This window comes from Sorex araneus, chromosome 6 (genome assembly GCF_027595985.1).
Source record: "Sorex araneus isolate mSorAra2 chromosome 6, mSorAra2.pri, whole genome shotgun sequence".
Taxonomy (NCBI): domain Eukaryota; kingdom Metazoa; phylum Chordata; class Mammalia; order Eulipotyphla; family Soricidae; genus Sorex; species Sorex araneus.
In genome coordinates, this window is record NC_073307.1 from 121,885,837 (window position 1) to 122,030,015 (window position 144,179).

The following is a 144,179-nucleotide window of genomic DNA, read 5'->3' on the forward strand; positions in this document are numbered from 1 at the left end:
AGGTGTGTTGGCCACTCTGGCTTCCAAATCACCTGGAACACTGCCTGCCATTTATATTTGTCTAATAAGAATTCAATGAATGAACATAAGGTTTTTAAGCAGGACATGATGTGATCAGAATTGTGATTTGAAGATATTCTCATTTGGGGAACAGAAGGAGTTTATCAAGTAATAAGTCACTTTTTCTCCCTTTCTTGCCATCCCTACCAAATAAATATTCTCAAACTGTAATCCCTAGGGCCTTAAGACAGGAATCATAGTAATGCTGTAGGAGCCTGGATTGTACTTGTTTAAAATTCCAAATCCCTACCTTGAACCTTCCCCACCACCATAGTTCAGTGCTTCTGATTGATATGTAACACAGTAATCACATTTTATTCATTTTTAAGTCATTCCACAAATATTTGAGCACCACACTAAGTCTTAGTAAACCATAAAATATTTATTTGGACATACCAGTCATGAACTCTGCAGTCTAAAGGGGAAGCTAAGAAATAAAGCAATAGTACAATATAGATTATATTAAAAGCCATCAGAGGAGTATAATAAAATACCATTAGAGCTGAGAAGCTAAGGGAGAATTTCAGTGGGTATGATCAGGAACATGATAATGGACAAAGGGGCATGGGAAAAGTCTTTTGTTGATGAATAGTTTGTAAATAGGGAGTCAGGATTGAAAGGCCACTGCTATTATTTGTATTTTACTTGCCCCTCCCCCCTATTACCACCACCCCAGGGATCTTAGGCCTTGGGGCTATCACAGTCACCTGTACACATGTGGTGGCACTGAGCTCAGGGCTTCACACACCTCACTCTTGCCCTAAGTACAGAGTAAGCCACAAAGCCATCTTCCATACTCCTTTTCTATTTTATGGTCTAAAGTAGTGGCTTTCCTCTGCTGACAGATGTAAAAAGGTTGAAAATGACTCTTGTAAAGTATTGTCAGACCTGATGCAGCCTTGGCTGTAGAACCGACTGGGTCTGTAGGAAATCTGAAATGAGGAACTTGGTGAAAGCTGGAAAGTCACATGGGATCTAGAGCTCCTGGGTTGTTGTGAACAGCAGGACGGAGCCGTTCCTTCCAGACTGTGAGCATCTCCTACTCCTCTCCACCCTTCCTCCCCCACACCGCAGTCAGGCTCTCACCCTTTGGCCCTCACAGCGACTGCTCTTGTCTGGCACACCCGTGTCCTCTGAGCTACTGAATTCAGTGGCCAGCCTGACCACAGCAAACCTATCAGCAGCATTTGACTGTTGGCCATTCTTGCTTGCACACCTACCTGACGTGGCCTCCGGGAGACTGCTCTTTGAATCCCTCCAGAGAGACTCAAGTCTCCTTTGCTCGGTTTCCTTCCCTCCCATGGGCCCTGTCCTTGAACTTCTTGCTCTTTATCTAGATTCACTTTTTCTTCCTTTGATAACCTCACCCAGTTGCATGATATATATACTCTCTAATGCACCAATACACCCCATATTTTTACCTCCTGTTCAAACTTCTTGAATTTTAGACTGTACTTGACAAACCCACTTTTCATCTAATAAACATCTTAGACTTAGTATGTCCCAAAATTGAGCCTGAAACTTCTGTTTTCCACCCTGCCTTTGAACACTTGAGTGAAAATTAGCTAGAATAAACAAAGCATACAATAAATTCTAAAATAAAAGTTAAATATAAACAGCTCTGTTCTTTTGGTTCTTGGTCTACCTTTGATCTTTCCTATTTTGATTGATCAGAAAATCTGTTACTAAGGGCTAACATTTAGAATCTTCTTGATAACTTCTATTTTCTCACAATGCTCCAGGCTCATTTCCTTGAAAAATCCTCAGGAGTCCTTTAAAATATGTCCAGAATCGTTTCTGGCAGCTATTGTTGTTATAGTTCTGAGTTATTACCATCACCCCTGTCATGGGTTGCACACTTCTTTTTTTTCCGTTTGGTTTTGTTGACACAGCAGGCAATAGTCGGGCTATTCCTGGCTTCCTGGCTCTATGCTTAGGAGTGAACCCTGGTGGTGCTGGGGGACTATGTGTGGTACTGGGGATTTGAGCCAGGGTTAGCCTCATGCAGGATTAACACTACCCTTATACTATCTCTTGGGCCCTTGCTTCCCTCTCACTATTCTACAAGCAGCCGCAGTGAGTCCTCTTTTCAAAAATGTTATTGTTAAGTGGATTATTTTTGTTCTTTATTTTCTCTCTTAAAAAAAAAAACAACTGGTATGCTTTTCTGACCCACTTTAGGATGGTAGGGATAAACCATTAATAGAGGTAAGTTTTAATAATTCAGTAGGCATGAAGTAAGGAAGATTTGAGAAGGGCAGTGTCTGTGATACCAGAGAAACGAAGCAGCTGTGGATTCCTAATTAAGTTTGGGAAGGGACCTTCTTGCTGCTCCCTGATCCCACGGAAGGCTCACCTCCAACTGAAGTCACTGGGCCTACTCTGGAACGGGAGGCAGAGCCCCTCCCTGCCGGGTGGGTTCCAACAGCCTTCACACCTGACCTGCACCATATTGGTCACAAAAGTGGCCACGTGACATAGCTTCTCAACAAATGACACGCTGTTCAAAGTTCCCCTTTCTGTGTCATTCTGTAAGGATAGGCAGAGAAGACAGAGTAATCTCCAGAGTCATCCCTCGGTATCTTCCAGTGGGGGTAATTGCAAAGACTCACCCCTGCAGCACAGCAAGAACTCTAGAAGTCCATTGGGGAAAAAACATCCCACCATGTTCAATGAGAGAAAATAATATCACTGAGGACATAAACAATACCAGTAAAGTTTCAAACAGCATCTTTAGTGACATTGTAATGAGGATTTCCAGTGACTTCAAAGAAATGGTAGCACAGCGAGTCAGCAAAGCACAACAAAGTCTGAGCCAAAATGAAAAAAACTACAGTGAGAAGTAAAGAAATGAAGAACATGGTAGGTGATTTTAAAAAGTCAGCAGAAGCTCTGAAGAGCAGAATAACAAGCTGAGCAATAGATTGAGGAACTCCAAGGCGAGAAGGAGGAAACGGCTAGGAAACAGCAGAAGGTGGAAAATGTCTGAAATAGTAATGAACAGCATACGAGAACAGTGGGATAAGTTCAAAAGGAAAAGCAAAAGAATCACCAGGGTCCCTGAAGAACAGGAAAGCAAATGTGATGAAGAAAAATAGTTAAAGAAACTATCAATAAGAATGTCCCAGAGTTGAGGGGACACTCAAGATCCAAGAGACCAGGACAGTGGCAGTGAAAATAGGCCTAATTAGGAAAATTCCGAACACTCAAAATGACAAAATCCAAAGATAGAGATAGAATACTGAATATAGTAAGATCAAAAAAGGAACTTATATACAAAGGAAAGCCCGTTAAATCTACAGTAGATCTATCAAGTGAGAATCTAAGAAGAATATGGAAGGATAGAGTACAAAAACTCAATAAAATGAGCACCTCACCAAGAATACTCTATCCAGCTAGTTTATCATTCTGATTTGAAGGAACTCTACATGGAGAGGCAACAGTTTAGGGAATTCATAGCCTTGAAACCATATTTAGAAGAACCATTAAAGGAGCTTCTTCAAAAGGCAAGAGAAACTTCCCATCATGTGGTATTGATTATGGCACTCACTAATGGTGCATCTGGGGGTCCTCTCCTAGAGTAAGAAAGGTTTAAAACAGGAATTCATCATCACAAATTGACTTTCAATGATTCATTTTCTGATAATTCTATTTGCCATTCCTTCAAGTTTTATTGGACTAAGTAATATGAAATGAATTTGTTATATGCCTGCCAAGGGGTAGGCTTGGGGTCGGGAGGGAACCTGGGGATATTGGTGGAGAGAAGGGGACATTGGTGGTCTGATTGGTGTCATAATGTTATATGCCCAGCGGGTAGAGTGTTTGCCTTGCACGCATTCGACCTAGGTTCGATTCCTCCATCCCTCTCGAAGAGCCTGGCAAGCTACCGAGAGTATCCCACCCGCACAGCAAAGCCTGGCAAGCTACCTATGGCATATTCGATATGCCAAAAACAGTAAAAACAAATCTCACAATGGAGATGTTACTGGTGCCCACTTGAGCAAATAGATGAACAACGGGATGACAGGATTGTAGGAGAACATAGGGTTTGTCCTTTCAGCCTTGCTGCAGGGTGTAACCCATCACAGTGCTTCCCGAGACACTCCATTCCTTTGTTTATCTGTAAACTCTTCTCTGCATCCTCCTTCCTAGTCAGTTAATCACCTTTTCCCTAATCAGATTCGGTTATCTTTTAAGATCAGATCCTTCTAAGGACTCTGAATTTGTATTGTAAGTTAGTCCTTTCTGTATGGACACAGGAAGACAGTTAATATTATGCTTTTGTAACTTGGGAGTAGATTGACTCCAATAATACTTACTCCTGGGCTTTCTCGACTCAGTGGCCCTTAGTTCCTAACACCCCAAAAGCAGGGTTTCAATGAGGGACGGAATGGATCCAGGGCAAGCTGTGAGCTACCCTGGCATCGAAATGGGCCAGGTCAAAGCACCACAATACTCAACTACAAGTTGAGCACATGATCATGGCCGATGCTGTCATGATCCAAAGGTAACAATGAGATTAGGACCCTGCTGGGGTAAGGAGGATTAACCTGGCCTGAGGACTGTGGTCTGGAATGTATAGTAGATGTCCTTAGGAAGAACCAAATTTTAAGGTTATATCTCTTACTGTGCTCATACAGAATGACATTGCCGGAAATATTAGAAGTAGATTTACTACAACTATTTAAGTGGATTACTAGCTGAGGAAAGGAGAAAGTGACACACCCTTGTTTGGATCCCACCCTTGAATGGATCTCCTAGTAATCTTCTTAGGTGAGATTTTGTCCTTGAGGAATGGTCTTACCTCTTTGTTGGTGTATTAATGTTCCAACCTACCTTTGTGTTACCACCCTGTGTGATTGCTGGCTGTATAAACTAAGACTGTAAGAGAATTAAGGGGGGAAGATACAAAAGTAGGGGGAACACACAGGACGGGAGAACATGAAAAAGCTTGGGAGAAGACATAGAAGCAGGGGAGACACAGAAGCAGAGCACAAGGCAAAAGAAGTGAGAGTGAGCGGAGCTTGGGAGAGAGAGAAGTAGAGAGGAGAGAGAGAAAAGCAGAACGGGAACGGAGATTGGAATAAACTGCAACTAATACCGACCAGCCTGGCACTTGTTCCTTCCTTTGCCTGCCCATCTCCATCAGCCTCCCCGGGGTGGGGGAAGCGGCATGAGACTACCGAACTCGGGCTACGGGAGAGATAGGACCCCTGGCCTCTTTTGTGAACACACAGGGATGATTGTTCTATTATGAACAATTGTGTAAATCACAGTGTCTCAATAAACATTCCTGGAAAAAAAATTGTGGGGAAGAAGGGGAAACGGAAAAGGAGGTGAATGGGAGAGGAAGTCAAAGATGATTTTGAAATACTTGCACCTGAATGAGAGGGTAAGAATGCTATTTTGAGAAGGAAAACAATGTGGGATACTAAGTGATAAGTTTGTGGCTGGAGCCTACTGAGTTTGATGTACTTGCAGGCTATCCAGTGGAAACATCTAGAAAGAAGTTGGGGCACAGATGAGAGTCATCTGCAGAGATGAATTGTTTGCAAGAGAGGTTTTAAAAAAGTAAATGAGAAACAGAAGTTGATTTTCTGAAATGGAAGATCACTTCTCAAAAGAGACCAAAAGTGACAGCTAAAGCAAACTTTAACAACAGTCGTATGAAAGAAGAGGAGGGCAAAAACCAGACCTTATGGAAACTGGGTTTGGGGGAGCTTCTAGCAGAGGAGGAGACCTGTGGGAGGAGTATAATCAGGAGTATACCATGCTATTGAAGTCAAAGAAAATGAATTTCTAAAAGGACAGGGTCAGGGGTCAGGAGATTGAGAGGAACAACTGAGGTAAGACCATAGGAGGTGAGTGGGGTGGGTTGGAGCTAGGAGGAGACTCAAAAGCCAGATGCTAAGATATAGGACTAAATGGAACCTAGTCTTAAAGTATAGATCTGAAAGAAAAAGGGTAGTAGCTTGACTGAAAGGTTTGGTTTTAGTTTCACAGCCAAGGTAAATGGAATGTTTGTCAAAACCAAGGTAATGTGACCATTTGACACTCTTACCATAACTTTAGTTGTTTTCCTTAATATCTGTGTAGTCACACAAGGACAATACATTGGAATCACTTTCACCAATACCAAGCAAAATCCTGATGAAGCTCCTCATGAGTTAAATGGACCAGACAGACACTGAACCCTGAGAAATGGCATGTTGGGGAGTTAGCACACGCAGTCTTTCAAGTGTATGTTATTCAAGTTCAATAACTTGAATAAGTTATTGATAAGTTATTGATAACTTCAATAAGTCGGCATCCCCCAACCTATAGTGTGTTTTCCCTCTTGCCACCGTGCTTGTAGCTATGATCTTCCAACTGGGGTGGCACACCTTTTCACGTAGTAGTTTCAGGGGCTAGAGCAATAGTATGATGGGTCGAGTACTTGCCTTGCATGCAGCCAACCTGGGTTTGATCCCTGGCATCCCATATGGTCCACTGAATCCTGCCAGGAGTAATTCCTGAGTACAGAGCCTGGAGTAATACCTGAGCATTGCCGGGTGTGTCCCCCACCCTCAGCCCCCAAAAAATCAAATAGTCCCACCATTTCCTAGGGCCTTAGTGTCCACTGGTCTTTTACATCCACAGACATAGAAAAAGATCAAAGACCCTACTTGGTTTCATTGGCCAAACTGTCCTGTCAGTCAATGGTAGGAGAGACTGCATGATGTGATAGAGCAGTATGTCCAGAAATCAACAGGAAAGCATGAAATTGCTGAGCCTCAGTAAAGATTGCTTCCTGGCTTTGGGTTTTTTCTTTCTACTATTTTTTTTTTTTAGTTTGGGGCCACGCCTAGTCCAGGGCTTATTCCTGGCTCTGCTCTCATGAATCATGCCTCGCAGGGCTCAGGGGACCCTATGGTGTGTCAGGAATCAAACCTAGGTCAGCCTGGTTCTGTGCTCTTTCTACATAAAGCCCTAGGTTTTTTCTTCCTAAGCTCCTCTTATATGCCAGTCTTTAATTTCTCCTTTTAAAGTCTTAGAGAATTTACATTTATTCTAGCCTGGTCTATCTCCCAAGTTACTCCTTCCACAAATGTTTATTGAGCACCTACTATTTGTGGAGCACAGCAAATACAAACATGTCACATTCTATCTAGGAGGCAGGTGGAAATTCAAGATTTCAGTCAATAAGAATAGTGCTATGTTAATTATATGCTAGCTCTGGGAACACAGAGGTGGATCAATTCTTCATAGGTCGTTCAGCATAATTCTACAGAGGTAATTCAGGAAAGAGCTCACAGAGGAGATGGCATTTGATCTGTGACTTGATGAATAGCTCACCAGGCTCAGGAGGTAAAGGAGAATAAGAAGGTAAAGATGGGGTGTAATCTTCCGGCATTCCAAGTAAAAAAAATGGGGTGAAGGTTTGAGTTATTTGGAAAGCTTCAAGTGTATGTATAACTGGAGGCTTTGTAGAAGAGATTATCTAAAGCTAAATTGGTATAATTCTAATGCCAATTTGTGAAAGTCTTTATGACATTGTTCTTGGCACAATTGTGTCCCTCAATTTATATGTTAAATTGCTAACCAGAATATGACTATAATTGAATATGGGGTCTCTATAGAGAATAAAGGCCATTCAGATTATCCTAAATCCAATATGACTGGTGTTCTTAAAAAGAGAAAACTATAACATAACTCAGAGATGTTATAGTTTTAACATAACATAACATTTTAACATAAAGAGAAAACTATAACAAAACTATAACTCAGAAGATGGTGTTGAGACACAGAAGCCAGCCATGATCAAGCCAAGAGGCCTCAACAAAATCAACTGTAATGATATCTTACTCTTGGCCTCTAGAATCATGAAAATGTAGTTTTTTATTGCTTAAGCCACCTAGTCCACAGTACTTTGTTATGAAAGCATTCACAAACTAATACATTTAGCAAAGAGTGGGAATAGAAGAGATCAGTTTTAGAGAGATGTTGGGGGTCAGAATTAGAGGAGAGTATATGTTTTTAAAATATACTTGATTATATCCAATATTTAATATTGTATATATTCCATATCACTTGTCATTATTCCATATCCTATATATACAAGTATATTTGGAATATACTTCTGGTCAGAATCAAGGAGACTGAGGGGCTGTGGCAAAGAAGGGTGAGGATGAGGGTGAGGCTGACTGCCTCAAGTCTTAGCTTAAAGACCTTAAGGTCCTAGCTTCATTCTCCTGGTTGGAGAGATCAGGGACTGACAAGTATGAAAAACAATAAAGGAGAAGACTCTTTGTCCTGCAGTCATTTCACATGTGGTCTTACCATCTGTAAGCCCTGAAGTCCCAAAGCAGACTTAGCTTACTTAATAATTCCATTTCTTGCTGATATTGTTGGATGGATAATGGTAGGTCTCAATATAGTTCTGGTTAAAAGTTTACAAGTTAAAAAGTGTGTTGCCCTGGGCCAGAGAGAGAGAGGGTGCAGAGGTTTAGGCATTGGCCTTGCATGTGTTTCCTGCATTGTCACTGGTTTGAGCACCCAGTACTACATGGTCCCATGTACCACCAGGTTTGCTCCCTGAGCACCTCCGTGTGTGCCTTACCCCAAAAATGCATTGTGGCATACTGTCATCCCAGAGGACACAGAACATGCAATATCCATCTTCAGTTTGTTTTGGTGAACCTGAGGGTGGAAAATGAGCTGAATCCGGAGTCTCTGAACAAATAATATTTTTTTTAAAAAAAAAACCTTAGTTCAGTGTTTTATCACTTTTATCAATAGACTCATTTGCTTTCATTTGCTGCAAATAGTTCAGAATCGCACGTTGGTGGGAGAAACGCTGGGGTTGTTAAAAGCAGAGGCCTGAGAAAACACGCCATGCGCTCACGCCAGCAAGAACTTGCTGAGGCGGCAGGGAAAGATGCCGTTAATTGGCCACATTTCATTTGTGAGCATGGCAATTTGATGTAGGAGAAGTTTTAAGAAAATTGCTAAACCCTAGGGAATTGTCTCAGAATAAAAGAAAATCACCCTCCCTGTCATTTATACCACAGAAGCTAACTCCACGTGTTGTTTCCATTTCCAAGTTTCCATGAAATTGCCAAGCCCAGGCTAGGACAAAAGGGTGTATGCTTCAGCAGTTTTAATACTGTTGATGTGCCTTTCAGAACTGCTCTCATCCGTCTCCTTCCCAACACCCTGCGGTCTAGTCCTCTCACTAGGATCTAGGGAGACGCTCAGCTGACAAGTTCTAGAAGGCCCCGTTCCTTCTCCCACTCACTCCTCCGTCGCACACTTTCCCCAGGTATCATTATAATTTGTCTCATCCTTTGCTGCTAGTTTTTTGGGGGTGTTTGTTTTTTTGGGGGGGGGTCACACCCAGTGATGCACAATGCACAGGGGCCACTCCTGGTTCTGCCCTCAGGAATTACTCCTGGCGGTGCTCAGGGGACCCTATGGGATGCTGGGAATCGAACCCAGGTAAGCTGCATGCAAGGCAAACACCCTCCCCACTGTGCTATTGCTCCAGCCCCGGGGTATTTTTTTTTAATTTTTTAAATTTTATTGAATCACTATGGGATCATTACAAGCTTTCATGTTTGGGTTACAATCTCACAATCACCAACTTCCTGATTTTTTTTAACCCACCCCTCCATTTGCAAGAAAAGATCCAGAGAGATACACAGTACAACGACATACCTTTATTTACTGCCTCTCCCACCCCAAGTATTGTAAATAATCAAGCATTTGTTACACGTTAGAGTTTTAGTCACTTTCTTCCAAAGGTCTCTTCTAATTTTGGGCAAAACAGTAATCACTTCTGAGGAGAAATACTGTCCAGACGGACTCAAAACCAAATTTGGGGGAGGGCTTCAAACTGGGGAGGATGGCTTGGCAAATGTCTCAGGTTGTTGAGAGAGCTGAGAAATGATGGTCTTTTCACTCTTTCTTCTCTCCTTGTTGTGTGAGGCCTCCAAACCCAATACCCGTAGGACCAAAGTTTTTGGCATAGCAAACTGTAAACAAGAAGAGGAGAGGAAAAGGACAGGTCATCCCAATTCTTTCTTGATTCTCTCATCCGTGAGAGGCCTCCTTTCAATAAATGTATTCACAAGTTCACGTGAAAGTAAGTGAACTCCATTTCTTTTCAATCTGATTACGAAAATGGTTTACACGTCTCTGCACTTCTCCAAGTGTGTTCACAACATTTCCTCCTTTGAATCAATGTCATCTAGCACCTGTCATGCCTCATCCCTCAGAGCCTCTACCTCAGGTTCCCTCCCTACACTCAAGGATAGTTTCCGGAATAAATCATGATAGCTAGGCTTTGCTGGTACCTTGGCATTCACGGTTTCCATTTCTCATTTCCCCTCCAACTCCATCATCCTTTAAGACCTAGAGGAATTCCGCCTTGAGACAACTTTTCCAAACAGCGGATCTCCACCACTCCCCTTCTCTGTGCTATTGCACTGTGGGCAGCTGACTACCACCTCTCTCCTCACAGGAAACCAGGAAACGCAATTCTTTGTCTACATGTTGGTCTCCCTGCTGGCCACAGCAGCGTGTCAGTGCTGAGCTGTTCACACATCCTGGAGCAGGCAGCCCAGTCAGAGAGGGTGTCAGTTCCTAGCCCATCACCCCTTAAGAAAGGCTTTGGTCACCTTCAGGCACGGTTAGGAAAGGCCTCCCTCTGACCCCTCTCCTCTCTTCCCTTCTCACTGAAACACCTTCAGCAACTTAGCAAGTGGGAGGATCCTACGGAAAAGCAGAGCAGGCCTCGGACAGGTTCTGCATTTGAGGATATGTTTGCTCTGTCCCCACAACACAAAGGGATTATAAGACAGTAAGGGGCAGCAGAGTGCTGAGACCTGCGGAAAATGGTCGGTTCTGTCCCTGGGACCATTGAAGATATGTGCAACATCAGAAACATACCAGGACGGAAGCTGGGGGTGGAGATAGAGGCCAAATCGTCATCAATTTGAGAAGCCAAACTAGTCACTTTCCCTTGGGCTCCCTAATCTGCCACTCAAGTGACTATTTGAGTGTTTGAGTTTTCAGAGAAAATGTGTTGTTGGATGTCTTGGCTGGACACATCCAGAACCAGAGTCAGGACACAGCTTCCTCCTCATCCTTGCTCCCCGCATCCCACCCCAAGTATCCAGCTGCTGAAATCCATGCACATCTGGCAGCCTCAGCTTTCACCCCACCAAGCTCTGAGGGAGAGGCATAGAGATTTCTATCCCTCAGCTGATTTGGCTCCTTCCTGAGAGCCTTACTCTTGCTCAGGCTGAGTGCCAGGTTCCCTGCTAGATGCCAGCCTTTGGGTGTGGATACCCCTGCTCCTTCCCAGCCCCAAATCTCAGGAGACACTCAGAACCACTCACCTTTGCAGTAAAGCTCCCCGTCTTTGTCAGTGACGTTTGTGGATTCTAGACTCTTCCCACAGATGGCGCAGCGGAAGCAGGTCTTGTGCCACGGCTGGAAAGGGAGTCAGAAAGTTGCTACGATCATTCCCATGGAAAGTCTGTCACCAGAGCATGTAGAGGATAGCCACTGTCTGAACCATTCACATCCCTAGTTTGCCCCCAGAGTAATTTTTCTGGGGGATTGGGGGAAATTAGATGCCAGGAACTCTAAATTATTCTCAGGTCCCTTAAACACACATTCGAAGCCTTCTATATGTCTAACATTAGTAGAAAATACATAGAAAAGGGTGTCCTTTTCCAGAAGATTCAGAAGCAAAGTGGAGAAGGGGGAAGTTGGGGATGAGAGTAACATTTATATTCACTAAAGTTAAAGAAGAAAAAAGTGGAGACATGCAGTAATCCAACCTCCTTCTGATTCTCTGTGTCTCTGATGGAAGACTGGATCATGGGCACGATGCCATGCACATCTGCATTCTACAGGCCACAACTAGGGGTTCTCCTGGGAGCCCCAACAAGGTGAAGGTTATCGCTGATGGGAGGGTAGATGCTCTCCCTGGCCCTTCCTCCTCCTACCCCCATTTCCTACAAACAGGCATTTTCTTTCCTTTCATCAATCCTACATCTTCTGGTGCATTCCCTGCCTTCGAGTCTTAAATAAGAATTTGCAGAGCAAACAGGCATTTCTCTCTCAGATATTCAGCAGCTCTCCCAAAAGCCAGGATGTGTCTGAGCTGTGAGCCAGGCTGTGTCCCGTGAGGCTTGCTGTGCTGTATCCACCAGCCATGAAGCAGGCCGGTGATTGCATCAGGCCATGGGTATGGGCTCCCAGGGATCACTTGTCTCCGGAAGGATTGTGGACACTGAGGGCAGGAGAAGCCTGAGCCCTTTGCTCCTCTACAGCAATAGCTTAGTGTCTTCCAACATTCTGGGTCAATTAACTCTTCGATGGAATTGCACCAGTTCTCGTCTCCAAGGGCACCATGTAGAGGTCTGGGTCATTGCCTGCTGAAGTGGGTGAGGTGGTGCCTCAAGAGTCCCCTGGCAGCTAAGGAATTTGAAATGCCTGGCCCCCACCTGCCTACAGTTTCTTCTTTTCAGCCTTCCTCCAAGTGTTCCGTTGGGGACAAGTACATCCGTTTAGCTCAGACAGAAGTCCTCACCTTGCCACCTCCCATCACCTTCTCAGCGGCATAGACTGACTTTCCACATCTAGGGCACTTCTCCGCCTCTCCGAACTTCGCCGTGAACTTGGAAGGGTTGCTGGTGGTGGCTGAGCGTGCCACCTTTGGGGACCTGGGGGTAAAATACAGACAAGTTTTTGCTGTCACCTTCCCAAGGCACCAGTACTAGCTGTGTGACCTTGAGTGAGTTGACTCTTTGAGGCCTGGGACTCCTCTCTGGAAAAGTGGAGATAATCTTGGAGGCTTCACTACAGAGTTGTTGAAAGACTTAAATGAGGCAGAATGAGCAGACCAGACTGCGCCCTGACTGCATGTGTGATGGACTAATACATACCTGACAACTATCACTGACAAATCTTTTCCTTTCTGTTATGAAGCACTTACTAGCTTTCCAGGTATTTAAATTTGTGTTACTGTCATTGTGTTGTTTCTATTGCTGTGGATTTTGGTGGGGAGGAGGTCACCCCTGTTATGTGCTAAGAGGTCACCCCGGCTGTGCTCAGAGACCCTATGGTTGCTAGGGATAGAACCCGGGACTCCTGCCACTTCTCAGCCTGTTCATCTGTCTCTCCAGCTTCTTGCTGTGGATTTTTATTGAGGTTTCTCTTGAAGACCACTGATCACGTCTTTATTGTTGCCAATGTGATAGGGTAGAACAAGATGGGATCTTAACAGTCAGGACTAAAACCACAGTTCCAGAAAGCTGATGAGTCTTCAACACAATTCAGCCCTGCAGCCAAAGGTCTCTTGTCCCCATGAGAACAACATCCCTAATAAGACACAGTAAGGAGTGCCCTGTTTTTACACCTTTGGGGTATTCTTTGTACAATACCTCAGAGATACTGCAAGGTTCCATACCAGACCACTGCAATTAAGAGAGTATTGCAATAAAGTGTGTCATGTGATGTTTTGAGTTTCCCAGTGCCTATAAAAGTTCTGTTTATATTCAACCATAGTCTATTTTAAGTGTACCAGAAGCATCAAATCTTAAAAAACAATTTATGCACTTTAATTAAAATTATTTTATGGCTAAAACACATAACCATCTTTGGAGCCTTGAGAAAGTCATAATCTTTTTGCTGACAGAGGGGGCTTATGAGAAAAGGCAGTATCTGAGGAGCACATGAGCCTGAGGCCCGCCTCTGCCACCTAACGTTGGCTTCTCCCTGCCCTGTCAAGAAGGCAGTGAGCATAGTGAGCACTGGAGGAGAATGGGGGTCTGAGGGTCACTGCCCCAGTCATACAGCTCATCACTGGCCATACTGGATTCCTCTCCACACTCTGGTTCCTCTTAGTGCCTCTTCTCAAGAAAGGAGCAGCAGAGTCAGCGTTGGGTAATGCAAAGCCCAGAATGCAGTTGGTATCAATCTTTTTTTCTTTCTTTCTTTCCTATCTCTCTAGACATTTTTCTTCAATGGCTAGAGAGATAGGAGAGTAGTTAAGGCCCTTGGCTTTCACGTCGCCAATCCTGGTTGGATCCTGGCATCTCCACATACAGTCCCCTGAGATCACCAGGAACGATCCCTGAGCACAGAGATGGGAGTAAGCCCTAAGTTCCACGGAGTGTGGTCCCAAATCCAAAACAAACAAATAAAATGAGTTTCTGGTTGTGATTTAATTATGAGAAAAATTCAGACAACTGACCACACCAGCCTTCTCTTTAGCAGGCTCTACCAGGAGCCACTGTCACTGGAAGATTCTTGAGATGCACTCACTGCTGACCTGGGAGCACAGACACCTTTTTCTGCCCAGTCCTACGGCAGAGGCCAGATAGTACTGGTCTCGAGCAAGGCTGCAGCCCAGTGCTGTCCATCTTTGCTCAGTTCTGGACTGGAGGTCAGCTTGATCGTCAAGATGAGGAAGCTGAGATTGCTCTCTTGGTTCCCTGGGGTGATACTGGGGCATCCTCAGCACAATTGGTGACAGACAGCCAATGAAATACATTCAACAGCCCATCCCCAAAGACCCACTCCCCAGTGATGTGAACATTAATCACTTTGCAACCCAGCAGAAGAAATCTTTAATGACAAGCCCACAGAGAATGACCATTGCTTCCCTGCCACATTTATGTGATTTACGCAGGAACGCTCCAAGGGATGCACAGAGCCTCCAGCAGTTTTGCAAAGGTCAGACAATGGAGCATCTGTATATTTTGAGTTTTCTCGTGGCATACAAACCAGGAGGCAGGGTGTAAAAGTAATTGCCCTTTAGGAAGGCAGATCATTTAGAGAGTCTTTGGGAGAAGTGACACATTGTTAAAACTTGATCAGACTAAGTATTCCTATTGTTGCAAGTCAACAAAAGCATCTATTCTCCCCCCTTCCAGAAACATGTTGCTATGGGAACCGAAGGACCCATCCTAAGAACTGGGATCTCTGGGGCTGGGTGAGGTGGGGTGGCAACTCACTCTTGGAACTGGAGACCCAGGTGCTCTCCTGTGTCCGTGCTGAGGCAGCCAGCGCCTTGTCCAAACCCGATGCCTTTGGGGCCGTACTTGCGCCCATAGCACACTTTACAGTAGATCTCTGACTCGTGTGCCGCCACCGTGGTGCTGTCAAGACCCTTCCTGCAGGCCACTGTGGAGGAAAGGAAGTCATGCTGGGTGGGCTGAGATTCCTCCCCACTCCCTGCACCTGCAGTGATTCTCCAGCCAAGGGACCCAGCAGGAGGAACCATCCCCGGCACCCTCCCCCCCACCCACACCCACACCCACACATACACACACCAAGAACACAACCACAGCATCTGTCTGGTACTGGTTTCACAGATGAGGCTTCTGGGTTCACAGCCAAGGAAGGGACTGGATCCAATGCAATCCAGATAGAAAGAGGTGGAGGCTGCCATGGAACCAGGGATGTGGTTTTGGACTGCCTCAGAACAGCTCCCGCTCAGAACACAAGACAACCTGCCATCCAGAATTCCCAACTCAAATGACTTTGGGGAAGAGTGTGTGTGTGTGTGTGTGTGTGTGTGTGTGTGTGTGTGTGTGTGTGTGTGTGTAAGGAAAGGTGGAGGAGGTAAGGAGATGAGGCAATGGAGAAATTCATGTTTTTCTTACTCACATCAGAATCTGAATTACAGTTTTTCTTCTCAAGGTCTGTGCAGAGCACGAGTTGCGGGTCACTGAGATAATTCTCCTCTAGTTCTGGAAGCAGAGGAGGTGCCACGAGATCCTGAGGCCTCTATTGGCTCTTTGTCTTAGCTGGTATCAACTACCCCCCCACCATAATGCATTTAGGCAAGCCCTATTTCTCCCAAAGCAACAATTTATTTTAAAAAATTAAGATTCTTTTTTTAAAGCTTAAAAGAATTTAACTTCAGGATGTAAGTTAACTTCAGGATGTAATCTAACTTCACATGTAAATGAAAATGTGAGATACCTACAAGTACATAATATTTCATTTAAGAAAAGAAATAAATACCATTTTGATGTCAAGATGTCGCTTTTTTCTCATCTCACACAAATCCAGGAAACAGTTGGAGCCAGAGTTTTTCTTTGCATCTCCCTGTCCTGAGTCACCTTGGGAGGCTGTGGTCAGCTCTCCTGAAAGCCCGTCACCCACCTGCCTTGCTTGAGGCTGCCCCTGGACTGTATAGCTTACCCAGAAGTACCTATTAGTATAGCATTAGGGCTGCTCACAGAAATATGTAGGGTTTCCACAACTTAATAGCTTGCTGCCTTGCTTTGTAACAATGATCATTAAAGGTTGTTCATTTCATGGTGATGGTCAGGGAGGAATAATATGCAAGTGCAAGTGTTCAATTTATTTGTCTCTCTTTTTAAACCAGTTCTATCAAATGACCCCTATAAGCAAGTCAATATTGAAAGAGCTTGTTTCTGGCTATTAGGGCATCCTCAAATGGTGTTTTGTTTTTAGAAAATAAAGCAATTGAGTATGGAAGCAGGAGAAACAAGATAAAGTAGTACGTGAGGTAACAGTGCAGCAGGGCAGACTGCATATAGGAGTTCATTAAACTAGGAACTCGGTGTTGTGCATGTTAAAAATTGTAAAAACCCCATTTAAAAAGAAAGGATGAGGCTCTAGAAATAGAGAGAGCAGGGTGCCTGCTTTGCATGTGGATGACCCAGATGCTATCCCCAGCACCATATATATGATCCTCTGAATCCTTCCAGGAATGATCCCGGAGCAGAGAGGCAGGCTTAAGCCCTGAGTACCACTGTTTGTGGCCCAAATAAGGAAGGAAGGAAGGAAGGAAGGAAGGAAGGAAGGAAGGAAGGAAGGAAGGAAGGAAGGAAGGAAGGAAGGAAGGAAGGAAGGAAGGAAGGAAGGAAGGAAGGAAGGAAGGAAGGAAGGAAGGAAGGAAGGAAGGAAGGAAGGAAGGAAGGAAGGAAGGAAGGAAGGCTGCCCGAAATCAGGAGAGACTTTATAAGGTTTGGAGCAGCCCTCTGCTTTGGACTGGAGCAGGCTCACCATGCCCGAGCACCCACTTTGCCTGTGGAAGCTCTGAGTTCCATCTCCAGCACCACCAGGCATGAGCAGCATGGTTTTCACCAGGCCTGCACATTGAATTCTCAGGTCAAGGCCAAGTTAAGGATCCCTGGAAATAGCCCCTGACATCTGTGAGCACCAGTTAGAAGCCCCTTACCCCAAATTAAATAACAGATTTCTTTGATGAATTGTATTTGGGGTACAAAAGTGCCTTATTTGGGTTATCTAAAGCCTATGCAATTGTATCATCCCTTATTTATTTTTTTGCTGTCAGTTACCAGGCCCCAGATCAGTCTCGAATATATGTTGTTATTCTAGATGCTGAGTTCCTTGAGGCAAGGATGTTTTATTTTAATATCTCCAGAACATAGACAAGGCTTGCCCAGGTTCATGCTCTATGACCCATCTGTTCGATACATGAGAGTTTGAGAGTGAGTGAGCAGATGTGTGTACACAAGCATGCTTGGGGACCCTGTGATTGATGCACTTCCCAGCAGTAGATGGTTTCAGAGCCTTGACTAGCCTCAGGCTCTGTGGCTCCAGTTCTAGTGCTGATTCCCATCTCTAGAACTTCCTGACCTCCAATTCCACAGCCACTCCCTGGATTCATACCAGGCACTGAAAAAGCCACATTGTCCAATACAACATAGAATCCACTGCTCCCCTGCCCCCACACCCCTCAATGTGCAAAATATATGCTAGGTTTCACACAGTATAGTCAAGAAATAATACAGGCATCTGAGAGATAGTACAGAGGGTAAGGTGCTTGCCTTGCACATGACTGGCCTGAGTTTGATCCCTGGCACCACATGTGGTCCTCTCTCCCACCCACAACTCCCTCCACCACTGCAGGGATGATCCCTAAAACAGAACCAGGAGTAAGACCTGAGCATAGCCAGTAGTGGCCTCAAGTCCACCCCCCCCAAAAAAAAAGAAAAAAGAGAGCATACAAATATCTCTTTATTAATGTGTAATTGATTACACATTGAAATGATTTGAGGATATATTGGACTAAGTAAAATGTTTTGTTTTTTTTTTTTGCTTTTTGGGTCACACCTGGCGATGCACAGGGGTTACTCCTGGCTCTGCACTCAGGAATTACCCCTGGCCGTGCTCAGGGGACCATATGGGATGCTGGGATTTGAACCCGGATCGGCCGCGTGCAAGGCAAACGCCCTACCCGCTGTGCTATCTCTCCAGCCCCAGGACTAAGTAAAATGTTGAAGAATTATTTTCTCATGTTTCTTTACCTTTAAGGTAACTAAAAATATTTAATTTATAAATGTGGCTTGCACTGTATTTCTATTTGTTTGTTTTGGGGGGAAGTCTACATCTAACTGTACTTAGGGATTTCTCCCGACAGGTTCAGGGGACCACAAGCAGTATCTGGGATGGAATCCAGGTTTGCTATTAACCAGGCAAGTGCCCTACCCACTGTACCATCACTGCTCTGCATTGTATTTGTTTGGGGTAACATTGGTATGGGGAATTAAGATTCATTCAAACTGAAGTGGATAAACCAGGGAAATTGCCCAAAGAGTTGGGGTACATGCTTTGCATTCAGTCCCCTGGGGTCCATCTCTGGCACCTCATGGTCCCCTGAACACTGGCAAGAGTGGATACCTAGGATTTCGCCAGGAATAACCCCGAGCACCCCTGTGTTTGATCCCTACTCCCCACCAATCCCTCTTGCCACCTCAAAAAAGAGATGTCACCAATCCCTGTTTTAACTAAGTTGAGAGAAGACTGACCCAGAGCCAAGTTAAGGTAGATTCTGCCTCTCTGTACCTGCTTCCACCAACTACAAGGTATATGGACTGGAGTGATAGCATAGTGGGTAGGGCATTTGCCTTGCGTGTGGCCGACCTGGGTCCGATTCCTCCGTCCCTCTCAGAGAGGCTGCCAAGCTACTGGGAGTATCCTGCCCACCATGGCAGAGCCTGGCAAGCTACCCATGGCATATTCTATATGCCAAAAACAGTAACATCAAGCCTCACAATGGAGACGTTACTGGTGCCCACTCAAGCAAATCGATAAACAATGGGACGGCAGTGCTACAGTGCTACAAGGTAGTATGTGTTAGGCGAGTCTTGTGATAATAATATAGAAAAGCATGCTCTTTGACAGAGCCTTCTGTCCACCACTATAGAATTTATATTGCTTATGTGTCACCCCAAGTACCCTCCCCCCGCCCCCGAACACACACTTTTGAAGCAGGAAAATATCAAAGGATTTAAAGGGATGAAGCACCAAATGCTCGATGCCTTCTCCTGTTGAAAAGACTCCATTGAAGAGGAATTGTCCTGCTCCCTCCACCCCCCCCCAGAAAGATGAACAATCTTGTGCCAAAGAAAGCTTCCCTCCCACGTCCCAAGCCACTGAGATATCAAAGTTGGTCTCTAAAGAGTATTTAGCTGATACTCTAAATAGTATAAAGGACTACAAAGCTGAATTTCCTCCTCAAAAACTATACCTTTCTTCTTATAATACCTGTGCAGTAAGTATAACCATCCACTACATAGATGGGGAAATTGAGGTTTAATAGAAACATGACTTCCCCGAGCTCAGTCAGTATCAGCAGAGCCAAGACTCAAAGTCTAATCATTTTTCACTGCAATATCTCACTCCACTCCCAATAAAGGAGTTTTTTGGACAAAAGCCAGAGGATATGAAATAAACTCTCTTGAGCAATGACTTCTGAATAATTTTAATAGTAAGTATGAGTCTGATGGATATGTATAATGACTTAAAAATAATTGCCTGTCATTAAAACCCAAAGCATCAGTAAATCTACCAACCCAATCATTCAGCATTTCCCCCTCTTTGGGGGTATAATTATGCTTGCTGTGGGAGGTAAAAATCTAATGAAAATTCCTGCAGCAAATAGAACATTACTATTTCTGGCAACTACGCATGGGGGGTGGCGTGTCTTTCTGCCCTAACAGATGGATCAAATGCTCAAAGTGCAGTGTGAAACAGTTTGGAACAGTGCACTATCTGCAACCCCTGGATTGAAGGAGATAAAGGGGAGACTCTGGAGTGGGTCCACCAAATGTCCAATGAAGTTGGACTAGCCTTTAAACCAGACCTAAGGGACCGAAAAAAGGAAGTGGTTCAAATAGGCTGTTCTCTCAGATCAGACCTAACTTCTAAGAAACTCGAGGATTCTCCTGTTCTCAAGTAACTGGGTTGGGTAGGTGCCGAACAAGTTCTAGTCCTGGCTTTGCTGCAGATGCTGGTAACCTGAGCTCTGAGATGAGAAAGATTTATCCAGAGTCAAATGCATCAGACAGAACCAGACCCCAGGAGGACCAGAGGTCGATGAAGATAACCAGGTTTTGACATTTGTGAGTCTGGGTCTGGCAGGTGATGACCAAGATTCTCTTTGTCAAGTTAGTGCTGCCTAGCTCCTGAAATGCACCCCCGCCGCCCCCTTTCTGCCTCCTGCAGGATTAGCACAGCGGCTGCTACTTGACACAGGTAGTTGCTGAGTAAAGACCAATCGCAGTGGCTTCATCAGCAACTGACAAGTGGGAATAACATGTAGACCCGAATCCCCCAGACCAACAATGGCTTCCTTTCTTGGTCAAGCCACACTTTGTACATGTCGCCACTGGGTCAAGATTTTCACCACTGAGATCAGGCAGACACCAGTTTGTTCTGCCTTTGAGTGGCAGGGAAACAGCTTCTGGGTGGGGCAGGTGATTGGAGGAAGGGGATGCTCGGGAGAGCTTTCTCCCTTCTGTAAGTGGAACCCCCAAGTTATGTTTCTGACAAGTTCCCAGGTTTTGTGGCTACTCCCCAGACTGTACTTGGAAAAGCACTGATAGATGTATCTATGGCTAACTGTGGACTAGGACATAGGACTACCTGGGGAATTCATTCAACTCACTGCAGAGAAAGCAGCTCTTGTGGAAACTCCTTCCATTGCACTGGATTTCTTCTGCGTGATACACTGTTTTATCACAAGCTCCACATTTGGCTCCTCCACCCCAGTTCGGCATCTTGAAGACTCTGAGCGAGGTCAAATCTAATAGGGGGAAAAAGGCAATGTCCTAAAGTTAAAGAACCTCAGGAACAGTTACCCCTAGTAGATAGTGGTCTCAAGATCATGTTCCAGCCCTTCCCACAACACCCCCCCTCCTCATTTGCTGGTAGTTTGTCCACTCATTCATCAATCTGTTCATTCAACAAGGGTTACTTTTCACAAGTCAGTCATTGAATAAGCTCAGAGACTTGCTTAGAGCAAGTCATTTTATCACTCTAAAACCTATCTTCTTCTTCTGTTCATTTTAATAGCATCTGCTCCTATGTATCTTGCAGGACTCTTAGTAGAAGTGGATGAGCTCATTTTATATCTGTAAAATGATACGCAAATGTCAAGTATTATTAAAGATTATTCTATCAAAAATGGCAATAACTCTGAAAATAATATTTCTTCTCATCTGGCTCCATGCATCTCCCCTCACCTCCAGTCTGGCTAATGTGCAGATTCAGGTTTTGTAGATGCAGGTAGAAAGAAAGGAACTCTTCATTTCTAACAGATTCCAGGCACTACAGGCTGCTAGGAATGGATCACCTTTGGATAACAAGATCTTAGCTAATCTTGCTGCTACAGCATAAAAATATATAAAATCTCCCATTCAATGGATTCTTCCTATAAAGCAAAATTTTTTGGCCAGAGGGGTTGAGGTGGTGGCTTTGCTTGTGGCACACCTGTACCCTCAGGATCTATCCCTGACTCTGTGCTCAGGGGTGACCTCTCTCGGTGCTCAGGGGCTCATGTGATTTCTTTTTAAGAAGTATCAGGCAATCATCGAGATTGGCTCTAGATCAGATCTGTTTCTGAAAACCTTCCTCCTTTTTGCTTTCAGGGACGCCTGCACTGTGCTGCATTTGGAGATAAAAGGCTTAGCTTCTCTTTAGATGCATGTTCCCATATGTACTATGAAGAAGTGAATTTTGTCCTTGTGACTTCACTTTTGAGGACCAAACAACATGATGTGCAGGAAGGAGCACACAGAGGCAAGTGCAACCCCATAAACCAGATGATGATATTATATAGCCTTCCTACAGAATTCCAGAACATTCTATTACAAGGAGCTCTTCAGCCACAGCCCCCAGACATCTCCTCACTAGAGACTTAGGTTTAGAAAATATGAGACATCAAAAATGTTTTTCTTTCTTTCTTTTTTCTTCTGTTCCTCTGTGTGTGAAGTTTTCAGTTCCTAGAGCTTATACTGAAGTCCAGACTCAGTACATATCTGAAATCCCACCAGTTCCAAGAGGGCTGGATTTCTCCTGGATATTCTTTGGTTGCTAAGAAGTGTGGTAAACCATCTTGTCATTGACACTGAGCACTGTCAGACCTAACAGACCATTCCAAGTGGCTGCTTCTGACCTTCTCTTTCCTTGCTGGCCAGCTAGTCACCCTCTTATAATAGTTGATGATTAACAGTAAGCCTTCCAGAGTCAACTGGTCCAGATTGTGTCTCCCAGCCTCACAACAAAGATAGTTTTTGCTAAGAAACAGAAGGTAAATAGTGGGGCTGGAGCGATAGCACAGCGGGTAGAGCGTTTGTTTGCCTTGCCGACCCGAGTTCGATTCCCAGCATCTCATATGATCCCCCGGGGCACCACCAGGAGTAATTCTTGAGTGCACAGCCAGGAGTAGCCTTTGTGCATCGCCAGGTGTGACCCCCCCCCCCATAAAAAGAAAGTAAATAGCCAGCAGATCACTGAACCTGATACTAGGATCAAAGGGAACATCTCTCTCTCTCTCTCTCTCTCTCTCTCTCTCTCTCTCTCTCTCTCTCTCTAAGAGTTTTTCTCACATACACTAACAGTGTGCAGTCAACCAGGAACATCTCAGCCTTCCTCCCTATAAGCAGGTTCTTCATTTTATTAGGTGAAATTTTAGAAAGTAACTTTTAAAAGGAAACACTAAAAGAGGAAGCAGAGATATATTCGAAATCTTACTCATACAGTTCAAGCTTAGTATAATGGACAGAGTGATGCATTTCAAATGGAAAGGCTTGGAGTTAAGCCTCAATCCATTCGTTCATTTATGATATAATGGACACCTATCATGTGTCAGGTGCTGCACTACAACCTCAGTGAGAGGCAGAGTTGAGGAGAGCTTGTAAAAAATGAGTCACTTGCTTTTCCTAGCAGTGAGAAACCTTGATCCAACTGGATACATGAGAACGCAACTACTTTAAGAAAGTCAGAGGAGAGAAAGGGCTGCCCACATTTATATTTGAGATTAAGCAGCAAGATGTGCTTTGATTCTTTTATTCTAAAAAAAGACCCTGTAAAAAAAAAAAGACCCTGTAGTGTTCTTGGTGCTCATACGTGTGAAAAATTGAATATAAAAGAGTTAATAGGCGTGCGTTGGTATATACCTTGTGTTTGTGAGTGTGTGTCAGTGGAGGTACACTGAACTTGTCCCCAGTTGCTATTTCTTTTTAAGTTAGGAAGAGCAGACGTTTTTGCTTTTTAAGATAGTATAACGGTATTATTAAAAATCAAAAAAAACAGTCAATTAAATTTGTAAGATTCACTTGCCAACTCTCAGTCTTAAGGGGAGCCGGGTGTTGTGCCATACCCAGCTGTGCTCAGGGCTTCCTTCTGACTCTGTGCTCGGGGATCACTCCTGGACATGCTCGGGGATCCTGTGTGTTGCTGGGGATTGAAGCAGAGTCAGCTACATGCAATATAAGCATACCTCCAAGTTGAATGTACATCTGAACTGTGAGGAATAATTTTGCCTTCAGGCAAAATGTCAAATGCGCAATACACAAAAGACATCACTTCCAAATGGGATTTTGAAGGTGAATGAGATTTTGACAGTGAAAAGGAGGAGGAATATTTCAGAAAGATAAAAGCTCATGTATTCTCCAGTTCCATCCATGTGGCAAGAAAACCATAATCCGCTCCCCCCCAACAAAAGTGCACATAAAGTCACAAAGACTTTCCTATCTCCTAAAAAGACCAAACTGCTCACTTCTAATTCCATTTAAAACTTGCAACTTTTAAGGTTGGTTGATCAGTTACCTTATTTATAAACAAGGTGGGCCACAAAAAGTAAACATTTTGGAGTACTTTATTAACTATTTTTCCAAATTCCTAAATCCATCCTTATTTGATTAAGGATGATAAATTCTTTGAAAGAGAGCGAGATCACACAATGGTTTTCATGTTCATTTGATCTTAAGCTTCAACATAATATAGAGGAGAGACGTAGTATGATTCGAAAAATGAGACTAGCAACTTGTGAAACTAGCGATGTGGAAATTTTCAACAAACACAATGCTGGGTCAAATTTCTCATTTTTAGATCTTCAATGGAGATTTTAATGGTCTGTCCTACAAGTTAGTAGAAAATAAATATGCCTCCAGACGAGAGATAATGAGAGAGAGAAAGAGCAGTTACTTAGATATGATACTCATCTAAGAGAGAATAAGATTACGGATAGACCTTATTCACAAAGCAATATATCTTAGCACAGGTGATTGTTATTTATTTGAGGGTTTTTGGTTTGAGGGTCATATCCTGTGGAGTTTGGCGGAATCTCCCAGATCAGTGCTCAGTGTTTGGAGGGGAGGGGAGGAGCAGCACTGGTGGACCAGGTGGTGCCTGGAATCAAAGCCAGATTCTCACATACCTAAGGTAAGTACTCTACTTTTTAGTCACATCCTCAAACTCTCACGAGTTGTTTTTAAGTCATCATAAATAGCTGGCATTGCATAGATTAGAACCTCACACCCAAAATAGAAACCCTCGAACATTGAATTTCTCAGGTACTCAGTTCCATCCTTGAAGCTGAAAAGGTAACTCTGCAGGTGAGACATAGAAAATATTTTCTTCTTTCAGTGCTCAAAGGCTACAAGCAGAGGATGCTATACAATATCCTGAATAGCATGCCTTGTGTTTTTTTTTTTGCTTTTTTGGGGGGTTATACCCAGCGATGCTCAGGGGTCACTCCTGACTCTGCACTCAGGAATTACTCCTGGTCATGCTCAGGGGACCATATAGGATGCTGGGAATAGAACCCGGGTCGGCTGCGTGCAAGGCAAACACCCTACCCCGCTGTGCTATCACTCCAGCCCCAATGCCTTGTGTTTTAATCTTGATCTCATAACCTTGAACCTGGGTAGAAAATGCCAAGTGAATAATCTCATGCACTTTCCTCACAGGATCTTTGTGAGAGTCGTGGAAATAATGTGGGAGTCAAAGCAGCATTGAGAAGCTTTTCCAAGATAAAACATGGTTACCTGCTTTATTTCAGATTGTACAAATAGCACCAACCTATTAGTTAAGAAGCTAGGATTTGGAAGCATATTTAGGTCCTGGCTTGCAAACATAACGTTTCCAGCTTTACACATTGCTTTGGAATTCTTGTGTCTCAACACTCCTCTAGCCAGTCTGGAATGTGAGTTGATGTTGGTGAGAGTCCAAGAGATGGGCACTTGTTTATCAGTGTTGCCCAGTCACTAAGGGTGGGACACCAAATATAGGCTTGCCAGTCACTCAGCCTTATTTGTCACCTGATCCATCACATCACCTGACATTATTCCCTGGGCCAGCTCCAGGCTGGATTGTCACCAAGGAAATTGTGGGTCATGTTGCAATAAGAGGCAACCTGGAATTCATGGAGATGCAATAGAGTACAAGCCTTGCAAGTGAGAAGGTGGTCTCCAGACTTGTGGGTCCCCAGGCCCCACTGAGATTTTACTTTGTGGACCTTTCTGAGGGATAAATCTGTACTAGAGGTTACCATAGAAATGTGCTGTGGTGGGAATTGGGGAAGTGCTGGTTCAGATATAGGACACAAAAATTTTTATTTCATTTTGCTTCTGCACAGGTATGTTACCTCCAAAAAGAATTCAATCTCCCCGAAACTTGTGTACCCTAAAATGGGCACCATTGTCCCATCTTTTTTATTATTCCTAGAAGAATGGTAGCAGCTCACGTGCATTAAATCATTCTGTAAACCAGAGAGCATATCAAACATAAGAATTAATTTGTCTTGAGTAACTTGAAGTTTTCACCCTTTAAGTTTGAATTTTTTAAATAATAACCAAGCCATGTATTGTGGCCCCATTTTCCTTACTCCAAAACTTGCTCTTATATTTCCCTTTTTACTATAGACTTAAAAATTGATAACTTAGGGCAAAAGAGAGTGGGATAAGTAAAATGAGACTTTAGTGGTCTTGTTTCTTTTTTAAAGTTTTGTTAAAGAAACTGAGAGGGAGGCTTTAGTCATGATTGAGCAGAGAATGATAATGCCAGATTCATCCTATGAAGATGCTGAGTGGCCTAGAGCACAGTCCTTGATTCAAGTAATATAGCATGTCATATAGAAACTTCACAATAATCTTCCAAGGTAGGGGACAATTCAAGACTTTATTTTCAAAATGAGTAAGTGGAGTTTTAGGAAAATCATATTGCTGCAGATCCTGTGGCAAGTTTGTATCACAAAGGTATAATAGAACTTAGGTTTATCCACATATTAACAGTAGTTAAGATGGTATTAATTGTTTACTTTGTATTTGTTATTATAGATACTCTGTAATGCAACAGCCCAGCGGAGCAAATGTGTTAATCTCATTTACAGATAAGAAAACTGAGACTCAAGTCTGACCCAGCTTGTGTGAAGATGCACAGCTGGTGAGCAGAGTTCCTATTCAAACCCTAATTAAAAGGAGAGAAAGTACAAGAGGGTAAAGTGCTTGCCCTGGGTTCTATCCCCAGCATCACACGTGCCTCCTGAATCCTAGGAGTGACTTCTGAGCACAGAGCCAGGAGAAAACCCTGAGCATTGCCTGGTGTGGCCCCAAAACCAAAACCAACCAACAAAAAATGCAAGTCCTCATTAAACTGGTTGACTCCCATATTCCCACTTCATTTGAGAAGAGACAAGGGTCAAGACTTCCATGGACCAGACTTCCCAGCTGAGGGAACTTGAGATCTGATAGACACAGTTTCTCTTCATGAACTGAGAACACTGGGGTGGGCACAGCAGGGATACTGAATCCAGGGCAGTACCATGAAAGGCTTCCTAAGAGCCAGCGTGTTCAAGCATACAAAGGACTTCTTTATAGAAGCAGAGTTCTTTCTCATGATTGATGGCTGAAAATGGACATCTCAGTGACTGTGATGTCGTAAAGACCTTTCAAGGGTCCTTCAAGTCTAAAGTGAGATTTAGGGATCTGAGCTGACCTTTAGAAATGCAGCGCCAGAGCACGCCCTCTCAAACACTGCCTCTTCTCTCTGCTCTTAAGCCAGGGAAAAGAGCATAGCAGAGTGGACAAGCACAGCCTTTGCAAAGCACCAAGGTTCAAACAATACTAATGGCTGGACCTTGTTGAAATTGCTCACAGTCTCTGAATCCAGGGTCCTCGTGCATGTGAAGAGAAGGCGTGTGTTAAACAGTGATTTTTAAATTCAATAAGATTATAACAATAATATGTTACATATACATGTTTCATGAGGGCGCTCCAATGCCTGCTTTGCATTTGGTCAGCACTGCATAGGGTCTGCCCAGCACTGCCAGGAGTTACCCTTGAACACAGAGCCAGGAGTAAATCTGAGTACTGCCAGGGATGGCCCATAAAACAAGACTAAAAGCTAAATACATAAGCATTTAATAACTTTAACTGCTTTCATTGGGATGTGATTTTTTTTTAAATTGCTTTATCTCTCATAGTCAAGCCCATTAAAGTGAGCAAATCTCTCTCTACAGCTCCATGGTATTTCAGAAGCATATAGCAGGCCACCTGTTTCTTGGTAGGTCTTCGGAGTGACTGACAGACACAGACCAAAACAAAAGTCTACCCAGGGGACCCTCAGAGCTCCCTTGCCAGGGTCTGGGGGGCAGGGGAGGACTGAGACCTGCCCTAGTACGGTGCCTGCTGGAGCTCACTTCATGGTCAGCTGTGCTTTGAGCGGAAGTAGGGAACCCCAGCCAAGTCCTCTAGCCCCAGGGAGGGCAAGGCTTTAAGCTGCCCCAGAGGCCACTCAAGGTCAGTGACTTCCTCCTAAACTTCCAAACACATGTGGGTGAGGTTCCCATGATGTAGCTGCTCATTTCGAAGCTCAGGCTGATAATCCTCCGCACAGAATAAAACCACGTGCTGGCTCTTATTCTTAATTTTTTTTCATGTCTTTATTTTTGGAGAGGACAACCCAGTGGTGCTCGGGGCTTAGTTCTGGCTCTGTGCTCAGGACTACTCCTGGCAGTGCTTAGTGGACCATACATAATACTGGGAAATTAAACTGCATCAGCTGCTTGCAAAGCAAGCACATTACCTATAGTACTCTCTCTCTTGTCTTTCTTTCCTGATTTGTTTTCTTTTCACAGGGAAGCCGCACCTGGTGGTGCTTAACAGCTACTCTCAGCTCTATGTTCAGTGATCACACCTGGTGGTATTCAGGGACCCATATGGTGCCTGGAATTAAGTCCCCAGAGTGTCTGCATTCAAAGTACTTGCTCCAGCCCATTGGGCTATCTCTCCAGCCCTCTCATTCCCTTCAAACTCACACTTGGTAGACATGTCTGCCCACTTTATTGAGGCTGTGACTCATGGGTCATCCTATGTCTTTCCTGAAGTTATCTCTGAAGAATGACCAATCTCTAGTCTCAGACACTGTTTTACTTTGACTTTTAAAATCTCTATGTCAAGCCCCCTTCACCCCGGCTGGACTTTACATCCTGTCTCTGCTGCTGTCTAGCTCCTTGACCCTGAGTAATTGCTTTGCTTCTATGAATTTTTATTTCTTCTGGTAGGGAATGAAATTTTTTGTAAGATCTTCAGGTAAGAGTAAAATAAGCTAAAACTTAGTCTGCATATATTTTGAGAGGTTAATAACTAATCAACAATAATGGGCATCTGCCTTGCACCCAGCCGACCGGGGTTCAATTCCTCCACCCCTCTCGGAGAGCCCGGCAAGCTACTGAGAGTATCCCGCCTACATGGAAGAGCCTGGAAAGCTGCTTGTGGCGCATTCGATATGCCAAAAATAGTAATAACAAGTCTCATAATGGAGACATTACTGGTGCCCGCTCGAGCAAATCGATGAGCAACGGGACAACAGTGCTGCAGTGACAGTGATACCCTTTCCCATGATAAAGTCCAGTTCTGACAATTGTCATCTCCCCTCCTGCTTTACTGCACTGTGATGAGGAGCTGCTGATTCCTCCACTTGAGAGTATAACATTTTCCTTTGGCCCCAAACCCCACCCAGTGCTGCAGCAACACTATTTCTAGTGGAAATCTCCTTGCCCGGGAGTTGTATGTCCTACATATTATATTTCTAGTCTGTATCCCTCCTCTTCTAAGACAAGTTATTCATCTCCTTAAAATATTTTTTAAATTCTATTTCCTCCCCTCCTTTGCTCTTTGTGTTGCTGCAATGGCCATGTGCTGCAGGCCTGGGCTAGGGGGCTCACAAATGTCCAGAAAATAGAAAATGGGAACTCAGAAAAGAGCTAGAGCTTGAACTGGAGCTGGCTTTGCAATTGACATTTCTTGTTTTCTCCCAGCTCCTAAGTCAGGGTCCCAGGATTTCTGGGTTTGCCTTCTACCAAGATTTTGTCTCTTCCTCTTGCAGGGGACTGTGAATCTTGGCTTGTTGAAGAATGCTGCTCCTTCTTCCAATCTCTCTTGCAGTTGCTCTCACTGGCTCTGTGCCTTTGGGTCTCCCGGTTGCTGGCTTGCCAACTCTTTCTCCTCCTACCCCTTGGCAGCCTCCCTGTCAAGTGGACAGTTTGCGCATCAGAACGACAGAGCACCTGTCTGTGCAGGCAAGGACGGCACCTGTTGGCCTCTTGTCAACAAGTATTTTTAGAACTATGTTGGTCAGGATGGAAAGAAGCCAAGCCAGAGGGATACTTTACATTTTCTGAGTCACAACGCAGTTTCATAGACCAACTGATGAGCTGGATTATCCTAATATAGAAATTCAATCCCCTAAGTCAATGGATGGTCCAGGCTCTCCTGACTGTCCCCTGTTTCTGGGAGACGTTGGAGTTTCATCCACACTTGGCAGTGTTCAGGGGCTACTTCTGGCTCAGTGTTCAGAAATGGCTCCCAGCAGTATTCAGGGGATTATGCTCAGTGCTGAGAATTGAACTCGGGCCTCAGCATCAAAGCATGTGCTCCAGTTCATGGAACCATGTCTCCGGCTCTAAGTTTTTAACTCTTCTTTCTGCTATGTGCACGGATATGTGGCTGCCTCAGCCCTGACCCAGAAGTGGCCTTCTGGAACTCATTAAAGTGTATGGAGGACAGCAGAGAGGACTCTGTTCCTCGGAAGCCACAAAGCTAAAGGTGGCAACTTGGTCTTTGGGCAGCATCTGCACTCAAACCAAAGCTCAAAGTCACTTTCCCTTCTCTGCATCACCAAGACTTGTCATTCTCGGGGATGCAAAAGCAAACTGAAACCTCAAGGGCGTCTTGGGAATCCCCCACCTCTGACTGGGTACTAGCTTCTCATTCAGTGAAGCTCATAATAGATTTTTAATACAGCACTTGGTCAGGGCAAGTTTTGATTGATGTTAAATAATTAAGCAAACTTGTTGGGGCTGGAGCAATAGTACAGTAGGCAGGAAGCTTGCTTTGCATGCAGCTGACCTGGTTCGATCCCTAGCACCACATATGGTCTCCTGAACACCTCTAGGAGTAATTCCTGCATGCATAGCCAGGAGTAAGCCCTGAGCACAGCCAGGTATGGCCCGGAAATGAACAGAAACAAAATGAAACTGTTGCTAAACATCCTTAGATTATAAAGTCTATATCTACCTCTAAATCTAAACCAGCAAAGCTTCTCTGAGTATTTTCTATGTACAAACAAGTGAGAGGGTGGTGTGGAAGAGACATTTAATCATTCACCCACATCTTTTCAGTATACTGCAGTTTCTTTTATTTGGGGAACTGGCAAGCAAGCTTTTGCTATATTGAATATACCGCAGCCACTTTCTAACAGTGCAGAACTTGACAAATTTGAGCAAGCCACCATTTCCATCCTAATTCTTGCAGAGCAGAAAAAAGACACTGAGGACAGGACATTCCTCATAGTTGTACAACTGTTCATTATGTGATTCTAGAACTAGGATGCTGGTCTGCCATTAAAGCATCAGAAAACACAAGTCTACCATACAACAGTCCCCAAAATACAGCTAAAATTTTTTTTCTTGCATAATTCCCCGTGGAACTTTCCCAAGCCCCCAAATATTGAAAACACTTCTAGGGAAAAAAAAATAGTTTTTGGAAACTGCTAGATTCAGAGTAAAGCAGAGCATAACCCTGAGTTTCCTCCTGTGGAACTAGAGCGGATGCTGGCGTTTGGGGCATGAAATCTGCCATATGCCTTGGATCTACGGGACTCTTAGGAGTCCTCACCAGCCTTCAAGTCAGCCAACCCCTAGCCAAATGCCTGCTCAGCTCCACTTACCTGCCTGCGCGATCTCCGTGGCTCAACTGGGTAACAGGGGCTCTGGGCCTCTTTAAATATATGACGGCTTGGCCTGCGAAGGGCAGGACGGGAGGGAGCCCGAGGGGAGAGACGTGAGCAACACAACTGCTATCAGAGGCTGAAAATAGCCTGTGAGCCAAGCCCTCAGTTTTGTCTCCCCCCCTCACCAGCTGTGAGGCCCTTGGAGAACAATGTCGCTTGGGTCCTGTTTTAATGGCCCTTTGCCCACTGCATTTTGGATTCATTTGTGGAGTGTCAATTCCTGATGAAGTGAGAGGGACAGGAACAGGAGCCCAGAAGAACGAGACCTCTGAAATCATTCCTCTGGGCCCCCCACCTTGCTGGAAATCAGAGCAAGGTACCTGCAAATGAATCATGGGCCTTATCTGGGAGTCCTCTGGAACTCCGAGACACAGGTCACCATACTCATGAGGAGAATGCAGAGCTAAAAATAAGAATGATGGCTGCCTGAAATCATACTTAGATAATCACCTCAAAGAAGTTTGGAAAAACAGCCGCCAGTCAGCAGGGTCCTGTGATTCCCAGCCCCTGACATTCTAAGAAGGAAATGTTTCCTCTTAAAAGTGAGTGACTTTGGTCATTGTGAGATTGTAACCCAAACATGAAAGCTTGTAACTATCTCAAGGTGATTCAACAAAAATAAAAAAGAAAGAAAGAAATGTTTGACACTGGGCATTTTACATAGTTTATCTAATATCAAATTGTTTTATCTGTTCAATAAAATTTATGTTACAAATATAAAAAAAAGTGAGTGACTTTTTTTTCCCTTGAATCATTGTAAGATATACAGTTACAAAGTAGCTTGGAATGAAGCCTCAGTCATACAATGTTCCAACACCCATCCCTTCACCAGTGTACATTTCCCGTCACCAGTGTCCCCAGTTTCCCTCCTGCCCCTCCCCCACTCACCTCCACAGCCTGCCTCTATTATAGATTCTCTCTCTCTCTCTCTCCCTCTCTCCCATTTTCTGTTTAGGCACTGTGATGTGAGCAGCTTTGTCCATTATCTTTTCAAACTTAAAAGAATATTAGCTTGGTGATGCATCTAATTTATGGCACATCTTGGCAAATCCCTATGAACCCACATTTTCTCCAGCGATCTGATGTCCCTTGGCACATATGTTGATTTGCATCAAGCATCAGGAGTGAATTTTAGAATGTCATAGCTGACAGGAAGTTCAGAGACATAAGAGATAAATTTGTTATGTTATGATAAAGGAATCCGAGTTATCTAATTTCCCTTGGGTCAGACAAAGAGTTGCTGGTAGTTTCTAGATCAAAATCCAGGTGGGGACAGGGGGATTAAAAAAAAAATCCAGGTCTTCTATTTCTCACTCATAAATGCTAGCACCACTAGTCTTGACCTAGATATTGAGGTGAAGTGTCAATCAGAGCCAACAAAGAGGTGTATGAACCCCCCTTCAGATCATCCTTAGTTACATGTTCACAAAGCAATTGTGTGAATGATGGCAATTTCCACAATTAAGAGAGTTGGGGGAATTTTAGAAAGGCCAAGCACAACCTCCTCATGTAAAATACAGACTCTTGGCCTATGTTCTCATCCAAAATGTGTCTATTGAGCCGGAAGGGAAAGCCTCTAGTAAAAAGTGCTCACAATTCTGGGGTGAGTCCATGAATAAGTTTAGTCACTGATGCTGTGGGCTCAGATCACAGCGCCAGCGAGTCTACAGTCAGGGACCCCATCACTGCAACAGATTATGCAATCTCTGGCCCACAATTAAGTGTGTGTAAGCACTAAAACTCAAGATGTCAGAGTACGGCGGCCAGGAGTTCCCTTCCCCAGAGCTTATGTATGAGTACCACAACTAAATTAGTGTGATTCCCAGAGAACACATAGAAAAGCACTGCAACAGAAATACATGAGCCCACCCCTAGTGTGCATTTCAGTCAAATGTGCAAGTACCACAACCAAATATGATCCCCATAGGCATCACAGTCAAGCATGTATGTATGACCTCTGGTCATCACAAGAGCAGTAAAGGCAGGAGGAGGTGAAGGGGGAAGGTTTGCTATTGTAGGAATGGGGAAATGGTGAGTGCTCTCGAATGTTCAACTCAGAGGGCACTTTAAGTCTTCTAGAATAGCTTCTTTCTAACTTTTGTGTGTTTGTAAAAGCTTGATAGTTTTTCTGTTTTGCTTTGTTTTAACTTGATTTTTGGGTCACACACAGTGGCATTCATCACTTCCTCCTGGATCTGCCCTCAAAGATCATTTCTGATAGGCTGGGGCTGGAGAGGACCATATGTGATGAAAGGGACTGAACTTAGATCAGTGCATGCAAGCCAAATGCCGTGCCCACTGTATGTCTCTCCAGCTTGGTCATTCTTTATTCTGTAGGTATCTGGCAAGCTACCCGTGGTATATTCAGTATGCCAAAAATAGTAACAACAAGTCTCACAATGAAGATGTTACTGGTGCCCGCTCGAGCAAATCGATGGATAACGGGATGACAGTGCTACAGTGCTACATCATTAAATGGAGTATAAATACATAAAGCTCAAAAAAGAGGAGCTTAAAATGCTTGAAATAAATAGGTGATCTCATAGTCCCACTCACATAGCCTCTCCCTGAATCCCTAAAGTGAAGCTTCTAAAATACTTCTTTAAAAAAATAGAATAAAATACTTCTCCAGCACAAAATATTAAAGTCACAAATGAAAGTGGCCTACCACATTCATTTTCTAGCTACAGAAATTCTGTTCCAAAGAAGAAATTTGACTTACTCAAGGGAAATGCATTGTATATGTTGAGATATTTCTGGGATCAGAAAAATCTCAGTCTGAATCTTATATTTCAGAATTTTAAAGAAATATTTTCTGGATAGAACCCAGGAATGTATTTTTTATTGTGAAAGGCTTAAGCATAAGGATGTATTTAGGGGAAAATGTAAAAGTTTCTTCCCAAGATCCTATATTCCTATTTTCACAGTTAATAACTGATATTATTTTGGTTTAAAACAATTTGGTTTATATTTTGACTTTTATTTATTTATTTATTTATTTTAGCTTTGGGGTCACACCTGGTGGTGTTCGGGGCTTATTCCTGGATCTGTGGTCTAGGATCACTCCTGACAAGGCTCGGTGGACCATATGGGGTGTCCAGGATTGAACACAGGTCAGCTGTGTTGCAAGGCAAGTGTCCTATCCACTGTACTAGCTTCCTGGCCTGGATTTTGAATGTCTAAAAATTAGTTTATGTAGAGGCCGCACACAGCAGAAGTCTGGGGCTACTCCCAGCTAAGCTGACTCACGTGTCCTGTGCCACTCCAGCTGGCTGCACTCAGGAGTCACCTGACTATAGCGGGCAGAGTGTGGGGTCATGTGGTGCTGGCGATCAGGCTTAGGGCCTTGCACGTGGAAGGCATGTCTCTGCCACCTGGGTCCTCACCCCCCACACACACACCACCACTACCACCAGGTCAAAAGTTTTGACGTTTAATGAGCTTTTAGCCCATTCAAATTTAATGTGAACAGAGATGTTTTTGGACTTGCTCCTTGAAGCTTTTGTTTGATATATTTTACATATTCCTTTTTTTCCCCTTATATTCAATAGTTTTATTTGTGATTATGACAGCTCCTCTACCAGGTTAGGTCTTTATTTTCTTTTTGCTTTTTTGTTGTTGTTTTTGAGACACATCTGACTGTTGAGTGTGCTCAGAACGCACTCCTGGCAGGGCTCAGGGGGCCACGTAGGGTGCTGGGGATTGAATCAGGGTGGGTTGTGTGCAATGCGAGTGCCCTTCCTGCTGTACTGCTGCTCTAGCTCCTCCTTTTTATTTTCTTTTTATTTTGTTTTTGGGTCACATGTGTCATACTTAGAACTTATTCCTGGCTCTGTGCTCAGGAATCACTCCTGGCAGGACTTTCTGGACCAGATGAGATGCCAGGGATCAAACCAGGTTGGTCATATCCAAGGCAAGTACCCTAACCATGGCTCTCTCTCTCTCTCTCTCTCTCTCTCTCTCTCTCTCTCTCTCTCTCTCTCTCTCTCTCTCTCTCTCTCTGACCTAGGTTAGGTCTTTTTAAATAGCTTTTGTTGTGTCGTGTTTTTCTCTTGTAATTTAGAAGTGATTTTCTTGCTTCCAGGCAAAAACTTATTTAATCATAGTTATTTTAAGCTGATATTTATGTTTCATTGGCAATCATATTATTTCTCCATTAGATGAGACATTTGGATCTCTGCCTACTTTCCCCACTGTCACCTCACTCTCGTCTTACAATCACACATCAGCCAACCCCTCCATCTGTTGATCAACTCCATTTTCAGTTCCAGATTATAATTGGTTTTGTTTCTTGGGCATCAGTGGTCATTTACACATGGTTATACATGTTACTGCCTCTCTATTCAACCACTATATCCTGTCTCTTTCACACATTTTGTTTCTTACACTCTTTAAATTTCTGTGATAGGATACATTGTTATTAGTACTAGTATTTTTTGTGGGGGAGCATTCCCAGCAGGACTCAGGGCTTACTCCTGGCTCTGTGCTTAGGGATCGCTCTGCCAGTACTCACAGGACCGTACACAATGCTGGTGATCCAACCCTGCAGCTGCATGCAACGCGCTTTATTATCTTTCTAGCCTTGTGACATATTTTTGATGAGTTCATTGAGAGACCCTGTTGTCAAGTTACTGAATCCTCACACACTTGAAAAGGAGACTCTATTCATTTCCTAGAACTACTATAACAAATACTGTACGTTCAGGGACTTAAGCAATAGAAATCGATTTCATCACCATTCTGGATGCTGGATGCCTGCAACCAAGGTGTAAATGGGCTGGCTTCTGAGGCTTCTCTCCTTAGCTTGCAGACAATCATATTTTCACATGATCTTCCCTGGGGTTTAACTCTGTCCTAATCTCATCTTCTTTGGGAGACAGGGTTGGATTTTGGAATCACATCCAGCAGTGCTCAGGGACTAACTGTGCCTCTGTGCTCAGTGGTTAATTCTGGCAGTGCTCAGGTAATCACATGCAATGCTGGGATGGAATCACAATTAGCTATTTGCAAGGCAAATGTCTTAACCCCTCTACTATCCCTACAGCCTTAGTCTCCTTCTCTTATAAGGACACTGGGCATACTGGATCTGGGCCTGCTTCAATCCCTTTGGGAATGCAAGGAAGTAGAGATAATATCATGCAGGTAGGGGATGCAGAGCAAAGTTGGTGCTCACTTAATACTAGCTGAACACTGACTCAATAGTGAGCAAATTCTAATATCTGGACAAGAACTTACTATCCCTGCCTTGTTGTTTCCCTAATCAAAAATATAAATAAGGACCTACAGAGACAGTACAGGAAATATGGTGCTTGCATTGCACACGGCAGATGCTGGTTTATTCTCTGGCACCACACAGGGCTTCCAGAGCCTTCCCAGAAGTGATCTCTGAATGGGGAGCCAGAAGTAAGTTTTGAGCATAGCCAGTTGTGGTCCCAAAACAAAAATCAAAACAAAACAAATTTACATGTAAATAAGCCAGTAAAAACATAGGATAAGAGGACCAGGCAAGACAGTGGGGAAAAAACAAAGGTAGTCTAAAAACATTTGCCTTTCTACCCCAAATCAAAAGAGACATTCTGTTCAATGCTCACAATAACTTTCACAAAAATGTACTTTTATGCCCACTGTATGAATAATAAATACAATAGATACCGTCTCTGAAGGCTCAGTAACTCCTCCAACGGCCACACAGTTGGGTCTAGAGTGAGTGAATGACAACAGCAGGGTTGAAATCTACTGTTTCCTTCCCTTTACTTCCCTAGAGTCATTAACACAGCCAACCCTAGTTTAACCCCTGACACTGTTTATGGTCCCCTAACACTGCCAGAAGCAACCCCCTGAGCATGCATCCAGGAGTATACTCTGAACACTGCTGAGTGAACAAACGGCAACAAAGAAAGAAAAACATTGGAAACACAAGTCCTTACAGTGACCCCCAATGGTGTTAACCCATGACTGGTTCGCAGATTCGTTTCACCATGGATGCTTCATGAAATATTTTTGAGCAACATAAATACTCTGTACACATTTATGTCCATATAGATGATATATAACGTATCATACATATACAAATTGCAAGTGATGTGACTGTATTGATGTCATGAAACCTAACCACACCCTAAAAAGATAAAAAATAAATAGGATACAAGTTCTCAATCTTTTTTCTTATAGTCAGTATTGTTTTTCACATGCTGCCCTAGGCACAGCACTCTTCCTTTGTGGAACCTTGAACCCAGACCAGCCACACAGATCAAGAACGTACTGCCCAGGGCTGTGAGCCTCGTCTTCCATCTGCTCATCCACGCCACTCTGCAGAGGAACATAATTGGTTCATAATGTATTCAATGTCAGCCACATCCTCGGATTAACTAGGGCTTTTCACTATTTCTATGCACCAGTGGTCTGACATTTGTCATTGGCTCTTATTTCAAAGGAAGAATTAATTTTAAACTGCCATTCAAAGGTTGCTCCTGGCTGTGTGTCCCATTTGTGAAAGAGAAATGGGAAAAGCAAAACTTGCATGTGTCAAGATGGTTCTTTTGCCCACAAGATGAAAATAAATATTGTTCTTCACTGAAATGATGTGAGACCTGGGTGAAACAAATATTTGATATATTTTCATTATTCACATTTTTTTTCAAAGAAAATCTCCTTGGTTTTATGGTCATTCACTACTTGCTGATGCTAGTGAAAACAGTGTTCCTTTCATAATGCTTTTTTGCTTAAAGGTGTTCTTGTGTGTTTGAATCTTGAGTGTGACCTTTATCCTTATTCCGCCCTGTTATCTATCTTCCACTCTCTCAAACAATGGGAGGAAATGCATGCCATTATGCCCTTTTAATTTTTTATGTCTCCATCTCCTTTGTCTGTGTACATGAGTTACTGGTCTTTTAAATTTGGAGCCTACTTCTTTGTTAACATATTAGCATTTTGTTTCTCTTACACATTCCGTATACCTTTTTGAATGATGAAGTCAAATGACTTGAGATTATATTATCACGCAGCCAGTAAATGGCAGAATTGGATGAACCAGTTTCTTTGTCCCAGAGTTTTGAGAAAAATTTTAACTGATCCAGTTGTCATTATGTAGTTGGAACAAAGGGCCTATAGGTATAGTTGGGACAAAGGGCTGTTCTAAGTACCCCCCACCCCCAGCCAAAGTCCCTACTAAACTCCCATCTTCCAGAGAGAATATCAGGTTGTTATCAGTAGTCCATAGGATCCAATATGGCAGCTCCCCCTGTATTTGTAATTCAGTTTCTAGGAGAAGCCCAAAGCTTCACAGGCCCCTGGGTCACAAATTGTCAAATGCCAATCAGGCTCATAGAGGTTCAAAGGTGGCTCAAAACGATCATATTCTTAGGCAGGCATATGACTTAAAGGGCCAGAGAACATGCTTTGCATGCTGGAGACCAGGTACTGTGTGGGTCCCTCAACACCTCTTGGAGGGGTCCCACACTTCTGAGCATGGCTAAGCATGAATCTCCAATAGGACCTTGTTCTTAGGAGATATAGCACAGCGGGTAGAGCGTTTCCCTTGCATGTGACTGACCCGGGTTTGAATCCTCCACCCCTCTTGGATAGCCTGGCAAGCTACCAAGAGTATGTCACCCACATGGCAGAGCCTGGCAAGCTACCCATGGCATATTTGATATGCCAAAAACAGTAACAACAAATTTCACAATGGAGATGTTATTGGTGCCCACTCAAGCAAATCAATGAGCAATGGGATGACAGTGATACAGAGGCAGTGACAGTGATTTCCATGGGTTGAGCAGTCTACCACCTCTCATTCATACCTATGCCAAATATTGCCCACTGCCTTACATCCAGGCCCTTTTTGTTCCTGGTTCATATGTCCTGCCCAGTGTGCGTGGAAACATCCAACACAGTTTTCCCCACCTCCTTCCTTCTCTCAGTCATTTTTAGGAACAGATTGAATAATGTTCCTTCTCAACTTGAAGCAACTTTTGTGTGCCATACTCATAATCAGACCAATATATTGATGGACATTCAGGTTTCTTCATTTTAGCCCAAATTAACTTTCTGAATTCCCTCCCCCACTTTATTTTATCCTATCACCACACCTCTTCAGTCTAATCAGAGTTCTCCCAAAATAGCCAGCACTTTCATGCCTCTCGGCTGTGCTCACCCTCTATCCTCTGCCCACATGGTCCTCTGCTTCCTTTTCCTGTACCTTGGGGTGGAATCTTCCTTTTCCTTCCATAAGCAGCTCGCATAAGTTCAGGCCTTCTCACCCAGTCATTCCAGGTAGAATGTACGACTCTCTGCACAGGGATCCCAACAACCATCACTCACCGAAAAGGACTTAAGTTATTAGCATAACTTACAACACTTTCTCTCTCTCTCTTTCTCTCTCTCTCTTTTCACACACACACACACACACACACACACACACGCACACTTTGGGCATTATGGTTTGCTAATACAGATACTGAGAAGTTATCGTGTTTGTTCCTTTACCTACTTTCAGCATGCAGTTCTTATACAGAGTGATCATTTCCATCTATCTTTGTCATAGTAGTCCCTTCTCTATCTCAACTGCCTTCTCTCCCAGCACTTGAAGCAGGATTCCAACAGTGGACCTCTCCTCCGGGCCCATGTTTCTACTGGCCTTGGGTATTAGTCTCATATTATGTTTCTTATATATCTACCACAAATGAATGCAGTCATTCTATGTGTATCCCTTTCCTTCTGACTCATTTCACTTAGCATGATAATCTCTATGTCCATCCATTTATAAGCAAATTTCATGACTTCACTTTTTTCCTAATAGCTGCATAGTATTCCATTGTGTAGATGTACCATAGTTTCTTCAACCAGTCATCTGTTCTTGGGCACTTGGGTTGTTCCCAGGGTTAAATTCCTCCATCCCTCTCAGAGAGCCCGGCAAGCTACTGAGAGTATCCCGCCCTCACAGCAGAGCCTGGCAAGCTACCCATGGCGTATTCAATATGCCAAAAACAGTAACAACAAGTCTCACAATGGAGACATTACTAGTGCCCACTTGAGCAACTTGATGAACAACTGGAAGACAGTGTGACAGTGCTACAGTGCTGCAATTAACATAGACATGCAGATAACATTTCTGCTGTGTGTTTTTGGGCTCCTGGAGTATGTTCCAAGAAGTTGTATTTCTGGGTCATAAGGAAGCTCAATTTCTAGTTTATTGAGGAATGCCCATATGGTTTTTTCAAAAAAGGTGGAACAAATTAGCATTCCCACTAACAATGAAGGTGACTGCCTCTCTCCCCGCATCCACACCAGCACTTGCTCTTGCTCTTTTGCTCTTTTGGATGTGTGCCAGTCTCTGTGGTGTAAGATGATATCTCATTGCTGTTTTGATTTGCATCTCTCTGATATTTAGCAAAGCAGAGTATTTTTCATATGTCTTTTGGCCATTTGTGTTTCTTCTTTGAAGAAGTTTCTGTTCATTTCTTCTCCCCATTTTTTGATGGGGTTGGATTTTTTTCTTGTAAAGTTCTACCTGTGCCTTATATGTCTTGAGTTTTAACTCCTTATCAGATGGGCATTGGGGAAATAATTGTTTCTGATCTGTGGGCTGTCTTTGTGTCTTGGTCACTGTTTCTTTTTAGGTGCAGGAGCTTCTTAGCTTAATGTAATCCCATTTGTTTATCTTTGCTTCCACTTGCTTGGTCAGTGGTGTTTCATCTTTGAAGATGCCTTTAACTTCAATATAATGCAGGGTTCTGCCCACTTTTTCCTTCATGTGCCTTATGGATTCAGGTCTGATATTGAGGTCTTAATTAGTCCATTTGATCTGACTTTTGTGCCTGGGATCAGAAAGGTCTGAGTTCATTTGTTTGCATGTAGCTTCCGTTTTCCCAGCACTACTTGCTGAGAAGAGTTTCCTTGCTCTGTTTCATATCTCTTGCTCCTTTATCAAAGATTAAGTGATCATATATTTGAGGGTCAGTGTCAAGATATTCAACTCTGTTCCATTGAGCTGTGGTTCTGTCTTGATTCCAATACCATGCTGTTTTAATTACTACTGCTTTGTAGTACAGTTTGAAGTTGGGGGAGGTGATTCCTCCCAAGGATTGTTTTAGCTATTCATGGGGGGGTTATTGTTCCATATGAATTTCAGAAGTGTTTAATCTACTTATTTGAAAAATATCATGGGTATCTTAATAACGACTGCATTGAATCTGTATAATGCTTTGGGGAGTTTTGCCATTTTGACAATGTTAATCGTCCCAAACCATGAGTAGCAGATGTGTTCCCATTTTCTCATGTGTTATTTCTTGAAGTAGTGTTTTGCCATTTCCTTTCTACTTTATTAAACTGGTTCAGAGTACTTGATTTTCTGAGGCTTGATTGTGAATGGGATTGTTTTTCTTATCTCTCTCTCTCTTCTCTTTCATTATTTGTATATAGGAAATACCTCAGTTTTCTTTAACCTACTTTTGCTACATCTGAAGTCACAGTCCAGGGGATTTCACTTAATGTGCCACAAATACCCAGAAGATATAATTTCTATCTCATAGAGTACACATGCTATTATGGTAAATATTTGTCTACTGGAATGTGGGCCAAGTAGGTGGTGAGATACTTTGTGAGTGAGGAACAATTTCCTGAGATTAGCTTGAATCCAAGAAATACCTCTTGCTCCCCAGAAGATGGGACGAATTTGCCTCATGAGTGTTTGAGGGAATGGGGTCAGAGTAATGGGGGAGTCTTAGTTGCAGAATGTCACAGTGCTGGAGGAGGGCCAAGCATGTAAATGACAACTGTGGGTGCTTTTATAAATGGGGCCCTTTATAGATGCTGAGATAAGGTGCTGATGGTTGTGAGACAGTAATTGTTGACCTGTTTGATGTTTCAAGCCTGTGCATTCCATCTAGCGGTTGTGCCCAAAATGCTAGAATCTGTAAGTGCTCTAAGAAGATTCAGAGTCTGCAGAGCCAGGAGACCACAGCACTTGACAGTCATGAGATCCTGTCATAGTTTCAATCTCCAAGAAAGATTGCATTATGTATTCTCTGCTGGAAGTGTGAAGGCAGAAATCACAGGGCAGGCCTCAATAAATACGTTTCCTCTATAGATCATATCCAGTCTAAAAATAAAACAGCATCTTCTATTATAGAGACTGGAAAAAATATTGAAAATGAAAATCATGTTCTGGAAGTGATAATGTGTCTTTTAAAGGATATCATGAGAGGCACAGCCCAAAGAACTCATCATGTTTATTCAGAGAAGATTTGGTTAAGGGTGGGGGGGAATGAAAACTTATAGCAAATGTTCTGATAATGATGAGCTCTCTCTTTCATGCTCTCTCTCTCTCACACACACATACACAAGGAGGAATATGTGTGATGTAACAGCATATGTCATAAAAATAAAAACTGCTTCAAGAAAGGGGAAAACTAGGACTAAGGGGATAAATATTGCACATCAGCTATTATTGTTTAAAAGTGTAGTAAGATCTTCAGGTAACCTGATAACAAAGATTTTTTTTTTTCACTTTATGGCAATTCCAGAAAATGAAAGAATTTTTACGGTTCTTTGTAGGAAAGAGTGTCCAATGACTTCCATTGCCTGAGAACTGGGATGTTTAATATCTTGGCAATCTGTAACCTCTTCATAGTACAGTGAATGGGAAACTGCAATAATAGGATCAGTGGGTTTTAAAAAGAGTAAATTCTCTGTCACAGGGAAACCTTATGGAGTTTCTTTGATCTACAGTAGCAATTTTTTAAAAAATTACTTTTAAGTGTATGTACTTTTCATTGTAGTGTTTTGAGTCCTGACAAATGCACAGACTCACATGACCTTCAACACAACCAAGACAGACACATTCCACCATCTCTCCAAGATTCTTTTATGTCACTGTCATCCCATTGCTCATCAATTTTCAGATTCTTTTATATCTTCTCTTTATAATTAAACTCCCCCCCACTCTATCCCCTTCCTCCACTACTCTGACTGCACCCCATCCCTAGCCTGTGGCAAATCATGGATCTGTTCTCTATCTGTAGGGTTTCCGGAATGTCATATAAATAGACTCGCACAGTGCCACTTCTGAATGAGGCTTCTTTCATTTTGCACAGTACATTTGACATTCATGCCTATTGTTGCCTTATCAGTGGATTGTTTCTTTGTATCTGTTATTCCATTATATGGATTGCCCTGAAGTCTGCCCATTCACCATTTGAATATATGGGGGACTTCCCTTTTCCAGTCTGGCGTATAAGGGATTTAGAAGCCGTCCCTCTATCCTAACAAGTCAGAAGCCAAGTTAACGAAAAATTAACCATTCTTGTTAGATCCATCAGACAATTGAGATCACAAGACAAGCATTACCCCTAAAATTGAACAGACAAGTAAGTGGGTACAGAAAATAAAAATTTACTAGAGCAGAAATGTATTAACATAAATCTCCACATAAAGCAGTGCTTGGTTTCTTTTACCTAGTTTCTCCATACTGAGATTTCAATAAGAAAAAATCATGCAAGATCTATTGGTAGGGAAAAAATAGTTTAGGGTCAGCAAGCATAAGACAGAGTCAGTCTTAGATATGGCAGGGGTATTGGAATTATCATTCCAGAAATTTAAATATAGGTGATTAATATGCTAAGAACAAAAATTTTAAAAATAAAGAAAAACCAGAGACTATGCATAAAGAGGCAATGTAAGCACAGAGATAAAATTCTAGAATCAAGAAGCACTGCTAGAAATGAAAGATACTATAATAGAAATGAAAAATGCCTTTGATGGGCTTATTAATAGACTGGACATAGTTGAGGGAAGGATCAGTGAACTTGAGGATATGTGAATTAATATTTCTAAAACTGAAAAGTAAATTGAAAAATGAGAAAAAAATGTAACATAATAGCCAAGAACTGTGAAACAGATTGAAAAACGTGTAATATATATGTAATGAAAATACCCCAAAGAAAAATGGAACAGAATATTTAAAACAATAATGACTGAAAAATTCCAAAAACTGATGTCAGATACTAAATCACAGACCTTGGAAGCTGGGAGGTTATCAAGCAGTATAAGTGAAAGACTTTTTCCAGATTAGAGTGAATATAAATATATATGCACAAACAATAATATATGGGTTTTTGCATAAACATAACTTGATTTTTTAAAACTTTGTAACTGAGATTGGAAAGATAGTATAGTGGGTAGGGCACTAGCCTTGCACATGACTGACCCATGTTTGATCCCCAACACCTCATGTGGTCCCCCAAGTCCTGCCAGGAGAGATTCCTGAGCACAGAGCCAGGAAGTAAGCACTGGGCACTACTGTGTATGGCCCAAAAAACAAAATAAAAAAACAAAACTATGTAGCTCAGAATGTAATTTCTGGATCATAGCAAATCTACATTTAACTTTGTAGGAAATTGTTTTCCAAAGTGACTGTACTGTTTTTCACATGGCCCCATCATTAAAGAATGAGAATTCCAGTTGCTTAGTGGTTTCACCAGAATTTAGGGGGTCAAATTTATTGTTGTTATTTAGATTTTAGTGGTGCTCTTTGTAAACTGGCATTCTAGAGTGCTTTAAATTTGCATTTTCCTAGTGAGTGATGAGGGGAAACTTTCCACGGCCATTCATGTCCCAACTTTAGGGTCGGGGTAAGATACTTAGAAACTGTCCATACTGTCACTGTCACTGTAATCCCGTTGCTCATTGATTTGTTCGAGCGAGCACCAGTAGCATCTCACATTGTGAGACTTATTGTTACTGTTTTTGGCATATCAAATACGCCATGGGAAGCTTGCCAGGCTCTGCTGTGGGGGCGCAATACTCTCGGTAGCTTGCCGGGCTCTCCAAGAGGGGCGGAAGAATTGAACACAGGTCGGCCAGCCGCGTGAAAGGCGAAAGCCCAACTGCTGTGCTATCACTCCAGCCCCTGTCCATATTATCTTACCCATTTAAAGAATCAGGATTGTTTTCTTATTGTTGAGTTTTGAAAGTTTTTTTTTATACATTCTGGATACCAGTTCTTTGTTATATAAGTGCTTTGCAAATATTTTTGCCTAGTCTGATCTGGCATTCTCATTTTAAAAACATTTTAAAGTCATTTATGATACAAAACAGTCACTGTGATATACACTGTGTGCATACCTTAGTAACCTTTTTTATGTATCATATTTTTGCAGTTTATGTATCTGACAACTTTCTGCCTAACTCAAAGTAACAAAGACATTCTTCTATGTTTTATAAATCTTTGATAGTATGTCTAGATATAAATATTTAGACACACTATGTTGAGTTAGATTTTTATAGAGTGTGAGCTATTTGTTGAGGTTCTTTGTGGCTGTGTATTGGTGTCCGCTGTTCTAGTGGTTGTTCAGTTGTTGCACACCTGATAAGATTATCTCTTCTTCACTGAAATGGTTTAGCACTTTTGTGAAAAGGGAATCTATTGATCATATTTTCAGGGATTGATCTTCTGAATATCCTGTGCTATTGAAATCTCTGCAGATTTTCACTAGGCTTATGCATGTGGTTCTGAGAACCAGGGGGCTGTTAGGACCATGTGAAAGATAGAAAGGTTGGGAGGCGTGGAACCACAGGAATCCTCACATACTCTCTGCACCACCCAAACTCCTTTGCTTGGTGTCTGTACTTACAGAGGCTTTCCAACCTACTGTTTTTGCCACTTTGACAGTTGAGTATTTTGAGGGGTGGGGGGCACAGGATAATGGGCCATTCCCAGCAGTGTCTAGGGCTTAGATCTGGCTCTCTGCTTTGGGATCACACCTGACAGTACTCAGGAGGCCATAAATGGTGCTGGGAATTCATCTGGGGTTGGAAGGAATCAAGGCAAGTGCTTTAATTTCTGTTCTCTCTCTCTCTCTCTCTCTCTCTCTCTCTCTCTCTCTCTCTCTCTCTCTCTCCTCTCTCTCTGTTGCCCTTTAATACTAGTGCTGACATAGAGAAGGACTTGAAAAAAATAAGAAAAAATTTAAAAATAAAAATATGCCTTTTCATACTCTTTAGCTTCAAGGATCCTTTTTCATTTCCTTTGGGCAGAAAGAAGTTTCTTTCCTAACTTTTGCTCTCTATACCTTGAGCATAGTTCTACGTATAAGTCCAACCTTGAATAAACGCCAAATCTAGAGAAGAAAAACTCAGTGAACTCAATATCACAATGTTTCTTCTTTCTCTGCAATTAAGGTTTTTTTTTTTTTAAAAAAATGGAATCACCGGGAGATATACAGTTTCAAAGTTGTTCATGATTGGATTTCAGTTTTATAATGTTCCAACACCCTCCCTTTCCCAGTGCACATTTCCTGCCACCAATGTCCCCAGGTTCTACCCCCGCCCCATAGAGCCTGCTTCTATGACAGACACTCTCTTTCTCTGTCTTTCTCTTTCTCTCTCCTTTCCCCCTCCTTTTAGGCACTATGGTTTGCAATACTGTTACTGAAAGGTTATGTCTGTATCACTTTACTTCCTTTCAGCACTCAGTTCTTGTGCAAAGTGATCATTTCCAGCACTCACTGTCCTAGTGATTCCTTCTGTCCTAACTGCACTTTCCATTCCCCTTTGTGGCAAGTCTCCTACGATGGACCAGTTCTCCTGACCCTTATTTCTTCTGTCTTGGGTGTTATTCACATATTTTTTTATATCCCACAAATTAGTGCAACCCTTCTATATTTGTCCCTCTCCCTCTGATTCATTTCACTCAGTATAATAATCTCAATGTCCATCCATGTATAAGCAAATGTCATGTCCTGACATTTCTTCAAGTGGTGCCTTCTCCTGGTCACTACATTTTACTTTTCAGAGCCCTTGCAGCTGGTTGCCTCTGTACTCCATCTAGAGCTTTTACTTATAATTGATGGGAGAGACAGACTGTCACAGGCCTGCTGTGTTTTCATTAGCACCAAAATTTCTAGCTTTTATTTTATTTTTTTAATTAAAAAAATTTTTTTAGTGAGTCACAGTGAGGGTACAGTTACAGATTCACACATTTTTGTGCTTGTTTTTCCCTCATGCAATGTTCGAGAGCCCATCCCTCCACCAATGTCCATTCTCCACCACCAATGAACCCAGTATCCCTCCCACCCCCCAACCCCATTCCCCCCAACCCCATCCTGCCTCTGTGGCGAGGCATTCCAATTTGTTCTCTCTCTCTCCTTTTGGGTAGCACCAAAATTTTTAAAAAGATATGAAATACATTTGGAACATTGATTATCCCAGATGATTATTCTTAAACCTAACAAGAAATATGAGGAACCAGAGAAACTTCAAAGAGAGGCAGGAAGAGAGTGCTGGAGAGAGTACAGTGTATAAGACTCTTGCCTTGCTCCTAGCCAATTCAGGTTTGACCCCTGTACTGCACATGGTCCCCCAGCACTGCCAGGAGTGATCTTTAAGCACAGAGCAGGAGTAAGCCCTGGGCACAGATGGGTGTGACCCATTTTCCCACCATCCATAACACAAGAACAAGTTAAACAAGATTCCAGGTCCCTACCTCAGATCCCACCATGTAATCCCACCAACAGCCAACATCCAGAGAATATGTAACTTTCCAGTAGCTAGGTGGTCACACCCAGAAACTTCCCCTGGCACCCGAATAATCCCATCAACAGCCAATATCCAGAGACTATAGAACAAAGCTCCAGGAAGCATATAGACATCTTATAGCCTAGTTCTCCCTCTGGGAGAACCTAGAAAGCTATCGAGAGTTTCCTGCCCACATGGGAGAGCCTCGCAAACTCCCCATGGTGTATCCATATGCCAAAATCAGTAACAATGATGGATCTCATTCCCCTGACCCTGAAAGAGCCTGTAATGCAGCACCATTGGAAAGGACAAGTAAAGGGAGGCTTCTAAAATCTCAGGGCTAGGATGAATGGAGATGTTACTGAGACCGCTCGACAAATTCGATGATCAATGGGATGATGATGATGATGATGATGATGATGATGATGATGATGATGATGATGATGATGATGATGACGATGATGATGACCTCAGATCCATGTCTGAGGATAGGCACCTAAGAATTTGGAGTAGATGTCTCTGCTTTCTGATGGAGTCAACCTGGCACTGGTTTGGGTGGCTTAGTGACCCCACATTCGGGTCTTTACTCAAAGTTGGGGAACATGTAGATGCAATGATCTCCCGAGTCTTTTCCAGCCCTGTGGTTCTTTCTGCTGTTCAGAATATCCTGTTCTTAGAGCTGCTCATTAAGTGAAGTAGAGGTCTTATCACTCTCCACAAACTTGTATTTCAAGCTCGGGGTCACAGAGGTAAATCTCAGATCTGTCACAGAGCAGACGCAAAATGTAGAATTTAATGGTCAAGGTCAAGATACTAAAATTGACAGGAGAACAAATAGATCCCCATCCTGGAAGATTAGCTGAGCAGGAACTCATTTTGTGTTCTAATCTGTATAGGGTGGTATCGGTCAGAAGGTGCTCCAGGTGTGTGCAAGTCTGGAGATTAGCGTCTTTGGGAGCTCTAGTGCTTCCTTTCCTGCCTAGGATCAGTCCTTTCTCTGTATTTGGCAAACTTCTTTTGGGAGGTTGGCTACAGTATGCCGGGAATCACCAGTAAATTTAAACATGTTTTTCATAAAAATTTAATTCAAGGCACATTATTTCCTTGAGTTTAGGGATTTTCTCCTTGAGCTCTCTGTAATCATGAAAAGAAAGCAGTCTTCTGACTTTAGAAACCCTCATTAGGAGCCAGAGCTTGGATTAGGGGCCAGATTAGGGGCTGGAAATCTAGTACAGCAGATTGGGTGCTTGCTTTGCATGTGGTCAAACCATTCAACCCCTGGTCCCCAAATTGTCCCTCAAGCCCTTCCAGAAGTAATTCCTGAGTATAGTGACAGGATTAAATTCTGAGTACAGAGTTAGGAGTAAGCCTGAGCACTGCCAGATGTGCCTCCCCGCCAACAACAGCAACAAGAAAAAGAAGATGACTTTGCTCATGGATGTGCATTTTCTTTTTTGACTTAGCTGAGTCATGCAATGGGCAGTGACTTAGCTCCACGCAATGCATTTGTAAAGGGCACTTTGACCTAAAACGGTTCCAGATCCTGCACTTGTGGCTTTGAAAATATTGGCAACCAAAATGACCACAATTTGCTAAGTACCAACTTGCCAGTATTGGGAAGGAGACAGTCCCTGGTCACTGGAACTCCCTGTTCCCGTTTCCTTTCCAAGGAGCTACAGGGCACTGGATAACCAGCATGAAACTGGGGAAGCAGAAGGCTCCGTGTGTTAGGAATTAAGGGATTTTTAAATCTATGTTTATTTATTGGAAATGGGGTGGGGGATTGGGACTCTGGGACAATTCCCGGCTCTACACTGTTTTCCCAAGTGGAGCTGGGGATTCAAATCAGAGTCACAGTCAATGTGGCTGCTTGCAAGGCAAGAGCCTTAACTTCTGTGCTATTTCTCTGGCCTAGTAAGGGGTTTCTCACTAAACTTAGATGGCATGCCATCTGGGGAAGATCTGGGAAAAGGACATTTTGAAAGTGTGAGTTGGAGTATCAGAACAGTCCTGCAGGTCAATCGAAAAAGCCAAATACTCCTCTTTTGTGCTCAAAAAAAAAATACTCCTCTTTTTAGCCAATTCAAAAACACAATCACCTACCAGGGTGATAACTTAAGTGATAGAGCACAAGGAACCCAGGGCCTCACAAGGAGGGATGAGGCCCCGAGCTTGACCCCTACACCATATACTGCCCCCCTCCACACCTGTCCAAGCACTGACCACTGTACTCCTGGTGGCCTCTGAGCCCCTCTACTTTAAGATCTGTACCATTAGGCTTGAGTACTGAATTTCTGAGCCTTTGGGAAAAAAATAGGGTCAGAGAGATAGTGTAGGGTTTAAGTGTAGGTGCCTGTCTTGCATACACACAGCTAACCTCAGATCTATCCCTGGCACAATGGTCCCCTGAGCATGACCAGGAGTGATCCCTGAGCAAAGAATGAGAAGGAATCTCTGAGCTCTGCCAAACTTTCTTTTCATAAATTAATACTACACTTGAAAAGCAGAACCAAATTAAGGAGTTTTTGTAAAAAAATGGTTTGACCAGCCAGATGATACAGTAAAAGTTACAACAGAAGGAGAGAGGCTGACTGAGAAATAACTGTGATGATTTGGGAATAATGCTCCAGAAACTCTCTTCTCATTAGTCATAAATAATGTGGACAATCTGAATGATCTGGAACCGGACTATGTCCCTTGAATCTGAGCATGAGCAGCAGCTTTAGGATGAGGTATTCTGGAGTGTGGTGTCTGGAATCAACACAGGTCTTGCCACCAGAGAGAAACGTGTGTCCTCGCTCTGTATGCTCACTGTGCAATTGGCATGCATGCCTTAAGCTTTCTGAAGTTTGCAAAATGGCAGCAGTGGCATGTGCTTCATAAAATTGCTCCGAAGAAAGCATAATAGCAGATGCTCAATAAAAATGATAAATAGGCTCAAAAGCATAATGTTTAATATTAAAACATATCTCTGAGTTTTCACCTTTTCTCGTTGATTTTCAAGGTTATAGACCTGAATGAAGGCTAATGTTATGAACATATGATTCTTCTATTTAAACATTTTTTAAAGGGAAAAATATAATATTCTGAAGCCATTCATTTTAGAAAACTTACTGAGTGTGGACTCAGTAGCTCTGGACTGTAGTAGAATGTCTAAACTGCTTTCTTGTTGAATTTGAACTTAACAAAACTTTAGCATTCTGAGTTTCTGAAAATTAAGGAAAAAAGTTAAATTACATGTAAAATATCCTCTTAGGTCACAGAGGGGGCTTTATCATAATTTTAGAAGAATTTTTAATAATTAGTAGCTAAAATAAAAATATTTTCAATTTGAGCAAACTTATCTAGTAGATTCACTTACAGTAGCACTGTAGCACTGCCATCCAGTTGTTCGTCTATTTGCTCGAGTGGGCACCAGTAACGTCTCCATTGTGAGACTCGTTACTGTTTTTGGCATATCGAATATGCCATGGGTACCTTGCCAGGATCTCTCTGGGTGGGATACTCTCTGTAGCTTGCTGGGCTCTTCGAGAGGAATGGAGGAATCAAACCTGGGTTGGCCACGTGCAAAGCAAATGCCCTACCCACTGTGCTATCGCTCCAGTTCCTACAAGTTAATAGAAAATAAATATGCCCTACAAGTTAGCAGAAAAGAAATATGCCTCCAGATGAGAGAGAAAGAGCAGCTACTTGGACATGATACTCATCATCATCATCATTATCCACAATAGGATGTAGGCAATGTTTTTCATAGCATGGTTCTGTATATAGGATAAAAATAAAGGCAATACTTCAAAATGGAATGCAATCTACAAAGTAAATTCTGATCATGATTCATGGGACAGAGAAGACTCTCTTGGAGACTTTCAGAAATGCAGTTAATTATTTAATGTCAACATTAATTTAATTAATGTTGGAAAACATTGTTAATATATTCCCTACAGATATTTTTCTAAAAATGTTGATGATCTGGATAAATCCTCATTTCGTTACTGATCCCACTGAGCAAGTAATTGACCTAAATGCACTCAAAGAGGACATTGAGATAGAAAACCACTTCTTTAAAAGTCGATTACAAGATTTTCCCTCCCTACTTAAAGTAGGGATACTTTTCCTCGCAATTTCTCTCTCAGATAGGTCCTCAAGATTTGAAAAGCTCATTAATGGTGAATAGTGCAAAGAATCTGCAGTCAACCCATACTCTTATAGATAATTAATAGGATTGCTCAGACAGCTTATCTGCTTAAACTTCTGAAAATCTCTTTATCCTTTATCTACAGGAACACAAATCACTCTAAAAGGACAAAGCTGAAGGAACTTATTGTAAAGCAGGTTTTAAAAAGATTTTGGTTTCTTCTTTTTAAAATCAGATTTTATTGCTCTATTTCCATTTTTCTGAGTTTCTTGTCTCTTTATTTTTAGATAATTAAATGGTGCTTTACATTCACTTGAACAAAGGTTAGGTACTTGCATTTTTTTTCTGGTGAGATAAGCATTTTTTGTTTTGTTTTGTGTTGGGGCCAGGCAGTGTTAGGGGCTACTTCTGACTCAGTGATGGGGGTGGGGGGTGGGAGGTAAGTTCTGAGTACTGGGGATAAGCCAGTCTGAGATAAGCATTTCTTAAGATCTGTTTGATCAACTCTGGCTAGATTTCACCTGGTCCCTGGGAAACTGGTCCAGGAACTGGGAAACCTTGACACCTGGTTTTCCTTTGTGATTTGTTAAAAATTCTTTTATTGCCAGCTGCAGAAGTGATTAGCACTTTTAACAAGAAAAAAAACCTATTGGAAGAGAGAGAGCAAGCAAAGGGCCATCACTATCTCACTGTATCACTGTCATCTCGTTGATCATTGATTTGCCCGAGCAGACCCAGTAACGTTTCCATTCATCCTAGCCCTGAGATTTTAGCAGCCTCTCTTTACTCATCCTTCCCAATGGTGCCACATTACAGGCTCTTCAGGGTCAGGGGAATGAGACCCATCATTGTTACTGTATTTGGCATATGAATACATCATATTCATACCCTGATTCAGGGTATGGCTAGAAATTAGTGTCCAGATCAGGAAGCAGGACCCATAGAAACTCTAGCAGGAAGAACAGAATGGGGAGAATGCCACTGCTACATCAGAACATCAGATACCAGTGAGGCAGTGAGGCTGCCTCACTAAATGATAATAAATCCACTCTTGCTGGATATATATGGTGATGCCAGTGTGCTCCACTCAGTCATTATTTTAGTGTTTATTATAGTTTATGTACTATAAATTTATTATATATAATTATATTTGGATCTGTAGCGATAGCACAGTGGGTAGGGCATTTGCCTTGCATGCGGCCAACCTGGGTTCAATTCCTCTGTCCCTCTCGGAGAGGCCAGCAAGCTACTGAGAGTATCCCGCCTGCATGGCAGAGCCTGGCAAGCTACCTGTGGCGTATTCTATATGCCAAAAATAGTAACAATAAGTCTCTCAATGAGAGACGTTACTGGTGCCCGCTCAAACAAATCGATGAGCAATGGGATAAATTCTATTTATTATTGGTTAAAAGGACTTGTTTCAGTTCTGGTCTCTAAAGTTATTGCATCACCACCAAAGTGCCCACAATCCCCCACCACTGTACCATCTGATATATATAAACATCATCACTCAGAAATTTCTTAAGAAACCAGGAGGCAGTTTGGAAAAAGAAATTTCACAGTAGTCAGATCATTTTGTCTACTAATGTGCAAGTTCTTGGCATCCTTAAAGTTATTTGTAGGTTTAAAAATTGGACCGTGTGTCTTCCCTGAAAGCTTTTGGGATTACCATGTCGCAGTGCTGCCTGCGCCAATGGCATATCTATAAAAGTCTACAATCAATATAATAAGATAAAGTGGAAGGAGACATTTACTTATCTATTTCTGAGGAATAGATAAGTATTCGGTTCTGTACTCTCTGTTCTGGAGCAGAGATATAGTACAGGAGGTAGTAGGTGCTCACTTTGCATGCAGCTGTCCCTGGTTTGACTTCTGGCATTGCATATGGTTCCCTGAGAGCTGCCAGGAGTCTGTCTTGAGCACAGAGCCAAGAACAGTCCATTTATCTCCCCATTTCCCTTGTTGTTGATATCTGGGATGACACACTTGGTGTGGTGCACTGGAGATCACAAGTTTATTGTGACACCAGGAACCAATGCAAATATGGCTAATGATCACACTGGGTGACAGGGATGGTAGTGGGATTGAATTTAGGACTTCATACTTGCAAGGTGGGTGCTCTACCACCCAGACCCCTCCCTGGGCCCCTGATATATTTATGAATACCAGTGAGTTGAGTGATTTCACTTGTGATAATTCTGTCACTTTGCAATGGTGGCAGCATTGTATTTTCACTCACACAGTCAGCCTCTTTACACCAATTTGCTACCTCACAATTTCTGTGGGTCAACAGTCCAGGAATGACTTAGCTGGCTTCTCTGCTCAGGGTGTCATAAGGCTGAAATTGAGGTGTTAGGGTGGAAATGTCATCTGCTACTGGAGGAAGGATCTGTTGACGGGCACTGTCATGTCGCTGACAGATTTCAGTTGCTGGTGGCTACATGTAGGACTGAGGATTTTAGTTTCACGCTGGTTTGGGCTGTAGCCCATGCTCAGCTCGAAGAGGTTGCCCAGAGTTCCTTGCCATGCTGGGCTTCTTCAAAGCCAGCAAAGGAGACTCCTGTAAGATTGGGCTAAAGGCTCTGCATAGAGTCACATCCACCCCAGCACCTGGACTGCGTCCCCTTCAATTAGAAGGTGGTCCTGCATCCCAGCCACACTCAGGAAGGACTTACATGAAGGTATAAATATCAGGAGCACTGGAATGAATCTGTCAGCATGGATGGCCTGCAGGGGACAGCCCCCAGAACCCTGCATCTGATACTCACAAACCTCTATGATGGGAAGGTACTTCATAAGAAGAACATGTGTGAGGGAGGCGCAGAACAACCCCTTACCTGCCAATCTTCTCTGAAAGGAGCTTCCCCTTCTCAGGGCTAGTGGCCGGGTCAGCACTTCACAGTTGTATGTGCAAGTAAATTGAGCATCTTTTTTGAGCAGTACCTTTGGTCTGGATCTACCATCTGGAAACTTAGCTTTTCCTTATTGAATGGGAATACTTTCCATCTTCATGTGTTCATACTGTTTTTCTCAACCCCTCTATCCTTGCCCTAAAGATAGGAGTCATTCGCTAGCTAGGTTAGGAGGCTTTCCGTCTTTCAGATGGGATAAAACAAAGACTTTAGAACTGTAGAGGAAATTGATCCAAGGCCCCAGTTTTTGGTTCTCTAGTGGTATGGAGGAAGAAGGGTCTCCTGATGAAAGTTGGATAGTCTGCCCTCACTTGGCTATACTGGGTTGGGTAAATCAAACATATTTGATGGGATGACCTTACAAATCCCCATTACCATAATGTGCTTGGTTCCTTCTAGAGCTTGTTTATATGCCTGGAGACAAAAACAGTGGATAGAGGGGCAAAAGACATGTGACTGCATGGTCCTGGACTTGATTTAAAAAATTCAGAGCTCCGGAGACCACACAGTCCTAATTTGTAGAGATAATGTCATTGAAAGGACAGCATATGCTTGGAATAGAGTAAACATTGTAGGAAATAGATCGCAGGCCAAGAGGGGGTTACCTAAGACTCTAACCAGGGAAGTTTGATTCTCAAGTTCACTCCTTACGAAGGGGCTCAAGGAAATGCCTATTTAACATGGTAGCTTAGAACTAGCTTATGGGGATTTAGTGAGGTCAGAGGAGGTAGCTGCAGCCCCTCTTTTGTACATAGCTGGTGGCAGGGGGTGGCTACTGGGGGTGTGGTGGTGTGTGCAGGGGAGAAAGGAACTCAGCAGCTGCCTTTTATTTCTCATTTCCCAGGATCTAGTGGAAAACACAAAGGACTTAACTGGGTGTTGCTGGACAAACAACAGCCCGTCCAGGCCATTTTTACTGCTGTAACAGTGGAGCCACTTGGAGGGATCAAAAGCAGGGAAGAATGTAAGAACATTTTATAAACCCCGCCTGCCAAAGGGCACCCAGGATGCATTTGCCTTGTCAAGCTTGTCTCTGAGGCCAGATAAGATTTTCATTTTTCTCCCCAAGACTGCCCTATGTGGCCAAATGAAATGTTAAATGCATTTTAGAAAAGTTTTAATTTGAACAACTTATGATTTAAAATACAATTTATAAATAATTTTTCCATAGACTTGATTGAGGTTGCCGAGAACTTTACAAAAGACATACTGCAGAGCCACAAATGAAAGAAATTACAAAAAAAAAAATATACCTACCATCCTCCTATTTAAAAATACAATGAAATACATCACAGCGTTTCGTTCTTTTTTTTTGTGCAAAGTGGAAGACAATGCTGTCACATACTCACTCAAAGGGACGTAAACTTTAACACAGTTACTTTGCATAATAATATAGGCACAGCTGAAATAACAGATCCTTTCCTTCTCGAAGTTGATATGCCTTAGTTCAACATTTTCCTTTTATTTTGTAGGACTGAAGACGGATTTTTGCTTTATACAAGTGTGTGTATCTACCAAAACATGTGTCTGCTTTAAAATTTAGTAAACTCCCAACATATTTACAGTATTCTCAGAGAATGTGTTTTCCAAATCAGTCTCTCTTTTCCTTCCAAATAGCTCTTTAGAAAATAAAAAACAAATCATTCAATTAATGGACATCCTCCGTGGAGACTTCCAGTTTTCGCTGCGGGACAAAGAGTGTTCCTACGGAGGTTTTATTAGCACCATCAAAATCCACGCAGGCGGAGCCCTTCGGCTTTGTTGGTCCACCTGGGGTACGGAAGAAACTTTCGGCCACTAATTGTGACCCTTTGGGCGTCACAGGAACAGGCTGATTGGAGAGAGAGAGAGACATGGACAGAAAAGGTTAAAGCCACACAGGCTGAGCCAGGGGGTCTCCACATTTCACCGTCTCAATTATTTTCATTAAGGTGAGACAGCTGGGTGACAGAGCAGGATCCGTAGTACGTGGGTAGGGCACCTGCCTTGCACGTGGCCAATCAGGGTTTGATCCCCAGCACCCTACATGGTCTCCTGGGCCAGCCAGGAGAAAGCCCGCTACAAGTCTCCCACCACCTGGCCATTAAGGACTTTTTCATTCGAGAGAAAATCAATGACACCCAAACGTGCTCACCTGCTGTGCCCCAGATCCAGAGACGGATTGTCCATTCGGCTGGCTCTGGCCGGAGACTGGTGAGTCGAACCTGCTCGCCTTCCCGTGCTGTGCGCCTGTACTGTCCAGAGTCACACTCACGGCCTCTACTCGGGGGGACACGGGGATAGAGCCGGGCGCAGGGCTGGCGGTCACCTGCACACTTGGGGAGAGGAGCCCCAGGTGCTGCAGGGTGAAGTTTACGATGGCTGAGCTGGGGGCGTTCTGGACGGGAACAGGGTGGCTGGAAGCGAGAGCTGGGCTGTTCCCAACGGGGACAGCAGCCACAGAAGTTGGTGAGACCATAAGCTTCAAAGGTGTGACGTGGAAAGAGGGAAAATTGACAGCAGTGAGTTCGGACGAGGTCACGGGAATGACACCTACAAAATACAGGGGGAGACCGTCTTAAGGCACAGGCCCGGGGCCCCGACACACTCTACAAGGCTCCTGTGAAGTTGACATAAGCCCGTGTCCGGAGAGGGCTTCCCGTGCACTCACCTGTGATCGGGGAGCTGTAGATCCTGTGGTTGGGGGATAGAGTCCCCGTGTTTTCTTTATTAGGCAAGATGGACTCTGTCCCCAGGGTTGAGCACTGGGTGAGAGGGATTAGGTATCCTGATGGGAACAAGGTCTAGGAAACAAGAAGGAAAGGTGTATTTTACACCCACATGCCGGAAGAGAAATGCTACGCGCCTCTTCAAGGACGAATCAACAACCTGTAGGGGTGGTTTATCCTAACTGCAGACCAACGCCTCCAATTAGGTGGGTCTGGGTGGGTCGGCTGTGCAGCTCGCTCCTTCCTCTTTCCCTCCTTCTGTTCCTTCCTTGGTTTTTAGGCCACACTCGGCAGTGCTCAGGGCCTATTCCTGGCTTTGGGCTCAGGGCTCACTCCTAGCAGGGCCCGGGAGACCATCTGTAGTGCTGTGGATTGAACCCGGGTTGGCTGTGCAAGCAAGTGCCTTAACCCTGCAGTATCTCTTCGGCCTGTACTAGCTCTTCTCTGCCACATGTGGTCTCAGGAAGCACGTCCTGCAGACATCACTGCGCTTGCCGAGTGGCAGGATTCACTCGAACACCCCTCACTCTAAGCCCTGTTGTCAGACCTGCTGACAGGCTGTGCTGCTAACTATTGAAACAAAGTGAAATGCACCAGGACACCGGCGTGGCACAGCTGGTTGATGGGTGTGGGATGGTATTTCCCAGAGCAGTCTGGGGGAATCCTAGTGCCACGGGATACTCACACCGGTTACAAATTGCCATGTTGACTTTGTTGGGGAAATGCTGAGTTAAACAAAGGAGAGTGGTTCCTTCATTAGGGAATTCCTGGCTGACTTTCACGAGGGCATGCTTTGGGGACCCCTGTGTGGGGCAGCCAGCAGAATCTTTGACAGGCTGTAGAACAACCTTTTGGTAGTAATAGTACTTAAAGGCTGGGGCCATAGCACAGCGGGTAGGGTATTTGCCTTGCACACGGCCGACCTGGGTTCGATTCCTTTGCCCCTCTCGGAGAGCCTGGCAAGCTACCGAGAGTATCCCACACAGCAGAGCCTGGCAAGCTACCCATGGCGAATTCCATATGCCAAAAACAATAACAACAAGCCTCACAATGGAGACGTTACTGGTGCATGCTCGAGCTAATTGATGAGCAACGGGATGACAGTGAAAATAGTACTCAAGGAAAACATTTCAAGAAATGTACAGAAACAGTGTTGCCAAACCATAGGTCAAAAAATTGGCTTACTGCCTGGTTTATTTTGGGGGTAGGGGGCCTGCTACAACGAGCTCAGTGCTCAGAAAACACTCTGCTCAGTGCCCGGTGGGGGGCACCATAAGCAGTGCTGGGATTTGAACCAGGGTCACTGCCTTAGCCGCACACTAGGAAAGTGCCCTAACCTTTGTACTTTATACTGTCTCTCTGCCCTGCTGGCTGTTTTTGTAAATTGAGTTTACATTGGAACACAGTCATGTTCCAAAACATTCAAGCAGTGTCTGTCGTGGCTTCTCTGTGTTTGCACCCTGTCAGAGTTAAAAAGGTCCACAAGAGGCCATATGGCTTACCAAGACAAACATGTTTACGCCCCAGTATAGAAAGAGCTTGCTGATCCCTCGTTTAGAACAAAGGAACTGTACTGCCATGTGTTTCCTTTCTAGCACTTAGGATTCTAATGATACCACACAAATACTCTTAATAATATACACATTAAAGGGGAGGGCACCAGACTTTTAAAAATCTCCTGTTTAAAAAAAGAGAGAGGGGCTGGAGTGATAGCACAGCGGGTAGGGTGTTTGCCTTGCACGCGGCCGACCCGGGTTCGAATCCCAGCATCCCATATGGTCCCCGGCCGACCCGTGTTCGAATCCCAGCATCCCATATGGTCCCCTGAGCACCGCCAGGGGTAATTCCTGAGTGCATGAACCAGGAATGACCCCTGTGCATTGCCGGGTGTGACCCAAAAAGAAAAAAAAAAAAAGAGAGAGAGAAAATAGGTATGTTCATATCAGAGATCCTTGACATTAGAGCAAGTTGTAGATAATAATGTCATATTCCTGGGGCCAGAGAGACAGTACAGTGGATAAAGTGCTTGACTTGCATGCAGCCGGCCCAGATTTGATACCCAGGACCATGCACCATCTCCCAATCCTGGCCAGGAGAGATTCCTGAGCCCGAGAAGGGCAGGTTAGACCATACCCAAGCACAAATGGGTGTGGTCTAACCTGCCCCCACCTCCCCAATATTATATTCCAAATAGAACAAGCCAGAGGTTGGTTGTATATGTTGCCGCCGTGCCTGCTAGATTCTTACACATGGTGGACATCCTGCAGGAGGGTGAAAGGGTAGCTAAGCTGCCGGCAAAGCCAGCTTCAGCCTTATCATGAGCGGGACTGGCAAAAGGTCAAAGCAACTCTTGTAAACCAGGCTCCTGCCCATTATCTTCCCTCCAGATCTGTCTTCTCTCCTTAGTCAAAACATCAGCCTTCACTTTGATCTAGAGGTTACTGGTTTCTGTCTTCTTCCTTGGGAACCAGTGGATTCAACCCACAATGTTGAAAGTACAAAGGGAGCATTAGATTGTGCTTCTTAGATGCTTGGTACTGTCTAGTACCTTTTAGTAAAGTTTCCTTTAAAGCTTTAGTAATGGAGAATCTTTTGGGGGAATGGGGGTGGGGGAAGATCTCCAAGGGTGTTCAGAAGCCCAGGGGTCCCACCAGAAATTCTTGGCCAATTGGGTGGGAGGTTCCATATCATGCCCTGCAGTGCTGGGGGTTACCTAGGAAATCCTGACTGTGCCAGGACTTCTAGTGCCATCCTGACTATGCTCAGAGTACCAGGTGGTACTAGGATGGAACTCAGGTTAGGTACACACAGGCATGACCCTAACTGCTCTACTAGCTCCAGCCCCTGGAGAATATTTAAAGGGTGGATTAAGACACCATATAAATAGCTGTACTTTAACATCTTTAATCACACTCTTCCATAGTATATGGAATATGCTATTTATCTTTAATAGTTTTAACTATTACTCATCTTCAGCAAAACATACACTCCCATAAAAATTATTTTTCAACTTGATACAATTTGATGCAAACTATATTCATCACAAATCTTATAACCTATGATGCCAACTCCTCATAGGAGCTTTAAGATAATGGCATGGATGGATTTTGACCTATTTAACACATCATCTCATCCGGCTTTTGAGTTCTGTTACTCCTTCCTCTTCCTATTAGCCCTTGTGTTGATCCTCATTAACTTTCACGACAGTCCCTATCATGTACCGCCGGATGTGTGTATATTTATCCATATACTATCTTCTCTGCAACCATAGGAGTACATATTTTCTCAGTAAACATTTGCTGAATAAATCTCACTGTCAATGTCAGCCCATGTTAAAAAGAAATGGTAATAATGAAATCACAGAGATGAACAAAGAAGTTTAGGACATTGAAAAGTCTGTCCACTGAAAACCCTAATCCCAAATAACTAAGTGAGCAACAGGAGACCATTATAAAATTATACCCACTGGCCTAGAGAGATTAGGGAGTTCCCAGAAAATTGAATCATGCTAAAGCCTAGTAATTTTCCCCCTAGCCAGTATATTCAATGCAAAAAATGATAAGAGGCTAAGATAATAGGTATTTTGGATGGTTTCAGTGAAGCCATCCTTAGGGATAATTTGAAAACCTCTAAAGCCTCCTGAGTAACAACATTTACAGATAATAACCCCCATATTTCTCCAGTCCCTTAAAAGGATCACAAACATCTTTATGAAAGTTATTCTGTAAAAAAAATTACTTAACCTCACAAAAACCATAATCCAATCCTGGGGCAACTGTTCAAAAGCAACTGTCACCAAGGACAAGTGGTGGGTTTGATTTGATTCAGAGCTCAGAGCTCGAGATGGTCAGGGAAAACTGGTGGAACAAATTCTTTATAGATGTGGAATCACATGATGTGGAGAAATAAAGTAACTTGAGTTAATAGCAGCAACAAAGAAAAAAGAGGTTAACTTCTGCTTCCACGTTTAATAGCGTTTGTTTTGTAATAATGTCTTTCATTATAATTGTCCCAAGGGATGAAAAGGAACATAAATGTAATGAGAAGTGTCCCATGCTCCTGATATCTGGTATGCTGGTAGGCAGCCTATAAGTGCCTAATTAAACAGTTAAGCGGAAAAAAATGCCCAGAATACTCAAATCTCTATAATCAATGATCAAGTATACCTACAATTTGTCTAGATAGGTGTGACTTTTCTACTTACAGGAAATGGGAATTCTGGCTAACATTTTAGGTTAAAATAATATAACAACTGGGGGTGGGAAAGTGATCTTTCTATGCTACATATGCCAGTTACATGGCAACAAACACACACTAGCTAGTGACTCAGAAAGTGGGAGCTGTAAGAACCCTCTGCATGCAGCCATTCATTTGGGGCTATGCCTGCTTATAATTTACTTAAGACTTTCAACGACAGGTGTTTGCAAGTGTGTGATGAAGAAATGGATTGCAGGACAACCACTCATGGTGCTTAAAAAGGGAGCAAATAATCCCTTCCTCCAAAGGTTAAAAATGTCTCTGCCGTCATTCCAGCCAGGGGATTAGCTGTCTGGGGTCTTGTTTGGATTATGGGATGCTAAGGAACAGTCTGGTGTCTCCTGAGAGACTGCCTTTTGCACGGACAAATTTCACAAGCCACCAAATGGGCAGGAGTCCCAGAGTTCAAGACTGTACTCACCGCGGAGACATTTTCAAGTCCCTTCAGGTCTTCTCGAAATTTCTTTTTGGACCCAGCATCCTCCTGCAGGCTTGCCCTCTTTGAGCCCCTTTCACCAGCCGGCTCCCTGTCTCGGTGCTTTGCACCCTGTCTTTCTGGTCCTGGCAGCAAGCTTCCGGGCCTGGCGGAGGTACAGGACTTAGAGGAATCACTGGTTACCTTCTCAGTGGTGGCATCTGCAGAGTCTTTTGATCTCAGAGTTTTAGCAGAGGGGGTTTGGCAGACTGTTGGACTCAGGCCTTGTTGCGGGGTCAAAGTTTGGGCTTGGGCAGGTTGCAAGTAGATGGCATAGGATGGGCCCGAAGGGGCCTGAGGTAGGATCACAGGCACAGCGGAAGACAGTGGGCTGGGGATCAGGGGGACCACCCCCAGGGGCTGGATGAGGGAGGGTGCCGTCAGCTCCAGCTCTGCACTCGCTGATGTGTCCAGAGGGGCCACTGGTTTGTATTGCCCAGCTCTTGTCAGCTGCACTTTCACTTTCTTTCTGGGTTCACTACAAGACAAAAAATTTCAAATCATGACACCACGGAAACTCATTTTCTCTGCAGGTTCCACTACGCAAAGCTTCAGATTAAAGCCAAGTTTCTAGGAAACGAGCAGAGAGTTTCAGTAATTACTGTTAGGCCTTACAGAAAAGACACCCTAGCCAGATTCTGGGAAGGGTGTCTATCCTTCGTAAGCTAAGTTACGTGAATGTTGCCAGGGAAAAGGAATTCAAAAAGTCACCAAAGAGCACTGCCAACTGACCTTGACTGCTCTTCTAACTGCATTTTACAAATAGCCGCAAGCTGAGCCATTTTACTTGGGAACGGTGCAGAATTCTGGGAATTTTCAGCTGGAAAAATGAAAAGAGAGGAAAAGGTGGTCAAAGTCAACAACTAAATGGAGAGGAAGCTTCCTAGAGTCAAAGGACCGATTAAAAAGCATGCACTCCCAATCCTGCAAACACACACAATAAGTGAGAAGCCTCATCAGTGATTATCCTTTAATTCGCTTACATTAGGCTTCAAGATGGCTTAGGTAAATGGTTGAAACAATTCTCTAAGAAGTCCCAAGTAAGCTAAATGATCAGAGAAACAAAGAAATTCTGCCAAGCAGAGACCTGACATTCATGAAAATGTACCTTTATTGGCCTTGATAGGGCTGCTGGGAGCAGAATTTATCTTTCTCCGATCACTTTCTATGCTCTTTACTAGTTTGATAAGAGATGGGTGTCTGGTAAAATTTGGCTTCCCACGGGTAGAAAAGAGGTTCTTGGCACAGTTCTCTTTCGAAGACTGCTTCACTTCCAAATCCGAGGGGGCGAAAGGGGTGACTGGGCTGAGACCTGAACAGAAAAGGATAGAACATTAGAACACTGGTGGATCCGCTTCCTCTGCGGCTATGACGTCCAAGTGTCATTCTAAGATGCTCCTCTTAAGGGACCCAGAAGCTGCAAGGTGCCAACTATGTGCCAGGCATGCCTTTAAAATTATTACCTAAAACAATTGCGCTTGTCTTGCTAAAGGAATCTGGAGATAGTATTTCTTTCTTTGACATCTCTGCAGCCGACTCTGTCTTATAACTAGTGGTGTTTTCTGCTGTAGTTGTCAGCAATGTTTCTTTCTTATTGGTGTAGCATATATTCTATTCTATAATCTGTGGAGTCTGGAGTCGTCAGGCAGTGGTGACCTGAACCACTATGGTCTGAATGTTATGTCCCCTCCCCAAATTCCAATGTGAACACTGATGCCTTCTGTGAGGACATAAGGTAAGTGGTAGTATAGTGGTAGGATGCTTGCCTTGTATGAGGCCAACCTGGGTTCAATTCCCGACATCTCACCTGGTGCTCTGAGCCCCTCCAGGAGTGGCCCTTGAACACAGAGCTAGGAGTAAACCCTGTGCACTGCCAGTTGTGAACCCTTCCCCTAGAAAAAATCAACAACAACAACAAAAGACAATACACAGAGCTTCCTAGTACTTTTCCACCATGTAAAGTTATAACCATCAGGCAGCTGACTTCAAACTGGGATCTCACTGGACACTGAATATGCCAGCACCTTGACCTTAGGCTTCCTAACCTCCAAAACTTCGAGAAATAAATCTTGGCTGCTTATAAGCCGGTCTGTGGAACTGTCTTAGAGAACTCCAGGTAGCTACTTCTCAGAAAATGCACACTTATTTCAGAGACATTAAGCGCCTAACTCAAAGTCTGTCGGTGTAGTGAGTCCAATTTGAGCCTAAGATGTGAATCCGGTTAGTGTGTTCCAGCACCTAAGTATATACCCAATGCGGAGCAAAGAATCTCTCTTTAAAGGTTCTATCCAAAAGCACAGTAACTTTGCAAAGGCACCTTTTTTTCCTTTCCTTCCCATTTTGCAGGTGACAAAACTGAGCATTCAAAAGTAACTTGCCCAAAGCCACACAGCTGGTGAGTGGCTGAGCTGGGACTGTAACCTGTGTCTCTGCCTCTATGTTGGAACACTTTTATGCGAGCACCTCTGGTCCCAGATGACATAGAGACAGAGGCGTCCCACATTCTACAGTGCACAGGCTCTATTATGATCATCTTATGCCTTAATCATGTACTACTTTTTAAATATTCTTTCACATAAAGCTTTTACCTCCTAGACACAGGATGGGAAATAGTCATGAACACTGGGTTGCTGGTAGAAGCCAGATTTTCCTTATTGCTCTTCGTTCTTTTCAATCACCTTGATATATTCTTTCTACATCAGAGGGCGAGTTAGAAGGGGAAAGGAGAACACCTCCAAGTATACATGAAGCCAGAATAATGAAGCAAACACATGAGAGAAAACAAAGACATACCACCAGAATTTGAACTGATTTCTGGGCCTGTCCATTTAAAAGCTGGTTTTCGGCCTCTTTCCTCTGTGACGTGAACTTTCTTGATAAGATCCAGACTACTCAGAACATTAGCTATATCATACAACCTCCTTATTTTTGCTGGGGGACAAAAAAAGCACATAAAACACTTAATGTAACAATGGAAGGGCAAAGGATTCTGCTTCATAAGAACTTATAGTCAGCGTTCTACTAACCCCCATTCACAGACAGGAAAACCTGGCTCTTCTTAGGGTATCTTAGTGATAACCGCTTTAAAATTTAAAAACATAGTTTAGATACTAAAAAGTATTTTGTTTCTAAACACAAAATTAAATATTTAAATACTAAAAATTTAAGTTTTTAATATGAAAAACCATTTCTGCTGGTACTGAATTTTCAAAGGACAAAAGAATAAAGCTCATATGAGCTTACCCTCTAGGGAACTATGTTACAGATTAAAAAAACTAAAATGTTACATTGCTGAGAGTTCTAAAGAGGCTTCTGCAACATTGTTCTAAAAGAAACAGAAACAAAATATCACTGATTCCTTTCCTACTGGCCATGGTTTTAACAATTTATGTAATATCATTAGACACAAAAAATTCTATTAGATTCTTTCATTACATGGTATGCACAGATTTATTAAATCTAAACATCCTACATATCTTAAGTTTTGTTACAAGTCTGCCTCTCCTTTCAGCTTGCTAGTACAAAAATTACAGATCAAAGCTCTTTCTTCATAGCCACAGCAGAAGTCTGAATGAAATCCCTAGGGATTTAGCAAATGACCCCTTTTCAGTTCTTAGAATCCTTTCCAACGCTGTGACTAACTAACCAGTGAAATAGAGAGCTGAAAACTGTCTGGTGACTCAGAACAAAGCAGGGGTGTATGTGTGTGTGTGGGGGGGGGTGGGGGGGGGTTGAGATGGCATCCATAGTACTGGGACATGTTTTTGGAAATTGCATTTCTTCAAAGCCAAGTGACAGGATTACTTTCCTTTACTTCATTTTGTCTTCACAGCAACACCGTCAATCTGGACTGTCTAAATATGCTTTTATGGGACTGGAAGAGATTTTCAGGCATGGGAAGGAGCCTTAAGCATCCCCCACAGCCTCCGTTGTTGCTTGAGGCGGGGGGGGGGGGGTCCCCCTTATCATACAGCTGGGGTCCACATATTTAGTCTAAAGCCCCATATTTAGACTGGCCTCCTGCTCTACTTGGAATTCCCTGGAAGCACACACCAGCAGGAAACAGACAGCGACAGCAGGCTCGTCCTGGTGTGCCGAACAATTCTTCTCCTAGTCTTGCTAGGCTCTGTGCAGGTTGCTGTAAAGTCTGTCACAGAGGTCAGGGCAGAGTCTGCACTAGGAACCAGAGCCTGATCCATGAGTCGTTCCCAATTTTAAACAGGTGTGCTGGCTTCTCCTTCAAAATGGCAAACTGATGTGCTGCAGAACACATCCGGGGGCATCTGAGAAGAGGTATTCATATCCCCACAGAGGAGAGCCAGTACTAAGAGCAGTGAGCTGGGTTCCAGGGCCACTCAGCAACGTATTGCTCAGTTAGGTTACCAGGCTCCTACACATTCTCTGAGTATAACTCTGGGGGAACAAGATTCCTGTATCGAATGAGGTAACCTCTAAGGAACTGCTGATTAGCCAAAGAGAAATAGGACAAGTAAGCGCAGTCCTACACATCTCTTTGGATCCTACAAGTTAGCTCACACAGTCAGGTCAGGCTTCCAAGGAAGAGGTGTTGGTACAAAAGCAGAACTGGAGAAGACCTGTATAGACAGCAAGTATGTCTGGAAGTCAGTTTCCAAGATGCTGTTTACGGACAGGTCCACGAGTCCAGGGCCACTACCACACTTACTTTTAAACTTGCTTCTGTCCAAATCTTCCACGTGGTCTTCCCCAATTAAAATCTTTGCGGCGATTTCTAGGCTTACGATTTGAGGCGTCGACACCAAAAAAAGCATCACAAATTTCTGGCTCATCACTCTCAGAGACTTGTCTTTGCGGCTGTTTACGGAGGCTTGGAGAAGGATGGGGATTAGAGAATTAAAATTCACGATGGGACAAGTGACTTCTAAAGTAACAAGACTAAAAATATCCCCAACCCGGTCAGACAGTGACAACTGTGGCATTTAAATGTTCAACGCAGCAGAAATGTTCTCTAAGGAGTCTTTTCTCAAATCGAGAAGTGCCGCACCACCTGTGCCTCTCAATACCATCTCTTACCTGCCCGAAATTCCATTCCAGGGAGTTCCACAAAACACATGTCTGGCTGTCCATTGGGGCCAGTATTTGATTTGATGAGATGATCTTCTATACTGTAACTCTTACTGAAGTCAAACTCTTGTTCGTATTCTTTTTTCTTGATCATCATAATCTGCTCAGCATACTTGTTCTCCATCCCGACACTTTTCAGCGTCCCAAGGGTTTTGGTGAGATTATGTCTCCCATGCCATGTATACCTGTTTTTGGCCAATCGGCTCACCATATGTAAACTCTCCAGGACATTGACGATATCATAGATGCGCCGACGCTCAACGTCTACAAAAGAATGAGGCATTGCACATAAGTAGGATCAGATTTTGGAGAGTGCACAGCAACGACTCACTTTTGTTGACCTTGGTTCTGGGTGATGAAACTTCCTTTATATCCAACAGAGAGTGTGAAGATGAGGAAGGAGTGACCTTCTTCTCCCAGGGCACAAATTGTTTAATACAAACAAGAAAGTCCAAGTACAGTGCCTCATGGCTTTGGAATATTTTTACTCTAAACTGGGGAGATGGGTATTAGCTATATCTTAATGAGAAAATAAGAGTTTCAGGATGGCTAAAGAGCTCACCCCAAGAAACAAGGCAGTAAGTGGCATAATCAAGTCTTTAATAACTCCAAATCCCTTATTTCAAACCTAAAACATACTGCTCTCTAAAACATAACACACACACACACACACACACACACACACACACACACACATATACAGAGTTGTTATAAGATAGTTCAAAAGGACTAAGATTTCTTACTTTTTCTGGAATTCTCATTAGGCTATTCCTTTTGTCTAAAATCACTCTTGCAAGTGTTCTTAGAGTTCAGTGCCTCAGTTCTATCAAGTCCTTGCACAGATGCCACCTTCTCTGAGAAGACCACTGAGGTCTTTCATGTTCCTCACTAAATAGCAGGATCCACAGAGCAGAGGTGCTGTCCTATTTGTTCACTGATGTCATCCCACACTGTCCAGCACATAGGGAATAAGCCATACTGACCTACTGAGTGAAAATGTAGTTGGCATCACCTGCAGTTTGGCATCTTCAAACTCAACTAACCACAGTACTGTGAAAATCGATACTATGAAATCAGGCCTATCATGGTGTCTCTCCACTGAACACCTACAGATGTTGCATCTGTTCTCTAAACCATAAGCATAACTGAGGCAGTTCCCAATTTGTATTAAGTATCACAAGTAATCTAGAGATGACTTCAATTCCATAAGAGGATATATGTGGATTATATGTATAAACTATGCCATTCTATGATATCTGGCATCCCGGAGGGGGGGGGGCAAGAACCAATCCCCCGAAAATACTGAGGGACAAACATACATCCTACATGTCATATTTAAGTATGTGTGAATAGATATGCAAGAATGGCTTATTCTTGGGCTGGCAAGAGAGTACAGTGAGTAAGCCTTGCACGTGGCTGACCCATACCCAGGCACTGCATACAGTCACCTGAGAACTTCCAGGACTGACCCCTAACCAGAGCCCAACAAAACCCTGAGCACAGCTGGGTGCGGCCCCCTAACCCAAAGCCAGAGCTCTCTTGCACCTCCCAAGTGGCTTATTCTTACAATATGAAATAAAGTTGTTATTTAGAAATAGACATTAAATCAAATCTTTCTTCATGAGGTGATAACTCTATTTGAAAATATCTTGTATATCTCTTCATAGTATGATTTGTGGGATGGGGGTGGGGGGGTGGGAGTGTTGAACCACACCTGATGGTGCTCAGGGCTTCCTCCTGGCTTTGCACTCAGAGATCACTCCTGTGAGGGCTCAGGGACCACAGGGGTTGATAGAGATAGAACCAGGGCTGGCCATTTGCAAGGCAAGTAAGTGCCTTAGCTCCTACGCCCACAGTCTGATATTTTCATGACTCCAAAGGTACCCTGAATTTGCCAGACTTCTTTGTAGCTATAACCTGATTCAATCCTATGAAGAGTATATGGAGACACAGCACTGCAGTGACTTTTATGTGAGGTGGGGAAGGTGGGTGTTAGGCCATACGTGGTGGTGCGCATGGGCTATTCCTGGTCAGAAGTGATCCCTCGTGGAGTTCTGTTGGATGCATTACAAGGCAACTGACTTATCCCGTTACTCACTCCAGCCCTCTCACCATAGTGACTTTTGCCAATCACCCAACACTCTGGAGGGGTGCGCTGATTCTCACAACTAGGCTTGGAAGCTGTGAGCACAACAGCCCCACTGCCACCACAGAAGCTGATTCCAGCAGAAGCTACCAAGACATCATTCCCCAGTCTGGCTCTTTAAAGAGACAGCAGCAGAGCAGTTCAGAATTGTAGCTGTTTTCGAAAGAAGTCATAAAAACACTATTGCTTTCCTTAAGGCTACCAGCTTTTGAAACAGAGACAGAAGCAATCTCCACTTTGATGTTTTGCTGCTGTTACAAGACTCATTGAAACTGGAAACTACATACCTTTCTTCCAGTTCAGAGGGCTTTAGAGAGTTAAAATATCCTCCTGGCCCTAGTGTTCTTACTCCAAACCCTTGCTTGGTTAGGCTGGTCTGAAGGAATAAGCCCATGAAGTTTCTTGAATTATTAACCTGGTATTTCAGTGGGTTCTTTGCATACTTACTAAGTTCCTCAGCTACTTCATCAAGACAGATGTCATTATTCAAAGCAGGGTTAGGATACTTCGGATATCTTGCTAAGAACTTATGACATAATAATCCTAAACTTTTCTCTTTTCGGCTTGGTTGAGATTTCTCATATTCATCTCCAGATAAGTGTTCCTGCAAAGGAAAAGGTAAATAATATCTTATTCTGGAACAAAGTTTAATGGATTTATCAGGGGCATCTAGCTGTCCTTGGTGACTAATCCCTCTTAGATCTACGTGCTGAGCGGCAAAGTCTGAGAAAAAAGATAAAGGTGAGGAACCAGCACAGACTGCCTGGCAGATCCAACAGGAAAGCTTACATTGAAAAGATGTTAAATGTTCAAAACTTCCAGTAATGAAATCTTCTTCATGATGTACATGGAGGTGATGTATACCGTATTGCTGGCTCTTCTGCTACTGCTATTCCCCATATATACCTGCCCCAAATCCTTGCCACCCTTCCCTACACCACAGACATTCAGTTCTCAGCAACTTACATGCAAACAATCTTTGGTCTCAGGCAATCCATTACTATTGTCAAACAGCCCCCTTTTCTGATCTCTGTTTCGGATTTCTGGGCTTACGGCACTGATGAGCATTTTCAGATTGGCTGTTGGTGTCCAGGGTTCTCCCTGGGCAATTTCCTTGGGCTTGGTGGGTGTTGTCAGAGGGCCAAGGTCAGGTTGAATGTCTGCCAACACTATATTTGCTGCAGTGGATTCTTTGAGAGGTGTTTTCATCAGTCCCCTTTTATGAGGCTCAAAAAAGGGATTTTCCTGGTTTTTTTTTAAAAAAAAGTAGAAAATTAAATCCATTATAAATCAGGATTTCCATATCTTACTGTACAATAGATCATTAAGGGAAAAAATGTTAAATAGGGTTGCAGAATTGATTAAATTAGCAACTATCCCAACAATCAAGTGTTGCTCGTTCTTATTAATGGCTAAAGCTACCATTTTCAATTTTGCAATAAAATATGAATATCTTCAAGATATGAAGAAGTTTTCATTTTATACTTTAAGAATAAAAAACTATGACACACTTTTAAGCTTTTAATTCTGCAATAATTTTAGATTTATAGAAGAGTTGCAAAGGTAGTATGGAGTTCCTGTTTGTCTTTCACTCAGCTTCCCCTAAAGGAGTAATAATTTAAGTAACCTTAAACTCCAAGGAGTATCCTTACTCATTGCATGGTTCTAAGAGAAGCATGTCCCCTTCCAGCTAATATCAGAGCTGCATGCAGTTGGTGTTCAATAAACACCAGTCATGGAAAAGACAGCTAAAGGGACAGGGTGAGAGCATAGAGGGTCAGCCTGATTAGCAAAATCTTACAGAGAACAAAATCCAAGATGCTTTTAGAGGAGACTTTCAACCAGAAAATCAGGATCTTTGGTTATCTAAAGCCCTTTACTTTCTAGATGGAGAAAGAGGGGGAAAGCATCCCTGAGAAATGTGCGAGTAAATTAACCATAATTCATAAATAAGACTAATGGGGGAGACTCCATTGCTCTACATTTGGACCCGGGGGACATCACCTTCTATGGCTTTTTAACTATAGCTATTTTGAAGAAAATGCTTGGGAAGGTAATAAGTGAAAGAATAGAGTCACCAATTTCTTGAAAACTTTAGCAACAAAGATTAATGGGACTATTTTTATCTGTCTGTGGTATTTCAAGATTATCAAGTGCTTTTACATTTGTATTTTCATTAAATCCTGCATTTCTGTTTTATAGAAAAGGACACCCAGGCTGAGACTGGTCACCTGGATCTCCCTAATCCAGGTCTGTGTTCTAATATGGAAGATGGGCCCAATGGGGAATCCTTGCCAGCTTGTGCATCAGTGCTTATAAGTAACCTTAAACTTAAACTCCAAGGAGTATCCTTATTCCTAACTGCCCAAGAATGAGACTTTCTCAAAAGCTCAGTGTTCTGACTCAGACTATCAAAAGTGAGAACAGTTTTTTTTTTTCTTTTTGGGTCACACCTGGCGATGCTCAGGGGACCATATGGGATAATGGGAATCGAACCCGGGTCGGCCGTGTGCAAATCAAACGCCCTACCCGCTGTGCTATCGCTCCAGCCCCGAGAACAGTTCTTTTATTTGACAAAGATCTAATTGACTACTTTTTGTAAGTTGAGGGAAGGGTTACATCTGGCTGTGCTCAGGGCTTACTCCTGGCTCTACACTCAGGGATCACTCCTGGCAGGACTCAGGGAGCCATAAAAGAGTACCAGAGATCGAACATGGGTTGGCAGTTTATAAGGCAAACACCCTATCTGCTGCCCCTTCCCCCTTTTCTGGTAATTTTACAAAATATTGCCTTCATAAATGGGTATTGTACCCTCCATAGTTAAAAAAAAACCAGATAATTTGACAGAAAATTATCAGAAATCCAACCTCAAGTCATGTCAAGTGCCTTTTCTGAATTTCAATTGTCCAACAATTTTCAGAAAAATGTTAACTACCAAATTTTTATTATTCTTGAAATATCTTTTCCCTAGGCTTATCTTTTTGAGACTTTTGAAAAACATGAAAGATCACATTAACTCTGGACAGCTCTACCTCTCTTCAAAAATTGGATTTTCCTTTCATTCAGAATTTTAACAGAGGCCAACTAAAAAAGGCTAACTAAAAGAGGCTATCTAAAATGGCATTAAAAAGATATAGGATATTAAAGAATTATGAAGTTAAGCTAGAGGTATAATTATATTTAAGCTGAGAGGATGAATAGTGAATCTAAAAAGGTACCTTTTCGTTCTCCATTCTGTAAATTTCTTGTTCATTTAGAGTTTCGTTAAGAAAGAAAAATCTGGAATTCCTCTCAATAGTCTGATGGTTTAAGTAGTCCAATTAAGCCTATTAAGTTTAATATCCTTAAAGAAAAAAAAGATAAAAGTTAATAAAAAATAAATTTAGGCAATCCCTTGGAAATTCCTCTTAAAAAAAAACACTGATTGCTGTAACAAAGACTAACGAAGGAACAGCATGTAATGTTCTTCCTGATCAGAGATAGCCCCCCTGGGGAGAGGAATCCATCAATCGCCAGTAAATTCCTTCAGTCTACGGATCCACTGTCATGAGACTTCTAGCAACCCACAGAATTTCTAGTGACAACCCTTTCCTACCTTTAAAGAAGGCAGGCCATTCTCTGGACCCCACCGAACGAACTGTAGCAAGCACAAGCACCCACCTGTTAATAGATCAGCGCTCAGGGCTGGGAGCCCCAAGCCCAGGTTCCAGCTGAGAAGATACGACCCCAAATATCTGGGTAAAAGTCTGCATCTAGATGTCTGGATTTCTCCCCTAACACACACGTGCATCAAAGGCTCAGCAACAAAGTCTTAGGAAGCAATTTATGAACTTCCAAATTTAACTCCTTAGCGCCAATAATATTCCGGGTATTTAAAGAGCGCCTTATGGCTATTAATTATTTTTAGATTAAAAAAAATAAGATGCAAAGCGCTGGGTACTCGCTAGTAAGGTGTCCAGATCAGGCCACGATGTTGAACTCCGCCGCGGCATTTGCTAACTAGGCAATCAGGTAGAGAGTCGCCACCCGCTCGGCGTTTCGCGCACTTCCCTCTCCGCCCGGCCAACTGCCCCTCCCCCAGAGCCCGGTCCGCGCGCTGCCGGCCCGGCAGTTCCCGGACAGCATCCTAGCGGTTCCCACGGCAACGACGCCCGGCCAATGAGAGAGCAGCGCGCGGGCCTGCGATTGGTCGGCGACTCCGGGGGCGGGTCCGGACCTTCCGCCTTCGATTTAAAAAATTTGGCGCGGAAAGCGCGGAACGTGGCCGGCGCCGCCCCTAAAGCAGCGCGGGGCCCCGAGCGCGGGCAAAGCCGCCCCGCCCCCTCGCTCGCCCCCTCCCCTCTGCGCGGGAGCTCAGCTCCTCCCTCCACGGCCCCCCGCAGAGCGAGAGGCGGGAAACGGCCGCGGCTGCCGCTGTCTTCCCCCAGCCCGCTCCCGCGGCCCGGCGGGCGGGATGCCGCGTCCCTCTGGGTCCCGCTGACCTGTCAGTCCACCTCACGGTTGGAACTGTCGGGGAGAGGGGAGGGGGGCTGAGCGGAGGAAGGGGGGAGGGGGGCACTCCTCGGCACACCTTCCCCGCTCCGGCCCCAGGAGCTCTCGAGTCTCTCGCAGTCCGGGTGGGTCCTTGACGCCGCGCCGAGGTGGGTGCCGGAGGGAAACGCTGGGACCGGGGCTGGCGGGCCGGCGGGCGGGCAGACGGGCAGAGGGCAGCGTGACCGTCCAGGAGCAGTCAAGCCCCCGATTTGAAATTAACCCGCTCCCGGCGCGAGGCGATCCCGCGGGCGGGGAGGGCCGCTCCCCTCCCCCCACGCCCGCTCTTCCCGGCCCCGGGGCCCGCGCAGCCAATCGGAGCCTGCAGACTGGAGCCCGCAGCGAATCAGGCTGCAGGCACCGCCCTCCGCTCCCGCCTCTCTGACCAAGTTGGGGGAAAAGTTCAGCAACTTTTTTTTTTCCTTTTTGGCAAATATCCCCCACCCCCCCACGCCCTCTCCCCCATCCCTCTTCAGCTCCAAGTGTGGGAATAAAGCTGGGCCGGTCCGGGACGCGCGAACTGGACCTGGAAACCCTGCCATCCCTAACCTGAATCTGTCCCCCCTCACCTCCTGCTCCGCCCCAGACCCGCTCACCTGCAGATCCGCCCCGAGCCGAAACGAACGAACCTTCTCTCCCGAGAACCCGAACCATTGCCCACCGTGGCTCTAAAACTCGGCGTATGAAAGAAGAAATTCGGCGGCCCACTTTCTTTTTTTTTTTTTTGCCCAGCCTCGATGGGCGCGGGGGTCTTGAGCGCATCGTGGAAAGCCAGGTGCGGTAGAAAGAGGCGGAAAACCCGCCAAAGCCTGTTCCTGGCGCCAACCCTTCTCGGCGTCTTCTCCCATCGGCTCCTCCCTTCTTCTTCCCGGTCGTCTTCCCTCGCTTTATCCCGCGTTTCTGGCTTCCGAACCTGCGATAGCTTCCACGCGCGGAATCCTGCAGTGTCCCGGAGCGACAGCTCTCTCTCTCTCTCTCTCTCTCTCTCTCTCTCTCTCTCTCTCTCTCTCTCTCTCTCTCTCTCTCTCTCTCTCTCTCTCTCTCTCCCCCCTCGCTCGCTCGCTCGCTCTTTTTTCTTTTTTTGCAAATAGGGAAACCGAGGCCCAGCGCAGCAGCGCTGATTTGCGTGTGCCAAGATTGCGCTCTCGCCCTTGGCTTGCCTGCCCCGCTATTACCTGCTTTGAGGTGTATTTGTGTGTGTGTGTGTGTGTGTGTGTGTGTGTCTCCTTCACACCCCCATCCACGCTTATTTTATTATATTTTTCCAGCGACCCGCGGGACCGCGTGTCCGTATCCATTGCCCAAGCGTCTAAGATTGGGACGCCCAAATCTTGAGAGTTGAGTTTAAACCGTTCCTCTTCTTTTGTAATCTTGGCGTCCCTAAGCCCCGGCAAGGCCCAGGCCACTCTCCAATCACCCGGTGGCAGCTCATACTTAAGTCTGCGACTGAACCTCGCTGTCCCGCCGCGTGGGACGTTGTTTATGTTCGCGCACGCGAAGGAAGAGAGCGCGCTGCTGTGGGTAGTGATGCAGCCGTCCTGTCCGAATCCGACGGGAGAGAGCGGGGGTCCAGTGCTGGCGCTCGGGGTAGCTCACTCCCCGGCGGCAGAACTGGATGTTCGGGCGCACAAGGTGGTCGCCCCGAACTTAGAGAGCCTTCGCATCCCCTGCCCCTGTGCTGGCCGCCAGTTCTGGGCACGGGCGCATTCAGCTTTGGGCAAATACGCACCTTGAGCTCCCGCCGTGGACGCCTAGCCGCGGGGAATAGCTATAGCTCTGCCTCCTACAACTCTCAGGCTTTTTAAAAAAAAAAGCGAGGAGGGTCACTGGGCTGTTTGCCCCCTTTACCCCACCCCCACGATCGGCCGGCTGTTTCAAGCAGTAGTAGCTGGATCTTGCTGCTCTCCGGTGCTCCTTTTCTGGAGGGATGTGAGCATATATAAGTGCTTCCATCAAAGGTGGGCACTTGCGGCTCCCACTTATGCCTCCCCCTCCCCCATTTGGTTGGTTGCACAGATTTTCCCGTCCTCTGGTCCCCCCCTCCATTCAGTGTTTATTTGACAAGTACCGAGGGAGTACTCTTTAAAGGGGACTCTGCTGAAGGGGTGGTCTGATGCCTTTACTATTTAGAGGCCGGGGCTTGATGGTTCTTGCCTGTGACGTGCAAGGCCATTCACGCTCCAGGGCTCTGAGTGCCAAGCATGTGGACGGTGGTGCAAGAAACAGCCACCCACCCTTGACACTTAAGAGATAGCATCTCATGTCATGCTCTGGAGCAGGTGCTGCCTGTGTGTTGCGAAAGCAAAAACAGAACATTCTTAGGTAACAAATTCGGGGTGGCAGGGGAGACCTGGAATATGGATTTGAGGTCTTTCCGTGGAAAGCCATGTCCACCAAGCAGTGGTACTCTTCTTTCTCTCTTCACGCCATAGCTGTGCCCATGATTTTGAAGAAGGAAAGCAGTGCAAGGGCACCAGCTTAGAATCCAGGCCTACCTGTTCCCAGTTTCATAGCTCTCATTCCACTATCTCAGCAAATTGCGGTGTACCTTGAATCCCCCTTCACCCCACCTCACAGAACAAAATGCAGAAAAGGGAGCTATGCAGTTCTTGTCCAAGTGACAATAACCATGTCTGACGCAAGCGTGTGAAATTAGACTCCAACTCACTGAACATCATGAAAAGGGTCCTAGCTTCAGTGAAATGATATCGTTTGCCCTCTTAACAAACCTTTCATGTTAAGGTAATGAAAAAGGAAGAAAGCTGAAATGATTTTCCATGCCATATTAGTGTGTGGATTTGAATGCATGAATGTAAACCAAAGGAGTATTGACAACTTTTGTGGTCACTGCCCAACTGAGAAGGGAAAATGAGGGGACAAATTTGAAATCCTGCATTTTTTCCTTCTAATTTTTCCATTAAACATGTTTTCCAGTTACTAGCTATATAATCCAATGGAGGCCGGGGGGGGGGGGGAGAAATACATATGCACTTATATTTCTAGCTTTGGCTCACCAGATTGAATGATCTGTGTGTCACTGAAGCTAGACCAGTTTTTCCACCCTGCGTGGCAACCTTCAGAGCTTGCACAATGGGCGGGCTCAGATGTATGTTTGACGTCCAGCACTGAGTAAAGATGTTGGGGAAGCAGGGGAACTGGGTACCCTGTGAGGTGTCTAGATTACAAAGTCATTTTTGGCATTTCGGAAACCAAGTGCCTTTGTTATCTTTACCAGAGCCTTACATCGGGGGTTGAAAGCGAGTGCAAGAATGGCTACACTCGCTAGTGGGTTCCAAGTCCTTTTCATCTCGCATCCTCTCACCCCTTCCTCGCCCCTCCCCCCACCCCATCTCCCTATTTCTGTTGCTGAACCAGTGGGGAAATGTGGGTTGTGCTTTTTCTGTAGCACGGGTTGGCGCCGCCACCACAAAACAGCTGTCTAGAGCTTTAAATTGCACAAATCCCCATGTGCTGGGTTCAATTGCAGCTGCTCACAACCAGATCTCAGCTGTCTCAGGTCGCAGCCATCCCAGGTCCTTTTAATGAGTTGGTTACTCTGCCCAAACGGGAATTGTGTGTGGGGGGGGGGGGGGGAGGAAGGCGGGGAGTCCCAATCTGGGCAGGGACTAAGGAGGGTAGAGAGACAACAGGGGGCAAGGAGGTGGGGGAGCTGGGGACTGTTTTGTACTAACTCTGGAGCTAGCCTTGGTGGGAGTCTGCCCAGAGTGGCAGCCAGGACTTCCTGTGAAACTTCCCCGCCCACCCCCCACTGCCCAGCTCCCCTGTGACTTCCTGTGAGGAAGTGCGGTGGACTGATGGAGATCTGAAGCTCCGGACTCAGCTGCGGCAACAGTTGCTGCCATTTATTGAGCAATTATTGCCTCTGAATGTTTTCAATGCTTGGGGGGATAATAGAACACAAAATACCGAGGAGCCTTTTTTTTCTTTTTAAATAGAACTGGAGTCTGAGTACTGCCTTTATGAAATAGCTGCATCATTGGGTCTTAAAATGACCAGAGCACTGGGGATCATGTAGGTTTACTGCTTCTCTGTGGATTGCAAAGACTCATTTTTTCCAGGCTCCAGAATATTAAAAGGAGTGCATGTTACCAGTTTCCTGGGGTGAGGGGAGTGGGGATGGGCATAGGGATTTATCCCAGGAGAAGGTCTCAGAGCAGTAATCCCATGATCTCCCTGATCAGTGATTGAAGTTTGACTGTGGCAGGCAGCAGGGCTGGCTCCCTTTAAGCAGGTCCTCTACTCCCTGTCCTGATCCTAACCAGGTGTGGGCATCCGTGCTCCAGACACTGCATCAATACTTCCACTGATCCTTCCTCACCCCCCCTCTCCAGCATTAAGGACCATTTTCACCCCTGCTCCATGGCTTCTAGTATATCTGTTTGCCCACTAAAACACGGTATCCTGAATGCCTACTTGGTGAGTGAAAGACACAGAGTCCCTATCCTTTGCAATTGACAGTCGGGCAGTGCCACAGTCTGTCGCAAAGTGTTAATTGTGATGATTATTATCAGCAGCATCGACTTTTGTCCCCTAAAAGCATGATCTGTTTCTACTTTTTTTTTTCCATTTAACCATCATTTGTGTAGTTGACTTGGGGGCCACACCCATTGGTACTCGGGGCTTACTCCTGGCTCTGTGCACAGGAAATATGCAGTGCCAGGGATCGAACCGGGGTTAATTGCATGCAAAGCAAGTTCCTTACCTCCTGTATTATCACTCCACTTAAACACTTTATTTTTTAAATTCTTTTGGTTTTTGCACCACACCTGGCAGTGTTGAGGGCTTACTTCTGGTTCTCTGCTCAGGGGTAACTCCTGGAAAGGCTCAGAACCATACAGGGTGTCACCCGGGTCAGCCATGTACAAGGCATTGCCTCACCCTTTGTACTATCAGGACAGCCTCCGGTATATTTTTTTAATTTTTAAAAAATTTTTTAAAATTTATTCTTTTATTGAATCACCATGTGGAAAGTTACAAAGCTTTCAGGTTTAAGTCTCAGTTGGTATATATATTTTTTAATGTCCGACTTTTTAAAATGTTCTCTGTAGGTAAGAACCAAAGTCCTTTTCTTTGGTCAGCCCAGATGTGTAGTCACTTGCTCTGCGGCCAGGGACTCAGCTGAGCACCCGCTCCAGGATCCAGTGGCTGCCCTTACATCATAACCACAAAGCCAACCTTTCACTTACTAGCCACCCTTCTTCTTCTCTCTCTTTTCTTCCAGGTATCCTGGCTTCATCTGGACACACTGTCAGTGTTTGGTTCTTGAAAGGCTGCTTTAGAGATGCGGGACCTGCGGGACCTTCTCCTGGGACCATCGCTGAAGTCCCCCCCCCCCCCCCCCCCCCGCTCCTCCTTCCTCCCACCTCTGCCTCCCCCGACCCTTGATGCAGGTGCCCTGTGCCCAATGCTCAGCTGGGGACTGTGGGGCTTGCGGGACAGAGCCAGGTGTTTGGAAGTCTAACTCTTAACTACTAGAGGCCTCCTTTGTCCTTGCCCTTTACTCACTCATTGTCAGATAGAATCTATAGAAATGCTTGAGAAAATACATCAAAGAGAAAAAAATACTCTTATTTATCTCTCAGAGTGAAAAAATGCATCATAATTTAAGTTTTCCTTCTAATAAATTGGTTCCCACAGCACATATCACCTCTCTGGCTCCTTTGCTCTCGGCACATGTCTGGATTCAAACTGGGTTCAGTTCTGCTTGTCAGCTGGCTGAGGATTTCAGCTCATTCCTGGTGGTGGCACCTGTCAGCTCTACTCTCAAGGGTCCCCCATTTATCATGCTGAGCCTCCATCTCTTCCCTGCTTAGAGCATTCAGTGATATCAGTAGCAGAAAGATTTCCTTGACGGTATGTGACAGATGAGGCAACATAGGGATGAAATAACATCTAAATATTGACTGCCATTGATTACTGGGAAGTAGTTTGTTCTATGATGAGATCTTGCACTAAGTTTTGATTTCCACTGCGGGAGCTGTCCCAGGCTGTGCCTTCTTGGACAAGTCACTCAGCTCCTCTGAACCACAGTCATTTCCCCTCCTACCACCGTGGCTGTGAATACGGCGAGAATGGGCTTGACTACCTGCATCTCCCAACCCTGCATGACTCAAGGGTTTGTCTGATGATTCAACTCTGCCAAGTTTTCCCTGGAAACTAGAAAAAAAAGCACAGGCTTTGAAGTGTGACTGGCTGGGGTCAGTCCCCCACTTCACAGCCTGTTGTCTTTTTGTCTTTTTCCAGAAATTCCCCACAGGATTGTCTCAGAACGTTTCAGGCATCTCTGAGATGTAGCAGCAATTTGGCTAAAGGGCATTTTTGCCTGCAGTAGGCGATCAGCTATGGGCAGAGCTCTGCAGGGACAGGAAGTAGCTCAGGCCAGAATTTAGGCCCATCATTTCCCAAACAGCCAGCAGCCCATTTGACAGCCAGTTTGGCTTTTGCCTGTTGAATTGTTGGCTAAATAACTGGGCTCCAAGAGCTGTGATGGTTTATTGGTCCCCTTGAGTTGCTTCTGCCTCTCCCAAGGTGTGGCTAAAGCATTTCCGATGGGCTGACCCCACTGGCCTCTGGCCCAGGGTCAGGCAGCTGTGTCAACAGGCCTTTGAAGTCTGCACACACCAGCTGACTGGCCTGGGATCATCACAACCTTGTCACAGGATAGAAGGAAAACCACGTCGAAGCTGGCCTTGCCAAGGAGACGAGAAAAGGGAAATGATGGGGCCCTTGAGATTTGGGAGAAGTTTTCCCAGGCTGGTGACCCAATCCTGTCCACTGGGACCTGGGAATGCTGCTCACGGCTCTCCCTCCTGAGTCAGTGATCAAGTGTTCTGACTTAGATAGAGGCCAACCGGTGGGTGGCTTCAGCTGAGTGACAGTGTGCTGGAGATGCTGGTGGCTCTTGCAAGGTCCAGAAAGAGCCTCTGAATCGACACCTCATGAATCAGCTAATTTCTGGAAAATGCTGGAGCGGTCGCACAGTGGTAGGGCGTTCTCCTTTCATGTGGCCGACCCGTGTTCAATTCTTCCGCCCCTCTCAGAGAGCCCGGTAAGCTACCTAGAGTATCGTGCCCACATGGCAGAGCCTGGCAAGCTACCCGTGGCGTATTGGATGTGCCAAAAACAGTAACAAATATGTCTCACAATCAAAAGAGGTTACTGGTGCCTGCTCGAACAAATCAATGAGCAAACAGGATGACAGTGATAGTGACGTGTGGAGGGTAGTCCCTATTTTCTTGTTTGCATTCTCTTCGGGGCATTGGTTGTGTGTGTATAAAAAGCCTATCCTGAGCGCTTCCTAGGGAACAGGCAGCTTGCAGGTGATTTACATAATTTTCCCATTCTCTCATGCAACAGTCCCATCCTGGGTAAGTATTTTGTCCCTATTTTGCAAAGGAGGAAATGATAGCTCCAAGAAATGAGGCTGAGAGTAGGGCAGCTAGCAGGTACCATCGTGGGGGCTCCCCGAGGCATTCCACTTTGAAACCCTTGCTCACAGGTATAGCTGTGGGTAACTTGGGATCAGAATCTCTGGTCAGCTGACAGGAATCCTTTGTGCTTCATGTTTTCCAAGTTCAAAGACTTACAGAAGACGTTCTCTCTAATACAGTCTTCTCTGTCCTTGCTCTGTACCTCAGTTTCATCATTTTGGTCATGACTCCTGTCAGTTCCTCTCTCCTAACATCTGTATCTCTACCACCCATTCTTTTTATTTTGTTTTTGAGCCACACCCAGGGGTTCTCAGGGCTTACTCTTGGGTCTGTGCTCAGGGATCACTCCTGGAGGTGCTTGGGGGACCATATGGGGTGCTGGGGATCAAACCTAGTTGGGCTGTGTGTAAGGCAAACACCCTACCTGCTGTCCTGTCACTCCATTCCACTGCTTCTCTTTCTTACCTTTCTGCACACACTTGGGCTATTGTGGGAACCTCCCTCTCACCTTGTTAGTAGCCTTTTCTGTTGCCTTCTAACTGAGACTGACAGATTCATCTTCCTTTCACACCACTCTGTTCTAAAATGAGTCATTTAGAATTGTTCCAGAGGCTGTGGTTCACAGAACAAAGTCACTACTCAGAGCTTGATATAATATCCAGCACTCTCTGTAGCACTCCCAGTCCTGTCCCCTGACCCTCTCTGACCTCAAAGCTCCATTTTCAGCCGTACCTATATGCTCATCACATCCACCATAATTGGAGGTTGTCTTGGGATTCCTGACATCAGCATCTTTGCTCCTGATGTCTCCTCTGCCTAGAGTGATATACATTTCTCCCTAAAATCTCTGCCTTTGTTCAAAACTCATCGTGGCCAAGGAGAAGTGAAGCTTTCTCCAGGTGCCTTGCAGGAACCATGCCCCTTAAGTATTTTGTAACACTGAAACAGGGCCTTGGGGGCTGAAGAGATGGCAGGAGGGGTAAGGCACTTGTGTACATACAGCTGACTCTAGTTTGATTCCCAGAACCACACACCCCTGGGGCCACCACTGGAAGCAGCCCTGAACACAGAGCCATGAGTTTCCCATGAGGACCACTACATGTCTCACCCCCACCACCCAGAACGTAGGTCAGTCTCTTGCACAAGTTATGTGTAGCCATTGGCACAGCAGACTCGTCGTTAGCAGGGTTCCCTGCACATCCAGGGCCTTCCTGAATAATCGAACTCACAAATAGAGTTAACAGATAAGTCAGTTGTTTGCTCTATGCCAGTATTCTTAGTACTTTTATAGGTAATAATTCCTTTCATCCTTGTAGCAACCCCCAAGAGGGAGGTAGTATTGTCCCCAGGATGGAGATAGGAGCAGGGCACAGCAAGCTAAATTGTCAACGAATGCATGACAGACCCAGCATTAAAATCCAAGCAGTCTGCCTCTGGGATCTAGGCTCTCTACTACGGCCAGCTCTCCAGGACACGGCCTCTCTCTGGAAAGGTCAGGCAGGTGACTTGTGCCCCAGCAGAAGCAGGCTCCCCAGGCTCAGAGATTGAGTATTGGCAGCATGGTTAGCAGGGCAGAACATAGTTAGGATCCAGGGCTTTTTTCTCATAACCAATACATGAAACTTTGCCCACCTCAGCAACAGTACTGGGCAATTTGACAAGCCAACAGAACCAGCCTCAAGTTCTAGGATTCTCCAGGTGACAGGTGTTCCATGAAAATGAAGGCTGTTTTCCATTTCCTGGGACATGTGGTGACTTCATTATGGAGCAGCCAGACCCAGGGGCCTGGGACTCTATTCTCGGTATGAGATGATTATTCCATTAATAATCCTAATCGGCCTGGTGCACACACTCTGTTTATCACTCACTCCTGTCTCATAATCACCTTTTATATTTTCCATAACTTCACAACTCAATCTGTGCACCAGAGTGATGGGCAGCCCCGTATTTATGTAATTCAGCAAACATTGGCATGTGCTGTAATTAGCGTCACATGTTTCATGATCAACATCCTTGGCTAATTGCATAATTCCTTTTGCATTGAATTGTCAGATGGCATGCTTTATTTTACTTCATTTTATTTTACTCTGCTCATGTGGTTCGCTGCTGGTTGTGAGCTGTGTGTGGGATCGCCAGCCAAGACACCTGCCATCGCAAAGTTAAAGGCATCCTAGAGCTGGGAAGAATGGTCCTCCTTGTTTAAAAGTGAAGATGTGGAGACCTGAGGAAGTGAAGAGACTCACCTAACTTGACAGTTCATTAATAAGAGTTCCTGAAGATGTGAAAAGATGGATACATCTGCAAAGAAGATCTGCCAAACCATGCCAGTGTAGAACTTCTGTGACTAATCCAAGTCCCATTTTGAAAACATGGGACTTTTATCTAGACAAAATGAACTGAAGCCTAAAAGAAACCAGGTTATGGGCAAAGAAATTTCAGAGGATGTTTTAACGTTGGTCTTTTGGCATATTTTTTTGTCTTCAGACAGATGGTTACCAGCAAATGTCTCAAGACAAGAAAGGCTTGCTATATGCGTCCCTTTAAACTTTTTTTAGGGGTAAAAAATTTGATTCCTCTGTGAAATTACATTAGAACAGAGTAGTGGGTTCAACCAGAATTAGGATAGAAAGGCTCAGAACATTAGAAGCAAGTAGGAACCTGAAACTCTAAGCTACTCTACTTATTTTACTATGAAATCATCGGACTCCTGCATTTACAAATGGTTGGTCACAGACCTGGCACGTGTGTTTGTGTCTCAGCTTACATCTGAGAATTTCCTCCTACCAATGAGAAGACCAAGAGACCAATTTTTCTCTACTCCTTTTCCTTCCTCATCCTCTTTACAGAGGGATGTTTACTGCCAGCCCAAGGTATAAGATGTAGATCCAGGGACAAGAGTGGATCAAATGGGTTAGGAAAGGAATCACCTATACAGAGAAGCTAACTATTCTCCAGTGTGGAGATATTCAACTTAGAGAGGATTTTTTAAAAAAATTGCACCCGGGTTCAACACAGTAAATCTGACCTCTGGAAGGGACCCTCCTGGTATTTGGGGGATGGGTGTGTCCACTCACAAGGACATAAGGATGACGTTTGAGGCTAAAGAGGTAAGAGCAGGTGAACTGTCGTCACCTTTGCTTGGAAGACAGAAAGTCATGAGCTTCATCTTTTCATCCACCCAGCAAGAAAAAAAAAAACAGGTCACAAAAATGGGACCATAAAAAAATTAGGGTTGGAAAATATAGTCCAGTGGTGTGTTAAGAGAGAAGCAGGGATACCTATTGGCCTTTAGGAACTGGGAACTGGTCTCACTGCTGCTGCTGCTGCTGCAGATAAACTTGCAGGTGGCAGGGTGAGCAAGAGTGCACTATTTTATCAGCCTAGTGCATGGTAACAAGAGTAAGAACACAAAGCAAGGCAGAGCTGGAAGGGACATTAGGAAGAACATGTCAATAGCGGTAGGAGTGTCCTGCTGTAAGCCCATAACAATCAGGACTTTTTTTTTTTTTACTTTTTAAAAATTTTTTGAATTACCGTGAGATAGTTACAAGCTTTCATGTTTGGGTTACAGTCATACAGTGATCAAACACTCATCCCTCCACCAGTGCACATTCCCCACCATTAATATCCCCGGTACACCCCCCCTTTTCCGCCCTCCCCCTGCCTCCATGGCAGACAATATTCCCCATACTCTCTCTCTACTTTTGGGCATTATGGCTTGCAACACAGACACTGAGAGGTCATCAGGTTTGGTCCATTATCTACTTTTGGCATGCATCTCCCATCCCGACTGATTCCTCCAACCATCATTTTCTTAGTGATCCCTTCTCTATTCCATCTGCCTTCTCCCCTCTTCTCATGAAGCAGGCTTCCAGTTATGGGACAATCCTCCTGGCCCTTGTATTTACTGTTCTTGGGTGTCAGCCTCATGTGATTTTCTTCTATACTCCACAAATGAGTGCAGTCCTTCTGTGGACTCTCTCTCTGACTCATTTCACTTAGCATGATACTCTCCAGGTCTACCCATTTATAAGCAAATTTCATGACTTCATCTCTACTAACAGCTGCATAGTAGTGATGTGTCCTGAGTGGGTGGATGCATGGATTGGATGAGGTGGAAATGGGTAACTCACAGCAAGTCGGCGGAGGGAAGGCACAAAGTAATATTGAAAAATATTCTTATAGCCTACATGGGGGGGGGGCACAGATCAATGAGATTAAAGGTGCCTAGTGCCTACTGCACATGTTAAAAAAGCATGCACTTAGGTTTTTTAAAAATGGGTTTTTCAAACAAAGAGTGAGTGATACTCAACTCCCACAGCAAAAAGGGAAAAAGAAAAAAAAGCCAAAAGTTGGGGAATAAGCCTGAAGAGCATAAACTCACTGGGAAATAAAATAGTGATGTAGCTGCTAAAGCAGGGCTGTGTTCTAGAAATAAAGGCTGACATCCAGAGGGGGTGCGTGTGACATTCCCTGCAGATTGTGAGGTCACACCTGGGGTTTTCTGAATAGACGTGGACCCCATGCTTCCCTTCGCAAGGTGCATTTCCGGGCATGATCTTGTTACACTGACAAGATGATTTCTGTACTGGCAAGGGCAAGCCAATTTGCTCAAGGTCACCTAGCCAGGGAGGGGCAGGGCCCAGCGTCTGACCCCTGTCCCTACCCTCTGGCTGCTTTGTGCTGCCTTTACACAGCCCAGAGAGTGGGGACGGAGTGTGTGTGGGGGGGGAACGTTGTGCAGCAGCCCAGAGGAAGGCGGACTCTTGTCAGCGCTGTCAGCTGCCGACACGCTTAGACGGGCACCTTGCCATCAGGCAGCCTGACAGCCATGTCTCCCAAACCCACTTTTTCTATCTTGGGGCCTCTAATGGGCCAGCTCACAGGCGATAGCGTGGTGACCCCCCGGCCTGCTGCAGAAGTGACAACAGTGAACATCACCTCAAGGCAGACTGAGCCCAGGAAAGAACAAATCTTCACTCTTGACGCCCCCGAGTCTACCCAAAGGACACGTGCCAGTTGGACCGCGAAGGAGGAAGAGAAAAGGAAGAGGACTCACATCTGTCAGTGAGTGTCTGGCTCCAGGCTTCACAGCAGCCTGTTCTCCTTTCCAGAACTCAGTGTCTGTTTCTGCAGCCGCCCCACTCACTCCTGGCTCCCGCTGACTCCCACCAACTAGCACATAGGTCATCGGAGTCCCCCTTTCCATCTGGTCTCCCACCTTGCTCATCTTGCCAACTTTTAGTTTGTTATCATTGGTTGCTATTGTTTGGAGGCCACACCCGGCAGTGCTCACCATTGTTTCCTGGTTCTGTGCTCAGGGATCACTCCTGGTGGTCCTCCAGGGGCCATATGGGATGATGGGGTGTTGGACATTAAATAGGATCAGCTGCATTCAAGGCAATCACCCTGCCCGCTCCTACTATTTCGCCAGCCCCAATCTTGCCAACTTTTAGTAAAAGCATGCAAAAAAAAAAAAACCCACAAAAAACCTCAAGATCGCATTTATATGTGGAATCTAAAAATGTCAATTTAAAAATGTCAATTTCTTAGCAGCAGAGAGCATCGTGGTGGTTAGTAGGGAAGAGAGAGGTGGGGGGATATCAAGGAAGTCCGAGTCAGTTATGTGGATGAATGTATTGAGAGTGTAAAGAACCACGGTGAAACTCAGCGATAGATAATGAACTGAATACCAGAATGAGGGTTTGAGTTTAGAATTTAGGTGTTCTCATCACAAAAGTAAGTATGTAAGGAGATACTTAATTAGCTCAACTAGTGATCATTTTACCATGAATATAACTAACTCATTATTCAGTCATTTTTATTAGAAACACAAAAAAGCAGAAAAGCAGGGCTGGAGCCATAGTACACGTAGGGCATTTGCCTTGCACATGGCCAACTGGGGTTCTATCCCTGGCATCCCATATGGCCCACCCCACCACCGGAGTAATTCCTGAGTGCAGAGCCAGGAGTAACCCCTGAGCATCACTGGGTGTGACCCAAAAAGTAAAAAACTAAACAATCTAAGAAAGCAGAAAATCTATTTACATGGTTAGGGGAGATTCATTCTTTTTTTAAAATAATATTTTTATTAAACATTTTTGATTTACAAACATTGATAGTTGAGTGTTAGATGACAATATTTTTCAAAGTGGCGTATAAAAATGTCTCCAACCTTCTTTTTAAATCCTTTATTTATCAACAAATTTACCAGGAGTCCCTATGGGATAGTTACCCCGAAGTGCACTGAGGATCAAAGGCGTCTTGGAAGTCTTCTGGAGACATATTAATACATAAGAAAAGGAGGTGTTCTACCTGGGGCTGGTAAGCGGGGAAGGCCCAGCTTTCAGATAATGGGGTGGCGGGACGTCATTGCAGATCTTGACCAGTAGGTGGCACTCTCGGCCCCAGGAGGCTGAAGAGCTCTTTCAGTCTTGCGTGCCAGGCTTTCATTTTCTATTCATTACTGTTCTTAAAATCGAATTCTAAGCCATATCGTTGAAAGACTGTATCCAATTTGATTTTAATTCCAGCTATTTGCTGCTAATTGTCCCACCTCCTTCTAAAAATGGTCAAATTTAATCTCGTCGTGTTGGGTCTTTCTGGGTAAGTGAAAAAACATGTCAAAGAAAATCCAGGCTCCTAAATAAATTAGCACCTCAAATGGTACGAGGTCCTGATTCCAACCTTCAAAAACGCTCATGAAAACGTTCATGAAAAGTTAATGCGATTGGAAAAAGATCTGGAAGGAAGTACTCTTAAGATGTTGGTTGTGTTCTCTCCCAGTTGGAAATACAGATTACTTTTTTTTTTTTTTCTTTTTGGGTCACACCTGGTGATGCACAGGGGTTACTCCTGGCTCTGCACTCAGGAATTACCCCTGGCGGTGCTCAGGGGACCATATGGGATGCTGGGATTCGAACCCGGGTTGGCCGCGTGCAGGGCAAACGCCCTACCCGCTGTGCTATCGCTCCAGCCCCTACAGATTACTTTTTAATACTTGTCTGGACATTCACTTTTTTTTTTACGGTGAACATATGCTATTTTACTATTTTTGAATTTTCATCAAATATATACTACAAATGGGAAAATATAAAAATATAAACATCTGGGGTTTATATATTAGCACACAATCATTAACTTTCATACACATCAATACATACAAGTCTCCATGGTGAGATACAACAATTTATACAATTTTCTTCTAAGAAAACATTTTTTGATCATTCTATTAGCAAACTATGGATAGCAAGCTATGTAAATTATTGCGAGCCTGCTATGGGGGCAAGCTTAAAGGTGGTTGGGAAAATTGAAGACAGTGGTGGAGGGAAGGTGTAATGGTTGTGGGATTTGTGTTGGAATATTGAATGCCGACACATCATGAACAACTTTATAAACACAGTGTTTGTATAAAGGGTGAGTGAAAACTTTACATATGTAGGCCTTGCCTATTCCATGTAAACCTCAAAATGTATTAACATAGAATTTTAAAAAAAGTTTTATTTGTGACAGGTGAGACATGATTATTACCATAATGAGGTCCAAGTATAAAATAAAATTTAATGTAATATCCTTTAGATGTCAGGGTTGAAAGCATAAACAAGAATAGGCATTTTATTATAATATACTATATGGTTTTGATTTTTCTATTTACATAGGTCAAATCACATAGTAATCATATAGTAATCACAAATTCTTTTTTTTTTCTTTTGCTTTTTGGGTCACACCTGGCAATAATCAGGGGTTACTCCTGGCTCTGCACTCAGGAATCACTCCTGGCGGTGCTTGGGGGACCCTATGGGATGCTGGGAATTGAACCTGGGTTGGCTGCATACAAGGCAAACGCCCTACCCACTGTGCTATTGCTCCAGCCCCACACAAATTGATTCTTATTGATTTATTTTCTGATCATTCTATTAGCCATTCTAAAGTCTTGTTGGATTAAGCACTGTAGAGTAAATGTGTCATGTGCCTAAGGAGGCAAGTTGGGGTTGGGAGGAAAACTGGGGACACTGGTGGAGGGAAGGTCACAGTGGCAGTGTTGGAACACTAAATGCTCGGAACAAACAGTATATTGTGCAACTTTGTAAATCACTGTGGATTTAATTTAAAGCATTTTTTTAAATTTAAAAAGACATACATTACAAAAGACCCTCAAATTTCCCTCAGGTCTCTCTCTAGTAACTCCTCGCTCTCTAGAAACCGCCTTTTTCTTTTTATCTGATTTTGGGCTACACCCACTGGTGACAGGGCTCTGGGGCCCACATGTGTTCCCAGGGATTGACCACTGGCTGGCCACATGCCAGGCAAATGACTTAATTGCTGTAATAACATTCCAGCCCGAGAAACCACCTTTCCATTTTTGCCTGTTTTTGAATTCTGTTTTTACTTGTGTTTGAATTTCGTGTATGCACAATCATGTAGAAAGTCTGTGTCTGGATTCTTGTTCAATATTTAAGTTGATGTGTATAAACACATTAAAACTCACCAATCTGTTTCGTTGATGTATATAGCAGAAAACCATTCTTTTTCATAAGTGTGTCATCATATGAATATATTGCAGGTGCTCATTTTATCTACTGTCACTGTCACTGTCATCCCGTTGCTCATCGATTTGCTCAAGCGGGCACTAGTAACATCTCTCATTGAGAGACTTATTGTTACTGTTTTTGGCATCTCCAATACACACGGCTAGCTTGCCAGGCTCTGCCGGGCAGGTGCAATACTCTCCGTAGCTTGCCGGGCTCTCTGAGAGGGGCTGACGAATCAAACCCCGGGTCGGCTGCATGAAAGGCGAACGCCCTACTGCTGTGCTATTTTATCTACCAAAAAAAAAAAACCCCACTAAAAATCATTAAATAGGGCTAGAGCAATAGCACAGTGGGTAGGGGGCAATTGCCTTGTACACTGTGGACCCAAGTTCGATTGTTGGCATTACCTATGGTCTCCGGAGCACTGCAGGGTGTTGTTCACCCCCCCATAACAAAAATCATTTCATATATATATACGGAAATTGCTTCTTTCCTGGAGGCTGAGGAGATAATTCAACTGCAAGATAATTGTTCGTCTCTGAGAAAGGAGGCCGCTCAGGAATTGGCCGAGGAAGTGCTGGGTCTCCCTTTATGTGATCCTTGCAGCTGCGTCCTCGTGGCCGAGACTTATTCTCACCAAGCCTCAGTTTCTCCACCTGGAAAACATATCACATTCTTAGATTTAGAGCAGGACTAAAACAAGGGCCAAAACACCCAGTTCATTTTGAAATTTAGAAAAATAATGAATGATTTCCTAGAACAAGTATGGCTGGAATACTTTGGGCAAGCTTACTAAAGAGTTACGCATGGTTTATTTGCAATTCAAATGTCATTGTATTTTTATCTGGCAACTCTAAAAACAGGTCCCACCTGCACCTCAAAGAAGGAAGTTCTGTGCCACTTTCATATGAGGAAATCACAGGAAGCAAAGCATCAAGGAATTTTATTAATATGGAATAAACTTTGAGCATGCCTAGATTTAAAAAAAACTCACCCTATCAAATCACACACAGTAACACTAAAAACTGAAAGTAACTCTCCCTTCTGGTTAAAGCAGGGGTGATAAGATAAAATGACTTATACACAGTTATTCCTGGGGAAGGGTCTTGCCAGGGCCATGTCTCAGGCCCAGCTGCTGCAAAACAAATGTGAGCACTGATTTTGCTTTTCAGCTTCTCTCATGAATCACGAATCACGAAATCCCGTTAATCACCGATTTCTCAGGCGGGCTCAGTAACATCTCATTTGGTCCTTTCCCTGAGATTTTAGAAGTCCATGTCCACTCGGCCCTCCTAACAATGTTGCACTGGGGGCTCTTCAGGGTCAGGGGAATGAGATCCAGCTTGTTACTGGATTTAGCATATGAATACACCATGGGAAGCTTGCAAGGCTGACCCATGGGGGCAGGAAACTCTCAGAAGATTGCCAGTTTCTCCCAGAGGGAGAAGTAGGCTACAGGATATCCCTTCTGAGAGCTTGCTTTTAAGTCTCTGGATGTTGGCCATTGATGGGATTACACACACCTGAGTTCCTCTGCCGGTACCTTCATGCATGAGGCCTGTCCGAACATGTGGAGAGGGGCCTCCAGCATGGCTGTAGCTAGGTTACGGTGGTCTTTGGCCACCGGGAGCTCTGCTCGGGGTGGGGAGGGAAGCTGGAGCCCATCCCCTCCGAGGGGTCCCGGGGAAGACAGCCAGGCGTGCGGGCAAGAGACTTCTCTCATAAAAGCAAAATTACTCTTTTAGGAATTTTGTGAAAATAGGTACTGATGCAGGGGTCTTTTGTAAAGCAAAGTGGCATGAGGAGAATTTTCAAAAATAGACTACTTCCTATAAGGTAGATCTTACAGGAAGTGGTCTGTTTTTGAAATATCTGTGTCAAAAATATCTTATATATCATACTTATCACATATATCTTATAACACACATACATATACAATAGTGTTATACACACACATATAACACAATAGTGGAAGAGTGTTCTAGGCAGGGAAATGTATGCTGATATCTGTGGAAACCAGGCCGGCCTGAAAGGCAGAGCATAGGGCCTGAGGTCTGAACTCTAAGAGCCCATCACCCCAATTGACCCACATCCATCATTCCTGCCTCTTTGATGTTCCCTTGAACCTGCCGGGCAGATCCCACCCCTGAGCCTCCACACTTGCTCTCTCGCCTCCAACACTTTCCTAGGACCTTGCCTCTCGTGCCCTCTTCCACCATCATCCTCACACTCCCTCCATCAGTGCCTGACGCAATGAGTTTGCAATGAGTTTGACTTGCAGCTCCTTGCCCTGGCTATCCTGAAGCACTGGTGGAGTAGCCTCAGAGATCACTCTGGGACTTACGTCTCAATTGCTCCCCAGCTGGTTGACCTTAATGCCTTCTCACCCTTGTTGCCTTCACCTTCAAATAGATAGAACAATGCCGACCTGCCCGGGCTTTGCAGCATTCGTGAGGTGGAGTGAGGAGAGATCTCAGCACAGCGAGCGGGGCAACACGGTCCTTCCCATTCTTCCTTGGATCTGACATTCATTTACACATCTGATCTGTCCCTTTTTTCGCTGATTGAATCCAGGAATACCCATTGACCACCCAATGTGTTAAGCTTCCTTGTAGGGTGGGTGGAAATGGAAAAAAACATATTCCTCCTTTCTAGCTTTTGTAGGGTGAGGAGTATATAATAAATGAAGAAACAAACTGTAGCACTGTAGCACTGTCGTCCCGTTTTTTCATTGATTTGCTTGAGAGGGCACCAGTAATGTCTCATTGTGAGCCCGGCAAGCTACTGAGAGTATCCCGCCTGCATGGCAGAGCCTGGCAAACTCCCCATGGCATATTCAATATGCCAAAAAATCAGTAGCAATAAGTCTCACAAGAAGAAACAAACAACCAAAAACAAACAAACAAACAAACAAAACCAGTGTCAAATGGAGATACCTGCTGAGGAGACAGGAAATCATAGAAGAGATGGGGTGGGGGTGGGGGCTGCAAGCAGAAACTCTCCCACCTGGTGTGGGAGAAGAGAAAGGCGAGGGAAGCCCACTGATGGCCTGGGAAAGGGTTGGAGGCGAGAAAGCAAGTGTGGAGGCTCAGGGGTGGGATCTAGCCTGGCAGGTCCAAGGGAACATCAAGGAGGCAGGAATGATGGATGTGGGTCAATTGGGGTGATGGGACAGCGCAAGAGAAAGGCATCCACCTCCTGCTCCCCACCCACCCTCTTGCCCCCAGCACGCGCTCCACAAGTCCTTGGACGTTGCTCGGCTCCTCATTCCCTCCCATCAACTCCAAGGCCCCGTGGGGCCGGGGGATGCAGTGGGGGTAGTCCCTGAACTCTCCTCACTGCCCTCCACCCGCAAAGTGCAGTTTTTCTACCATTCTGTGGCCCACACCGGGACTTCGATGTATGTTTTTCAGCAGTAATAGGACCCGTGCTGGAGCAATAGCACAGTGGTTGGGCGTTCGCCTTTCAAGCACCTGAGTTTGATTCCTCCGCCCCTCTTGGAGAGCCCGGCAAGCTACCGAGAGTATCGAGCCCACTCGGCAGAGCCTGGCAAGCTCCCCATGCGTATTGGATATGCCAAAAACAGTAACAATAAGTCTCTCAATGAGAGACGTTACTGGTGCCCGATCGAACAAATCGATGAGCAACGGGATGACAGTGACAGTGACAATAGGACCCGTGCACAAGGCACGTGTAAAACCAAGTCCTTGCCCACTCTCCCTTTCATCCTGCATCAGCTTTGGAGGTTCTGAGGAGCCACAATCGATTCTCATCTGGAGGCCAATCCTGTGTGTGCAAATGTGTCTGCTTGCTAAAGCAAGCAGGTAAACCTGTCATCAAGCAGGTAAGCCCATAACTGAGCAGATTTACCTGTAAATCAATACTGGGATGCACCCTCTTGGCCGTTTGCTGACACGTGGAGTGGAAAGAGGTGTCCGTAGCTGTGCACGTTCCAAGCTGAGGGGGATTCAGGCGGTGGTCACAGGCCCTCATTTCAGATTTTTCTGTAACCCTGTGTCCTTTTTGCAGCCTTTTTTAGCACTATGGCATCCTTTTGCATTTTCTGCACCTTTTTGTAGGTGACTTTGCTCACGATATCCTGGAAGCATTGTGCTCAAGGGCCAGCTCATGTCTCTCAGCCCAAGGAGGGTGTGAGGAAGGATGTGATGGGGAGAATCCCCAATGGGCAAAGCTTCCTTTAAGTCTGGGTTGTAGAGCTGCGGGCTGTGGGCTCCGTGTTAACCAGTCAACACTGTGCAGCATCTTTAATGAGGTGCCTTTAAACAGAAACACACATAGGATGAGATATGTATTGATTCATGGATGAAAATGTTGTAACCAGAGGCTCCTAGTAACCCAGCCCTGTGTGTCCCCTAAGATCAATGGTTCTTCTATATTCGCTAATTCAGTGTTTGTGGTGACTTGATAAAACATTTAACTTCTGGGAATAACAAGAATTGATTGTGTGAGACCAAACTATTTTCCAGAGAAGCATAATCAATGTGCACGGTTAATAACAGGGTATAAAAATGCCTGTTTACTCCACCTCTGCTGTATAGAGAGTATCCTTTAAAAAATAAAAGAATATTTTCATCGAATGAAAAGAACATCTAATTTATGTCTTTTGATCGAGGGTCCATTCTCTCTCTCTTTTTTTTAAATTTTATTGAATCACTGTGAGATAGTTACAAGCTTTCATTTTTGGGTTACAATCACACTATGATCAAACACCCATCCCTCCACCACTGCACATTCCCCACCACCAATATCCCCTTTGATCTTAGGGTACACTCCCCCCTTTCCCACCCTCTCCCTGCCTCCATGGCAGACAATATTCCCCATACTCTCTCTCTACTTTTGGGCATTATGGCTTGCAACACAGACACTGAGAGGTCATCATGTTTGGTCCATTATCTACTTTCGGCACACATCTCCCATCCTGACTGATTCCTCCAGCCATCATTTTCTTAGTGATCCCTTCTCTATTCCATCTGCCTTCTCCCCTCCGCTTATAAAGCAGTCTTGTAGCTATGGGGAAATCCTCTTGGCCCTTGTCTCTACTGTCCTTGTGTGTCAGCCTCATGTGATGTTATTCTATACAAATGAGTGCAATTCAAGGTCCATTTTCACTGTGACCATTTATCATATATTCACAGGAAAGTTCCTTGAATATGTTGTGGGAGGAGAAAGGCGAGAAGTGCTTCCGGGTCATGGCCCTAACAGTAAGCCAGCACCAGCACTGCATTGACAGCTTACAGTATCAGAGGATTCCCTTAGGCTTACAGGAAACTGCCACCAGGTGGATCCTGCCAAGGTACCAGCTCTACACCAGGCTCCCCTGGGGTAACACAGCTGGCTGCAGGTGGCACTGGATGGTGCAGTGACACCGAAAGCCCTTGGGTGCCCGCCTGGTGAAGTCAGCAGAGAGTAAACGTCTTCCCCATCACACCTTCTCGCATCACTCATCTACTCTTCACAATGTCGTGACCTCAGTCTTAATGCTGTCATGTGGGCTGAGGGGACCAGCAGCTGGTGAGCAGGAGGACCCCTGCCCCCCTCACCTTGCAACACTGGGGTCTCCTGTATAAGATGAGGCTCCTGCTGGCAAAAACGTTGCCAGATGTGGTCGTTTGAAAGGAAAAGCATTGGTGGTGAAGGAGGAGGGTGTTATGGGGCTGAATTTACTTAGTAAGAGAATCTTTAAATACATCAGTGAAATCTATAAATCCATCTTGACACAGCCCCTTGGTGCTTTACCATTTCTGAGAGTCTCTGTTCTGTTTCCATGGAATTAGCGAGTTGTAGTTTCTGTCTACACAGCCTTGCTTTCTGGCTGGAGATTTTGTCCCACCATTTTGAACACAGTGGCATAATCAGCCCCTAGCCTCCCCCTCCCCCCTTGGTGATTGCCCTCTTTCTCACAGACTCCTGAAGTCACTGTAAACTAGGGAGCCACCAACACTTGGGACACTTAGGTCAGTCCCTGCTTTCTCTGCACAGCCAGCTGGGCAGCTAAATGCCAAAGATGCTGCTGCCAGTGGCCCGTTTCTCCAGGAGAATGGAATTACAGCTTTCCTTCCTTCGATCCAGCACGACTCAAGCTCACAGGCTGCTGCACCTTTGGAGACATGCTCAGCACCCCTGGGGAAGGTCAAATGCGACTTTACCAACCCAAGGCCCTGAGGCCTCTGCTGCTACCGACAGCATCACTGCGCTCCAGGGGTTTCAATTTCCTGATTTCTGGCTGGTCTTGACTGCTCAGTGGTCACAAGGCTGAGTGATTCTAAACCCATAGAATTCGAAACAAACTTTACTTGCTTCCTTCATGCTGCCTCCTAAGCGGCAGTGCTTTGAGGTGGCCTCCGCAGCTCTGAAGCTGTCACTTGAGTCCTCCCAAGGGTTTTGGCTGTGATCCCCATGGCACAGAATCTTCCCACATCACAGCCAGGAGAGGAAGTGGTAGGTATGACATCAGGATTGCTTTCTTTCTTTTTCCCCTTTTCTCTCTGGTTAATGCTTTGGCCCCCCCACCCCCCCGCCTTAATCTCTTGACTATTTTCAGTCTTCTCTGCCTACCAATTTCCAGGCAAATTTAGTGCAAAAGTTGAGTATAGGAGAGAATCACATGGGGTGGGGGTGGGTGGGGAGAAACTGTACCTTCTCAAAAACCTAGACCCTAGTCAGGAGATAGAACTTAAGGCACTGAACATATGGTTTGCATGTAGGAGACCTGGGTTTGATCCCCAGGACTGTATGGTCCCTTGAGCACAAAACTGGGAGTAACTCTTGAGCTTCATAGGGTATGGCACAGAAAGCAAAAGAGAAAGAAAAATCTCAGTGGCTCAATGGCTCAAAGAATGGCTCAATGGCTAAATTCCTGCCTTGTGAGCGCAAGACCTCAAGTTTGATTCCCGATATCTCCTGCATGTGCCAAGTGTGGTTCTGGCTGCTCTGCTGTCTGTGATCCCCGTGGCCACAGCATTTTCCCACTTCACGACCAGGTATGTGATGAGCACCAGAAGGAAAGATGTGCCACCCCTGGTGAGCACTTCCATCGATTATTGGAGCATTACAGCCTCAGGTGCAATCTGCAGCAATCCTCAGAAGCAATACCACAACCAAATGTCCAAGTATCACAACCACACATGTGTGACCCTGGTCATTGTGACAGAAGGAAGGGAAGAGTTGGACATAAATAAATAGACAAATATGTATCAGGATCTTAGGATCTCATATTATTTTTAAATGGAGTCTTTTGAAAATGTCATCCACTGGTTCCTTTTTGGCCAACTTCTTTTTATTTAGCAGGTAGGGCATTTGCCTTGCACGTGGCCGACCTGGGTTTGATTCTTCTGTCCCTCTCAGAGAGCCCAGCAAGAGCCCAGCAAGAGTCTACCAAGAGTATCCCACACACACAGCAGAGCCTGGCAAGCTCCCTGTGGCATATTTGATATGCCAAAAAACAGTAGCAACAAGTCTCACAATGGAGACGTTACTGGTGCCTGCTCGAGCAAATCAATGAACAACTGGACAACAGTGCTATAGTGCATTTTTAAATAATGTAGGAATACTGCTATTTGTTCAGCCATTGATTAAGCTGATTGAATTTGGCATAAACTCCACTTTTTTATTTTACTGTATCACCATGAGATAGAGTTACAAAGCTTTCATGTTTGAGATTCAGCCGTACAATGATGGAAAAACCATCCCTCCACCTGTGCACATTTTCTACCATCCACATCCCATTCCTCACCCTGCCTCTATGGCAGACAATTTCCCCAATATTCTCTCTCTAATTTTGGGCGTTATATTTTGCTTGAATTTTCCCACCACCATTCAAGCCTACCTGCTAGGGGCAGACGCTAGATAATTTATTTTTCATTGCTCATTTTGACTATCATGAGCACTTGCGTGGCCACAATAGCAAATGTAAGTTTCTAGATTGTAGATGGTTGGGTTCCAGAGACAACTCTGTATGGCACTAATCCATTTTGGGATTCAACTGGGCCAGGGCTGTTGGTGTGCTAAGATGGTGACAGAGGCAAATTGTGTGCATGACAGCCAGTCTGTTGGACGGGCAGGGACGCAGGGAGGGACAGCCCAGGTCCTCTGCCGCCATGTGGCTGGAGATTTCATCCTAGAACCCGCATACCGAGGGCCTCGCTTATGGAAACTCTTGGTCACTGGGATTCCATCTGGAGCAGGCAGCCAACTTCTTTCGTAAAGGCCCGATGCATTTAGTGGGATGTTTGATCAGCTGCCTGTTTCTTAGCCAGCCCCAGGATCTCTCTGCTAGCCTGGGTGAGACTGTCTTCTCACTCTTCTTAATCTGATGCTTCTTCACAGCCTTGTTGATTTATTTGACAGAACTTCCTCTTTCCACCTGCCATTCAATTTACAGACACGGGCCCTTCATTATCACAGAGACTGAGCACAGGACCAAGCCCCTGTGTCCCAGTGCTAATGTTCTAGTGGCCTATGTAGGCCCATGTGTACACAGGAATAAACAAGCCAGCAAGGAAATAAAGAGAGTGAAGGGTGGTGGAACTGATGATGCTCTCACCTCCTGTGTTTTGGACCAGACCCACTTTTTCCATGGCAACCTCCTTAGCATGTGCTGATGCTTCAGGCTTGTCCTCTCTCTGGACAGGCCTGGACCATAGCTCTTGACTTGCCACATTAAAATATCTTTCTCTGAAGGTTGATGTTTCACTGATCAGTTTCTTGAGATCAGAGACGAATGATCTTCATTTCCTCAGCATCAGGGAGAGGTCTTTGCAGGGTAGGAGTCTAATAAGTGCTTGTTGGATGAATGAGTATGTGGATGAATGAATCAGAGGGGCAGATGCTTGCTGTGTATGTCTGGGTAAGCTGCTGTGCCAACTTACTGAGCAGTTAGAGCCAACTATGAATGTCATCTCTCAAATGGCTTTGACTCGCTAGCATACTCAAAAAGCACAATGGGATGAATGCCACTTGCTCAGCCAAACCTCATTACAAAGTGCCAGGGAACCCCAAATGTATCAGATTCTATATCCACACAAGGGGCAACCCCCCGCCCCCACCCCTCCTTGCTTAGAGCTTAAATTGAATCTGAGCATCTGCTATCTGTTAAAAATTTCAACTCCACTAAAGTTCCCCCTCTCCTCCACCACCAAAACTCATTTGAAAAACTATTTGCAAAGAGAAGCAAACCTATATATCATATGAGAACCAAATAATGAGTTTGAAAACGTGTCCAACCTCGCTGAAGCCAAGGCCTCATTTCACTGGCAGCCTGCCCTCCTGATAGTCTGGCTAGTTTATGAGGAAAATGATGTCTCACTTGACAAATTGACAGCCACAAAAGTGGGCAGGACCAGCCTGTGACCTTGTTTTTAGAGAACAAGTATATAATTGGTGACTCTTGCCTCGATGCTCATTAGGGGTTATTAGGTGATGGTGGTTAATTCTCTTTATTCCAAACTCCCCCATTTACACGAAGCCTTGATGCTTCCAGGACGCATCCAGAGACACCACTTCATTTGGTTCCAGAAGTCACATTTCGCTTTTGTAATGCCAGATCAAACTCAGAACCTTACACACAGGTAGGACACATGCTCTACTGTTGAGCTATGTCCACAGCCCAGCAATAGCTTGTTGAGTTGGATGGGCCCAGGATATTATTCTCATTTTAAAGAAAAAAGAAATTGAGGTCAAATTGACATACCCAAGTTCATATACACAATTGCCTGTGTCGTGGAAATCAGATCTGAGCTTTATTTTATTAAAAAAAAATTAAGGCGTTGGAGCAATAGCACAGAGGGCATTTACCTTGTACATGGTCAATCCAGGTTCAATCCATATGGACCCCTGAGCACCGCCAGGAGTGATTCCTGAGTGAAGAACCAGGAGTAACCCCAGAACACCATTGGATGTGACCCCAAAGCAAACACAAAGAAAAATTAAAGGGTCTGGAGAAATAGACCGGTGGGCAGGAAACTTGCCTTAATGAGGCTGACCAGGATTCAACCCTTGGCACCTTATTGGTACCCTGAGCCCCACCAGTAGTTATCCCTGAGTCCTAAGTACTGCTAAGTGTGCCCCCAAAACAAAAAGAAAATACAATTCCTGTTAAGGAGACAAACTAGGGGTTGGGATGAGGGAGAGAGGGAACATGGGACATCTAATTTAATAATTGGGAGGTTTATTAGATGTGATTAATAGGAATCATAAATGGCTGCCGAGAATCTAATAAAGGAGGCTGGTGGGCACAACCAAATGTCTTTGCTGAATGACTGCACTTGGACACTTTGGAAGTTTGGGTCTTTCTGTGGTGTGCCATGGTCCTGGGTACAGCAGGGGCTAATCTCACAGAGTACTCATAGCTTTAGAGTTTAGGAAATGCCCTGTTACCTTTTAGATAGGAGGAAAATTTATCTTTCCCCTGTTTTGGTAAGAGGCAGCTCCAGCCCCACAGCTTCTACCCAAACCAACACGTCCTAGTATGGGGAGCAAATTCCTGGTGAGGGAGGTGTGAGAAGCACCTTGAGTCTGGGTGTTAGACCCTGGGTGTGTAGGGGTGCACAAGAATAAGACCAACAGAGAGACTGGGGGCTGGGGTAAGGATGCCAGGGGTTAAAAGGTAGGGGGAGTGACAGGGAGTGGAAGGGGAATGTGAGCTGGTAGCCCAGGGCTTGGGTTACCAGCATGTTGGTATTTGTTCCCATGGCTCCTTCGGGCTTCCAAGCTGGCTTTGGCTGAGCTCTAAAAATCTGCTTTTTGGCAGAAACATTGGCAGAGCAATAATAAAAAAAAATGTCAAAAGTCATTTACATCTCCAACCTCATAACAGTCGTGGACAGGTCCTGATTCACTCATGGAATCAGCAAATACATACTGATCCATTTCTCAGAACTGAGCACTGTCATCATTGCCTGAGACCCATGGAGCAAATCCCCCCAGTTTTAGGGGTAACAGCACTCTTCCACTGTACCTATGAATTATTTACTAGAACACTACAGTGGCTTTATCCGCAGTGCTAAGAATAGTGCTTGTCACGTGGTCAACGCTCAATTAATATTTTTGAGTTGCTGGATTAATATATAGGTTAATCAATCTTACCACTTAATAAACAAAGAAACTGCCTAGAAAATTCAAATTTGGGAGTCTGGCCCCAAGATGTTCTCATTCTCGATATCAAAGAGACGCTAAAGGAATCTGGGGTTTGGGGGTTTCTCAAACTCAAATGTTAATAAAATTAAATCTTAGTGGAAGGAGGTTAAAAAGTTTCCAGCTATTTATCTTCTCAAGTAAGGAGATGGAGGGAGTTAGAACCAACCATTGTTATCTCAGCAAAGAACATTTTTTTTTTTTTGTAACAAAAATTATTTTATTTTATTATTTTTTTTTAATTTATTTATTTTTAATTAGAGAATCACCGTGAGGGTACAGTTACAGATTTATACACTTTTGTGCTTATACTTCCCTCATACAAAGTTTGGGAACCCATCCCTTCACCAGTGCCCATTCTCCACCACCCGTAAACCCAGTGTCCCTCCCACCCTCCCCAATCCCATCTCCCCCCCACCCCACCCTGCCACTGTGGCAAGGCATTCCCTTCTGTTTTCTCTCTCTAATTAGCTGTTGTGGTTTGCAATAAAGGTGTTGAGTGGCCGCTGTGTTCAGTCTCTAGCCCTCATTCAGCCCGCAACTCCATTCCCCCACATGGCCTTCGACTACAATGTAGTTGGTGATCGCTTCTCTGAGTTGACCTTTCCCCGGAACGTGAGGCCAGCCTCGAAGCCATGGAGTCAACCTCCTGGTACTTATTTCTACAGTTCTTGGGTGTTAGTCTCCCACTCTGTTATTCTATATACCATAGATGAGTGCAATCTTTCTATGTCTGTCTCTCTCTTTCTGACTCATTTCACTCAGCATGAAACTTTTCATGCCCATCCACTTAACTACAAAATTCTTGACCTCCTTTTTTCTAACAGCTGCATAGTATTCCATTGTATAGATGTACCAAAGTTTCCTCAACCAGTCATCCGTTCTGGGGCATTCGGGTTTTTTCCAGATTCTGGCTATTGTAAACAGTGCTGCGATGAACATACATGTGCAGATGTTGTTTCGATTGTACTTTTTTGCCTCTCTGGGATATATTCCCAGCAGTGGTATTGCTGGGTCAAATGGGAATTCAATATCTAATTTTTTGAGAGTCGTCCAAATTGTTTTCCAGAAGGGCTGAACCAGTCGGCATTCCCACCAGCAGTGAAGAAGGGTCCCTTTCTCCCCACATCCTCTCCAACAGCGGTTGCTTTTGTTCTTTTGGATGTGTGCTAGTCTCTGTGGTGTGAGGTGGTATCTCATGGTTGTTTTGATCTGCATCTCTCTGATGATTAGTGATGTAGAGCACTTTTTCATGTGCCTTTTGGCCATTCGTATTTCTTCCTTGGTAAAGTTTCTGTTCATTTCTTTGCCCCATTTTTTGATGGGGTTGGATGTTTTCTTCTTGTAGAGCTCAACCAGTGCTTTATATACCATTGATATCAACCCCTTATCTGATGGGTATTGTGTAAATATCCTTTCCCATTCTGTGGATAGTCTTTGGATTCTGGTCACTGTATCTCTTGCGGTGCAGAAGCTTTTTAGTTTAATGTAGTCCCATTTGTTGATCTCTGTTTTTACTAGATTGCTTAGTTCCGTGTCACCTTTGAAGATACGTTTATCTTCAATATCGTGGAGGGTTTCGCCGACCTTGTCTTCAATGTACCTTATGGTTTGTGGTCTAATGTTGAGGTCTTTAATCCATTTTGATCTGACTTTTGTGCATGGTGTCAGGTCAAGGTCTAAACCCATTTTTTTGCATGTGGTTGTCCAGTTGTGCCAGCACCATTTGTTAAAGAGGCTTTCCTTGCTCCACTTCACATCTCTTGCTCCCTTATCAAAGATTAGATGATCATACATTTGGGGTTGTGTGTAGGGATATTCCACCCTGTTCCATTGGTCTACGGCTCTGCCTTTGTTCCAGTACCATGCTGTTTTAATTGTTACTGCTTTGTAGTAAAGTTTGAGGTTGGGGATGGTGATGCCTCCCATCATCTTTTTCCCAAGAATTGTTTTAGCTATCCTTGGACGTTTGTTATTCCATATGAACTTTAGGATTGCTTGATCCATTTCTTTGAAGAATGTCATGGGTATATTTATAGGGATCGCATTGAATCTGTATAATGCTTTAGGGAGTATTGCCATTTTGACAACATTGATTCTCCCTATCCACGAGCAGGGTATATGTTTCCATTTCCTCATGTCCTCTTTGATTTCATGGAGTAGCGTTATGTAGTTTTCAGCAAAGAACATTTTAGATGTTCAATCACAAGAAGGAGACATTCAATCACAAGAAGGATAATCCAAGTATTTCTTTTCTTTTCTTTTTTTTTCCTTTTTGGGTCACAGCTGGAGGTGCTCAGGGTTTACTCCTGGCTCTGAACTCAGGAATTACTCCTGGAAGTGCTGGGGGTGCTGGAGATCATACCTGAGTTGGCCATGTGCAAGGCAAACACCCTCCCTACTATTGCCCCAGTCACGGTCCCAATATTTCAAAAAAAAAAAAATTGTGTACCTATAGGCTCTGTAGAAAAGCCACAACATTGTTCTTAGTTTTCTCATTTTGCTGAGAGTGGCCACTTTACTGATCAGCGTGTTGGTTTGGTTTAGTTCGGTTTGGGGGCCATACCTCTCTGTGCTCAGGGCGTCCATCCAGGGTTCCCTCCTGGCAGGGCTAAGAGTGGAGGGGGACAATATACGTTTCGGCTATGTCTAGGCAAGCACATTCTTCACTGCTTTATCTCTCTGGTCTACACTGATCGACTTTGAAAGGTCAAACTGGGGCTCACGTGAGTGTCCAGGAGCCTCTGGCCTAGAAGAATCAGGTACTCAACTTCCTGCCCCCTTTCTCTGTCTGTCTCTCTCCTCTTTCTCTGTGCTCTCAACTTTTTTTCCTCACCTCTTTCATGAAGATACAAAACTCCAAAGATAAGAGGGCCACGTGTCAGAATTGGGTCCCGGGTGGAAAAGACAAGTTCTTCTATTCCAAAAACCCAATCCCTAACTCTGGCAAGAAGAGGAGGAAGAGGGTAGGTTGGGGGAGAACCACCCACTTCCCCACCCAACCCTCTTTATTAGATTCTCCGTAGCTGTTTATGATTCCTATTAATCACATGTAATAACCCTCCCAATTATTAAATTATAAAGACATGCATTCCCTCAGCCAAATAAAATAATTATTTACTAAAATGAATTAACTTATAGAAAAGCCTGCCTTCTACGGCGGCTGAAACTCAGCATAATGAGTTTATCAGGCTTAAAAAGGAGCCCAGACAGGCCTTTTTTTTTTTTTTTTTCAGTGAAATGAATACACTGATTACAGTGAAGCTTATCCCTACTGGCGTGGTGCCATGTGCTGTTTCTTTAATAAACACAGGCAAGTTGTTTCTCTGTTTTTGATAGAATTTATCGAGGTTTCCTCTTGCAATTAACAGGCCTGGTGGGAGAGTGGGGGAGGACTTGTTCTTACCAGCCTCCTCCTGCAGGAACCTAAAGTTGCTCATTTGGGGCCTTCTTTGTGCTTCAATAGTCCTACCCATCTAAGGGCTTGGCACAGAGATCAGATTTTGTTGACAATATACTTGCCACATCTCCAGGGACAAGCATCTCCGGGACGGCAGCCTTAGCAGGGAAGGGCGCCTGTTTCAGGGAATCAAAGTGGAAACAGAATGGAAACTATACCTCGACCCTTCTCTGACGAGGGGAAAAGGGCTCCCCTTCCTTTTCTTGGCAACAACCCTACAGATCTTCCTACTGGACCCTAATTATATCATTGTCATCCCGTTGATCATCAATTTGCTCAAGCAGGTGCCAGTAACATCTCCATTTGTCCTAGGCCTGAGGTTTTAGCAGTCTCTCTTTACTCTTTCTTCCCAGCAGTGCCACATTGGAGGCTCTTTCAGGGTCAGGGGAATGAGACCCATCATTGTTACTGTATTTGGCATATCGAATATGTCACAGAGAGCTCGCCAGGTTCTGCCGTGTGGGCAGGATGCTCTCAGTACATTGCCAGGTTCTCTGAGAGGGAGAACTAGGCTTTAAGAGGTGGGGTGGCTGCATTCGCTTCTGGGAGCGTTGTTTTATAGTTTCTGAATCTTGGCCATTGATGGGATTACATGGCGCTGGGGGCAGTTTCTGGGTGTGGCTGCCAAGCTACTGGAAAATGGGGAATCTGGGCGGAAGAGGCCCTGTCCTAATTCGTGCAGGCTTGGAGATTTCAGCCCCGGGTGCCGCACACGTGGGTTCCTCTGCTGGTTCCTTCAACGTGTGGAGAGGGGCCTTGAGCATGGCTGTGGCTGGGTTCCGGAGGTCTTCGGCTGCTGGGGGTCTGCTCGGAGCAGGGAGGGAAACTAAACCCACCCACTTCGAGGGACCCTCGGTGAAGACAGCCAGGCATGGGGGCAAGGAGATTCTGCCTGGATCCCAACATTATCAGAATGTTTTCCAATGGTCTCTCAAGTGCATGCCTAGCGAACAGGATTTACGGCAAACAGGGAACCTGGTGGCTGGGGTAATCAGGCTGGAAAACTCTTTGCATACTCATTAAGCCATCCAGTCTCCCACATTTATTTGTGTGCTTTGGTGAGGATGGCGGAGGTGCAGGGGGTCAAATCTAGGACCGCACACATGGGGGACAGGTGTTCTACCACTTGGGCCACATCCTGGTTCTCAAATTAATTTTATTAAGATACTTTTGTAGGCTTTGGGGCCACACCCTGTGGTATGCAGGGATCACTCCTGGCTCTCTGATCTGGAATCATTCCTGGCAGGGCTGTGGGATTTGCTGGCTCTATGTGATGCTAGGGATTGAACCCTGGTCAGCCATGTGCATGGTAAGTACCAGAAACCCTGCCTTATGTATGTCTCTAGCCCCAAATTAAGTTGTGGGGGGGGGGCATGCCAGGTGGTGCTCAGCACTTACTCCTGACAGTGCTCTGGTGACCATATGTAGTACAGGGATGAAACTGGGGTGGGTCATGTGCAAGCTTTGTTTTGGGGCCACACCCATCAGTGCTCAGGGATTACTTACTGGCTTTGTGCTCAGGGATCACTCATGGCGGTGCTCAGGGACAACATGAGGTACTGGGCATCAAACCCAGGTCAACTGCAAGCAAGGCATGTACCCGTTGTACTGTCATTCTGCCCCCATCGTTTTTAATAATTATTAATTTTTTAAATAATTTTAAAAATAATATTAAAATTAATTGATTTTAATATTTGGGGACAGTCAGAAGTTCACCCAGGAGGATTCAAATTCTTCATAAATGCATCCAACAAGCCTGTATTCTATAGTGAAGCAATGAGTACACATAGAACTTATGTTTTACCGTGTACATTCATTTCAGAGTAGGTATTGGACATTATTTTCTTTTTGGGTCACACACAGCGATGCTCAGGGGTTACTCCTGGCTCTGCACTCAGGAATTACTCCTGGCAGTGCTTGGGGGACCATACGGGATGCTGCAGATTGAAGGGTCAACTGCGTGCAAGGCAAATGCCCTACCCGCTGTACTATCACTCCAGCCGGTATTGGACATTTGTGATAGGTGTCATGCTTAGGCAGGTGGGTGAAGCAGGCAGGGAAGGTGCCTGCTGTCCTGGTATATGCCTTTGGGATGGGTGGGGGAAGGGGTGTGGCGGCCAGGACTACTACAAGCAAGGCCCAAAACAGTTCCCACCTTGGGCGTGGGCTTGGCCCAGTGACTCACTTTTAAGAAATAATATCAGCCAAAGGCATGGAAAGTCACTTCTGATTGGGTGCCAAAATAGATTCACTGCTGTCTCATTAGTGCTCTCCATCACCTCCCTCCCCTCCCCCCTGGTTTCTCCGCACAGTCTCTGACTGCTCCTGTGGTCGTGATGTCCCTGCAGTGTTATGTTAGATAGACATGCTCTGCCTCTAGGGTTGGCGGACAGCCCATAAACGCATGATCAGATCCTCTCCATCCAGCAAGCCCTTCTACTCATTGCAGGTAGCTCATCTCCTGGTCCAGCATGCGGGGAACCTGGGCACTGTTCCACCACTTAGAAGGCCAAGAATATCCTCTTTCTCCCCTCCCTACTCCAAAACCTCAATTATCACCTCTGCTGGTGCTTTTCGAAAGGATGGCTCCTGACTTGCCAGTTAGGCATACTCCTGTGACCATCCTTCCAGTCTCACTAGCTCAGCATGCCTTCTTCCCTCCTTTACCACCCCCCCCCACCCCTGCCCCTAAGCAGTCATTCTGGATCTGGGCACCTTGCAGCCATCACCCCATTCTTCCATCACCTGCTTGGCCAGACTCTCCGAGACTTCTAGATACCCAGGTTCCTGGCATGGGGACTTCCTAGATTCTCTTCCTCCTCCACCCTGCATAGCAAACCTGTCATTTTTTCTGCCAAGTTTTTCTTCCCAGGGTCTCATTCATCTGCCCCTCTAGTCTACTTCCCCTAAGGCCCAGCTACTCATCATACTCACCCCCAGACTACAATTATCCCTGCCTTAAAGGATTTATTACATGCTGGGTGTGGGGGCCACATTCTCAGGCAAAGTAGACTTGACACCAGTCTTCATGGAAGTTGCATTACAGCTTGCCCTCCATCCATTTATTCACATATGTACTAAGCACTCAGCGTTTTGCCTTTGTTTAGTTAACCCAAGTTCTTGAAAGTTGGAGGTAACTTAGCTTGTCATACTAGGTGCAGGAGGAACTTTTGATAAATAGCTTGACATTGGAAGCGATGGCTCCAGAAGGACCATCTGGAAAATTAGGTGCACTTTCATTCTCCACCCCAGGAATTGTGGTTCTGAGCATTTTAGGCTGGAGCTGAATCTGCAGCTTGAAGGAATCCTGGTAAGAAGAGTTATATTGACATCCCAGGAAAGGCCAGGGTGGGGCCTTTGTCTACATTCCTCAGATACCAGGATTTACTTTATCTCAGCCCATCTCTCCTTCACCTGTAACTTCAAGTACCTGCATTACCCCAGGCAATCTGGCCAGGGGACAGGGTAATGGCAGTGTCTGTGTGCAGACAGCAGCCCATTGGTATCTCAGCAAAGGACTCCAGGCCAGGAGTGATGGAGGTACTAGGGTGTAGGGGAGGAGCCCATATAGCTGCAGGCTGTGAGGTGGGTACATGCCTCATGGGCTAGGGAAAGGAATATGTATGGGGGCTTAGAAATAAATAAAGTTTAGGAATTCTTTTTTTTTTTTTCTTTTTGGGTCACACCTGGCAATGCTCAGGGGTTACTCTTGGCTCTGCACTCAGGAATCACTCCTGGCTGTGCTCAGGGGACCATATGGGATGCTGGGAATCAAGTGTAAGATCAAGTGTAAAAAGTGAGCAGGAACCAGGCCACATAAGTTGTCTGTCCCTGCCTCTGGTCAGAATTGCTCCTAGAGCAATGCAGAAGCTCTCAATGACTATTAACCGAGATGACCAGGGGTGGCAGGGCTGGGGGCGGGGTGGGGTGGGCAGGGAGTGGGGCAAGCCCTTCCAGACCGCCCCCCAGTGTGGAGTGCCTCCCAAGAGGTCCATCTGGATGCTTGGCCCTTCTTTGTTCTATCTAAGAAGTTTCTTTGTGGGGTGGGGGTGGGTTGGTCGTGCTAAGCAATGCTCAAAAAAGCCAGGGGCCACTGGGTCAGATAGTTCAGCACTAGAGGTCAGCAGAGCTGGAGGCCCCCAGAGCAACACCTGGTGCACAGGGGTTTCTAGGGCTTGTGGTGCTCAGGGGTTCATAGGATGCCAAAGATTAAATTTGGGGGCCTTGTGTATACAAGGTCTGCAAACCAGACCTCTTAGCAACCACCCCACCCCATGTGCAGACTTGTCAAGCTCATAGTCATTTCAGTTCTTTCAAGGGTATATGACAACCCTTGAAACAACTTTCACATCGGTCACTGCGGTTTCTCTCTGGTCTAGCTGCTTTATCCATTGACTCCTCAAGGCAGATATGTAAGATGGGTGAATAACTTCTCCATTTACAGAGAAGAAAAATGAGTGCGGCTCACACAGAAGTATAAGTCCTTTTATAAGCAAGACATCGGGTAAGTAAGCATCCCTCAACTGGGCAAGGCAGGGCTCTGATAGAGAGCAGGTCAACGGGGCTCCATATAGGACACAAAGGAGCTGCAGTTACGACAGAGGAACTCATTTCTTCATAACGGAGTGGTGGGTGTAAGACAACGATTTCCCTTAAACATCCAGAGAGCCACAGCACAGAGGCCTTGGCGCCACAGAGCTCTGTCTATATGAAGCTGGAAGATTGGAAGCTTGTTCTTGCCCAGGTCTCTAACCGAAGCTGTCTTGAGTCTGGGGTCTCAGTTCCTTTCCACCTGGACATGTCCTTGAACTCTCTCTACATGGACTGGTCTGGTTTGGCCTATCTCATTTTGCATAATGGCACGAGGGGCCAGGCAGGGAGACAGAACAGTTTCTTCTGACCTGCTTTAGGAAGATGGGTAGGCTCAGTTTTAGTGAGTCCCAATTGTCAAAGTAAGTCCAAAGGCTTCTCTCTGGTCCTAAGGTGGGGAAGTGGATATCATAGTTTGATGGAGGTGTGAAAGAGAATGAACCAGCAGAAATATCTTTGCAGCCTGGTACTTTTGCATCAAAGAAACTGGCATGTGAATGAACCTGCAGGAATATGAGAGCCGACACTGTGCTTTGTGGCTTTGTAGATCCTGTGGGCTCAGCCTATGTAAATGCGTAGTTAAGATTTGCTGAATTGAATGATGACATGCAGAAGGTATAAATGAACTTCTTTTAGAGTTTGCTTATTATTCTTGCAGTTTTTTATAACCGCTTTTGTCTTCAGTTGAAACACTCTGTTTCATGGTTGTTTTATTTTAAGGAGTGTTTCTTCTCCATCAGAGATTCAACCAGATGCTATTTCAACAGGGTCACAGCTTCTTGCTTTGTAGGAGTATCTGAGGGTGGGAGTTGGGGGAACTCTTGAAAGCCCCAAAGACACCTTTATAGTTTGCAAATTGTATCCAGAGTCCCCATCAACCTTTAAAGCTGCCTTTGGTAGGGAGGATGCTGGTGTCCTCCCTTCATTTTTACAGATTGGAAAGTGAAGGGAGCTTGAGAGGCTCTAACCCAGACCCCAGATAGTAGTTTCATGCCACTAACTTCAAACTTTCATCAGAACTTTCCACTTTTTGGACAGCATTGCCCTCTGCTTTGCACAACCACGCTCATGGCCTACTTTCGGGTCCTCTCTTATACTTTTTCTTTTCTTTTGTTTTGCTTTGGGTCATACCCAGCAGTGCTCAGGGCTTACTGCGAGTTCTGAACTCAGGAATCACTACTGGCAGGTTCAAGGGACCGTCTGGGATGATGGGGATTGAACCCAAGTCAGACATGCGGAAGGGAAGAGCTCTAGCCACTGAACTATTGCTCTGGACCCTCTTGCACTTTTCAGAGGCTGTTTATACAAGCAACAGGGACTCTTCAATGCTATAGCGTTGAAGCTTATTATTTACACACCTTTAGACTTGCCTTATACAGGAAGAGAATGGTAAAGGACCGAGTAGAACTCTTTTGCCCATATGTGTACCTTTTGCTTGTCATTTTTTCTTTCTTCCTCTCCTTCCTTCCTTCCTTCCTTCCTTCCTTCCTTCCTTCCTTCCTTCCTTCCTTCCTTCCTTCCTTCCTTCCTTCCTTCCTTCCTTCCTTCCTTCCTTCCTTCCTTCCCTCCTTCCTTCTTCCCTTCCTTCCTTCCTTCCCTCCTTCCTTCTTCCCTTCCTTCCTTCCTTCCCTCCTTCTTTCCCTCCTTCCTTCTTCCCTTCCTTCCTTCCTTCCCTCCTTCCTTCCCTCCTTCCTTCTTCCCTCCCTCCCTCCCTCCCTCCCTCCTCCCTCCCTCCTTCCCTCTTCGATTTTATATAGTTGCAATACAATTCTGATTTTACATGTTCCTCAGTGCTCTCCAAACTGATCTCCAATTCTGTGGCTATCATATCCTCTTTGCCGCTGTTGGACAGCCTACTGTTTGGAAACTGGTTGTGAAGAATCTCTGATCTGGTCTCCGAATTCAGTGGGAAGAGCCTGGCACCAACCATCAGGAGCCCTGACTCTGGATTCGACGGTTCAATTTCCCCTCACTATTTTTTCTGATCTGTAAAACAGGGAGAGGCTTCTTCTGCCTCCTCACTAAGGCCTGTTGTGGAGGTGAAGGAGATCCTGGAGAGGGGAGTGGGCAGGGAGGTTATAAAGTATAGGGATATATAAAAGAGATGGCTTGAAGGGCTAGAACACATGCTTTGTCTGAAGACGGTCCAGGTTGGATCCCTGGCACCCAACAGTCCCTTAAGCACTGCCGGAAGTAATATTGGGCACCACTGGATGTGGCTCAAATACAAAATGTTCCTCTTTTGAGCTTCTATCTGCACACTGAAGTGGAAGATGGAGGTAACTAGTGATTTAAACCTGCAGCTTTGCTAGGTAGACTTTCTAGAATTTGGATAATTGGGTGAGGGGATGTGTGTGAGAGGGCATTCCCCCAATCCCTTGACCCACTAACACTCGTCACCGCAGAACCAGATTCCAGAAGAGAGTGTGGGGAGAGAAAAAAGTTGCTTCTAGGAGATCTAGGGATTCTGTCTTTTCTCTCCTGACCAAGACATCTTCACTGGTTAGCCACTTGCTTTTGATTTGATTTTTCTGCCACTCCCAGTACAGGTTGCTCCTGGCAGTGCTCAGGGCACCATGGAGCATTAGGGACTAAATCCCAGACCTCTGCATGCCAAGTATGCACATTAGCTCTTTGAGTTTTTCCCTAGCCCCATGACTTAGTGTATTTTAAAGGCAGAAGTTGAAAATTTGTGTGTTTGAGTGATCACACCGGAAACAGGGAGATGATCCTCGATGCTCAGGCTGAATGCTCTGCATGCAGGAGGGAGGGCTAGGCCTGATCCCCGTTACTACATGGTGCGTGACTTCTTGAGCACTGTGGGAGCAAACAACCCCACACCCCATACAAAACAAAACACCTAGAGAGCACAAGATCCGTGTCACTCATGGGTGAAGCAGACGGTAGGGTGCTGGGTCTCTGAAGTGGTAGCCCCTGACACTGGGTCCTGGTCCAGCTTTCACTGACCATGTGTGGCCCCTCAGAAAGGTTTCCTTCCAGAAGATATAGCTGTATCTTCCAGTAGATACCAAATTTCATTTGAACTGAAAAAGTCCATTGACAGTTATATCTTATAGCAGCTGCAAATTAAAAAGAAAGTAGTACACGAGCCCATCAAAATCCTTTTGTGGCTGAATTGAGACCATGGGCCACCAATTTGCTTTTTTTTTTTTTTTTTTTTTTGGTTTTTGGGTCACACCCGGCGATGCACAGGGGTTACTCCTGGCTCTTCACTCAGGAATTACCCCTGGCGGTGCTCAGGGGACCATATGGGATGCTGGGATTAGAACCCGGGTTGGCCGCGTGCAAGGCAAACGCCCTACCCGCTGTGCTATCGCTCCAGCCCCCCCAATTTGCATTCTTGAGCGGAATGCAGGGGGATGTGTCATGGGCTGGTGACACGCAGCCCCAGGACTGTCAGCTTGAAATTCTGGTCCCAACTGTTACTGATTAGGTTGGCCCATCCGTCACTCCGAGGTGGAGGGAGGCAAGGGTGGGCAGGAGAAGGTATAGAGGGCACATGCCAAGGAGTGCTGGAGGAAGCAGAGGCTGCACATGAACAGCAGAGTGGGCTTGTGTGGGCAGGGGGCAGCTGAGGGCACAGGTGACGGTGAGCCCACACCATTCCCAGAGGTGCAGAGGAAACCAAAACGTAGGCAAACAGGGTCTCATGCTCCTCCTCACCCAAGAAGACAAAAGCTGACAGATGTGCCTCAGCAAACAACCCCCACACCCCATTGCTGGAAGTAGCGGTTAGCAGCGGGTGGAATCGTCTGCTTCACAGGCCCGGATGCCTGTTCACCAGGAGACATGGAACCCAGAAGGGAGCCGAGCTGACAACTGGGTTCCCTGACTACAGAACTGACATCTTCTGTGTTGACAGAGCCCCCAGGCTGGCTTTAGATCATCCCAGGCCCTAAGACACAATATTGAGATGATATTGGCACTGTGTTCATTGTAATGCTATTCACAGAAGCCAAGATTTGGGAACAACCCAAGTGCCCAAGAACTGAGGAGTGGACCAAGAAATGGCTATATGCACAATGGAATATGACTGGGCTGTAAGAAAAGACGGAATCTTGCAATTTGTCTCTATGTGAACAGGACTGGAGGAAATCCTGTGGGGTGGAGTCAGTCATCGTGAGAGGGGAAGGCTCACAATTATCTCTCACATATGGGATGGAAGAAAACAGAGTAAGGGAGGCATGATTGGCTACTGGCAGCGGGCTCTGAGCATCAGACTACAGAAAAGGAGTCTGACAAAGGGGTGGGGAGGGGACCTTGAGACATTGGTGGGGGGACTCTGACACTCTGGTGGTGGGGTGGAACTGGAACATTGTATGCCTGACATTATTATTAACAGTATTATAAATATGGCCTCAATAAAAGTTCAAAGCGGAATAAACCACTAAGAAGTCATATCCAGAGAGCCAGGAGGCTGACTATTGTTAGTTATGTTATAAAGGGAATTATAGAGCTATAACTCTCTTCATAGCAAGTAAAGCATAATTCCAAAATGTTTATATCACTAAAGGCAAGCTCATTATTTTAAAAAAGTTTAATGCATGTGATCAAAAGAAGAAAACAAATGCTAAAATAATAGACATACAAAAAACTGACTATCATCTATCTATCAACAGCTACAAAATAATCAATGCTCTTAATTTTCAAACTGGTAGAAGGCTTCCTACACTTTACAATCTTCACGTTGAATTTCCATCATTTAATATTCCTCCTTGTCATCTGCTTTGAAGAATGATCATTCACTATAGTTGAACTATGATTTTTTTAAACACCAGCTCATGTTTTAGGATGTTCATATTTTCTTCAGTGAGAAGAGGGACATTTCTATAGCTGTCTTTATGCATCTCTTACTATTTCTTTAGTTTGTATTCCTGGAAATAGAGTATATTTAATTGAATGTATTTAAAGACCTTTGAAAAGCTGACAAAAACTCTCTCCAAAGGTTTGTAAGAGCAGCAGTGCTTGGGGATGTCAAATCAACACTTAGTGTTTTCTTGTGACATTAGAAAGGTTTTATAGGCATCATCTCAATGAGTATCTCTGTGAACCTTAGGAGAGGGTGTAATTATCCCATTTTACTGGTGAGAGAACTGAGTGCTAAAGGGGCAAAGGAGTTTGCTGAAGGTTCTGCAGTCAGGAAATGGTAGTTAGGATGCAAGTCCAGGTCAGCTGACTCTGAAGTTCCTGCTCAGATTCTCTGCCACCCCTGAAGAATATTCCCACCTGAGTGTTCTTAAAAACTACTCGCTCAAGGATCTCCTGATTTCCTTCCCATTCATCAACATAAGGGTTCTTGCTCCTGTTCGACTGCTGTTTTCATGACTGAAGAGGATCTGAATGAGTAAGAGGAGTTTTTGATTAATTAGATTTTTGTACTAAGGAGTTAATATTTAATATCCCACCTCCCCCTCCGCTTTACTTCCTTCCTGCACAAAAAGCACAGAAGAAAGTGATTTTAGCCATGGGGATAATTGCAGAAAATGTGGTGTTAATTCAAATGGAATGAAAATATTTTAGATTTTTTTATTATTCTCCAGGACCACCTGAGTGGAAAGAAAGAAAGAAGCCTCAGCAGACAGGGGTGCAGCCACGAGGGAGAGAGACACACAGTCACTTTCTGGTCACTGGGGATCTGGAAGCAGAGCAGAAAGAACCAGATATAAAAGGCAGGCGATGTTCGTATCTGTTTTTCCTAGTACTCTCCTTGCTGAGTTACCGGCTCATTGTAGTTAATCTCCGACTCTAGTCTACAGCACAACCCCATGGTAACTTCCCACCTCGAGTGAAAACTAGAATGGGTGAAATGTTGTTTTGTTAAGAGTCGGGCAGATGGTCTCTGGTGGAGGGCTCCACCGCCCACGGGCCCAGCTGCAATGGAGACTGGACTTCTCAGAAATTCCTCGATGAGACTCATCTTACATTTTCTTGATTTGCTCTTTTCGTGGCTGAAATGTCTTTCAGTAGCTGCTTCGGACAGTATTTAAAAAGATATTTTGTCTTCATTATTGCAAGTCTCAGTATTCTCTGCACAGATGCTCAGCATGGATGGTAGTTTGGTCATAGAATTCAGGGCTAAAACCCAAGTCTTGGTGGCCTCTGTTCTACTCAAAGAGTGGCCTATGAGCCAGTGTTATCCCACAAGATATTTTTTATTCATTTGTGATAAAAGAATAAAGGTTTCAAAATTTTATATAAATGTGATTATGTGTTTTACTGAAAGTTGCTCATATTGTATCCCATGGAAGTTGATAAAGAAATTAGATGTAAATTTATGTTTTTTCTATTTTTATTTTTTAAAATTTTATTGAATCACCATGAGATAGTTACAAGCTTTCAAGTTTTGGGTTACAATCACACAATGACCAAACACCCATCCCTCCACCAGTGCACATTCCACACCACCAATATCCCGGGTATATCCTCCCTTTCCCACCCTCCCCCTGCCTCTAAGGCAGACAATATTCCCCATACTCTCTCTCTACTTTTGGGCATTATGGCTTGCAACACAGACACTGAGAGGCCATCATGTTTGGTCCATTATCTACTTTCAGCACACATCTCCTATCCCAGTTGATTCCTCCATCCCTTCTCTAGTCCATCTGCCTTCTCCCCTCTGCTCATGAAGCAGGCTTCCAGCTATGGGGCAATCCTCCTGGCCCTTGTATCTACTGTCCTTGGGTGTCAACCTCATGTGATATTCTTCTATACTGCATAGAAGGAGTGCAGTTCTTCTATGGAATGCTGCATGACTTCATCTTTTCTAACAGCTGCATAGTATTCCATTGTGTAGATGTACCAAAGTTTCTTTAACCAGTCATCTGTTCTAGGGCACTTGGGTTGTTTCCAGATTTTGGCTATTGTGAATGGTGCTGCAATGAACATATAGGTACAGATGTCATTTCTACTGTGCTTTTACATCCTCAGGATATATTCCCAGAAGTGGTATTGCGGAGTCATGTGGAAGTTCAATTTCTAGTTTTTGAAGGACTGTTCATATTGCTTTCCAGAAAGGCTGGACCAGTCGGCATTCCCCACCAACAGTGAAGGAGAATCCCTTTTTCCCCACATCCATGCCAGCACTGGTTGCTTTTGATCTTTTGAATGCATGCCAGTGTCTGGGGTGTGAGATGATATCTCACTGTTGTTTTGATTTGCATCTGATGACTAGCAATGTGGAGCATTTTTTCATGTGTCTTTTGGCCACTTGTATTTCTTTTTTGAGGAAACTTCTGTTCATTTCTTCTCCCCATTTTCACAGACCTCCAAATATATGGCCACTTAATCTTTGAAAAAGGAGCAGGAAATGTGAACAAGGAAAGTCTCTTCAACAAGTGGAAAACTGGATAGTTACCTGCAAAAAAATGAACTCTGACCTCTGTCTAATGCCAGGCACAAAAGTCAGATCAAAGTGGATTAAAGACCTCAATATCAGACATGGATCTATAAGGTACATAGAGGAAAATGTAGGCAGAACTCTCCATGACATTGAAGCTAAAAGCATCTTTATGGATGAAACAGCACTGACCATGCAAGTGGAAGCAAACATAAACAAAAGGGACTACATCAAATTAAGAAGCTTCTGCACTTCAAAAGAAACAGTGACAAAAATACAGAAAGAGCCCACAGAATGGGAAAGAATATTTACCCAATACCCATCTGATAAGGGATTAATATCCAGGATATACAAGACACTAGTGGAATTGTACAAGAAAAAAACTTCAACCCCATCAAAAATTTAATGTTTTTTTTAAATTCAATTTTCCTAGTAATTTTTCATTCTTCCTAGAAGTCAGTGACAGATTAATGACAGAGTAAGTTCTTTGCCATATAGTTCTTGAGTCACTGTTTCAATATATAGTGGAGTCCTTGAGAAATCCTTCACAGGTCTGATTTTGGTCATTTGTGAGTATATTACATTTCTCTTTCAAACTTTTAGAGTTTTCTCTTTATTGCTGTGGTTTAGAATATTACTCTGAGAAATCCTAGTGAGTGACTTGTGCCTTTCATTGTTCTGAGCTTAAAAGGCATTAGTTCTTCAACCTGGAGACTCATTTTCATTCATTTAAATCTTCCATTTCCCCCTCCGCTCTTCCCCTCCCTCCCCAGAATTCCTATTAGTTGTATACCAGGTCTTCTGCATCAGATGTTGAGCCTTTTATACTGTCTCCCAATTTTTTGTTTTGTTTTGTGCACACAGAAAACATTTATCTAGGTTATTATTTATGCATCCTGTTATTTAAAAAAAAAAACTTTTTAGGGCTGGAGTGATAGCACAGCGGGTAGGGCATTTGCCTTGCATGTGGCTGACCTGGGTTTGATTCCCAGTATCCCATATGGTCCCCCGAGCACCACCAGAAGTGATTCCTGAGTGCAGAGCCAGGAGTCAGCCCTGAGCATTGCTGGATGTGACCTAAAAAGCCAAAAAAAAAAAAACTTTTTAATTGAATCACTGTGAGATAGACCCTTTTAAAGATGTTAGACCCTTTTAAAGATGTTCATGATTTGGTTTCAGTCATACAGTATTCCAACACCCATCCCTCCACCAGTGTACGTTTCCTAGCACCAGTGTCCCCAGATTCCCTCCATCACCCCTGACTACCCATCCTCTGCCTGCCTCTATGACAGGTGCTTTTCCTCTCTCTCTCTCTCTCTCTCTCTCTCTCTCTCTCTCTCTCTCTCTCTCTCTCTCTCTCTCTCTCTCTCTCTCTTTTGGACATTGTGGTTTGCAATATTGATACTGAGTGGTTATCAAGAATATCCCTTTACCTACTTCTGGATCTTGTCCAGCGTGATCATTCCCAGCTACTACTGCCATATCTGTCTCTTCAGATATGAACTAATCTCGCATGTGGTTAGTTCCAGCCATTGAATAGTCCTCCTAATCCCTGTTTTCCCTGGCCATGGATATTAGTCTTCTGCTATATATACATTTTTATATACCACAAATGAATGCAGTCATTCTATATCTGTCCCTTTTCTTCTGACCCATTTCACTCAGCACGATACTCTCCATGTCCATCCATTTATAAGCAAACTTCATGACTTCATTTTTCCTGACAGCTGAATAGTACTCCATAGTATAGATGTGTCATAGTTTCTTTATGCATTTGTCTGTTCTTAGGCACTCTGGTTGTTTCCAGATTCTGGCTATGGTGAATAGTGCTGCAATGAACATAGGAGCACAGATGGTGTTTCTGCCATGTGTTTTTGGGCCCCCAGGGTATATTCCCAGAAGTGATATTGCTGGGTCAAATGGGAGCTCAATTTCTATTTTTTTTGAGAAACATCCACACTGTTATCCAAAATGGTTGAACTATTGGGCATTCCTACAGTGAAGGAAAGTCCCTTTCTCCCCACATCTGTGCCAACACTGGTTGCTTTTGTTCTTTTGGATGTGTGCCAGTCTCTGTGGTATGAGATGATATCTCATTGTTGTTTTAATCTGCATCTCCATGATGATTAGTGATGAAGAGCTTTTTTCATGTGCCTTTTGGCCATTCGAATTTCTTCTTTGAGAAAGTTTCTGTTTATTTTATCACCCCATTTTCTGATGGGATTAGATTTTTTTTTTCTTGTAGAGTTCAACCAGTGCATGCTGTCATTTTTTAATTGCATGCTGTCATGATTTGAATAGCAAAATTTGTTACTAAATTTTTCTTTGGTTTGAATTTGGGGACCATACCCAGTGATGCTCAAGGGCTATTTCTGTTATGGCATGTAGAGGATCAAACCTGAACTTCCCTCATTGAATGCATGTGCTCCAGCCCTTTGAGTGATCTTCCTGATTCCCCAAATCTGATTAGTTGAGTACTTCCTTTTCATATACTTTTTGTACGCAATATCATTTTAAGAAAACTGATTAAGCAGTTAAACTTTTGCTAAATTCTTATTTCCTGCATCATGTTTCCTATTGCTTCCTTTTTGCCTAGTCATTAAGTTTAGCCTCTTTTCATATGGATGAATCCTGGAAAAGAGCGAAGAGTCATTTGAGGCATTTTTAAAAAAATCAATAGGCAGGTTTGTGCATGTGTACAGATATAAGGAATTGCCAATTGGTAGGCCTTATTTTTTCAAAATTCTTTTTCTCACTTTATTTAAATACCATGGTCTACAAACTTGTTCATGATGCATTTGTTACAGACATTTAATATTCCAACCCCAATCCCACAAGTACCTTCCCTCCCCCATTGTCTCCATTTTCCCAACCACCCCTCAGCCTGCCCCCATGGCAGGACCTGTCACTGTCACTGTCACTGTCATCCCATTGCTCATCGATTTGCTCGAGTGGGCACCAGTAACATCTCCATCATGAGACTTGTTACTGTTTTTTTTTTTTTTGGCATATCGAATACACCACGGGTAGCTTGCCAGGCTCTGCCGTGCGGGCGAGATACTCTCGGTAGCTTGCCAGTCTCTCCAAAAGGGGTGGAGGAATTGAACCTGGGTCGGCTACATGCAAGGCAAATGCCCTACCCACTGCACTATCACTCCAGCCCATGGTAGGACCAAAATAATTTATTTTATATAGCTTGTTACCACTAAATGGCTAATGGAATTATTAAAAAACCACTCCAGTAAAGGAAGATTTGTGAAAATTGTATCTTACCATGGGGACATTAAGTCCTTTTTACTACGCTGTTGTTGCTAGTTGAGCCTTCTTTGTTAATGTTTGTGCTAACTGAGCTTAGTGGGATTCTACATTATATTCCCATACAATCTAGTGTGCTCCTACTGGGATGTTAGTATTATAGAGTCTGGAGATGTTATGTGACTGCACATGCTCCAGAAAATTCAGAATATTTAACTGGGGAGTGAGCTTACATGGCAGCAGTGGTAGAATGTGGGTGTGGCTGCCAGGGCACGGGGTGGGGGCCATGGAGAAGGAGGCGTGACCTCACAAACACTGGGAAGGGCAAAGCCTTATCCTTTCTTTCCTTCCTTCCTTCCTTCCTTCCTTCCTTCCTTCCTTCCTTCCTTCCTTCCTTCCTTCCTTCCTTCCTTCCTTCCTTCCTTCTTCCTTCCTTTTCCTTCCTTCCTTCCTTCCTTCCTTCCTTCCTTCCTTCCTTCCTTCCTTCCTTCCTTCCTTCCTTCCTTCTTCTTCCTTCCTTCCTTCCTTCCTTCTTCTTTCTTTCTTTCTTTCTTTCTTTCTTTCTTTCTTTCTTTCTTTCTTTCTTTCTTTCTTTCTTTCTTTCTTTCTTTCTTTCTTTCTTTCTTTCTAATTAGTGAGTCACCATGAGGGTACAGTTACAAATTTACCCATTTTCGTGCTTGTGTTTCCCTCATACAATCTTTGAGAACCCATCCCTCCACCAGTGTCCATTCTCCACCACCAATGAACTCAGTATCCCTCCCACCCTCCAATCCCGTCCCCCACCACCCCACCCCGCCTCTGTGGCAGGGCATTCCCTTTTGTTCTCTCTCTCCTTTTGGGTGTTGTGGTTTGCGATAGGGGTATTGAGTGGCCATTGCTTATTCTTGGGTGATAGAGTGGGAGGCTCTATCAGATACAGCGGGGGGAATCCACACATCATATGTTGAAACATTTTCTTTGGGACTGTTTAGTTTCTCCTCGAAAGGCTGTCTAGATGACATCCCCTGGGATGGGTGGTGATAGGTAGGGGCTGTGGCAGATCTAGCTGTTGGTGTTCTACATGTCTGGGTGGAAAGAACTAGGGTTCCAGCGATCAGATAAAGATGTCTACAGCTCTTTTCTGTCTCTGCCTTCCTCAACGGTGGTTTTGATCGACATGAATTTATTAGAAGTTCTGTAAAGCAAACAAGCAATCGTTTTGACCCTATCCTCCTCTCCAAACATTTCAATGTGTACCTTTCTTTGCCCTGCTTTATCATCTATCAATCTTCTATTAATTCCCTCTTCTAAAGTCTCTTATCTGCTGATGTATCTTTCTTTTCCCTTTGACAGAGAGAGTAAGGAAATAAATCTGTCAATGCATACATGAACTGTTTTTAACCAGACAGCTACCTCTTGTGCTTTTATTAATATTTATTCATATTCAACCTCTCTTCACTAATTCCAACCCATTTAGATGAGATTGTGTGATGCAGTTTGATAGCCATGCCTTTTTTTGAGGGGTGGGTGGGGTGCACACCCAACTGTGCTCAGGGTTTACTCCTGGCTCTGCACTCAGGGATCACTCCTGGAGGCACTCAGGAGTTCATATGTGGTACCAGGGACCTGATCAGGATTGGATGCATGCAAAAATAAGCACCTCACTCCATTGTGTTTGCTGTCTACTCCTGTTGTGTCTTCTATGTCTTTATTCAGTTTATTGGTAAGAGCATTGAACAAGATAGACTCAAGGAGAGAGCCCAGTGGAATGCTCTGAAAGGTGTCCATTAATGTAGATAGACACCTCAGCTGCCTTGTTTCTGCTATGTCCCAGCACTAAAACTTACTTTATTGTTGTGCCCATAAACTTTTGTGCAATGTAACCTTCCAGTCAAAGAAAGACATGAGAATGGTGCTGTGACATTTGTTCTTAGCAACTCACGTGGGTTATAGTGCTCTTCGTTTTCTTCCTACCTCCGAATTGCTATTGCTTAATTATCCTTTACATTTCTCTAGAGTCTGATGGCTTGTGACTTTGGGACTCTGTCTTTTTGATCTTTTGTAAAGGTCATCCTTTTGGGCTCCCCTCCTGGTCTCACAGATCCTGTCCATGATAACTCTGGTACTAGAGAGGCCCTGCCAATTTGGGGTCCATTGGTGGGGGAATGGCTCATCATCTCAGTTAAAATAATTTCACAGTCACCTGATCCAATCTTAAAAATCTGACTACTGCATGAATTATTTCACTTGCTCTGTCTGCTGTGAGCTTAGGTGAATTTTCCTGGGTAGGGAAAGCCTACTGTGTGAGCATTTTCAGAGTCCCTATAGGCCTAGTTATCCCTGATGCAGGCTGGGAGGATGGGAAAAGGCCCACAACATGCAGAGTCCAGCAGAGGTTGCAAGGAGAGTCAGACCTCACACGGGGAGGTCCTGAGGCTGAGAAGGCTGAGAAGGCTCTGCCTGCTGCAGCCGCTGACACCGGTTCACTCTCCTCTTAGTCCTCACCCAATGTGCTGTGCCAGACACGTGTTCTGTCCCTCAAACCCACTCCCAGGCTCCACCTCTGGGCTCTACTCTCTGAGAGCCAACTCTTTGCAGTAGCCTTTGCAGTCTCATCTCTTCGTCCCAGTGTGAGCTCAAAGGGTCTTCTCGGACTGCCCGATGAAATGCAGCTCTTTCCTCCTCCACCGCACAGTCTGTCTCTTCAAGCTGTTGTCTCCACTGGAATGGGTAGAAAGTTTTGATGAGAACGTTCCGATGAGAGGATTGTCATCATCGCAGTAACTGCCTTATTTGTTTCCCTGCTCATATGTCTTCCTCTGTGAAATGCAAACCAGGGGCTTTGTTGTTTTTCTCCTTCTCACTCAAAATACTTAAACCCCCAGGGGTTAGAGTGACAGCACAGCGGGTAGGGCATTTGCCTTGTACGTGGCCGACCTGGGTTCTATTCCCAGAATCCCATACGGTCCCCTGAACACCACCAGAAATAACTCCTGAGTGCAGAGCCAGGAGTAATCCCTGAGCATTGCCGGGTGTGACCCAAAAGGAAAAGAAATTAAGCCCCCAGCTTTGAACACTAAAGGAGAGCAATATAGATGCACTAAGTAAGATAACAAGAATGACTCTGCCAACTCTGTAGTCTTCTAAGAGAATCCTTGAGCATTGCAGACATGCCTCAGATCCTCTACCCTGGAGCAGTCTTTCTCAACCTGTTTTTTTGGCTTGGTTTCCAACCTAAGATCCCCTCCCCCACCCCTATTGTACTGGTTCACCCATTAGTCTTATATCACAGTCACCTCTTTATGGGGTTTTCACCGTTGGCTGCCATGGGCTATCCTAGGGTAGTCCACAGCGTGCCATCTGGCCTCTGTTGAGAAATAATGCCCTAGCCCTAGAGCAGAGCTCTGCAAAGGATGGCTCGTGGGTCAACTCTAACTCACCACTTGTTTTATGAATAGTGTTTTAAAAACATGCCTCTCCAGCAGTGCTGGGGTCTGGGTACCACTCCAGGCCACTTTTGGCCCTGTGGGGAAGGTCTTGATGACTCTGTGTTTGGGTCGTTTGCTGTTGCTTGGGTTTGGAGGATTAGGGGGCCATTGGGATCACTCTAGCAGGACTTGGGGAGACATGCAGTACCACAGATCAAACTCAGAGCTTTGTGCATGCAAGGCACATGCTTAGAGAGATCTACTCCTTAAAGAGATCTCCCCAATCTTAGGAGTCATTTTATTGGAACACAGCAATACTTGATCCTTTTTTGCATTACCCATAACCGAATTCACCCTCCAATAGGAGAGCAGAGTAGAGACAAAGACTGTATTGACCTGCAAATTGTGTGGCTCTTTTCAGAAGTTTGTCACCTCTGCTCTAAAGGGAAGGTTTCCTGGATTCTGTCAAACCTTTCATTCCCATGGGTTGATGCCAGAATGGAAGATTCTTTGTTGTTTCCCAACTCAAAGGCCTCTTTCATGCCAGAGTCCTTAGATATGGGACTAAATCTTCCTGTGCATAAAATTGTTGGCTTTGGCAATTTGCTTAATTCAGGTGCAAACTGCTTTGACCCGAATTAGCCAGAGAACAGAGATCAATGCGTTTTTTCTAATTGTTAATTATCAGGATGACACATTGTAGGATCGGCTCTGCCAGGCTGCCTTTTTATCTGGAGGACGGGTTTAGCAAGGCGCCTTGGTGGCATGAAAGATAGACTTCAACGGTAAGATTTTATTATTTTTATTATTTTCCTTTGCTTAGATCTCTATGAGAATCATGATGTTTCCAAGGCAACACATGGCTTGGGGAAATTGGAGAGAATATTCTTGATGCAATGGGATAACATCACAGCTTCCGCAACAATGCGATCCGGCACTCAAATGTTGTATGTTCTGAGGGACCAAATCATTTTGTTTAGAATGTGGGCAGCAAGAGATTCAAAGTGGAACATGCTCATGTTCAGTAAATTCTCAAACCCTCCTTAGAGTGCAGTGGAGAAAAGAAACATGCTTAAAGCAAAGCACAGGGCCTGGCTGGTGGGCTTATTTGGATATGGGGTGATGGTCAGGGAGTGTTTTATTTCTCTTTGAGAATGACATTGATGCTCTCGGATCTCTTTTTTATCGTGCATGCCTAGAGGGATCATGTGTTTCCTTTTCTTATCTGCCCAACAAGTCAGGAAGCTGTTCAAATGGTCAGATTCTTTGCTCCACGTCACACTCCTTTCTTTTTTAAGAGAAGCTTAAAATGTTTATTATGTATTTGTTGTAAAACTTCCAGAAATTATGGGTTATTTACAAATAAGAAAGTAAAACCTCAAACCACCACACTGAAATAGTCATTATTAATATTTTATTATAAATCCTTCCAGAATTTCCCTTTTGAAATAAAACTTTAAAAATGTGGGGGCTGGGGGTGGTCTCAAAGGGCTGAGTACATGCTTTGAATGCTAGAGCCCCAGGTTAGAGACCCAGCATTGCACGGTCTCCAGAGCACTGAGCTGGAAGTGACCTAAAACTTCCCAAATTAAAAATGTATGTACATGTATATACACCATGGCTAATTCGATATTTTATATAAATATTCCATAACCTGATTCACTTTGAACAGAATAGTGTATCATAAAATGTTTACATTTGACTGAAATCAGAGTAGTTTAATGTCAATGTTATGTGCTCTCAGTTCTAATGCCTTGTTTTAAGTCTTGACGCTGTCTTTTACTAGCTGTGTGTGTGATCTTGGATAAGTTGTCTAACTTCACTGATGTCTCAATTTCCGCATCTGAAAAATGGGTATAATAACATACATAATCTTGTGTGTTTATCAAATACTGTGTTTAGAACATGATTCTGTACTTAGCACATAAGAACCTGTTCCTTATTAATGTGAACTATTTTTGTCTTTCTGTATCTATGCATGATTAATATTTTATTTTGTCAGAGACAATGTTAGTGAAATGAGAGAAGAATTTGAAGCAAAGGTACCCAGTATGGAAAAGGTGATGCAGGACTGCCCAGGAGATGTATGGCTTCTGGTCTTAGAGCTACAACTTTTTGAGCATCATAAATAATCTTCTTAAACTGTCTAAACCTTAATTTTCTTGTTTCTAAAATGAAGGTTCTTCTGGTATCTGTCTCCTTGGAATCTCGTGAGTGCTGCTTTGGATCAGTGATGTGAAGGGTTATGCTTACTCCTACTGGAATACTCTTCGTGAATATTACACTTTTGCCAGAAATAGCAGATCTCCACCCTTAGACTTTTTCACTTAGAGATACTTATTATTGTCATCCACTGGCACCTGTATATATAGTCATTCACAGTTATCTATGGAAGGCATTCAGTGCATTTCAGATCCCTCTTTCCCTGTTCCTATTGGCTTCCTGCTGTTCATTATGCTCTTGAGTCCCCAGAATTGCACCTTTTTTCACCTGACTGGCTCTCTCGGCCATCTCCCTCAACAGTTGGAGCCACATTAAACTCTAGAAGAAGATGGGAAGTAGGAAGAGGGACAACAAATACACTTCTCTCTGTTTCCAGTTTCTGTCTGCATTCATTGACTTTGGAAGTTGATTTCAATGCAGTAGCGGACTCTGGCTTACTCTTTTATTTCGGGGTGGTGGGGGGAGGGTCAGACTCTCAAAACCAGTCTCACTGTCTCAGACAGACCCAGGCCAACTGGCCTTCCTCAGAGGTCTGGGTTCCTTGCTGGGGGGCCCTCCTCCATGCTGCTAGGTTTCGGCAGTCTCAGACACTCCCCCTTGCTCCCCCAGCTATGGCGCAGGGCGGGGGTGGGGGGTGAGGGGGCATAACTGCTGCCCGCAATTGTGTCTTTGAAAGGTTGCTTTTCCTCTTTTGCTTCCTTTCAGAGAACAGTTTCTTCAAACTCTGTGAAATTGAATGATGTGGCTTCTGTTTCCTGACTTGCCCCACACCACACACAAACTTTGCTCTCCCTAAATGAGTCAGCCGAGAAGGAAATGGTCAAGTTTTTGAGTGAATGGGTCAAAACGGGCAGAGTGGAGGATACTGTGAGTTTGACAGTGTCTGAAGTCCTGTGCGTCAAAAGCACCTGGGGCTGGTTGCCCTTGGCCATGGGCCATGGGGGGGTGGGGAAGGGTGGGACTAGGTGCTTCTGGCCAGCGCTGCCCCCAGGGTGGCCATGTTTGAGAAATGGAATGTTCCTTTCAGATGGGCCAAGAAAAGGAAGAGATAACCAAGGATAAATCTAAAAGAGAAAGTGAGGAGTGAAAAACAAAAAAGCTTCAGTGGAGGATGACTGTGAGACAGAGAACCAGGAGCAAAGGGCTGACAGAACTGGGGGGTGGGAGAGGCAGGGCCACAGGAGGACTCAGTGTCACTGAGGTGGGGGCAGGGGCAGAGGCAGCCTTTCATTTATTTACACACAATAAAAAAAAAAAAAGGCCTGCACAATAGGTTGGTCAACACCACTTTCTTGCTTCATTGGTTTCCAAAAGGACTCGCTGCCTTCCTGCTGAGAGATTATTTCCAGAAGCCTGTCCCAGGTCACTCCCCATGACCTCCTCCCTCTGGGGGGAGGTGGTTTGTGGTTTGTCTTGGTGTGGTCTGTCTCCCTGTGATGATCTGTCTCTCTGTCTTTGCTTTTGCCTCTGTCTCTTGCCTCTCTCTCTCTCTCTTTCTCTCTCTCTCTCACACACACATACAGACATGGATGCATGCATGCATGCGTACATGCACATACGCGCGCGCGCGCGCACACACACACACACACACACACACACACACATCTTTAGTTAAGAGGTGCCCTGAAAACCCTGTGGTCTCAGAGGAGACAAGCCCCAACCTCACTTCTCTGTGGTCGTCCTGCCCAGTGCAGCTCTCACCGCCCCATTAGTGGGGCTTCAAGAGAATCACAGAGGAGGCTGTCGTTGCCTCTGACGCCAGCTATCTAGACCCCTAAGTGTCCAGGAGGCCTTTTCCTTGAGTTCAAAGAGCTGGAGGTGGGGGACAAGGCAGAGGGTCTAGGAGTGTGGGGGCAGCTTCGCCCTGGTGGAGTCGGGCAAGGGTCTACCACCAAGTTGCCCTGAGCAGGGCTTTGTGAGTTAAAGCAGACAGATGCTTGTCTTTGATTTAGAAATTAGCTTTTTAATTTTATCTATTTGTTTTGTTTGGGGGCCATATACAGCAGTGCTTGGGGCTTACTTCAGGCTCTGCATGCAGGGCTCACTCCTGGCAGTGCTCTGGACACCAGTGTGCCAGTGTGCGGTGCCAGGGATCAAAGCCAGGCAAAAGTAAGTGCAAAGTGTGCAAAGTGCATTACCTAATGTCATATGTCACCAGTTACACGTGTTTCTTTTATTATTAAAAGTCAGATATATTGCTATATAGTTACATGTCACCTTTTTAGGTATACAGTTTTGAACTTTTTTTGTTTGTCGTTATTGTTGTTGTTGTTTTTTGGATCATTCTTGGTAGGCGGAGGGATCATTTGGACTGCTGGGGATTGAACCAGGATGGGCTGCCAGAAATTGAATCAGGATAGGCTGCATTCAAGGCCAGTGCCCTACCCTCTGGACCATCTCTCCAGTCCCATACAGTTCTGAGTTTTGACAAGTGCATGATCTATCATCTCTACTGTAGTCAAGATGCAGAACACAGATGTAGACATTTTCATCACCCTCCTCCCCCGAACTCCCTCTCCCTCCTTTGTTGCTAACCCCCTGTCAGTGCCTGCCAGCTGTTATCTTGGGGTTTTATTGTGGGGCTGAGTAGGGGCTCTATTTTTGCTTTTCCCAGGATGTCATGCAATTGAAACACATCAGATGTGGTCTTATGTTTTCATTTTAGATGCGTAACAATTGCAGTCTCTTTGACATAGAACATACTGCATATTCTTAGGTGTGCAATCAGACAAGTCTTGGCCTATGTGGTGCTTTGTGTTACCATCACCTCAGTCACAGCAGCACACAGAGCATTTCCCCAAATTCATTGTTATGCTCCTCACGATCCTTCCCTTCTCTCATCTGGCCTTAACCTGCTACTCAGGCCTACTTTCCCATCTTTCTGGACATGCCCACAGGGGCCCTCACTTGCCTTGCTATGTATCTGTGTGCACATTCCCCTTCTTAAGCTCTTTTCTCCCAAAGCCCACTTCATCCTTCCTGTCTCTCCAAATCCTGCCTATTCTTCAGGTCAATCTTTTTTTTTCTCTCTCTTTTCCTTTTTGGGTCACACCCAGTGGTGCTCAGGGGTTACTCCTGGCTCTGCACTCAGGAATTACTCCTGGCAGTGCTCAGGGGACCATGTGGGATGCTGGGAATCGAACCCAGGTCAGCCACGTGCAAGGCAAATGACCTACCCACTGTGCTATCGCTCCAGCCCTCAGGTCAATCTTTTATCCTCCCTCCTTTCCCTCCCCACAGCCCCATTTTGACTAAAGAACACTTTAAATTTAAACTTTAAGAATAACCCAACTTATTCTTACAATCTGTTTCTCTGATTCTAATGTGCTTATGTATGACCTCTCTATGTCTTATTTACTGACATGTGTAACAATGCTTGCATCTTCCTGCCTCAAGGTAAACCATGCTAGTGGTTAGCATATGGTCTCCCGGATTGGGACACTGTATTGGGTTCACATTTTTTAATGTGCGTGTGGTGAGGTTGGGGGTGGGGGGTAGTTTAATCAAACCCATGGCCTCATCCATGTGTTTCTATCTCTGAGCTACCTGCTTGTCCTGGGTTCCTATATTTAACTTTAGAATTTTATTCAGCCTCTGTAGTTTTAAGTTCTAGGTTGAGACTAAAATATAGTTCCTCCCACAAAGGATTGCTGTGAGGATTAATTGAGCTTATCCACAAAAGGCAGCTGGAAAATAATCTTGTCCTTGAGTAATCACATTAATGTCACCTCTCATCTTTTGAGTCCTTTTTGCTGTAAACCCTCTGAGGTCAGACATACAGTTTTACTGTACTCACACCATGGTGGGCATGTGGGAGGAGTTCGGAGATTTTCTGGTTTTTTGACCCAAGGGACCACCCTGGTACATCAAGAGATTCTGTGACCACTGACCATGCAGCATTCTTGCTGTATTCTGCTGTTAGACAAACAAAACCAAAATGAAATAACCCTGAAACCAAGAGGCCACAGCACTTTCGACTGGGGTAAACACAGCCATGTCATGTTTATTTCCATAGTTTAGAAAATCGCCAGGGGAAATCTTCAGCGGAAAATTGAGTACAACACTTGCATCACATGGTGTGTTTTGCTCCTGTTTGGCCATGCTGCTGCCGGAGGAGTGAGGGAGCCCGATCCTGCACACGGAGAGCCTGCGGGAAAACAGTCTGCACAGAAGGCGGGAGGGAGAGTCAAATATTTAGTCTGATGTGGCCTACAGTCAGCTAGATGATAAAATTTCCAGGAGTTTTGAGAAAAAAATTAAGCAGTAATGACAAAATCCCAAATCTGTATCGTGTTAAACTTCTATTTAAATTTTAGACATAACTAAATTATATCAAAAGTAAAGGTGATGTTCAACTATATACACAGTGTATATAAATATACAGAAAGTTATTCAATTCTATGCCCCTGAGTTTATTTACATTTATTGTTGCATCTTCATGGTAAAGATAGTATATTAGAATGTGTTAGTCTCCATCTTTTTCCATCTGTGTTCATTGAGGTCCTGTTAATAGATGGAAATTAACCCTCCCAGGAGTCTTTACTTCATAGTTACTGGCAGATCCTTCAAATCCCCTTTCATTGTGAAAGCCTGGAGAGTTCAGTCACAGAACCTGAATACCTGAGTTTTTTAACAATTTCCAGATGAGGCTCATCCTGAGCAGTGGAGTTTGGCCAAGACCATGGCAGCAATTGTGGAGTATGAAGGTTTTTGGCTACTGGGGCTCTGTTTGAGCGGTGCTGGTTCATCCAGCCCCCTCTGGGGAATCCCCAACGACTTAGCCTTTGCACAGGGGTCCAGAAGAAACTCTGAAACTTGTTAGTTTCTTCCAAGATTTATTTGAGTCTCTGGATCACGGCCAGTTGAACCAAAGAATCAATCTTACAGAAAAGGAATGATGTCTGCAAAGGGCTACAGGTGGGGGAACTAGGTAAAACTGGTAAAAAGATACTGATTTTCAGTTACAAGATGTAAAGTATACTTAGTGACTGTAGTCAAAAATACTGCATTATATACTTGGCGTTTACTAAGTAAGTCAGACTTAAATGTGAGGACTTGAGTTATTAGCAAAAAAATAGAAAATAAATGTAAATATGTATGAGGTGATGGAGGATCCACTAAATAGATGGTGAGAAATCCATGTACATGCACATTGTTATAGATATGACATAGATGCCAAATTACCACCACAAATATTTTGAGTATCTTGAAATTTTATGTCAGTAATACTTAAGTGAAACTGAAAAAGAAAAGCTGCTAAATTTTTTTTTTAAATGACACAGTTGGGTGAAGATTTGGTGCATGGCTCTAAACATCATACATTACCAAAGTAGTTGAAAATTTGTACGAGATCTTAGAAAATTATTCAACAGTTACTTCAAAAGCTGGCCAAAGCCTATGTCTGATCCAGAAGTTCTCCTGTAAATACCCAACAGAAATGAGTGACTTCTCTTTTGGGAGTTACACATGAATCTCCCAATATCATTTAGTGGGGATAGCTTCAAACTCTTACAGTGCCTTTACAATGGACAAGTAAAATAGGTTGATTTTATAAAACAGAAGAGAATCCGTCATTTCTGAATACTACAGCATGACTAAAAGTTCATCAGTACCATATGCGTGAAAGAAATCAGGTCTGACAGAAGCTATGCTGTGTAATTTCATGTATGTGCTGTTTAAAATCAGATAATGCTAAACCCATAATAATGGAAGTCAGAATAGTGGCTGGTCTTATGGGAAAGTTTCATTTTGGAGACAGGGGACATAGGAAAATTTCCAGGGTACTGGAAGTGCTTTCTCTCTTGATTTGGGTGGTTGCTAGCCAGAGGTAAACATTTGTAAACCATCTTTAACTATACACTTAAGATATAGGGACTTTCCTGTAAGTTAGACCTGAAAGTTAATGACTTGACTGTAAGTTAAACCTCAACACAATGTAAATAAAGAGAAAAACAGACAAATGAGTAGGAGCATTGCCACTCCCCCACCCCCTCCAGAAGTTCAGAGCTCACCAGTGGCAGACAGGGAATGACTGACATGGAAATCATGGAAGTCTAATTGAGAAAGCAAAGTGCTAATTAAACTAGATAGTGACTGCCCTGGGATCATTGAGGGAGGGGCAGCGAATTCTGCTGAGAGAAAAGAAATTGCCATCTAGAGAGAAGCAGAAATATGACAGGTGTTTAAAGCAGCCACTTAATCTCACAAGCTCTTCACATAGCATAGCACCAGTTAGAGGAGAGGAAAGCTTTGAATGGGGTTTGGAGCGATACAAAGGGATTCAACACAAAAGTTATTCTCGAGGGGCTATGGAAGGAATCATCTGCAATAAAGCCTGTTTGTAAAGGAGTGCTTGCTTCCAGAGACTCTTGTGGCCAACTCATCCAAACTGGGAGGCTGAATGCAACAGCAATTTATTCTCTAACAGCTTTTCAAACAGAAGTCTGAAATCCAAGGCTGTTAATCTTTATTCCCCCATTCTCCCCCCCACCCCACTTCCGCCCCATACCCTTCCTCTGTTGAATTTGTCTTTATAACTGGAGTCCCACATGTTTGGCTGCAGAGTTCATACATGTGCATGTTAAAGGCTCATGCTTCTTCTGGCCATGATGCTTGCACCTCTTTTTAGCTGGGGTGCTCACTGGGGTCATATCCTTTTAGTTATAGTGTTTGCACAGCCACGGGTGTGGTGTGGATGGAGATGGCTTGAGGCACTGGGGAACTCTGAGTGCTCAGTGCATGCTGGACACCAGGAAATGACTCCTGACCTCACACTTTTAGAGCTGGTGTTTAGTCGATGAACCGTCTCCTGGGATGTTCTGGAGGAGAATCCATTTCTTGCTGCCTCCAGCTACAGAGAGCTGCTGTGATCCTCCTGGTCTTGTGGCCATGCCATTGCACTTGCTGCTACTTTTCTTACATTGTCTCCTCCTCTATCTGTCATTTTTGTAAGGATACTTGGGATATCAAGGCCCACCCCAATATTCCACCATTATCAACTTATCTCAAGTTCTTTAACTCCCTCTGCATGCAAAGACCTTTTTTAAAAATATGAAAGCATTTACAGAATCTGGGGTTTTGATGTCATTAGTGGGTCTACCTCAAGTGCTTTATGAAATAAGCAATATCTACACAATCACTTACAGTGAGTTAGTAGGTATTTGCCAGGTACAGAGGAAATAGCTGGGCCGTGTATATAGGAAATTGCTGGAATGTGTTCCACGAGGCTTATAGTATACTTTTTCTACACACTTGCCCCTAACTTCAACCCCCTTGATTGCACGCGCGTGCACATGCACGCGCTCGCGCGCGCGCACGCGCGCGCGCACACACACACACACACACACACACACACACACGCATTTTGTTTTAGCAGCTGTACTTCAGCCACATCTGGGACCTCCTGGAGAAATGGAACCACCTCCAACTCACCATTCACAGACCACAAAGAGGCTCTCCAAAGGGAATACCTTATGAAATATTGATTGTTCTGAGTTGTTATCCACTATAATCACTTTTGTCAAAGAAAAGTGTGTTGTGTATAACTGATAAACAGCTAAATCCTGGAGTCATACTTCTTTTGATGTCTTTAGCTCTTTTCCAAAGAGCCCATTTGAAAATTTTACTGTTTCAGATCAGAGGTTAGTAAACTTTTCCAGTTTTGAGCCAGCACATAACATATTTAGACATTTCTAGTTCATATGGTTTCTGTTCCAATGACACAGCTCAGCTGTGTGTGCCCCAGTTCAGCTATAAACAAAGTATATAAAAAGGAAGAGCCTGATTGAGTTTATTTATAGACATTAAATTTTTAATTACACATAGCTTTTTCAACATAATATGCTGCCTTTTGACCTTCCCCCATCATTTAAAGACATTAAGAACTATTTTTAGCTCACGGGCAGTCCAAAACAAGGCAATGGGCTAGATCTATCTAACAGGCTGTAGTTTGCCAAGCTCTCAGTTAGATAAAAGCATTTGACCTATGGAGGTTTTCCTAAGAGTTAAAAATCTCAGAACCCCAGGATTAGCTAGGATCTCAGAGGTTATCATCTCTTCATTCTAACCATCCTGTCCAGCTGCAGGCTAGAGAGTGAGCAGGGCACATGCCTTACATACAGCAAACCTGGGCTCCATACCCAATACCCCTGAGCACCCCTCGGGGTGATTCCTGAGCTCAGAGACAGGAGCAAGTCCTGAGTACCACCAGTTGTGTCCCCCTCAAGTACCCCCAAACCAAGCCAAGCCAAAAACAAAACAATAATGTTGTTTCCAATGAATGTCTCCTAGAGCGAAATGTACACCTTCTGCCCCTGCCTCTGTGTGTGTGGGGGAAGCACTACCTCTTGGGCCAGCTCATTCTCCCCAAGACAGGCTGATGAAGAGAGTGCTTCCCCAAGCAAAAGGACATGGGCTCCAGCGAGAGCTGCTACAGAAAACGGTTAGAACTGTGAAGCACAATATTAACACATCAGGTTAATTTCATGCTCGACTTGTCTTAGGCTGATATTAACGAAAATTAAATTTTGTGCTAATCAGCCTCACTGTTCAGCATGCACGATACAGAATATGTGATTGCTGGCAAGGGTGGTTAAATCATATTTATGCTATTTGTGTGGTGCCCGAATAACAGGAAAATACTATTACCAACAATTAAACTCCCAGGTTGACAGATGTCACCAGGAACCCACAGAGCCCAGTGCGAGCAGAGATTCTTCTGAACAAGCAGCGGGCAGAAAGGATGAAAACCAGGAACTGCACCTTCATTTCAATTTCCTCCTCCCCTCTGCATGGCTAGTTCTGAATGTCTAATCCACGGAAGTGATTTTACTCTGCGCCCTGTTCTCTTCCCCTTTCCCTTCTTTCTTGACTTTGATAAGTTCCTTCTTTAAACATTAAACAAACAAATTTTTAGGAACTGTAAATTTACAAATTGTTAAAGTAGGTTTCATGCACACAACATTCCCACCCCACACCCTCCACCTGAACGTCCACCATTGTCCCAGTGTCCCCTCACCCACACCAAATCCCAGTCCCCTGCACCATAAGTTTCCTTCTGAAGACCAGCCCTCCGGTTCTGTTGCCTGTGGGCATTTGCTCTTCCCTTACTATTTATTTATATCCCACATATGACAGCAATAATTTGTGTCAGTCCCTTTCTTTATAACTTCAGTGATACCCTCCCAATCCATCTAGAGAGCAGCAAAATGCACGATTTCATCTATTCTTATAGCCAAATTGTGTACATTGTGTATATATACCCTACTTACTTTTAGAGAAAGGCAGGAAGGAATGTTTTCTTCTTTCCCGAGTGGTGCAGAAAGGGTCTCTTGTGCTCCTGAACATCCTCCTGTAAGCAGGAGGCTTATGGGTGAAGAGCAGGTGAAGGGATTAAAGTGGCCTTCTCTTATTTGACCTGCAGAGCTGGAGAATGGAGAGGTAGAGTGAAAATTGTCTCTCCAAGAGTAGGAAGGATGTTGGTCTGAACGTAGGTCTGGGCACTGGGGGCCTCTGTGCTCACTGTGTGATCTGAATTCATCATTAGGTGTTATCTGCATCCTGGCTCTCAGCTTTTGTTTGCTGGAGAGGGGGTGAGCTCTGAAGCACAGCAATCCCCAAAGGGAATCTCAGCACATGCCCAGCACTTCATCTACAGTGAAACTTGCTTCTACGGCTAGGAAACACCAGGGGAATGGAAAATCCTTAGGATCTTAGGTCAGTGTTCCACGAAAGAGCCATTGATGTCCCCAGAGACAGGCTTTCCGTAGGCTTGCAGCTCCCGCTTCTTTCCAGAGAGGAGCGCACCCTCCAGGTTTGGATGCTGTGGGATCAGCCCTGGGTTGGGGGTAGGGGGTGGGGAAGCTGAGGTTTGCATTTATCTTGGTGGGGCTTTCCTTTGTCTGCATTTTCCTGACATGAGGGGTTTCCTGGGCTGGGGGACTTTCGTACTCAAACTGCAATAACCCCACATCAGCTGGGGTGCCCGCTCGAGCAAATCGATGAACAACGGGATGACAATGCTACATGTGTGTGCCCAGTTCTCTCCCCTAGTGAATGAAGAACCCCTGGCAGGGCGGGGCAGGAGCTCTGAGTCGTCACATGCTGGTGCTCTGCTCTGGGGGCCCGTGGTGGACAGTGCTTGGGCCACAGTCCCCACAATGACTCGAGCAAGCACTTCCCCGCTGGGTCAGTGTGCATAAAGAGCAAACCCTATTTGTTGTCTGGGGCCTGGAATGTTCTTTTAGAAACCATGAGAGGACTCACTCCCCAGGGGCATTTGCAGATGGAAGCCAAAGCAGATGGAAAGACTCAGCCTGTGGAGGGGAGGCTTTAAGTAGTGCTGAATTCAGGTCCCCCCAGAGCCATGGTTAGGCCGATGGAGCCTGGCGGGGCCCAGGCAGGACAAGACCCTGTTTCCAGAGCTTCTTCAGGTTGGGTGCTGGCCCTGCGCCAGGAGGCAGGTGCACTGCTTCAGGGCATGCGCTCAGGTCTGGATCTGCTACTCCCTGGCTGGCAGCTGGAGCCCTGTCTATACTTGGTGCCCTAGCTGAGCACCCAGGCAAACGGCAGCCCAGAGACCTCCCTGTTCCTCCTGCTTTGTGGCAGGGGCTCCTAGGCATGCGCCCTGGGAAGCTGGGGAGCCAGCTAGAGCATGCTGGTGAGGCCAGACTGGCTGTATAAAGAGTGCTGTCACATTGTCCAATGACAGGGCCAGGGACCTGGACCTGCTTCCCTTCCCCCTGCCCTTCCACCCTAGGCCCTTCAGGCCCACTTCACCGTCCAGCAAGAAAGAGGCCCCACCTCTGCAGAGGCAGCTTCCTGTACTGCCCTGTCACATTTGAACTAGCAACACTTTCCCATATTCTGTGACGTGTTGTTTCAAAAGTCCTGGCCGTAGTCCTCTTTCTCTCCCAGCCAGGAAGGTGCAGAGAATGCCTACAATGACTGTGAACTTGCTGGTATTTATGCGGCCTATAGAAAGCGATGCCAACGGACACATCCTGTAGAGTTCTAGATGTTGAACAGGTGTGTTCACTCATTCCGCTCTCATTGCAACCTGTGAGGGTTAGTACATTGCTAAGGAAAATGCTGCGTGCAATAGGGCAGTGCAAGGACTGTCCAATCGCTAGTCCAGCTTTGCAGACATGAGTGATTATGGGATGTGTGTGGTCTACCTATGGTTTCACTGTGTGTGTGTGTGTATAAGTCAGAAGCAGAAGTGGTCATAAATAGCATCCCAAGCCTACAACAGAGCATGGCAAGTACACCAGGCCAGTAGAATATGGCGAGTACACCAGAACGAGGGGACCCAGTGCAGGCCTTAGGCCCAGGCCACGAGGGCAGGATTTCTGTAAACTGACACCCCTAGACACCAGCTGGGCTTAGGACATCCCAGTGGGTGATAATGGTTGAGAACAGATGCTGCTGCCCTCCCCCCATGACTTGATGTCCCCAGACAAAAGAAAACAAACAACATAGAGGAGAGTGCTGACACCTCAGCCTGCATGCACTCTCACCGGGACTGGATTTCTGTCTCCTTAGTGCAGAACAGCACACTGCGCCACATTTCTTATTTCCATTTCTACTTCATTCTCCTTTCCCAGAAGCATTCTGGAAGCGGAAGCCAGCCCGGCTTGTCACCTGCCCAGGCTTGATGCAGGTGAACATCAGGGTCTCTGCACTCAGATGTCTCGGCAATCCGGCCCCAGGCTTGGAGAGTGGACAGGGCGTGTGGTGCCTTCTTAGGGCCTTTCCGGGTCCTCCCACACCTGAGCTCTCTGCTTCTCCTCTCTCTCCTCTTACAACAGGTCACGGAGCTAAGACTTGGCCTGAGATCTGGAAGAAAGTGGCACAGGTGGTCACGTTTTACTTCCAGACCTGTAGAAAAGTTTTTCCTCCACTCTTTCAGTACCCAGCACCTAATGCTCAAATTTTCAGGTCACGTAACTCAAGAATTTAAAGAGTTTTGGAACCATGAGTGCCAAGGACCTGTTCTTCATAGGTCTACTCTGAGCTTCCCAGTCAGGAGAGAGAACAGCTGTCCTCTGGTTCAGTTTAGCAGCCTCCAAGGAAGGGGACACTGAATATATTGGAAAGTTAGTTGCTTCAGTTAATTTCATCCATCTAGTCTGACTTTTGGAGAGGGTGTTGGGGCCACATTTAGATGTTCTCAAGGCTTCCTCTTGGCTCTGTGCTCAGGGATCACTTCTGGGAGTGCTTCAGGCACTATGTGTGGTGCTGGGAATAGACACCTTACCTATATGCAAGGCAAGCACTTAACCCACTGTACGCTCTCTCCAGTTTTCCACCTGTTTTTTTTTTCTTTTTGGGTCACATCCAGCGACGATGCACAGGGGTTACTCCTGGCTCATGCACTCAGGAATTCCTGGTGGTGCTTGGGATGATATGGGATGCTGGGAATCGAACCCGGGTGGGCTGCGTGCAAGGCAAACGTCCTATCCACTATACTATCTCTCTAGCCCCCACACCTGCTTTTTTATCTTTCATTCTTAGGCTCAGTGGTGCTTTCAAGTCTCAAAGATAAAAAATAATTTTCATCTTGAGTCAAATTATGTCATAAAAGAGCTAATATATTTTAGGAACAGAAGCCCAGGGAGGCTCTGTTGCCACTAAGAAGTACTCAGGTGACATGTGGAAAGCGGATGTAGGGGCAGGCACAGAGCAGGAAGTTTGGATCCTCATCCGTTCTCTGGTTCCAGGCCCCATATCTGAAGCTCAAACCTCAATACATGAAATACCTTTCCTTTTGGGGGGGGCTGGGGAGTGGGGAGCACACCCAGCAATGCTCAGGGGTTACTCCTGGCTCCGAACTCAGGAATTTACTCTGGAAATCAGACAGGATTCGGGGATTAAACCTGGGTCAGGTGTGTGCAAGGTGTGCAAGGCAAACACCCTGGTCACTGTGCTATCTCTCCGGCTCCAAACAACTTTCATCTGGTGCATCAGCTCAATGAGTTGGTCTGGGTGCTTGGAGCAGAGTGGTGCTGGGATGGATGAATCCAGATTCGTTCCAAACCTTGATCTGTGCCCCCAAGGGGAGAAATGAAGTGATTGATTCGTAATGTCTGATGTTGGCCTGAGAGTGAGGGGTGGGGCACAGCCCTCCCAGATTCTTAAATAAATTAGCTAATCTTTCAGGATACAAGACCCCCAAGAGGGTAAAAGAAAAGTCTGCTTTCCTGGTTTGGGAAAGCCTCATGTTGTAAGGTCATCTTTGCCATGAGCAACCTAAAGCATACAAGCTGGGCTCTGGGTATCTAGAACATCCTTGTATTTTAAAAGTATAAGTTATTAATATTTATTATTATTATTAAGCTATTTATTACCTTTCCATCTCTAAGTAGAACGTATTGTCGTAGGCTGTGGGCAATTGGCTCTTCAGGCTCTTAACCAACAGGGGGCAGCAGAGAGCAAAGTCGGTAGGTTTTTCCATCACCCCAGAGGTAGGGAGGAAAAAAAAAACCCTCTCAGTACAGGAAAACAAATCCTATGTAATCACAATGCTAAGAGAGTTGTCCAAAGAAGTGATGTGGCCCACTGCACAGCAAGAAAGGACAGAGGGAGGGAGACTTACAGGGTTTAGGTGGAGAGTGGCCTTTACCGGATGCCTTGCTGCTCTGATAACAGAGAGGAGAAGGAATAGTGAAAAGAGCACTGGATACACATTTACCCTCTGCAAGTGCTCCTCCTTTTAATCCTGCCAAAGACTACTGAGGGAAGCAAACCTCTCTCTGATGAATGAAAAGACGTGATTGAGCCTGGTTAAGCAACTTGCCCAAATCACATGGTTAAGGAGAGGCTGAGCTAAAATGTGGACTTTTTTTTGTCCTTCCAAGAAAGAGTCAGGGATTTGTCCTGGGCCTGAGGAGTAGGCAGACAGGCCCTCCTGGAATAGCTTGCTGTCTCTCTCCCCATGGTGGGTGTTCTCTCCTTGACATCAAACAGCCCCCTTGTGCATATATTCATACACCATCCTGGACAGGGTAAAATGGCATTGCCTTGAGGTTCCCACTGAATGATGGGGGTAGAGGTGAAATCTCTCAATGAGAAGGCTTTCTTATGGAGTCTGGGGACACACGTGCACCCAAGAAATTTCCATTGGTAGGTAAGACAGGGAGCCAAGGATGCATTTGGGCTGGACCACTCATCACTCAAACCTCCTTTTTTTTTTTTTTTTTTTTTTACGTTTTGGGCAGTACTGGAGATTCTTAGGTCATCTGTGCTGAGGCATCACTCCTGGTTGGGGTTCGGGGACCATATGGGGTGTCAAGGACAGAACGAGAACCGGCCACATGTAAGGCAAGTGACTTAATCCTTGTACTATCTCTTTGACCTTTGAATCCCCTTTTAACCTCAGCCCCATTTGATTTTCTTATTTATTTTTGCGTCCCTCAGACCCTGTGGCTATTTTGTGCCCTGTGGTCTATATAACTCACTTATTAGATGTGAAACTGAGCCATGATGAAGGACAGCCCCAGAAGATGACAGACAGAAAGATCACAGAGAGATATATGGAACTTTCGAATGTTCATAGGGCAAGTCAAGAGCTGGGATTATAATTATCCTCCCCCTGCCCCGACCCCCACAGGCTTATCCCCACCTTGGCCCAGAGATTAAGCCTGGCCTTACTCCGGGGAGCACATACAGATACTCTAGAAACTTTTGGGGGTATTGGCACCAGTGCAGCATCTTGTTATCAGAGCCACCCTACTTCTAAGGACACTGATGTCACATCCCTGAACCAAGTCTTCTTTGGGATTGGCCCCATCCCCTGGGTCATGCAGAACTGGGTGCCCACTTCCGTTTGTTCACACAGGACATCTGTGCACTTGTCACCAGCAGAGTCACATAAGTGAATCCCAGCTGGGGTTCAAGTTGTGAGCCAACTTCAGTTCTTAATTCAATCTCATTTTTGGGTATAGCCTTTAAAAAATGTTCTGGTTACAGCAATATTTGTTAGAAAACACATTAAGCATAAATGAGAAGAAATTCCTATCAGTTCCTTTCCTCCCTCCTCCCTCCCTCCCTCCTCCCCTCCCTCCCTCCCTCCTTCCCTCTCCTTTCTTCCCTCCCTTCCTTCCTTCCTTCCTTCCTTCCTTCCTTCCTTCCTTCCTTCCTTCCTTCCTTCCTTCCTTCCTTCCTTCCTTCCTTCCTTCCTTCCTTCCTTCCTTCCTTCCTTCCTTCCTTTCCTCCTCCCTCCCTCACTTCCTTTCTTGCTCTTTTCCTGGGGATGCTTCCCCAACATTGCTCAGGAAACTTGTGGTCTCATCCCTGTGATTCTTGGCCAACTGGGTTGGCTGCTCAATGGAAGGTCCAAGGATGCAGTGCTGCTTGAGCTCTATGGGACTGGGGATTGCCTGGGCCAATCTGGCAGTGCTTGGGGGGTCTCCAGGGCCATACCTGGTGATTCTCAGAGAACCTTATGGTGCTGGGAATCAAATCATCATTGATTATATGCAAAGTATGCACTTTAACCCCTGTACTTTCTCTCTAGCCCCTATCATTCCTTTCTTGATTCATTTATCTTAACTGTGCCTAGCACTGTCCAAGACTGTGTGTTTTCCCTATTTAGTGACTATTGTCTCTCTCCCCTTGTCAAAAAGGGCAGAAGGTGGGTCTTAATGTTTTTCCATCACTAATTCTATAGTGCCCAGAACAGTGCCTGGCACATTTGTTGGATGATTATGTTAATGCCATCAACTCAAATCTCACTTTAACAGTATAGAGAAAGCATTTTTTCCAATGTCAATAATAAATCTTCAAAAGCATCATTTAAAAGAATTGAAAAATTATCTCTGGTATGGATGGCTAAGCATGTGTTGACCATTTATGTGGTTTCAGACACAGAGATTCTAGAGATTAATGTGATTCTCCATTTATCAAGCTGTCATGGGTTAGATTCTACTTTGGGTGTGGTTTTATTCCTGGTTCAATGAACATATGTGCAACTCTTCTGCACATGGACAATTTATTTTCTTGCCTTCTTGAGCTTGGGCCCAGCACTGTGGCATTTTCTCTGCATTTCTGGATGAGCAGTAATTAGGCTTTGTGTCCCTTAGGGAAGGTATGCCAGGGTAAGCATAACCAATAGCTGGCCTTATCAGCCCCCGACTTCATCTGCAACTGCTGGTTATAATTCTCTAAGAATTTTCTAGGAATGAAAAAGCTGTATATAAAAATGCTTTAAAAATTGCTCATAAATCTATCATTCTATCCACTTTCATCTCCGATTCCTATCCCAGAATGGTCTTTTGCAAGAACAAAGAATTAAGCTCTGACATTAAAATTGTTTTAGATCAACCTCAAAGACTGTAGGGCTCCTGGGGCCTGAAGAGCTTATTTGGTGAGGTCTGGGGTGCCTTTGCAATGTCAAAATGAAACATTCTCTCAGCACTACACATGCTTGTGCCATTCACAGTGGACTGCTTTGAATTTAGGTATCCTTTGGTCTCAGAGCCATGGGCTAATTGGATCAATGTTTTGGTTACCTAGGATAGGGGTTCTCAGCCATGGCTGTGTATGATACCCACCAGAGGAATTTAGACTCATCTTATCTCATGGAAATCAGTATCAGTGTTGTTTAAAAGCTCCACAAGAAACACTCGTATGCATCCAAGGGGGAGAGCCATGGGCTCTCTTCCCATCTTACATCTTACATCTTAAATTCTACACGTAGAATTTTCCTTGCTGTCTGTTCTTGCAATCCATGGCCCCTGCTCTCATACTTCTCAAGGAAAGATGATTTTTCCACCAAGACATGTCCTTAGCTCTGACATAGTGGCTTAAGTAGGAGATAGCAAACCTCATTCAGAGTCAGCAGGATTCTGAATTTCTCTTTCCAACTCCTATCAACCGATATCCTGGAGTGCTGCAATGACAGATGTCAAGTGATCAGGAGAGACAAAGAGGCGGATGAATCTGTGAGCACCCTGAGAACAAGAAGCATCTAGCATCTAAAGGGCATGTGGCCTCGGTTTGCTATTGAGCCCTGTGAGATGAAATTATTTTGTTGCTGCTGTCAGGCTATAAGACACCCACTGCTTTCAAAAATCCAGGACTTTCAGGTCAGCTCAGAGCAAGAGCAACGAAATGAGGCATCCACAGCAAATGGGCATCCCTACGGCATAAGTGAAGCATGCTTGGTCTTTGGCCCTTGGTGAAGAAGACATAGGATTAAATCAGTGGGTAATCCCAGGAGGTGATTATATTAATCGCATCTGCTCCAACTGCTACTGCCTAGATTCAGCTTAAGCCTGGTATTCAAAGCCTCGACCAGAAGAACCTCAACTTACCTCTTCTTGGGTTAAAATGGCCATTAGTGATCTAGCGCAATGGTTGCTGCACAAGGTCCTTTTTGGATAGAGTGAACAGTGCTGAACACACTCCTGATAGCTTATGCAAATCTATGTGTCTTTCCTGTTGAGAATCTTTCAGGCTATCAAAGGGGAAACATAAGCTGGCCCCCTGGAGAGGGTCACAGGTGCCCCCACCAGACATAGGTGGGATAGCCCCTGGAATTCTTTACTCCTGAGGGTCTTCCCCATGTGGAGGAGTTTACTCTTCCGAGCCCATCTGCTCAGCAGTTCTGGGTCTGTCCTGGAAGATGCTTTACTTAGCTTCTGGCCCATGGTCTGAGCTGACCTGTAGTGTTGGATCTGTGCTTGCTCTGACCTCGTCCTTCTCAGGCCCATGAGCCTCTGTTCATGCACTGCTCCATGGAGGTGGCAGGGTCTCCTCCTGTCTGGGCCTGCTTATCCAATCTTGACATGGGTCTCATGCATGCATTTTCTTTTTCTCTCTTGAAGTATCTTTGGTTTATAACACTAGACCGGTTTTCTTTATATAGCATTATAATTCAACGCCTGTATTTTCTTTTAAAAATATCTCATTGCTATTGTGATTTTGATTTTAATTAATTAATTTTTCTTGAATCACCGTGTCACCGTGAGATACGGCTATAAAGCTTTCATGATTGAGTTTCAGTCATACAATGTTCTAACTCCCATCCCTCCACTAGTGTACATTTGCCACCACCAATATCCCCCGGATCCCTCCTGCCCTCCCCTCTCCAGCCTGCCACAATGGTAGGCACTTTTCTTCTTATTTTTCGTCATCATTTGCCCTCTTTCAGCACACATCTCCAGTCTGGAGTGATCCCTTCCAACCATTACTGTCTTAATGGTCCTTCTCTGTCCCAACTACCTCCTCCTTGAGGCAGGCTTTGAACCATGGACCATTCATCTTGACCCTTGTTTCTACTGTCCATGAGTGTTATTCTCTTACTATGTTTTTTTTTTATATCCCACAAATGAGTGCAG

At 44.6% G+C, this 144,179-nt stretch overlaps 2 protein-coding genes across 2 annotated transcripts; both read right to left on the bottom strand.

Annotated features, from left to right (window-relative positions):
* Positions 1 to 9,742: 9,742 nt before the first annotated feature.
* CSRP3 (cysteine and glycine rich protein 3) lies at positions 9,743 to 32,286 on the bottom strand. Its single transcript, XM_004607843.2, has 6 exons — positions 31,573 to 32,286; positions 21,008 to 21,145; positions 15,072 to 15,240; positions 12,644 to 12,776; positions 11,442 to 11,535; positions 9,743 to 10,073 (listed from the first exon to the last, which is right to left on the bottom strand). The coding sequence occupies exons 2-6, from the start codon at positions 21,117 to 21,119 to the stop codon at positions 9,997 to 9,999; spliced, it is 585 nt and encodes a 194-aa protein (XP_004607900.2). The 5' UTR covers positions 21,120 to 21,145; positions 31,573 to 32,286; the 3' UTR covers positions 9,743 to 9,996.
* A 24,468-nt stretch (positions 32,287 to 56,754) lies between these two features.
* E2F8 (E2F transcription factor 8) lies at positions 56,755 to 73,116 on the bottom strand. The gene is made up of 12 exons (XM_004607844.2): positions 73,102 to 73,116; positions 70,850 to 71,128; positions 70,331 to 70,487; positions 67,687 to 68,001; positions 67,319 to 67,480; positions 65,428 to 65,565; positions 63,743 to 63,946; positions 63,367 to 63,454; positions 62,581 to 63,112; positions 57,845 to 57,977; positions 57,329 to 57,726; positions 56,755 to 57,025 (listed from the first exon to the last, which is right to left on the bottom strand). Exons 1-12 carry the CDS (start codon positions 73,114 to 73,116, stop codon positions 56,843 to 56,845), a joined length of 2,604 nt encoding a protein of 867 aa, XP_004607901.2. The 3' UTR covers positions 56,755 to 56,842.
* Between the last annotated feature and the right edge of the window lie 71,063 nt (positions 73,117 to 144,179).

Coding starts and splice junctions, on each gene's coding strand:
- CSRP3 (XM_004607843.2), bottom strand. CDS start 21,119: ATGCCGAACTGGGGTGGAGGAGCCAAATGTGGAGCTTGTGATAAAACA. Junction 12,777..15,071: donor CTGGGTCTCCAGTTCCAAGA/GTGAGTTGCCAC, acceptor TTTTACCCCCAG/GTCCCCAAAGGTGGCACGCT. Junction 11,536..12,643: donor AGGTGATGGGAGGTGGCAAG/GTGAGGACTTCT, acceptor CTCCCTTTCCAG/CCGTGGCACAAGACCTGCTT.
- E2F8 (XM_004607844.2), bottom strand. Junction 63,455..63,742: donor CCCTATCAAGGCCAATAAAG/GTACATTTTCAT, acceptor TCATTTTTCCAG/CTGAAAATTCCCAGAATTCT. Junction 57,727..57,844: donor CTACAGCTCCCCGATCACAG/GTGAGTGCACGG, acceptor TGTATTTTGTAG/GTGTCATTCCCGTGACCTCG.